Source organism: Mytilus edulis, chromosome 8, assembly GCF_963676685.1.
Source record: "Mytilus edulis chromosome 8, xbMytEdul2.2, whole genome shotgun sequence".
Taxonomy (NCBI): domain Eukaryota; kingdom Metazoa; phylum Mollusca; class Bivalvia; order Mytilida; family Mytilidae; genus Mytilus; species Mytilus edulis.
The window spans coordinates 59,242,245-59,383,012 of record NC_092351.1 but is presented as its reverse complement, the minus strand read 5'-3'; the positions used below and the strand labels follow the sequence as shown (position 1 = coordinate 59,383,012).

At 31.8% G+C, this 140,768-nt stretch overlaps 4 protein-coding genes and 1 long non-coding RNA gene across 5 annotated transcripts; all 5 read right to left on the bottom strand.

The window, feature by feature from the left end:
• Window positions 1–25,006: 25,006 nt before the first annotated feature.
• Window positions 25,007–30,871, bottom strand: LOC139486006 (uncharacterized). The gene is made up of 6 exons (XM_071270686.1): window positions 30,810–30,871; window positions 29,209–29,302; window positions 28,552–28,655; window positions 27,811–27,895; window positions 27,112–27,202; window positions 25,007–25,316 (listed from the first exon to the last, which is right to left on the bottom strand). Exons 1-6 carry the CDS (start codon window positions 30,846–30,848, stop codon window positions 25,277–25,279), a joined length of 453 nt encoding a protein of 150 aa, XP_071126787.1. The 5' UTR covers window positions 30,849–30,871; the 3' UTR covers window positions 25,007–25,276.
• Window positions 30,872–35,253: 4,382 nt separating this feature from the next.
• LOC139484233 (uncharacterized) lies at window positions 35,254–39,913 on the bottom strand. Its single transcript, XM_071267967.1, has 4 exons — window positions 39,465–39,913; window positions 37,671–37,732; window positions 37,049–37,111; window positions 35,254–35,385 (listed from the first exon to the last, which is right to left on the bottom strand). Exons 1-4 carry the CDS (start codon window positions 39,904–39,906, stop codon window positions 35,254–35,256), a joined length of 699 nt encoding a protein of 232 aa, XP_071124068.1. The 5' UTR covers window positions 39,907–39,913.
• Window positions 39,914–46,647: 6,734 nt separating this feature from the next.
• LOC139485958 (uncharacterized) lies at window positions 46,648–55,088 on the bottom strand. The gene is made up of 6 exons (XM_071270635.1): window positions 54,914–55,088; window positions 53,703–54,005; window positions 51,063–51,194; window positions 49,840–49,911; window positions 47,439–47,468; window positions 46,648–46,975 (listed from the first exon to the last, which is right to left on the bottom strand). The coding sequence occupies exons 1-5, from the start codon at window positions 55,047–55,049 to the stop codon at window positions 47,446–47,448; spliced, it is 666 nt and encodes a 221-aa protein (XP_071126736.1). The 5' UTR covers window positions 55,050–55,088; the 3' UTR covers window positions 46,648–46,975; window positions 47,439–47,445.
• A 27,932-nt stretch (window positions 55,089–83,020) lies between these two features.
• LOC139486004 (uncharacterized) lies at window positions 83,021–86,844 on the bottom strand. The gene is made up of 3 exons (XR_011655450.1): window positions 86,760–86,844; window positions 85,069–85,149; window positions 83,021–83,110 (listed from the first exon to the last, which is right to left on the bottom strand). It is a non-coding gene; the product is annotated as an uncharacterized lncRNA (long non-coding RNA).
• Window positions 86,845–105,301: 18,457 nt separating this feature from the next.
• On the bottom strand, window positions 105,302–115,417 carry LOC139484232 (uncharacterized). Its single transcript, XM_071267966.1, has 4 exons — window positions 114,969–115,417; window positions 108,387–108,448; window positions 107,782–107,844; window positions 105,302–105,433 (listed from the first exon to the last, which is right to left on the bottom strand). Exons 1-4 carry the CDS (start codon window positions 115,408–115,410, stop codon window positions 105,302–105,304), a joined length of 699 nt encoding a protein of 232 aa, XP_071124067.1. The 5' UTR covers window positions 115,411–115,417.
• Between the last annotated feature and the right edge of the window lie 25,351 nt (window positions 115,418–140,768).

Here is a 140,768-nt window from a genome sequence, read left to right as displayed (position 1 = left end):
TCGTTCACATACATTTAATAAAACTTACAATTGAAAGCCATCTAACAATGACAAGCAGACGTTAATTATTGTTCTTCTTGGTAAACCGAGTATAAATTTAAAAATATAGTGGTGAGTTTTCTTTCAAAAATCAGTATATCAGTGCAGGTAAGTTTAACCCCGAGTTTAAAACCGTAAAGTGCTTTCGGATGGCAGAGCTGGTGGATACATTTTGCGCATACAATTTGGTTTACAATTACTGGATGTATTACTAGGTACATGTATACCTAATGAAGTCGACGAGCGCAAGGTGCGACAAGCTTTAAGAGTTCTGTCCATTGTTTTTAAAGATGTATATGGTTGCATGACAATATGTCGAGCAGAAGTTACATACGGTTGATCGGTTCTTGATATATATATGTTGGTGTAGAAGTCCTGCGTTTACAGAACTGTAATTATTTGTTTTTGCTGGAGACCCCGCATATTACTATATTTCTCACAAATTCTTACCATCCGTTGTGAAGAAACCTAGTTTGTAGCCATAAGAGCAATATCGTCTGCCGGAACTGGAGAGTTTGCATTTAGATAATGAAAAAATGCAATTTCTTGTGAAGATTTAAGTTCGTTTATAAGATCATTTATAAAGAACAAGTACAGTTTAGCTGACAATTATTTAAAATTTATATTTTAAACATGAAACTTCAACAAGACTAGATACTCCGAAACATTTTGATTGAAATTTAGAAATACATGTAGTTCACCATCGACTACATTTTTTAAAAACTCTCACGAAATAGTTTCATGAATCATAATTGATTTGAATTAAATTGATCTTCCGGAAACATAAACATCATATGTGAATTGTTGTATTATTTCCTTATTTCATATATCCAGCATTGACATGGATATTGCATCATTAATCTATGTTTTCGTTGGAATTGGAAATACTTTCCTCATCACATGTTTTGCATTAAAGACTTGTTCTCGGACTGAAAGGTAAAGTCCTGAAGATATCCTAACAATTGTTAAAATTGAGTAGATATGGTATTGTAATAAATAGGGACAATTGATTTGTGTGCAGTTCAAAATGTATCATCGTTTTAGTGTAGTATATTATTTATTTGTTTTTTAAACACACCGACAAGTGTATTTTTTTCCATGGACATCGATACAAGTATATGTAATTATTTGCTCTGCATGGACACACCGATATAAGTAAATATTTTGTTTTGTATGACCTCACCGATACAAGTATATCATTTTTGTTTTGCTTAACCTCACTTATTGTTTTTTTTGCATAAACACCCAGACACAATTTGTTTACTTTAAAAGTAACAAGGTACATACAACATGTACAATATACAACCTTTGTATGAGGTCGGTACACGGGTATATTGACCTGAAAGAAGTATATTGACTGAGGACGATGTCTGAGGTCGATATACTTCTTTGGGTCGATATATCCTGTATTGACCTCAAAGACAGGCTAGTATAATTGTTATATTATTAATTTCCAACCGTATTTGTATCAAAATCGTCAATGATTTTGTTTGAATTTTATAGATATCATATCGTCTCATAGACAATAACAACGTATTAGTTGTTATTTTATTTACTTTTGTTGTTTTTTGTTTGTTTTGTTTTTTCACATCTTATGTATTTGGAGCTCCTTTTCTTCAAATAATCGATCAAAGATAATTTTTAATTTTTGTCAACAATATCATGAAATTCATTACATGGCGTCACAAAGTATATCGGTTTATAGATATTCTAAACATAACTGTGCAATATGCTTTTTGCTATCCGCCGTTTTCTACCAACCTTCGAAAATATAGTTTAACATATGACTATTACTGAACGAATCAAATTTGTTACAATATACGAATTAATTTTATTATGATATATATTATGCATATTTTAATGTATTAATTTTTGCATCTGATTTGACAGAGGTCTATTTGAGGGTAATGTACATTACTTTGTTAAATACTTTTGCTGTGACAATCATGAACCATCTGGACGTTACTGCAAGGGTATGTTTGTGTATGTATAAGTTAAGATGGGTTCCTATAGTAAAATATACAGTATACCTTCGGAAAATTCAAATATTAACAGTCGGTATGAGGTAATGGTGACCTTGAACGTGAACGTTTCTTTTCCCGTTGTGTCAAACGTCAAACTTCGGTACACTCAATTGATATATGCTTTGTTTTTAAAGTGTCCACTTTCTCTGTCCATGGCTTAAGTTATGCTAAATTCACATCTTTATATATATGTTGTGTACACGCTGTTATTTCGTACACATTATAATTGTTTAGGGTTTTTGTACAAGTTATCAGTACTTTGACACACACCTTCTTTCACCAGGTGATACACGTTTATATTCAATAATCATGGAGTTCAATGTTTTATACACAAATGTATATACTTCAACCTACAACAAATGTTACATTAGGTACTGTACTCTATGTCAAAGAACTACACATAAGGACATCTGATGAATTTAGATTATATTTTTATTTTTTTACTTATACCAAGTTCTATAGTCACACAATATATTTTAGTGTTTTTATATAAAAAGACACTGTGCTTAATTATCTAATTACATGAAAAAAATCACAAAACACGTAATTATAACCTGTACATAAATACTTTGTATACAACAAATATATTCATATGTATTTAAATCTATAGATTGTACTCATTTAGGACAACGACATTTTTGATCAACTTTGTGGTAGGGACTCTCTGAAAATATCAGACCAAAGAACTCAGAAGCAGCAAACACGCTCTAAGAGTCTTTCCAAATTTGAAGTTTATTCAAATTTGTGCCAACAAACAATTGGCAAAATTATAATTATTATTCTATTGAGAATATATTTTTTCCTTTTACTTGACACTTAAACTACTTCATTTAGTAAAATGACAGTCGTCTTTGGATGCTGATGATATAGTTTGAATGCATTGAATGCACACGAATGACCCGCTCGCACTATCATTTTCTATGTTCAGTGGACCGTGAAATTGGGGTAAACCCTCTAATTTGGCATTAAAATTTAAAAGATCATATCATAGGTAACATGTATACTAAGTTTGAAGTCGATTGGACTTCAACTTCATCAAAAACTACCTTGACCAAAAACTTTAACCTGAAGCGGGACAGACGGACGAACGGACGTACAGACCAGAAAACATAATGCCCCTCTACTATCGTAGGTGGGGCATAATAATAAAATGTATCTAAGAAATGTGTGAAAAGGAATGGCTGCTATAATGTAGATACGCAAAGGTCTACTACGCAACTTTTCGTTTCGTGGGCACAAAGAGTTTAACCGTATCAAATCATTTATTCCGATTCTTAGAAAAAAGTTCTATATATTTTGCTAGCAAAGTAGGGGATATCTTGGTACACCATAAGCACTTTTACAGAGTTGGTGTCAAACTTACCGTTCAGTTTAAGTTTGCTTGTCTAGTATTTAGTTTATACTGATATTAAAGAAATGACATGTACAAGTAAATCACTTATTGTCAAAAATGGACATTTAAAAAAAGGTCCATATACATGATATAGTTAATTGAATTTCGAAAGAGTTTCCCGTTCTAGGGCTACATGTACTACATATCTGGGTTGATATGCATAAAACCACCTAAGTTAAAATATCCGATGGATTAGTTCATACAGAAAAATCCGTCCGTTCGGAACAAATCATAACTAAAGTTGTTTTATTTATATCAACCCATTATGAAAATGGGGAATGTGTCAAAGAGACAACAACCTCAACAAAGAGCAGACAGCAGCCCAATGCCATTAACTGGTCTTCAACACAGCGAGAAATTCCCACAACTGGAAGCGTGCTTTCGTCGTTTTTCCTCAAACTTTGACAAAGTTAAAAACGTTGGAAAATGTTGTATATTGTTTCTTCATTGGAGTGAGCGGATTCGAACAATTCAATTGATTATTTTCAATGAAAACGTTACACAAGTAAAATGGAATAAACATACTTTAAACCGATATTTTTTCAAAATTTATTGATGTAACAGAACATGTAATTATTATTCTCACAATTCTGTACAGTTTTAACATTTGACACCTCTATGCGAATTTGCAACGTAGTTGTTACCTTTATTGATTTGACGTGTTCTGTCATATTTTCCATTTTTATCACAAATGTGTCTGACCCAATTTATTTCTATCAAAAACCTTTTAATAAATGAAGTAATTTTTATTTTTACAAGTAAATCACAGCAGCAGATCATGTTGTCATTTATAAATAGATATAATTTGACGAATCGTTGTAACTGAATAGTAGCGATTTCATAGCAGTGGACCGGTCAAGTGGGTGACTTGCTTATTTATTTTTTTTAGGTCAAGACATAAATGTTTCTCAAAAAACAATTGTCTTGTTTTTTTCTTTTTCTTCCTTAATTTAACATTTTTGTTAAAAAAAACCAAGTAATTGATGGATATACAAACCTTTCCATGACTTTCCTTTTGAAGTTCTTGCCACAATTGAAATATGAAACTATATATTAATTATGAGCCACTTATACTGTTTACCCAGAATCGCAACAAACTTATCAAGATACACTACATGTGTACATCCCCAGTTTTTTGGTGGAGTTATGTGGCTCAGTGTTTAGTTTTCTATGTTGTGTTTTATGTACTGTTATTTGTCGGTTGGTCTTTTCCTGTTTTTATCCATGGCGTGGTCAATATAGGAATAAGAATATTTGGTAGGATTGCCAAAGAGACAACATTCAACACGAGACCAAAATAACATAATAATTAACTACTACAGGTAACCGTACAGTTATCAACAACAAGCAAAACATTAACCACATAGTCAGCTATAAAGACACTGAAATGACAACTGTTAAACCATCAAAACAAGAAAACTTATAACCTGATTAATGCCGAAAATGAAGAAAAAAAAAAACACAATATACAGCACCAAGCGACATCCACTGAAGAACAGGCTCCTGACTTGGGACAAGCACATGCAGAATATGGCGGGGTTTAACCAGTTTGAAGGCGTCAACCATCCATCTAACTTGAGACAGTGATGTAAAAGTACAACACAATAACAAACTATAAAAATCAATTAAAAAAGGCTTAAATCATGAGATTAATACAAAACAGAAAAACATCTAACAAAAACACAGACCGGTCGTGGCAGGGTACCTATACAGCCAACAACAAGAAAGACACGACATGCAGATCTGTGAGTACTCGTGGTTACTGTCATGGAGAAGACGGGACTAAGTTGAAAAACTTGTGTCTAATCCATTTGTTTTGAACAATAAAATATGTTTAAACTACTGTCAGCTAATTCAAACACAATTTATTATGACAACTGATAAAAATATCGTGAATCGTAGACTAAAATGTCAATCCTTATATATCCAATATCCATAGAATTTAGTGTATTTATCTAGGAAATTTCCCTATATATTTAAAATACTTTTAAACCAGGTCCTTTGGGTAAATTTCGGCAGTATATTAAGAAAGTTCTTAAATATTGAACGAAAAAATAACATCAAGATAACAATAGGTATTGTTTTTATTATCAATTAAATGAAATTTAGACGGGTTTTAACTGACTTTGGCCATATTGTACACAAGAACAAATCTGTTATTAAATGGGCTCAATGTTTGCCCATAGAAATACCTACAATCTGTCGATAAACATTATTGCTGAAACGTACGTTAAATTATCTCTCTTTTACATAACATTACATGCAGTGTAATCGGAAAACTCTATCAATTCTATCTTGTCAATGTGGTATCCAGCATTTATGTGAGTAAAACAACAATTTTACAAACCGACGAATAGTCATCGCAGTCAATTTGGATCTAAGCAAGACATTTCCCTCATTTAAGTTGATATCTGAGACCGTATGACTTATTCAAGGCGATCTCAACTAAAGTCATCTTCCAAAAGACAGTGAAATCCTAGCCCCAGTGGAACGTCCGTTTAACTGTTCGGGATTTACAAGTACGTAGCCTAAGTCGATCGGAATCGGGATGTTAAATCCGATGACTCATGTAATTAGAATGTACGCTCTTTGCACATTAAAAACCCATACAACAACCATTGGTACGTTGGTGGCCTGTTGTAAGGCAAACTTTTTGTCCCTATCCAATATATTCTCACTTACAAGTGGCTGTTCGAATTTCATAGATTTTAGTCCTGGACGGCCTATATACCGGAATATACATATATATATATAATAATCATTGAAAAAAATGCAATCAATATGAAAATGCATGAAATATTTGTCACCGGTCGTTATAGACAACCTACAATCAATCAATCTTTTTTGAGAGACCAATATTGTCATTTCACACGTTGTTTTCAATGCCTTCAATTGCATTATTTTTTTTAACATTATGTAGAATGTGAGGTTGGTTTTACATCTATAAATGGTGAAAAATGCAAGACATGCAAGTATGGATACTTTGGCAGACGGTGTGCATATACATGTCATTGTACGAAAAACCAAATGTAGGTATCATATATTCGTAGGAATGAACTAAATATAATACATCGATTAACGAAATAAAGATATCATGAAAAATTAAATGAACAATCAATTGATTGAATATGATAGTCAACAACCTGATAATTAAAATATGTTTTCGTAGTTCAGTGTTTCATGATATTTTACTTCTTCATGTTACATTTCATTGGTTTCAGTCATTTATACGTATTTTTTATCTAATTTTTTTTTCGACAGCTGTGAACACGTACATGGGTGTGTGGAAACATCTACGAATGTAACTATTGACGGTAAGAGTCAAAAGGAATTTAAAACTTTAAAACTGGACATAAGAATTTTACAAGCAACATGGATAAAAAGAAAATAAAAGTTAAGAATTGAAAGTCTTTCCACCCGAAACCATATATAATGATATACGCAGGTAAATTAAGCTCGCGGGTCTAAATCAATTTTTTTTAATTTAATATAGAATTTAATTATATAAATATTTCGCATTAGGTTTACAAATACTACATGACTGTCTTCATGGTCTTGGTGTATAGATTTTTCGTATTGACATTGCTTACCATCTTAATCAAGTTAATAACGTGTTATATTGTTCTAAAATTTATCTTGGTTTTATTACTAATATTACTTTTACTGTTGACTGATTTACCCTTATGTTGACAATTTTACCTAATAGTATTATGTCTGTTTTGTTCACGCATCGTTGTAAATAAAATGGAATTCCATGCGACTGTCATACATGTTTAGCACTCTAAAACCAGGTTCAAGCCACCATTTTCTACATTTGAAAATGCCTGTACCAAGTCAGGAATATGACAGTTGTTGTCCATTCGTTTGATGTGTGTTTTCATTCGATGTTGCCATTAGATTAGGGACTTTCCGTTTTTAATTTTCCTCGGAGTTCAGTATGTTTGTGATTATACATTTTATACTTAATATGATTATATAATAATATTTATTTGTGTTAATTTGTTTTTTTACAAGAATCCAACCCGTTAGTCGAAATCCCCTGCTCACACTTATGCTATAAAAAAGGGGCAATTAAATAGTGCAACTTTATTTGGTTTTGTTAATGTAAGAAGTATTCAAGGAAAAAAATAATTTAATTTCAGCATGTTTATGAAAAGCATCCATTGGACTAACATATGACGTTGGCCTTACGGTGACCTATTTACATGTATTATAGTTGTTAATTTCTGTGTCATTTGATCTGTTGTGGAGTTGTCTTATTGGCAATCATATCACATCTTTTTGTTTTTATATTTGTACAATTTTTGTCTCAGATTTGTCAAAATTGATGTACCTTGATGAGTAACATTGCAATTGTTAACCCCTATGGTTAAGTCCATTTATGAGCTTGATCTTCTTTAAGTGACTTTTTACTTGATATTGCCTTACATCTGCACGTTTTTTTTCTTCGAGTAAGCCGTTTTCCTGGTTTTTGTTCTCACATATTTTAACACAGGTCTGTTAGGTATATTGACTCTTGTCTATTTAATATATATTTGTTATAATTTTGAAATAATTAACATTTGATTTATTTTTTCAGAACATTTTTGGACTACAGATGAGAATAGCACGGTTTCGTATTTAACGACAACAGATCTTCTACAAAAACCTGAAGGTAATAGTTATAAGGCTTTACCATATCTTGTAAAGTAGCAATTCTGGTATTAAATAACATTGGGTACCGACATATATCAGTGCATATCTTAAATATTTCTTTTACACACATGGAAACCATTATGGTCAAACCAGTATTTGAACCATTAAAAAAATGAGACACTGAAATCGAAAAAAAAATGGTTTTACACTAAGTAATATTTGGGTCCTTTATAGCTTGTTGTTTGGTGTGAGCCTAGGCTCCGTGTTGAAGACCATACCTTGACCTATAATGATTCACTTTTATAAATTGTTACTCGGATGGAGAGTTGTCTCATTGGCACTCATACCACATCTTCCTATATTTACATAAACTTTAAAGCACATCCAGATTATTACAAATTTCTCATTTGGTACATAATATTAAAAACTACAAACATGGTTAGAAAATGAGAATTGTAAGATTTCAGATTCTTTATACCTTATAACACAAAGATGACAGTACAAACTTTTAAGAAAGATATGTTTACATATAATTACATACAGAATCTGCGCATGACAAGTTTTTTTTTAAAAACGAGCATAAAAGATCAGAGATTCTCAACCTGGAGAACATACTTCTGTATTTGTAATTCTGACTAGTTTACACAAATGTTTCAATACCCGAATATTTTTTGAAACAAATAAACTTCAATACATTTACACGACTTAATGATATTCATCGCCTATCGCTGTCAATTTCTGATCAGAACTATTTACAATGTTAGACCAAAAGGTTGCCATACGAAGTTCCATATAATTATACTGACATAGGATAGATAAGTGCATAGTAGCTATCCATTGTTTTAATCTAACAAAAGTTTACAGAACTACAAATAGAATCTGTCTATTGCATCTATATCAATAAATCCAAAAATTTCACTGCCGTTTAGCAATATTGGCTGAACGATTTTATCAAAAAGATTGAACTGACGTTACGTTTTGTAAACTGCACTTTTCATAAACAGATGTTATGGGTTTACTTTTAGCATACGTGAAACTACCCGTTTTAGAAAAAAAGTTATGCATAAATATGATATGATCAAGTGTAAATTTAGATTGTTTGACAACCTATCATTACCAAAAAATATGTTTAGGTTTGGTTATCTTTCAGTTTCATATTTCAAAGTATTCATGAAATGTATTTAGCAGTGTTGAGGATCTTGTGCAGTTTCAAAAATTAAAACAGTAGCATTTGCATCAAATAGAACAATCGATAAAGTTTCAAGTAAATACTAATGTGTTCTTCTTTTTCATTTGCCACTGTGTTCAAACCTATTCATACATCATAAAACATTCTTCCAAGCGATTGAAATAAAAAGAAAATAGAAATGAGTGTTCTCCTTGTCTAATAACAATATTACATTGCAAGTATTCGATAGTTGCACCATTAAATGCAAAATCTCGAGTTGCGTAAGATCGGAGATGGTTGTGGAGATAGCTGTTCAAATATTGAAATGGTACAATGTACATGTATGCGCTATTTTAACTTAATCTATTTTTTTTTTATAATTTACTGTGTACTTTGGAAGTTCCTGTATCATATGCGCTTTTAATTTATCTATTTCAATATGGATGTAACAGTCCTAGCTTAAAACTATTTTGCAGAAATGGCTTGTTAAACAAAGTTTGTTATTACATGGAAAACATTGAAACAAATGTAGTATCTAGCATATTTACTGTTCAAAGCTTAGCTTGTTTAAATGCGTCTCAACCTTTGTTTTTCATCTATTGTATTGGTTTTCAAACCTTACTTTGATATCAAACGTTATTGACACAACTTAATTTAAATTGTAGTTTTACCATACTATGATGCTGCACATCATTCAGATGATATTTTATTGATTGAACTTCTAAATTTCAACTTGAGACAACTTGCAGTCTTGCGTTTAATAAAATAAAATTGTTATTGTATTGAATATATATCTGGAAACTTTTATACATTAAAATAACATTAACCTATAGCTATACAATGTAACCTATTGGAGTCTAACCCGAGTATAAATCTCAATAACTGAAAGTTATACCATAGCTATCCATGGTATAATTTTCACAATTATACCATGGTTTTGTTGTATAAGGTATTCAAAAGAAAAAAAATTGTCAAGACCTTGCCGCGGCCGCCTGAATTTTTTGATAGAAACAACAAAATCAGTGGGGGGCCACTAGGCTAAACTGCCCGCTTTGCACCAGCTGAAATAAATGATTGCTTAGGGTGGGAATCGAACCCACATACACCAACTCTGTTGTCCTATATTTTAAATGAACCAAGATTCGCTCCCAGAACAAACAAATAAAGTTTAAAAATATGTTGATTTTCGGTTATTAAATGGTAAACCTTCTATAGGCTCCACTGTACAGCTACATTTACATGAATCACATCTAACCGTTTGTTTGGCAAGGCGGGTTAGTTTTTAGGGGATGGAGGGGACAGGAAGCACGCCCTTCTTACAGAACTTTAAATATGGTAAACAAATAACCTATTTAATAGTATTTTTAAATGTTGGCTTGCTTTACCCCACCCCCACTTTCAAAGTGTTTGATCCACACCTGGCTTATTAAACACTGCTGACATCTAGACTTTTAATGAGGCTACTCTATGTTTGACCGTTAAAATAAGATAGCTATTGTTTACTCTAAACGGGAATATATATACTGTGTGTTAGATATACTGTCCCCAGCTCTAAATGACCTATTTCTTTTTTTTTTAAAATTATATCGTCGCATGTCAATGAATTTAATCGTGAACATTTTGAAATCCCGTTTAGTTAATGTACGCCATGGGCGAGAGGGGATAGGACCTTTATCGGGACTCCGGGATCGGGTGTTTTGAAGATCGGGATTTCGGGATTGACCTTTTCGGGATCCGGGAATTCCTTTTTCGAATTTCGGGACCATGGGATTTCGTGTTTTTAAGCCCGGCATTTCGGGATTTCGTGTTTTTAAGCACAGCATTGCGGGATCAGGATACTCCTACCCTCCCTCACGGGGGCTTCTGGTTTCAAGTTAAACGTGGAATAATCATACAAACTCTCTGACAGATTCTAGTGAAATTAATTTCCTCAAAATCATTAATTAATATAGAAAAATTAAAACATTTCGAACATTTTGAAAACAAATAATAAAATAAAAAAAACATACCCTTTGCAGTTCAATTGTACGTAAGTTTGGGATTGCAGCAATCTTCCAAAATATCAGAAATCTGTACTAGCAGTTTCTTGTGTCCTTATCTAGAACATCTAAAATAGTTTTTTCGTCACCAATATAAAGATGCATCCATCGATGTCGAAAAATCTTTTCAAACTGATTACCCGCCGTTTCTGAAGCCCGTTCTAGTTTTAAAAAGTAGGCGGAGCCTAAAGTGTTAGGTCCGAAAAGGTTTATTTTACAGACACTTATTAAAATAATTTCGAAGTAAACAAACAAAAATATATGAAATACACAAATTTTAACAGCGAAAGATGCAATAGATTAAAACAGATATTTCATATTTTTTGGAAAGTTTTGTGCTGTTTCGTAAATTATACCATAGTTTTTGTTGAAAACCCTCGGCAACCTCCCTCGACTTCGTCTCGTGAGGTTATTGCCGTGGGTTTCAATAAAAGCTATGGTATAATTTACGAAACACCACAAAACTGTCCAAAAGATATGAAATATCTATAACTTACATGGTGGTATACGAATACTCTTTAAGTTTCAACATTTACCGCTGGCTCTAAAAAAAACCAACTAGTAATTTGATTTTTCATGTCCCATTTTCTTTGGTAGCCTCCTAATGTCGACGTTCTGTTGTATCTCGTATTTATAAATACCCACACAATCGAAACCGAAGGATGAAACAATTTCAGTTGTACATGAAATATCTTGTAGTCTTTATACATGTTATATATGTGAAGCGTTTCGTGCTGCCACAAAGTTTGATTTTATACATGGATGTCATGTTTTTAAAAAGCAGTGACCATTAATCGTTGTTCTCTTTCGCATACTAGTAAATAAGAGATAATAGTGTTTAAAAAATATGGAGATGTGGTATGATTGCCAATAACACAACTATCCACTATAGTTCAAATTAAGTGGATGCAAACAATTCTAGGCAACCATACAGTAACTGCAACAATGAGAAAAAACAATACTGTATAGTCAGCTACAAAAGGGCACGACATGAGAAATATGAATCAATTGAACTGAGAAAACTACTTTACATTCGTCTATACGTGTGTGGTCACTACTGACGCATTTTAAAAGTAGGAACGACTCTTCAAATATTCTAATTCACTTCCATTGGCCAGATTAAAAAAAACCAAAACACTTGTTTTTATTTCACGACCAAGCCTACTGAAATGTATTTGTGAAATTGGATTTTACAATTAATCAGCTCTTACAGTTCTATTCCCTCATCTTTTATTTGAATTAACTAACGACTTTAAAGCACAAGTTAAATCAAATATTTTTTTTCTCCAAAATAAGTTATACAACTTGATTATGGATGCAATTGCTCCTATGCTAGTTAACATTATTCGTATATTTTTTTCAGGTTCACATGCATCATTCAACATTAATGTAATAATTTATTGTTTATGCGTCATATGTACAATGATTTTGATGACAACTTGCAACTTATGTGTGCGACGTTTGCGACAAAAAGCTTCATACAAGGTTCATAGAAATTTTGGTCGACAAAGCGTGACAGACACTACAATTCAAAACAATAGGATAGAATTGGTGGAGGACAATTGGGTGCAAACTGTACACCATGAATATGATGAAATTGATGAGACTGCTATGGCGAAAGACGAAATTTTAAAGAAAACAAGACCATCAACGAACGAAGATGTTTCGAGTTACGAGGAAGTTATAATATCAAGTGATGGCTATCTTAATCCTTATCAGCCCATTGAAGAATATACAGACGCACACCACAAGTATACAAAATTCACACATAATGCGAACAAAAAGAAAGACAGCAATTCCCTACCACCTTCATTAGAATGTATAAATAACATACAAGGACATTATAACTGTTGCGAGCGTATACAAGTCCGAAATGGAATTAGTCCGATATTGCATATTGATCAACTTCATGAATCAAAATGTATTCAACATAATAAGGTTACTCGATTATGTAATTTCAAGCAAAAAGGAAGGTGGTCCTTATGACACTAGCATTTTTGTAAATGCTTAGTGCAAACACCTTAAAAACTTTACTCGCTTCTTATATCAGCACTAATCGCTTTTAAAGTTGCCATGGTGTTACTTTGCAATATTTCTGTAATCCCAGTTGACCCTTTTATCCTTTTATGTGTTCTGTTAATCTTATATTATAATACATGTTATTCTTTTGTACTATCTTTTTATTAAAAAAAAAACACAATTGACTGAATAACATCAAAGAATTCTCTTGAAATTGTCACCCAAAACCGCGTAGAAACAATACACACAGCGACACATCACATGAGCAAGTCGATTATGTCATTTTGCATCTTCTAGCAGAAATGTAAATCTTGAACCTTTTCTGGCAAACACCTGTCAAATAATTCTGATGACACCATAAGGCTGATTACAATGATTAGAAATGAGCCAAGGCACATAAGTGCATACTCTTTGAGCCATGATAAAATAATTTAAAAATAACCACCAATGCGGCTATCATGTAGTCGATTATATCCGTAGATAAATATACAATCTGCTAGCCCCAAGATGTACTACCCTACTAAGATGAATGGACGAACCCCAAGTAATGTGCAAACAATGAAAGGTCTTTGTATTTATACAAAAATATTGACTTCAATAGTTTTTTTTAGCTGTTTATGAACTTTGTACAACAAACGACCTTTCAGTATTAAAATAAGTCTGTGTTTCATTGGACTTCATTGTATAGGTCAACGATCATCGTTGTGATGAATTTATTTTGAGGTTTGCAAAGAGGTCAGCTCGTACAATTTACAGTTGAAAAACAAAAAAACAAGATACTTTGATTGAAAGCATAGATAGATATAGGAAGAAGTGGTATGAGTGCCAATGAGACAACTCTCCATCCAAATAACAATTTATAAAAGTAAACCATTATTGGTCAATGTACGGCCTTCAACACGGAGCCTTGGCTCACACCGAACAAAAAACTATAAAGGGCCTGAATTCAACGAAAAATTGTTAAACCAATTAAAAATAGCAAGATACCAATTTCACAGTGTAGATACTATTCTGTACGCTATCCGGAAGTCGCGATTTTCGAAGCGAGAACTTTTTGGATCACATTTTAAATTTGATGAGTATACTGAATTAAACGGTAAGTTGATCATCTGTACATTGCTTAATGATTATTTCAGCCGACATCAATATTCTCAAATGGTTTAGAATTAAATTCCGCACATTCATTATTCGTATCTTTGCCTTAATCAAGTGCATCACTAAGAAAAATCAGTCGGCGAACCTAAAAACAATCTTTTTACCCTCTTAGTGTACAAATTAACGTAAAAACCAGACTTAATTAACTAAATGAAGTGTATTTCAAGTGGTGGTAAAAGTTTCAACCAGAACTTTGAAGACAGAAATAAGAAAATTACACTTGTTTGAATTTCTCACTGTACGATCAGTCTCGCTTGTATATTTTAAAACTGTATGATCAGTCTTTATGTCACTGTTTTCTAGTGGTGATTTCAAAGTTATTTACGATACATTAGAAGATGGCATTTTTCTAAATAACATAAATATATTACAATACATTCACATCCTGGGAACTTATGAAACATGTTTTAGCTTGATAGGGTGTACTCGACTTACTACATTAACTATAAGGATGTTTAAATGTTGCTAAAATAAGAGGAAGATTTGATGTATACTAGTATATAAGTTTCAGAAATGTCCTCCGTTATGCTTAAAATTGTACAAACACACAGATTTAGTTGTTATATAAAAATGCATGAATTTACACACATCCAAAGCCGTACTGTAGCTTATAATTGATGCCATTCCTTCACTTTGTTTAAGATGTAGAGCTGTCTCTTTGACACTCAATTGTATACCACTTTGTCAAGCGGGGGTTATAGTGATAAAGAAGTCTGTCTTTCCGTTCGTCCGTTGGGCCGGTACAATATGTTTCGCCGGTTTTTTAAATGGAGAGGGGGTCCAATCCAGGAGAAAAGGGGATTCCAAATATATGTTCCCATACAACTGCATTGATAGTTAAAAAAGAGTTTCAAACTGCCGGATCCCTTTTTTTTTTTAAATCCGTCACTGATATAACTATAAATTAATTTTATTCGGATTCCTTATCATAAATGATAATGACTGTAACACCGTCTATTTCGAATTTTAGTAAAAATCTTTTATGGGGTTACTTTATATAAGATACTGACTTGAACATTGCATTATATGGGAGCACCCATCAGGTATTTCCAACACCTCCTAAATTAAACCAATCATTAAAGTTTTCTGAAATTGCTCCACTTTTACTCGATTAATGCATTATGGACCTTCTATTTCTGTAAACTTACCAAAATTATATCACATGAATTATCCCCCTACGCAAAGCTGTCTTTATCCATTTTTTGTTATTTTAAAAGAGACAAGCTTGATTTATGTTTATCATCAATTCGTAAACGGCGAACGGTGTAAATAATCTTTAAAAATGTTATAGCTAAACAGATAACTGTAACGATAAACTATTATACAAAGTCCACAAGCGAATCATGTTTTACTTTTTAGGCATTTGATTTGAAATAAAACTGATAGAACAAAAATGCAACTATTTTGCTGTCTAAAAAATTCATCAGAAATATATTTGTATTGTCTGATGAAAATAATTACACGTTATAGTTCCCTGGATAGTTCATAATATCATAGATACACGTATATACCTTCAAATTGCTGTTGTTTTTTTCTGCAAAATCACGACTGGTCATACAGTCAAAAAGTCTGAAATCGCTTCTAGAATACAGTCAGTTGTAGACTGATCGTACAGTAATTTATTTTGGGATCCTCAAGGAAAACATTTTTTTTATGGGAAATACGAATATTCTACTTAAATACGAAAAGAATATTGAAACAGTATATATTTAACTGTAAACTGATGCAAATATTTGCAATAAAAGATTATTTTCTTTGTACTACGAGAGCAAAATTGTCCATCGATTTCACTTTTTTCTACCAAGTTGATGTGATGCACACGTATATTTTCTAATGCATGTTTTTGTTACAGTTACTCATATTTATGATGCTATATATACCTTGAAAATGTTCAAAGCACTTTGTAGATATAGGAGTAAACAAATGATGAGAAAAGTTACCGTAGGCAAAATCGTCCTGTTAGCCAGTTGGAAATCATCGCTTCGAAAATCGCGACTTCCGGATAGCGTACAGAATAGTATCTACACTGTGAATTTGTATAACGCAACGTCATAAACAGTCAGAGAAAAACATGACATTGTGCTAAGCCAAGATACAGGTATCGACATATTGTATATTCACGAATGTGTTTATGTATATTAAAATAATATTTAGTTTGCTTTCAATTTACTGATAATAAAATCGATATCAATATTAAAAAAAAACAATATATCCAATGATCTAATTACAGTGTTGAATTGGTAACCTTTTAGAATAAGTTTATTAAAGGATCGATAAGCTTACCAGGATTGTTTCTAAAATTCCAGGCACGGTAAACAACATTTCCGTAAAAATAAGGATGTGCTATCCCGTTTGAAATAAGTTTTCTTCGGTTACAACCAAACTTTAAAACTAAATCTTAATAGCTATGGGAGAATTTAGTAAAGGTTTTAAGTAATTGGTGGTATCGAAATCCCTGCCTTAATAATTTACCAGTTATATATAGATTACATTCGTTAAAATCATAAACGTCATAACACACACGGGCATAGCGAACGATCTGTGAAAGATAAACAAGTTAAGATGTTGCAAAAGGAACATCACCATCCAAAAATCGGACTAGTTGGCAATCCGTGGCTGGTGGGGAACTAGAAATTGGAATGTGTTCACTTTTATTAACAGTTCCGTTTAAGTCATCGCTAGGGGCCGTCTTGACCTTTTTGTAGGGTATGCATGATTTGTTCATTGTTGAAGACCCTACATCACGATCGATCCTGATTTCATATGCAGGAGTGTGTTCCTTACGCAGAAACTGCTCCAACAGACTTATGAGGAGGAAAGATAAAAAATGACACTCCCTAATGTTATACGACGTGTATCGATATATTGTACATCTAGCTTTTATGTATTTATTGTTTTATGTTTCCGTTATCACTACAAAAGTCAAGAAGTCTGAAAAGTCCAGTTTTTGTCTGAATTTGTCGACATTCTTTATTTGTCTGAATAATTTTAAAAAAATCTTGACATAGTATGAATTTGTCCAATAAGGTTCTTGACTTTTCTTGACAAATGTCTTGACAGTATGAACATTGTCTTAAAACTTCTCGACACTTCCTGTATCATCTGATACGAGTCTAGATTAGTCTTAACCAATTCTGTCTTAATTTGTCTCGATCTGTCTTGAACTATTCTTAACATTCTTAATAATGTCTCGATCTGTCATGACATATTCTTGACATTCTTAATAATGTCTAAATATGTCTTGACATATTCATGACATTTAAAATAATGTCTGAATATGTCTCGACACATTCTTGACAGTCTTAAATATGTCTTGACATTATCTCAACAGTATAATTTCGCTTGAAATGTGAACAGACTTATTCTGCACTGTTTATGACATTCTATTGCTGTTATATACTCCTTTTTATTATGGCTAATCTAAACTTTGTAGAATCAAGAATTAATTTGGTATAGTAAGATACCGGTTTGGTGCAACTAAGTGGGAATACCCTGAATAATCAACAATGTAGATTAATTTTGATTTATTTTTATTAAACATTTAATTAATTGTTTTCACTTGGAATATTAGTCGTAGTTACTGACAAACAGCATTTAGATTTTTGCCGTCGCGAAACTGCCAGTCAAATGCTTTACTAAAATACTGTCTTGTAGGCAGTTTTAAAATGTGACAATGTGTCTCTTTTGGACCCCACAATTCATCTTTTGGGTTTGTGTGGCTAAAAAAAGAGGGGATGAATTTTTTAGTTTTTATCAAAAATATATATTACTCCTTCCTGAAAAATAAAAAAAAATGTTTAAATCTATATCATGCATGTCTGTTTGAGATCCATTTCATGAGACCAATGATTTCTATAAAAATTATTGATGTGACCCATTATAAATACATTTTTTTAAATCATTCCTGGAGTAGATAATAACTTTCTTTTAATCTTTGGGAATTATTCAATTTGTTTTTATGTTATAATAATTAACTTCATAATTTTGATGAAGAATTTAAAATCCATTTTAATTCATTTTTTTTTATCAAAATGATGATTTTCATTTCAATTTATCAACAAACTTTTAAAATTGTAGTGGCATGGTCGGTCAACTGGTAAGTTGTATGGCTGATTACAGGTAATTTTAAAGCAGTAATTTCTATTTGACAGTTGCGTGTACTCTGGGGTGTGGAATACCTTAATTTTATGGGGAACATCTTGTCCATATGTATTCCAACAGATGACATTACACAAATTCTTCTTCTGTTAAATGAATGATTTGTATATCATCATGATTTGCTAATTATATAAACCAGATTTTGGTACAATAATTATTTACCATATTAACATTGAATATTATGAATGTTGAAAGAAATATGTTAACAGTATAATTGGTTTTAATCATTTAATTTATAAGATTTAGGAATACAAATTTGTAATTATTTAAAAACCCACATTTAAATTATTTTATACTTTAGATTTCATAGCCATATTTGCATTTGTAAAAATATTGTTATCCCCGGCTTTGTATATATCTAGGAATTTGATTGGTTAACGCACGTCGTTACAAAACCCATAGCCCCTGGATGTTGCTAACCCATATCCCCGGACGTTGCTAACCATTATCCCGGTGAACTTCACGTAAGTTTTCCTTAGTTCCATGATTGCTCCTTATGAAAAATTTAATTCTGTAGATTATCCATGATGTTTGTAATTAAATATCTAATTCATTAACGATTTTGTTCTATTATGCCGATCATTTACACTCATTTCATTAAATGCATCACTTGACTGCCACATTTTCAAGGAATGGGATTACAGACCTAGCTATGCAAATGACCCATGTTGACGTCACACCATCCATGACGTAACTCTCACAACATTGAGCGCCAAATTTGACTCAATCCTGTCACTCTGTCTCCGTATTAAAAACGTCGTATATTTGACTACCTGTAGGGTTCTACCAAAGGTAGTACCCTACACCCCGTAAAAAATATGTAAAATTTCCAAATTTCAATAAAACTTTTTTAAATTATGAAAAAAACGTTGTTTTCACGGTACACTTTGTACCCGAATTTCCATAAAACTCGGCCGATTCGGACTAAGACCGGGGATAAATTCGTTATCTACGTTCATATCCGTAGATATGGGTATTTTAACACCCTTCAGTACCCTGTACACCCTTCGGCTACGCCTCATGGTGTACTGGGGTACTTCAGGGTGTTAAAATACTCATATCTACGGATATGAACGTAGATAACTTATAATATACCCAAATTTTCAATTATTTGACATGCCCAAGTTTTATTTTTGTTGTAAGAAGTGTAACTTGAAAATACAGTATATCATATTAAGAGAAATACAGATAAAAGTTATATCATGAATATTGTTTATAATTTGTAGAGCTCAAAACTGTCAAGTAAATTTAAGACACAATTAAAAATGTTCAGAATATGTCAAGCCATACTGAAAAAAATAAGAACGTCGAGAATATGTCGAGAAATTTCAAGACAGCATTCAAATGTCAAGAATTTGTCAAGCTATGTTAAGACCACATTCAGAATGTCGAGAACATGTCTTGGAAACTTCATACAAATTTAATATAAATGAGAATTTGTCAAGAAAAATCAAGACACAAGTCATACTTTTGGAGAGTTTCGAGTAAAAGTTCATGCAAATTAAGACAAAAACTGGTCTTTTCAGACTTTAAGACTTTTGTAGTGTATGGTTTCGTTTGAATAATATATTATTTTTTTATTTTTAGTTGTCCATACTGCATTTCAATTACATAATTGTTTACTTCCCGAAAATGACTGTTATCGAGTGTGAATTTACATTTTTTATATGATGTGTCTTAGTATTTTGTATATTCAACATTCATGTATTTATTTTTTGACTTTCCATAACATCATTGTCATTAAAAGTGTGTCGAAGAGAATTGTGAGAATAATTTATAAAGTTCGTGACTGCATGTTTGTTGCGTAAGCGCGTTACTGTTTTTGATATGCAGTGGTGTTTGTTGGTTTGTTGTTGATTAAGTATGTTCTTTGCTGTTCTGCGGTTGGCATGTTGTGTCGACTATTATATTAATTGTTTGTGCGTTTCTCTATGATGTATGTTATTGTGTTAGTTAGTGATGTAATTCTGTCACGCAGTGTTGGCAATTTAGGTCTATTTTTTTAACAGTGGAAGGTCTGGCTAGCCATTAAACCTGGTTCAATCCACCATTGTTTCTTAAAATGTCCTTCCTCAAGTCATGAATATGGCAGTTGTCAAAAAGTTCGTGTCTATGTATGTTGGCGTTTGCTTTTGTTGAACTTCAGTGTTCCTGTTGTTAATTTGTTTACTCTTATAGTTGATATGTTTCCCTTGGGTTTAGTATGTAGTCCGGATTTGTTTTCTCTCAATCGATATATGAATTTTGAACACTGCTATACTACGGTTGCTTTTATTTACAAAGGTAGATAACAGTTTGAAACATAGATTGTTCATCTAATTTAGCCAAATTAGCTTTGATTTGCATTTCCATATTCTTTCAGAACAACCATTTCAAAAAGTAGAAGAAAACATGTACATACTTAATTCAGTATGTATACTAAAGAAATTTATCCTGTTGAGCTTTCGTTTCACATTTGTTTTTCGTTCATCACTGTTGATGTTAATACTTTTTGAAGTATTATATTTTCGCTAATATAAGCAAACTCCTCTGTTCAGCCATAACTTTTAATAACAACTCGTTAGAGCCCACGGCAAGGTCACTGTCGTCGCCGATGTCGTCAATGGTAATGTACAAACTAAGGAACGTCGTTATCCCGCGATAATCTCGACAATTACATTGTACTGAAATAAGGCCGTTTGTTTTTCTCGTTTGAATTGTTTTGCTTTTGATATTTCGGTGACTTTCACAGATGACTATACAGTATGGGTTCTACTAATCTTCGAAGGCCGTGTGGTGACCTATGTAAATGTCTGTGTTATTCTATTTCTTATAGAGAGTTGTCACATTGGCATTCATACAACATATTCAGCCTAGCTTGTCGTCTTTTGATTACAGCTATATTGTTTGATTACGCCTCATACGTGTCATAGGTGCTTACTATTTTGGTATGGTTAGTACCTCAAAATTTCTAATTCTCTATGTAACAAGGATTGAAATGTTAACTATTAGTCTGTCATCATGGAATATGGTTGTACACGTCAATGTTAGATGAAAGGTCCAAAATCTTGTCTTGGGTTAACAGGTAACATTTACTTGGGAGAAAGCTTAATATACATTTATTGTTGAAATACACATTTGGTGCAGAACAATTAGTACCGTCAATGAATGTATAACAACTGTCATATCCTGATATGTTCAGGCATTTTCTAATGTAGAAAAAAAAGTAGACTAAACCTAGTTATACATCTAGCTTAACCTCTCACTAGTATGATAGTCGCATCAAATTCCATGATTTTAACAACGATGTGTGATCAAAACAAACAAAATAATAGGTAAAAATGCGTATATTGACTTCTGCAGAATAATGTAATTTATAAAATTGGCATGGGTTTAATATATTTCATTACCTTAAAACACTTCTAAACTCTTAAATGATGCAAATGATGTTACTAATTCATTTATTATGACTGTAATGCGTTGTAATTCGTAATTGACATATTTGACCTAAATACGACAACCGTTCATGCAGCCTGTTAAAAACCCTCCCTCTGAAAAATCACATTGCCAGTCGTTTGCTTGTTTACAAACAAAAAAGGAGGTTCACAAAAGAGCATAAACTTATAAACATCGGACATCGAAATTACCTTTAATTGTCCTAATCAGAATCGAAATAATTGATGCACTATCGCTCGGGCAAAAATAATCACGAATATAATGTCTACCATGTTAAAACTACAATAAAGTATAGCTTGCATCAATTATTTCTTAAACATAGATATATTTTGTATAATGTCAATTTCATCATGGAACACTTTCTCCACAGTCAGGGGTCCATATAGGGATGAAAATAATTAAAAATAATTTTAAAATTTGTGTTGCGATTTGAAAAGCTGTCAATTTATTAATTTAAGTTAAAAAATCAGTATAAAATCAATATCAGGTCAATGTCATAAAAATATAAACTTTTTTGTACTCGACGCAAAACTTGGAGAGGGCTTGGTAGAACCTCGCCCTTCCCTAGTTTCTCAGCCTCATACAAAAAGTTTATATTTTCCAGACATTGACCTAATATTGTATATATCATGTATATGTTGTCGTTAAATGCACCAGGTAGGTCCCAGTGTTGTTAGCTGATTTGGTAAGTGCTTCTTTTATATTTAGCGCCTTCGATTTTCCATTACCTTCTATTGGATTGTTTTAATTTTTGTTAGACTTTTCCTTACTACTTCATACTGCAGGGTTCTTTAATTAGAAAACATTAGTTGTATGTTTGAATATCTCAAAACTCAAGCCTTTCCGACTAATGGGATTATGGAGTTTGTAAGAAATATGCATGGTCTAATTTATGCCTAAAGATATTCGTTTGAACTCTTTAAGTTACTTGATTAACTTCTTCAAAGTTGATCCTAAACACGTTCATTAGACATTCCTTTATAGTTGAAATTCGCTCATAGCTGTAGAAAATGTAGTGTCAGACACGTGTATACCCTGCAAACTTGATCTTTTAAAGAAAAAATGAGATACTATTGTTTACACTGTCCCATCTGCAACTTATTAAAGATGGATAATAAAAGAACCTGTTCATAGGTGAAGCAACACCATAGATCCATTTTTTTTCTGTTTTCCATTCTTTTGAGACGCTAGTCGTACATTTTGTTATAATATTTTTGCGATCCTTAAGTTTAGATCTATTTCAACATTTGTACCAGGTCAGGAGAAGTTTTCACATAGAAAAGACGTAGGGTCACAAATGCTTTTTCAAATGTGTCGAAGGTATGAGATGTCTTTCAAAAGTGATCAATTACAATAGTCACCTTGTAAGTAGTTTTAATTTCTTTACTGTTTGTTTGATCATATACTTCAATTTGCGCCTCAATTTGATCATGTTCATAGGAGATATATTAATTATAAATGGACATAGTTTTTCTTCCGGTTAACATAACATACAGTCTGAAGTTAAAGTGTTTTAAACATTTATTAGATTCATAAACCATCTTGAATTTTTAGCAAACTTTAACAGAATCTTCTTACAATTAAAAGAATTTATCTAGAGGAAAATTTTTAATAACTTTTCCAAATTTTTGTTGAGCATGCCACTAACAGCAAAATAAGGCGGAACCTGACACATTTTTAACCTATTTTTGCTTAAAGTTTAATGATCAATCCCCATTTAAGCTACAGGTATACTGAATAGTAAATTTCAACACTAAAAGTCTAAAAGATTAAAACTCAAACGTTACAAGTCCATTCTAGTCTGATATTTACACCTAAAGAGCGTACGTAAAGTGCTCATTACATACACCTTGTGCAATACTGTTAATAAAATTTGAATAGGAACTGTTCCTTATCTTTATTTTTCCAAGATTAAGATGCACATTCATCTACACTTCTTACTCTGATTAATGTTGTTGTTGTTTTCAATTTTACGATAGTATCCAGAAAAACATAAAACGCTGTTTCCCTGATTAGCCAAACTACAAAGAAGGGAAAGTCTAGAAAAGGCTCCCTGTTTGGTTTGTTTTATTGTGAGAAAATTTATTTTAAAAGAATTCACAGATACTTTATTTAGAAACTTTTGTTAGCATCAAGACCAAGTCAACGATTCTTGGTTCAGTTTATATTTTTTTTTTGAAAATGACAGAAAAATCTTGTTAGAAAAATCAAAATAATCAAAAGGAACAGAAGAAAAAGTTCAATATACCACGCTGCTTTTGTCTTTCATCGACGGTAATTAAATGTAAGGCACTTTAACAAACAAACAAAAAACCCAAGTGATTACATCATGTACATCTAACAAAGTATCTACGCATCTCATATCAATGGATTTTTTTTTGTGGCCAACGCGCTCCGTCATGGTCTAATAACTTTGAAACTTACGTAATGTACATCACACATTCTTGGGGCCTTGGTGGCCAAGTGATCTAAATAATTACTACTGTAATCACTAGCCAGTCAACACCGAGGTTGTGAGTTCGAACCCCGCTCGTGTTGGCGTACTTGATTCCAATCTTAATTGACTAGGATTGTCTAAGGTCGGTATAAGTTCCTGGTTAAAGTCACTGAATACGTAAAAGAATTGGAGTACGGGAATACACTAATAGCAGTACATTAATAAACTAGTTTTGAAAAAATCAGCTTATATTTGTGTTGTATAATGAAATCTTTAGCATTCGATTTTTTTTTTAAAGTGAACCTTGACTGTTCTTCTGGTATATTTCGTCCCTCTTTTAGTAAATAAAGAAAAAGAAAACATTTTAAACTTTTTTACTTGAATTTGAAACATCATATGACTTTAACGGTAATCAATTTATCACTGTGGTAAAGCATTTAGATATTGATTGTATCGATATTCCCATTGAATCTTATTTTTAAAAAAATAAATAAAAATATACTGATCAGATATAGATATTGCTATCAACTATACAGATATGAGAACTCATTCAGTTGATGCTGTACACTTTAATTTCTGAATTGTACAGTTCATGCGTTTGTATGGTTATTTAATAAGTCTTTATACTCAGTCTATAAGTGCACATACAGCAATGCCAATCAGTGTAAAACGCAGTATTCCACATCAATTCTAGGTGTCTTGTAAATTCCATTTTGAAGCTCAATATGAATTGATAGCTGCTGTAATCTTAAATGTGTGTTAGTCTTCAATAGCTTACAAAGTTTTCGGTCGATGTGAAAAACATCTTGGCTCACTGAAATGATTTCAAAAGGAAATAGAAAATTAATATACTAAAAAACAAATCCGCCATATATTTGAACCGTATAAATGTTACTGTATAATGTTGAAAATCCACTATTTTCTATGAACGAAATCCAAAAACTCAGAAACGTAAAATAAAATTTAAAAAATTCGAAAGGGATCTTACGTCAATAGATATACAAAATGAAGAAAAACACTATATAAATTCCATTCGTTGCTGCATCAGGAACTCTCAAGGTTGATTTTTTTAAAAACCAAGGATGTATAAGAATCGACACACTAAAAATTATAGCCAAATTATAAGGTCAACTAGTCCTAAGCGAGTTGAAATTTTAGTTTCTTTATAATTTATAAATTTATAAACTGCCAATATTTGAAAGGTATTTTGTTAATCATGTCAGTGTCTAGGAATTCACTTCTGAAATACCAAAGAAATATGTAATCCATCAGATGCGGTATCGCCCAAGTCATGTAAAAATTCAAACAAAATAAAATTGAGAATGGAAATGGGGAATGTGCCAAAGAGACAACAACCCGACCATAGAAAAAAACAACAGCAGAAGGTCACCAACAGGTCTTCAATGTAGCGAGAAATTCCCGTACCCGGAGGCGTCCTTCAACTGGCCCCTAAACAAATATATACTTGTTCAGTGATAATGAACGCCATACTAATTTCCAAATTGTACACAAGAAACTAAAATTAAAACAATACAAGACTACCAAAGGCCAGAGGCTCCTGACTTGGGACAGGCGCAAGAATGCGGCGAACTTAAATTGTATGCGGCCGAAGCGCTACGTCAGTGGTGAAATGTTATCAGTTCAGATAGCTTATAACAAAGCACTTACTTAATTTATTTATTGTCAGTTCCTTATAAGAAAGAATACATCCGTTTCATATAACTGTCTGTTTATCTTGACCGTTAGCCCGAAATATTATTTTAACATGTTGTTAGAGTCAGCTGTTAGAACGTACACAATGTAATATTTATAACACACATTAAAAAACAAATAATTTTAAATCGATCCAAATTTTTTGTATTGCAAATATAGGGACCAGTAAAAAAAAAGGATTGAGTCAATTTTACTCTCAAACAGCGTAAAATTAAATCGTTGGACATCGATGAAATAGCTAATAGAAAACAACCCGATGAACATAAAAAAAAATCATTTTTCCTTTAAATAGGTTTTTATCCACTCTCGTTAGGAGTGATGTATAAGTTAAGGTCAATTGAAACCTGGGCTTTTTTTTATTTAATCACCAATGTCAGTTTGAAAGTTAAAGAATCAGATGTATGGCTGTATGTTTAGTAGTAGTTCAACTTTACGGATTTAATAATACTTAGTCCCTAATATTTTGGTTAGAAATAAACTCATTTTCATCATATTTGCTTTATAATTATACAAGGACTCGAAAGTAATTACCAGTAGCGTTTTAGATATCCGTTCAGTTTAAAACAATTGGGCCGATATATATATATGTGATATAATCAATAAGAAAAAAAACCTCATTCATAGATACCAGGACTAAATTTTGTATATACGCCAGAAGCGCGTTTCGTCTACAAAAGACTCATCAGTGACGCTCGAATAAAAAAAAGTTAAAAAGGCCAAATAAAGAACGAAGTTGAAGAGCATTGAGGACCAAAATTCCTAAAAGTTTTGACAAATACAGCTAAGGTAATCTATGCCTGAGGTAGAAAAGCCTTAATATTTCAATTTTTTTTTACATTTCCGATTAGACAGTATTCCCAACAGTTTTCATTACTGTTGATCAATTCACACATTACCTAATCTGCTTTAGATCCTCTGGTATTCGTGGCCCAGTTTCGCTGAGGGATCGACGATCACTTTGAACCCCTTGCATAATCATGCCTTTGCCTAAGAAATACATGTAAATAATTATTAGGATTTTTTGATTGGTGATTTGGGTCTTACTTTTCATTTATATAATATTAAATGACTATAATTTTTAGATTTACTACGAATAAGCAAGCAATATTTAGACATTAATCACAAACAACTCATTCGCACATAAATAAACTCAAAGAATTCTTTATAATATCACAGACAGTATTCACGACCAATGCGTTGATAGTATACTAATGTATTGTCACAGTAATGCAAACATTTAAACAAGTGATTTTACGGAATGGTGAAAGTTATATGTGCTTGCCAAAAACGCACATGTAGGCTTTCATGTCGTAACGATTATTGGTGAATGTGGTCAATCGAGAGCTCAGATATTATGAAGGGATTCAAGAGGTAGTATGCATCAGCTTATATGTTGATTGAAAATGAAAATTTGAATCGCAATTATACCGAAATATTCCTTTGCTCTTTGAAATTGACAACAAGTTTTACTGTGGGTGCTTTCGGCGGATTTAAAGCACCTCAGTTCTTATACTTTTTCATATATGTTTGATTACGTCATGTTTGTTACATATATTATCATGATTGAATACAAACACACTAATTAATATTCAAACCTCTATCGTTATGCTTTACTCCGAGTTCTTGTAACTTGGACTTCGATGATTTGGATTTTGATATTGGCGTAAGCTGTCGTCTGTACTGAAACAATATACAACTCTTGTATTGCACATACATAAAAAAGTATAAACAAAAACAGGTTACTTGAATTTGTTTTTAGAAAGATAGATTATCTTACGGATTGTATACTCAAGAGCTATTTGCTAAAAGTCTTAAAGGTTATGACGGTTTTTGATAGACTTGTGTTTCATAATACGGCCATAATATAAAATATGTGCAGTAGCGCATATAAGAAATATCCATAGATATTGATACCCATTAGTGAATTCATAATTAGTTCTCATACAATAGAAGGCATTATGATAAAACCTGGGTTTATTGAGAAAGTTGTATGGTTTTCATTGAAGGAGATATAAAGATGTGACTCAAGACATACACTTATTTTTTCTAGACTTTTGAAAGGCACATTGATATGTGACGGGGGTTAACATCTATTGTTTGTTCTTCTTATTTGATATTTAACAAAACATTGCTTCTATTGTCTTTCTATAATCTATCAAACATAAACACACATTAACAAGTTCTTCCTCTAATCGTTATTCATCACACATGATCCTCATAATATCTATTATATATTGATGTTAAAACTTATGCCAAGTAAGAAGTTTTAAAATGACACCCATGCCCTACAACAGGTTGAAACAAATTGGATATATATCTAAGCAGTTATAATCTACATTTCCGATCATTTTCTGTGAGCTTGTGGTACCAGGTATATCATAAGGGAACATAGCAAAGTTGCTAGATTGCATTCTTTTCCCAATTATAAACCCACTTGAACCTGAAAATAAAAAGAACGTTAGCCAAAGTATGTCGCATATATATAAGTATTTTGAACATTATAAATGCAATATATGCAAAAGTGCTATACGTCTTTATTTTATTTAAGTGACTTTTTGTTGATTCTGTGGTACGAACTATGTGTATGGTTTTAAACTAATTTAAAAAGTATATAATCTTGAATATATACCTGACACAACAGTTTTTACTTATAACTTGCTCTCTCTATTTAAAAGTTGATAACAGGCTTATTTGAAGAGAAAAAACGCAATTTTCATATAAGTAATTGTACCGATAATGACCAATAGAATTATATCTAATGTGATGATTGCGTTACAAAGTACATGTAACTGATTTATAAAATGTGCCTACACTTGTTTTCAATGGACTGAGATACATGTATATTTTTCATGAGCGATTAGTTTATCATGTTTATTTTCATGATAGAATTTCGCATTTTTGTGCAAAACAATAATTATGCATTACGAATTGATTGACAGTTTACAATTGCATAAAACTCTACATGCTATGTTATAATATAGGTAATAACTTACTTTTTCTAGGACTGTTTGAGGGTATAGGATTTAATGGTTTTTCATGAGCAAAAACTGAATATCTAGAATTGGCGCTTCTTTTAACTGTTCTGGACTACAATATCAAATGTACACTTAGCAATAGGTTAATAAGCCTACCAAATATATATAAAGTGGTGGCATTTTTAGTTTTATTTTGATCTCTTTTGTGTTCCAAAGATGATTTAGTTGAACAATAATTCGAATGTTAATTTTTACATATTCATCGTCTAGCTTATAATGTTGAACGCAAAAATCAGCCAGAATTTGAAAGAAGAAGACAAGTAACAAATGTTTATTTAAACATTCAAACATTCATCAACATATATTCAAATAATAATGTATAAAGCAGTCAGTCCAATTTGTCTTTCGGTCGGTTTTCCCGTGAATAAATTAACACTTCAAGTTGGTGAATAAATCATTTTTACAAACAATGACTGTTTCACAAGTCCACACAATGAATTTGATGCATTTATCCTGTTTATAGTCGTATAGTGTTTGTAAGCAGTTCTCAATACCAGTTTTTGTAAATGCATATCCAGACCAAACATGTGAGTCCATTAAAAAGATAACCTTTCCTTCCACAAGATTGACACACTGAGCTGGATTTTAAATCTGCTTATTTGCAAGGTAAAAGTCTGCAGGAAGACATGTTCCCCTACCAGAACATTGTATAATGACTCCGAGCCTATCAATCTTTGCTCTTAACCCCTCTTGTAGCGTGCAAAGAGGAGAAGGCGTATTGTAAATCATAGTGTCACATACTATATTAGGTGTATGGAATGATTGTAAGGTGCCTTGACCTCATTTCATGGTCCAGTGGTGAAAGTTGTGTTTTTGAGTGCTGGTCTTTTTTTATATAATACTGTATGCAACAGGTCAATTATATGTGGTGTAAGGACATATCTTATGATGTATATGTCAGTCTTTCTAGTTTTATTGACCTTGGTCCCATTTCACGGTTCATTGCTCAGTTTTAATTTTTTGGTTTTGGTCTGTTTTTCTTAAACCGTAAGCAATAGATCAACTGTAGTTTGTGTATGGAATAATTGTAAGCTGTATATATCTGTCTGGTATTGATTATCTGACCTTGCCCCTATTTTCATGTTTCATCGATCAATGATTGGTTTTATTGGTTAATGTAAAAAAGAAGATGTGGTATGATTGCCAAGGAGACAACTGTCAACAAGAGACCAAAATGACACAGACATTAACAACTATAGGTCACCGCACGGCCTTCAACAATGAACAAAGCCCATGCCGCATAGTCAGCTACAAAAGGCCCCGATATGATAATGTAAAGCAATTAAGTATGTTTCTCAAAAACTTTAAGCAATCGGTCAAGTATATTTTGTGTTTATTGTGATTGTAAGATAAATTTGTATTTTTTGTTTGGTTTATATGACCTTGACCTAGTTTTTCTCAATCATGTTTAGTTTAAGTGATAGTTGTAGTAAAGCTTTATATTTAGGACTATCAACACACTATCAATGATAGCGCTCATGTTCTATCATTAAAAGAGGAAAACCCACAAAGCTTTAACTCCGGTAGTTAACAAAGTTTCTTTATTCTAATACACTTACCGATGGTTTATTATCCTTTAAATTACCAATGCCTTCCATTTTCAGTGGACTGATGTTTTTTACGGCTCTACTTTCCTTTCGTTGCTGATATAAAACAACAAAAAAACATATTTAAGTATAGGAGCAAACTGTTAGACCTGTACTGTGACAAAAAGTAAAATTTCATGTAAAAGACAGCATCAGAGTACAACGCCTTGACTTCTGTAGGTTTTCCAGTCATAAGATTAACACATAAAGAGGGTGAACAAACTATTATTACAAGCAATGACAGGTACAAAAGTCAAATGAATTAATCGGATGTATATGTACTAGATTTGTAAGCATTTCTCAATGCCAGGTTTTCCAAATGCATACCGGTATTCAAACCAAACATGCGAGTCCCTAATGAAAATTAACCTTGCCATTCACTAGATTGACACACTTAGCCAGATTTTAAGTCTGCTAGTTAACAAGGTAACAATCCAAAGAAAGACATGTACCCCAAACCGAACATTGTATAATGACTCCGAGCCTACCAGTCTCTGCTCTTACTCCTTATTGTCGCGTACAAAGAGGAGAAGTAACTATTGTAAATCATAAAGTTATTGAATAGACCTTGACGGGGAAGACATCACAACCTCACGCACTCCAGTCGAGCACGTTATTTAGACGTCATCAATGCAGGTAACCTAGACAGTATTCTGTGTTGTTAGATTCACTGCTCATTGCGTGAATATCTCTCTATAAATATAAAGTTCCCATGAAGAGGCTTAGGTATGTATTTGTTTTGATTAACGTTTTCCTTCTCTATGGTATCATGAAAACAAGGATCGTAGATGTTTTAAAGACTTTTTTCCTGAATTTGATATACTAATTTTTATGCCACATTTATGGGCGTTATTTTTTTTGTCTGTGTGTCAATTCGTTCGTCCGTATGTCCGTCCGTTCGACCGTCCGTTTGCCCCGCTTCAGGTTGGTCGAGGTACTTTTTGATAAAGTTGAAGTTCAATCAACTAAAAACTTAGTGTAATTTCAGGGGAAACTAGTTTCAAAGATCAGTGAGACATACATATGTTGCTTACAATAATTGTTTAGTGAATTCATCTGATCCATCAGAATTAGATTCGTTAATCTTCCAATGCCATCGATAACGTTGAACTTTTTAATTTGTGAATTGTTGCATCTTAGTAATTAGTAGATATATATTGCATATGAAGAAAACATCTAGTGAGGAAACACTATTCGAGCATCTTATCCTTAATTTCTTTTAAAGCTGTATATACTATGCAATTATGCATACTTTTTTAAGCTTGGCTACAGTGTCAACGGTGTTCACGATAACGCTGCATGTATATTTAATTTTGTAAGCTTGACACTTGTTTCGGCTTTTTTTTTTTTAGCTCAAATGTAGTCAAATTCGTGTAATATGAACGTAAATCACATTTCAAATTTGCTACGGTCATTCAGAGTCTCCGTTCAATCACAAAATTCGTAAGGGTTCCGTGGAACCCAGTTTTTCGCCTCCCTTATGAATGTAATAAATATTTTAAGAACTTTAACTGCAGCCTGTATGCATTTTAACTGGAAGAAAACTAAGTCCATATATATTTAAAATACGAAAATAAAGATTTTTTTAAATTAACTGCCGGATTCCATCATCTGATAATAAACAAGCTTTTTTTGAAAGTTTGGTAGAAATCCAGGATAGTTTAAAGAAAAATATCAAAATATTAAAAACTTCATCCACAGAGTGAATGTAATGTTAACTGGCAGTAAAACTAAGTCCATGTGTAAGTAAAATACGGATAAACAGGATTTGTTTTTACTTATTTTCTTTCTGGATACTTTCTTATAATCATAAACAAGCTTCGGTAAAAGTTTGGTAAAAATTCAAGATAGTTTGAGAAAGCTATTAAAATGATACATACTTTGAACACAGAGTGAATGTAATGTTAACTGAGAGAAACACTAAGATCAATTATAAGTAAAATACGGATAAACTGGAAATTGTTTTTATAAAATTTATTTCTGAATACTATCTTTTGATGATAAATTAGCTTCTGTCCAAGTTTGAGAGAAATCCAGGATGTTTTAAGAGAGACATTTAAATTTCAAAAACTTTAACCACAAGATGAATATTTATGGACACTGCCGAGAACCCCCACGACGACGACGGGATGTAGGATCGCTATGTCTCGCGTTTTCGACAAAAATCGAAGGATCGAAATAAAGATTATAAAATTAACTGCATAAATTCAGAAACATTTTTGAATAAATGAATAGACAAAAACTATTATCAATATTTCCTGTATTGCTAAATCTTAAGGTTATTTTGGTCTTTAAAGCTCTTCAACCTCCTTCTGTATTTGGCCTGTTTTACATTTTCAGATTCGAGCGTCACTGATGAGTCTTTTGTAGACGAAACGCGCAACTGGTGCAAATATATATATTCCTGGTACATGTATATTTCATTAATTTATTTACAAGCTCTGGGTCGATGCCACAGCTGGTTGGGTTTCTTTTAATTCCCCGAGGGTATCACCAGCCCAGTAGGCAGGACATCTGTGTTGACATGAGTAATCATTGATATCCTCGTTAATATAAATAAAGTGTTTACAAAAATTTAAAATTTGAAATATTAAGGATCTTCTTCCTCAGGAATGGATAACCGTAGCTGTATTGCGGTGTTTTTTACTCGGAATTATGGTGCTTTTAAATACTCGTCAACGTTACACTTTATTTGGCCTTTTTAACATTGTTTGATTCGAGCGTCACTTATTTTTCGTTTGAAAAGGAAGCGTGTGTCTGGCGCCAATATATTTCAATTCTGGTATCCATAATGAGATTATTTATTTATTAACAACGAAAACGAAAGGTGTTAAATAGCAATTTAAAAACAAAAGTCTTTTATAAGTTACCTGTAGCAGCTTTGAACCACAGGAAACAGATTTTAAAGGAGCGTCACTTATTTTTCGTTTGAAAAGGAAGCGTGTGTCTGGCGCCAATATATTTCAATTCTGGTATCCATAATGAGATTATTTATTTATTAACAACGAAAACGAAAGGTGTTAAATAGCAATTTAAAAACAAAAATCTTTTATAAGTTACCTGTAGCAGCTTTGAACCACAGGAAACAGATTTTAAAGGAAAATTTCTACAAACAAGAATAATTATAGATTATCGTTGATCATCTCAACGAGATTGATTTTCTCGCTTCATCCGGTACGGCGAATGCGAGAAATGTAATTGAAAATGATTCTCTAGAAGTTAAATAAGTGAAAAGTTTACGGACGTCGGATGCCAAATGTAACAGTTAATATGAAATAATTTTATCATACATATCATATGCATCAACAGACGCGAAAAACAACAGTATTATATTATAATTTACGTACATTAATATTCATATATATGGATATTTTAACAGCCTTAAGTATCAAAGTACACCCTAACACGAAGCAGAAGGGTGTACAGGGAACAACTAAATGGTGTAAAATAGCTATATACGGATATAAACGTAGATAGCGAAAGTTTCCTGGTCTTAGTCCAAGTCTTCCGATTGTAAGAGAAATTCGACCACAAGGTGTAAGGTGAAAGCAACATATTAATTATTTAAAAATATTTTATGGAAATTTGGGGACTTGACATATCTTTAACGTAATGAACAAATGAAGAATGAATATTAATGTACCTTCGATAGAACCTAAAGGTAGTCACATATAAGACGTTTTGAATCCAGAGACAGAGAAACCTGAATTGATCGTATTTGGCTCTCAATGTTGTGAGAGTTACATTATACACGGCGTTACGTCACGCTGTTCATTTTTATAGCTACGTCAGTGGTCCCATTTACTAATGGATATGTACCATTGAGATTTATTTTACGAAATTTACCGAGCAACGCCGGAAAGCCATGTGACAACGTTACGGAAAGGCTTGTTTTTTTTTAATTTTCTTTGGTTACATCTTCTGACATCAGACTCGGACTTCTCTTGAACTGAATTTTGATGTGTGTTTTGTTATGCGTTTATTTTCTTGCGTTGAGGTATAAGGGAGCGTTCAGATTTTACAAACATGTTTAATCGAGCCGCATTTTTGCGCCTGTCCCAAGTCAGGAGCCAAGTTCATTATCACTGAACTAGTATATAATTGTTTCGGGGCAAACTGAAGGACGCCTACGGATGCGGGAATTTCTCGTTGCATTGAAGACCTGTTGGTAACTTTCTGCTGTTGTCTGCATTATGGTCGGGTTGTTGTCTTTGGTACATTCCCCATTCCCATTCTCAATTTTATGTAATAATAGACGGGTTGTTAAAATTTAAAATATGAGTGATGATAATACTCTAATCATCCCATGTAAATAGGTATGTAATAATATTAATTGAATCTGAGGTCTGTAAACGTCGAAATCAGAAATCTTCCTATATTGTAATGTATTTTAAATTGAAAATCAACTTTTGGATTCTTACCTATAAAATTCGTCGACACAATATAAATTGCCTTCAAACAGGGTAAATGGTTTACCGTCAAGACATTTATTGCATGTACAACATCTGAAGCAGTTAGAATGATAAGACATGCTTATACCTAGCATTAACTGAAAAAAATTAAGAAATCATCTCTACATCTTCCTGAAGGTAATAGGTTTAAATCTTAAAATCATCAATTGCCAACAAAACATTTTAAAGTGTTGTATAGTTATGCCGGCGTCACACAATGGCGTAAAGACCGGCGTGCACCAAACGTACTGAGAAAATTGACAAAGTCGATATACGTTAGTTACATGCCAGAGGAACGCTAAGCAATCGTTAAACGCGCGTTACATAAGTTTGAAGTAGGTCGAAATACAAAGTTATACGCTTTGTCAACGCTACAACTCGAGGAAATGTGTATGCAGCATATACAAAATTTCATCCAACTCAGGCCTGTGTCTAGCGTATACCTGTACGCTACACGCACCTAATACAAACGCTAAAAGCGCGTTGAAAACAGATCAGTTCGAGACACATTTAGGGCACGTATTATACGTATTTATTTCAAGAAAAATCATGAACTGTAAGCAATTGTATCAGACTAATACAATTTTTTTTAATTAAAATTTCTAGTATCCATATAAATTAAATAATTTTGAAAACTTCAGCAAATGCCAAGTCAGAAGTATGTTATTCAGTTGTTGTCATTTGTTGAGGTATATCATATTTGTTTTTGTTCTTTTTTTGTACATAAAAGGAAGATTACTTTTTTGTTGGATTTGTTTTGTAGTAATTGTTGTCATTTCAACGCGTTTTATAACTGATTATGTTAGTATTGGTTTTACTCATAGCTGAAAGCAGTTATGTGACCAGTAGTTGTTAAAGTCATATGAAACGAGTGACTGGTGACACACCATGTTTATTCAATTTTTACACCAATGCATATATATTTATCATAAACTAAGACTTCTGTCCAAGATTGAATCATTTCTTACGCAAACATATCGTATAATCGTCATTTTGTTTTGTTTCAGCCTGTAATGATGTGAAAATAAGGCAACTAATTAAGTGTCGTGTTTTAAAGCCGTAGTTATAGTGAACAAACACCAAAGAAGCATGGATATTGAGCATTTGTATAATATGTACAGTCAGATGAAAGTTTATTTTGATGACAGATTAATGCGAATTGTGATCACCGGATTTTTACGAGAGGGTCACGCTAAGGTTACTTGCATACGGAAACTATTTCGGCGAATTGCTTTCTGGAAGCAAGCAATTAAAAAAAGCAAACTTCTTTAAAATGTGGACAAATGAATGAATTTTTCAGAAAAATGTATATGTACATAAGTTTTATAGTGAAAACATAGTTATAAAATCATATGCATCAATTTTTTTTTAATTTGCGGTTTCTTTTGACTCTAACCTCTATTTGCTATCAGGTGGAAAGTTGTCTCACTGGCAATTATGTTACACTAGAGTAAATAGGATTTGTTTATCAACTGCAAGAAACTACTGATTTGAAGCAGAATGTAAAGAAAAAAGACATATGGTTAAATTCAATCAATGATATACTATGTATGCTACGTAAAGATGAAATCTAGGGTATACGATGATTTGCATGTATCTAAAAAATCTATTTTATGAAAATCAAAGTTATTAGGGAATTCAAAACCGTTTGTGGTTTGTGTTAGTTCGAAATTGAGATTGTGTTACTCTAGAAAAGTAACACTTCCTCAGACGCAAGTATACAAGTATAATACTTTAAAAAATGTTATCTAATAAACTTACCCTGTTTTCCCGTATTATGTCATTACAAATGTAGCATTTATCAGGCTTTTGAATTTCAGTATTCTGAAATAAAGACCACCCCATTTTAGTTCTGTAGTGTAATCATAACTAATAGTTATTTAGAAATTAATTACAAACTTAATAAACCATATTTTTATTTTTATTTTGAGCACAATGTGAAAAAAAAGAAAAGTGAAACAACGGTTCACGAACTGCAAAATTATTTATTGGAACACATTCTTATTTAAATTGTTTAAAATACAAGTATGTATGCGTGAATGCTCTCATTAAATTTGTACTAGAATTGCTAATTCATCTCATGTCAACCTTTTTATTTTACAAATGTTCGGACGACATGACCTGTAGACAAAGTGAGGCGAAATGCTTCACAAATATTTTCATTGTGCTAATAACATGTATATAAACAGTGTTTTGGGTACAGTAAATAGAAGAAAAAGTGAAAACAAATATACAAGGTCTGCAGTTATATTTACTATCAAACTTACTTGACAAGACATGTATTTCACATCTTTAACGCTATTACTTTTCAATGTCAATGCCAAATATTTGGTCTTGCCTATTTGAATTACCTGAAAAGTGTACACTTTTCTTTACATCCTACCTTTTGATTTTCAACATGGTAAAATCTTCCAATCTCATCATGATGTTCTATGAAATTTTGAACTAAAATAGAGAAATTAAGGTAAAAACTAAAGAACAGTCATATTACTTTATCATTTGTAAATTAAGTACTGTAACATGAATTTGCTCACCAGTCCGAATTACTTAAAATCATTACCGGTTTTGTGGAGATACGTTTAGATAAGAAAATGTCTCACCCCTTAATTAACCATTTGTATTTATATTTGTGTTATTTATGTTATTTGTTCATTTGAGATGCTTAGGGTTAGTCAGATACTCATCCATTATTTTATCACAAACTTCTGTATTTCCTTATTTAGTGTTTCCTCCTACGATATGACGTTGTACGATTGATTAAAACCAAAATGCTTTAGAACGCTTAACATGAATTCCAATTCCGACGAGTCAAAAGCTTTTGTAAAATCAACAAATACGATAGCTCCATCTATTTCGTTTGATTCTGCATTTTGCATTATATCTTCGATTTGCAATAAATCAAATTCCAATAAAACGAACTTTGCTCTTTATTAATTAGTTTATGAAAAAGCTGTTTTAGTCTCTGTGCTAAAACATACGATAATATTTTCAAATCTACGTTTAATAATCATACTGGAAGATAATTTTCTAAAGAACATGGGTATTTGTTATAACGAATAACGAAAGAACACATATTCGTTTAGTTTATAAAAGAAGGTTTTCCTTGTGTCCTTTATGTACAAATGTAAAACTTTTACTAATATAGTTTTTAATTTTTCCCAACCTAATTTATTTTCTTTTGTCTTCGCCCAGTTCTATTATTTTTCTCTTGATCTTATTTGAGCCCACTTTGGTTGCCTTTCTTTAAGTGTGTCCAATTGTAACTGTAATTTTATTATATGATTTGTTATTGTTTCATCTTCATTTAATTGTTTACCTTATAGTGTCGTAAAGTGTTATAATTCTCTTTTCTCTTTTTGTTTGGTTTCTCCCTTGATAATTTCGATTTTATTTTACAGTAAAGAATAGGTTTGTTCCTAATTTCGATTTTTATTTACGATTTTCCTATCTTAAATTTTCAACGCTTCATTGCAATCGCCGGCAATCAGAGTAATGTCTACAGCATTTTCTTCTATAATTTTGTTTACTTTCTTGAACAAAGAATTTCTATCTGTTCTCTAATTTGGCGCGTAAAGACAAACTTGAGACACAATGACATTGTCCATTTTCACATTTAATAAGGTAAGCCTTCCGTCAATATCGCAGATCTAATTAATGACCTCAATATCTGCATATTTTTAAATACCGAATGCTATCCCCCTACTTGACGTAGTAACTGCAGTTGATAAATCAGTATCCTTTTACATACTAGCCTTTAATTCTTCATTGAGATATGTTTCTTGTCAAAGGACAATGGAACACTTATTGCATTTAACCCAATCTATATCTTTTTTCGTTTTTCTTTATTTTGCATACTTTTTACATTAATAGTACATAAATTAATACTATGGTCACCTGGATGAATACTTGCTGATAAATTTGGTGTTGTGTATCTTTTTATACTTAAATAGTATGTTTACTACTTCATGCATATGTGTTTATTACCGACACTTGTTTTCCAAGTATGGTTTCTGTGTTTGCTGTTAATTGGTTTTGTTGTCACGCTGTATTTAGCCAATCATGCAATAAAGTTGTAATGAAATATAGATTTTAAAGGTGCTATGGTTAAGATAAAATCGGGAATACAGTAGTAATTTAAACACAAAATTGACAATGCTAATTTAATTATAGTATTTACCTTGTGTCGTTGTTTGAAAGTCTATAGAAAGAATGTCACATGATAATTCGCTCGAACATTCTTCGTAGTTCCACAATTCATCGATTTTACGACTGTGTTTATTCATTGCTTCCTTCATTGTTTCAACTCCATCTATCAGTAATATAACAGCTTGTTTTAAAATTCCTTCAGACTCTTTCAGTTGACCTTTGGCTGCGGATATATCATTGTGAGTTTGCTTCTCAAGAAACATCACAGGCTTTACTATCAATTCTTCCATTGTGTCTTTATACATATGAAACGTTCTCTGTAGTTCTTTAACTACGTTCCTCAACGACCGATTCCTACCTAGTATTGTATGTGTATCCGTCGAAGAAGTGTCTACAGTTCTTTTATCACTACTTGCAGTCTCGTCATTAGCATTATGTTCTACGTATTCCTGTAAAGCTCCCCAAGCTGCCATTTTGTCAAATGGCTACTTCCTTATTCATCCGAGGATTTTAGGCTTATTTTTAACTTCGAGTAATATACTTTTACAAGAACCATATGGCTAGCTTATTAAAAATATCAATATTGTAAACGTAACTGTAATTTTAAAGATACGAATCTGCATTTTAAACAATAAACACTCAATATAGATAAACTATCGAATTCCTTGATAAGGTTAAAATATACAAATTAGAAATTTAAACACCCAACCTGAGTGTTTTTTTCAATAGATAATGACAGGAACGGATCCGCAATATATATTTTATGAATTTGTTTTCTTCGTACTGGATCAATATGGATAGGTGACATATGTAATGTACAGATAATGAAACAGGTATTGAGATTTATGCAAAAGTACTTATATAAGATGTAAATATACGAAGATTATGTAATACAAAGGGGAAGGCTAATGCTAATGCCGCTACAAGGCAGCGGTCGCACCCGCAAAGTGAAAAGGGATTAATATAAGTTGCAAAACTTGTTTCCCAATTCACTATAAATAAATATGTTTAAACTAAACTAGTGCAATCGTGGTGACAATTATTTCGGTTGAACAAAATGTCTTTGATTGTGTCCAAAATTTTTATCAAGTTAAAACAAAACCATTAGTCCATGTTTAAAACCTAGATCATTAATACATGTTAGTTTTTTAACTATTGAGTTAACGTCAAAGTAAACAAAATAAATATAGAACTGTCAATTGTATTGTTCAACGACGAATGAAGTACATAGTATGCATGTAGATCTGACGGAGAAATGCTACATTGTTTTTTACTTAAATTAATCTATTTGATTTTGTTCACATTTAAATGACCTTACATCTTTATTAAGGATGTACATGGTTGATCTTAAGTAAAATTAAATAAATAAAGAATTCAAAATTGATACTTTAAGCCGGAAGAGTATAATTAAAGGATCAAAATAAGCTAAAAATATTGATAGGTCATGGAGCTCCTTTTCAAGATATTTGATTTATAAAATATGGCGGGAAAAGGCTCATACTTTCACCTTATACCTGTATATGCATTGGTTTTATTTGGGTCTCAAATCAAAAGAAAGAAAATCAAGAATCTGCTTAAATTTTGTCAAATGACCTTTTATGAGATGTTAAGTCTTATGTTAAAAGATAAATAGGTGTTATGGGGCAAAATATTTTACATTGTATCGTATGGAAAAACACCAAGGAGTCCGAACATTTGACACTTATAATTATTCCAAAACCTCACCTAAGTAAATTCTTAAGAATTAAAAATTGATACTGTAAGTCGGAAGACCATTAGTTTGAAAACAAAATAAGCTAAAAATATTAATAGGTCATGGGGCTTCTTTTCGAAAAATTTGATTTTTGAAATATGGTGGATCTTTTACCTTATATTTGCATTGGTACAAATGTATTGCTTGGGGCTCAAATCGCAAGACACAAATCAAGAAACCGTCTAAAATTTGCACAAATGACATTGTATGAGCTATTAAGAGGTAGACCTGGTAAATGGGAGACAACTCTTACACATGTATTGAAAGTCATTAGTGCGTTTTAACATAACAAGTCAGGAATATGACAGTTTTCTTGTCCATTCGTTTTTGATGTGTTTTGCTATTTGATTTTACCACGTGATTATGGACTTTCCTATTGGAGTTTCCTTTGAGTTCAGTTTTTTGTGATTTTACTTTTAACCAGTCATCAAGCATTGATGTTGATTACTTTTGGCTGTGAGAATGATGCTAACAAATGTTTGACACCACCAAGCATTAAACTAAAGAACATATTTTTTAAATGATGTGGATGAAAAGGTATAAAATTACCATTCATACACGAAATGCTTAAAACACACCAATAAACTGATCGAGTCTGAGGAGTTCTGTAGCAACGACTATAGTGTCTTGTGACATCATTTAGAACAAAAATCATGGAAGTTTTGGAAATTCGATTTGAACAAATGAATTAAATAATGAAGTTATATGGTTTTAGTGGTAAGTCATTGATACAGAGTTCGTACTTACTGTTTGTGTTTGTTATTTTCAAATATAAAGGCACTATTCTGGTAGATATGGCCTGAACATCAATCCTAGTACAAGCATGGGCTAATAGATAATCTAAATTAACACAAAGATAGTACTTACATTTGAATTCTGATAGCGTCTGCTATTGATGACAGGGGCATTTTGTAGTCTGGGGAGAGAAACCAATATAAGTTGTGATAAAAAATGATGTCAATTCGCCCCAAGGGTACTGGTCTCATACTGAATATTACTATTTTTCTTTGTAAAATTTAAAAAAATATTATTGGGACGGTACACCTTTGACTAGTACACATAAAAAGAATGCAAAGACAGTCTGTACAATGTTTGGAAGGGAAAAATGAATGTTGTCCCAAAATTCTTCTTTTTTCGTGTGCCTTGGTAACTAAAAGATTTTGAAAATTCCAAATGGTCAAATTCGATTAAAGTTTGACATTTTTAAGATTAATTACCAATAAATGTTTAAACATGTTTTTGCAGGAATTGAACGATATTTTTTTTTCTGGCTAAGTTTGAAAAATAAATGATATCTGAGCTGGCCAGACTTTTCAACGTATCAATAATTAAAAAACGTTTTTTTTACCTTCAGGCTATTTGTATTACCATGATGTTTAAGATTTACTTTAAAATATGTTTTCTCTATGCATTTTGTTAGTCAGGGGTTCTAATGATAACACGTACAAAAACACACAATGATTTTACCTACTAGTGTTTTCGACCGTTTTTTAGGGTACCCCAAAACTGGTCATATTCAATATACCGTAAACATAAAAAGAAACAGTGAATTGCGTTAGGGCTTTGGCAGATGATGCACGGACCCATACCTTTACAATGATGTAAATATAAGAAAACATTTTTAACACCAAGGCCTACCCCTTAAGTCTTACATAAAAAGACAAATGGGTGTTATTGGGCAAAATATTTTACATTGTATCGTCTGGGAAAACACAAAAGATTTCGAACTTCTGACACATATTCCGAACCATCATATAAGTACATCCTTAAGCATATCTTATTTACTCAAATCTGACCCTTACTTGTCTGGTTTAAATGTCTTGTTTTCCTACTATGGCGATTGTTATACGTAAATCACGGTATTGGTTTTACTCAATATTATGGTCGGACTATCATTCATAACTGTTTTTGTCATTGTTGTTCTCATTCTTTGCGTGATAAATATAATGATCATATAAAAACAGAAATTTTAAAACAAACAGTGCATTTAAATGTCTAAAAGAAATAGTAGTAGCGCAATGTATACACTCGTTAAATTAAAGCCAAACGGCCCAATATCGCTTGGCGTTAATTGTTTTCAAAGCTATATTAATACAAAATATAATACTATAACTGATAAATGTTTGTCGACAGTTTTGATAATACGTTTAATCACAGTTAAGGTCTACAACTGGTTTAAACAAAGACGAACAGGATATAACATAACCAACATCGTGTATTTTTGAGACAAACATTTTGACTGTTGCTAGAACAAAAAATAATAAGCTACGTGATTTCATGATTGTGCTCTAGTATTTTTTCCGACATGTAAGCAACCAATCATTTATGGATACACAATTGAAATTGCATTACAGCTATTGCTTATTTTAGCTCTTTCTTGAGTGTTTTTAAATCGCTTAAAATTCAATTGTAAATGAATTTTACGTCATTAAAAACGTGAAATAACGAAAAAGAAAGTTAAGTCATCCTAATTTAGCGTAAATACACCCATATGTTACACATGTATTTACAGATGAGTTAGTAAACCTGTTGCCTGACAATGCTACCATAACAAGTGAAATAGACTAATATGAATGTAAGTATCACACAAATAAGAGTATAAAATAATAGACATAACGCGTGGGAACCTTAATTGCACCTATTGCATGTATTGCGACAGTTTTTTCATCTACGAATTATTATGATTCAGACCAACAAATCCACTATGTGTTTGTTTTGTAGATGTTTCCTTGTTCACTATACTGTAACTACTATTTAAATTTGAATACATAATGCATCATAGAAAATGGGTTTGAACCGACCTCCAAACGATCTATGATTCTGTAATAAGAATTAAGGAGTACCAACAATTGCATAATTACATGCTTAAATCACATCCTGCAAATTTGAATAATAGATGGTTTGTTTTATATCTTCAAATATTTAGAAAAATTTGACACTAGTCAATTGTAACCGTCTAAATTTAAGGAAACGGATGCCTATAACATATTGTATCTGCCCATTTTTAAAAGTTGATATTTTGTGGACATCGCATGTTGACGTTTCCGTAGATTTTGCTTTTTCCAGTGATTAATTCATCTATTGATATGCACTGTGAATATCTAAATATATTAATATATGTTAAACACGTGTTTAATTTTCAATCATAATAATACAAATTGTTCAGTCTTAAAAAAAATTGCTGGATAGTTGCAAATTGGTTTCTCAGTGCAAATTGGCTACTTGTACGTTTGTAACTTTCAATGATACACAGATTTGGTGTGCAAGTTTTGATGAACATGTAGAAAACGTATTCAAAACGGCAAACAGCACATACTAAATATCAAGTTTAAGTGGTAAACCGAGACCGGAAATTTAGAAATGAACCAATTAAACTTATTAATTATTTAAGCAAACTTATTCATAAAGGTAACCTATATTACACGTTCAACAATGTAATTAAATCTCGTTGTTGAAGAACGTACAGCTATTTTTAATTGTTTACATCCATTTCATTTAAACTTTTGTCGATAGTTGTCTCATTGGCAGTCATTCTACATTTCCTTACCTTTACATTCTGTGTTTGTATATCGAAAAGAAAATAAACATCTCTCATGGTGTATTTTCAAAAAAATTCACATTATGCTGAAAACAATTTTATACGGTAGCCAATTTGTATAACATCCTTCTACTTTTATTGATCATAAGAGATAGTTGATAAAAGAGAAATTTTATTACCATAACTGACCACAATTTTTTCACAAGTTTCTACCAAAGTTAATAAGTTAATAATTCACAACTTCATACAACGTCAGTCCTTAAGTGCTATATTTTCGACTAAGAAATCGTATTTTACATCCATACAGCCAATCAAAGTGATTGTAATATTGATTTCTGGTTCATTTCTATTTTTTAGACAAAGTGAATAATGTTTCCCTGTATACTGTATGCACTGGATCACTGGCACTTATTATGGTATTGGCTTCGTCTACATTGACATGTTATAGGAGAGAAGAAAGCAAAGGAAATAACTAAAAAAATAATAAACAAGGCGGAGACAAGCAAGGAAGATCAACAATTACAAGGGTTTAACAATCTCTTATCGCAACACAGGGGTTGCATAAACATTAGAACTTTGTTGATTAACACATCATGGTGATGCTTCTTTATCTCTGTATTCTGATAAATTCATGTTAGAAATGAATCCGCCTATACATGTTTTGTGATAAAAATAAGAATTCGCTCTTTATTGGTATGTTTCAAAGTAAAAACAGAATTCCAGTATCAGTTATAACAAAATAGGCAAAATTTTGCGTTCGTCAATAATGATGAATCAAGAAAAGCATATCGGTAACAAATTATTTATAATGTTATGGTTAAATTCTGTTTGTGCAACGAAGTCTGTGCAATGCACAATATAACTTCTGACAGGTAGTTGAACCATTCGTAATACAGCTGCTTAGCAGTACACATAACATTATGATTTAAGAAAACAATAACCGAACGAATGTAAGTGACAACTAATACTAAAAATAAAAAAACTAACTACAGACTTAAATTGGTAATTTATGGAATCTTCCGAGATTATACAAAGACTTAATCAGTTTTAATGAATCGTATTTAAGTTGACGAATATTTACAAAATACTGCCTTAGTTATAAAATCTTTCTGCAGCTACAAAACACTAGTGAATAATTGTACAAACCGTATACCTGTTTTTGTCCATAAAATTAGATAAGGAAGGTCTTTTTCTGAGGTAGGTTTTTATTTGTTTAAGATAGCTCCAACTTGTAGATCAACTTTCCGCTAGCTTCGAACCGAAGCTCTTAAAAGTCCTTATGGTTTGTTTTACTTTTTATGGACCATAGAGCTAAGAATTTTTATATTACAAAACGTTCAGAACTGCAAACCAGGTTCAGATTGACTTTTTTCCAAAGCAATTAATTGTTGATCGTCTTCCTATATTGTCAATGAATACAGTTCGCTTTTTTTTATACATTTTTCTAGGAGATGACGTGTTTTTTTTTAATTTTAAGTATCTATTTCCTTGATACTTTTATTTAATTATTTCCTTTTGTTCGGCCATATTGATTCTCTTCGTGCCTTTAAGATAAGTCATTAGCTCTATGTTCAGAAAACAGCCAACAAACGTTACGAGGACTAGGGCTACGGTTACGAAGCAACGTTATCGCCAAATCGAAATACATGTTGATAGAAGGACTTTTTACGTACAGTTTTGTTTCTGTTTGATCATTCTTGAAAGTGTAGCAAACAAGAACGTTTCAAACAATAATTCTGTATTTTGTGTGTAATAATTGATAGATTGCCGGTATAATGGACATTCAGATAAATGAAAAATAATAACACATGTAAACAGATCAAAGATTTTTATACATACAAAAACATTTGCAATGCCATTTATTTGAGCAAATTAAACAGAGTATTGTTTATTTGTTTATTTACTATTAAATTCCATAAAGAATGAGTGCAAATTTGATACATGCTATGCGAAAAAGAATTAGATCATAAAATCAATATTTTCAAAACTTCAACGTGAAGCCATCTGTCTATTTGTTCTTTGTGATCATTCGGCGGAAAACTCCGTACATAGTAGCAACACGATCGATTATACATATTTTTAAGCCGAAACATCTTTGTATCGTTCCATCTTCAATCATATTGGCGACATATTCAACTTCCATTTACAACCAAAAGGGCTAACTCCAATATCCAACTTACACACTTCTTTTACGATTGGTTATTTTCACAGCACACGATTATGAAACTGCACACACACAGACACGTTTCAGCTAAAAAGAAGGCAATATTATTTTTTTGTGTGTGTGTAACAAGATAGGAACAATTTACATGTTAAAATAACGAAAGAGAAGGAAGGTTATACATTTCATGAGGTGGAAGCGATTTTCTGTATTAACTTTTTTAAAGACCGCTCATAGAGGGACACACCAAAACAATTAAAAGGCTCCAAGAATATAATGAAAATGAATTTTAACATGTAAAGCAATAACAAATTGTTTTTATTTTTTTTTAATTTATAAACGAACAGTTGTAGAAATGTTTTTTATAAATCATATCAGTATTTACATGATTCACTATTGATCTGAAGGTGCCGTTTTTGAAGACAGCTTGGTATCATTCGCCTCATTGTCACACTGGCCATTCAAAATATAACAGTTATATAATTTTTGACAAATAAGTTAAAAAAAACAGTTAACGAGGAATTGAATAGAATGACATACAATATATACTGACCATTTCCTCATTTTTCTGTTAATTTTTCATCTGAAAAAGAATTTAAAATCAATTGTAATATAGCATACATGTAGTTGTTGCTTCATACTGACTATCTAATTTGTTTGTATTTACTAAAGACATTGAAGTTAAAGGGATTACTTATATAAATGCACATACATTTATACACGTTTATTAGCGAAAATATCTCAAAATATGTTCTAATAATATATAACAGCAATCATTGCGTTTTGAAAAATATTTAATAACTGTGATGGTTTGTCACCCCTGTTCATTGTTCTTAGTTAGTTTATAGTATTAAAAAAACACGATACATTATTATCATATATCCCATCATTATCAAGAACATTATATAAAAAACTACGTTTCTTTCTCAAATAGAATATGACCTTCAGAAATATGGTGATGAAGTATGTTCAACCACCGATTTCAATTAGTTGTTTTTACAAATTCTAAGGATTAATTGCAACATCTTATACAAATTTTGATGAAATTGCATTATGGTTTTCATACTAAATATTTCTCAGAAGGTTTGTCATTTGCGAATACATGATATAAATGCAAAAAGAAATATCAAATAAACAAAAAAAGGGAAACATTTGCAACACATTGCTCGCAAATTTTCACATCATATTCAATTATGACTAATTTGGAACGACATTATTCGAGACAACCAAAAACTATTTAACTTAAAATTGTATAGAGTAAACATGTTAAGGCTCCGTGTTGAAGGCCGTACTTTGATCTATAATGGTTTACTTTTTAAATTGTTATTTGTATGGAGAGTTGTCTCATTGGCACTCACACCACATCTTCCTATATCTACTAAGGTTAAGTCTTAAAAAATGAATAACCCTGATTGTCACAATAGACGAAACCCCAGCTAAGTAAACATTTTCTATTTGTATTCATTCCGGTATGTTTACCTCTGAAACAGTTAAATTAAAACATATGACCAATTAGAATGGTTAATGTAAACAATGTAGACTTGAAATACCTTAGAAATGAAAAAAAAGTATCTAGTCTATTGACGAATTTACGAAATAAACAAAAGCGGATTAACACATGAATCTAATATCTTGCTATATAAATGCAAGTGTTATGGTAAAACAAATATATTGTTATCATAAACAAACAGGTTAATTAGAGTATATGTCAATGAGAGAACACCAAGACTATACTAACAAACAATAAACATTTATTAAATATTCCGTAACACAGTCAATTACATGAATTAGTTTATATACAGTTTGTCAAATCTATATGATTTTTATTTTCTTATCGATAAGAACAAACAATACTGTATGCAACCTACCAAAAGACACAGCAGGACTGAAATCAGTACAAGGAGGCATTTAAGTACACTGTATGCGTTTATATCTAAATTTTTATGAAGCACTAAAAGTATCCTGATATCTCCCATCTAAATTGAGTAAACTACATGTAATTGTTATTTCGAGCTATCTTCGTTCGGTTTGAGGAAACCGATTTCTATGTCTAACAAAAACCAGTCGGAACGGTTAGTGATTTAAAAAAAAGCATAAAAATGCAAATTGTTGGATAGATAAGTATAAACACGCAATGTTTTTACTCACTAAAAGACAATAGAAAAACGCGGCAGTTTTGCTATTTATCAATATGTTTTTTATGTTACCATTTGGATCAATCTGACAATGATGTATGTACGATATCTAACTATATGCCACATGATCATTTGCTAATACACAGCCAACATATAACGTTATAGGTTGTCTTTTGGACATGAATTATCGTTGGTATGGTCCTATTTATAAATTATTTGTTTACAAAATTGTGAAGTATTGAAATACTAAGACTTTTCTGACTCAGGAATATATCACCTTAGCTGTATTTGGCACAACTTTTAGGAACTTTGGCCCTCGATGCTCTTCAACTTCGTACTTTATTTGGCCTTTTTAACTTTTTGGGAATTCGAGTGTCACTGATGAGTCTTTTGTAGACGAAACGCGCGTCTGGCGTAAATACAAAATTTAAACCTCGTATCTATATGATGAATTGATTGAGATATCTAAATGTTTTTGTGATTAGGTGAAATTGACCTGTAACTTCGTGATAGTTTCTATTTATTCACATTTTTTGACAATTTGGGGTTTCTTGGAATGATATATTGCATAAACCATTATGTTGATTGCTAAACTATTGATACATAAAAGTTAACCTGTATGAGAGTTTTTCCCGTTTGCTATATCTTCCCTATACACATGTACTGGTCGTATTAAATTGTCATAAATTAGAGAACGTTGAGAACGAAAACGAAGTATTTTATGTGTGATAGAGACAACAACACGACCAAAGAGCAGACAACAGATGAAGACTCTTTAACACGGCGGGAACATCACATACCCGGAGTTTGAATACATACCAAATTGGATTCCAACTACCATAATCAATACTACTATGAATGCATTCTGTTCTTTTTGTCGTGGGCAAATATCTATAAATATTCAAAGGCACAGTTACCATGATGGAATTATAGATTCCTACACTGCAACTAGTGTATTACAATATTTCTCCACTCGAGACAGTTAACTTCTATTATTTAAAGCGCGAGGCTTGCCGAGCTTTTTAAATAATTAAAATTTAACTGTCGAGAGTGGAGAAATATCGTAATACACGAGTTATAGTGTAGGAATCTGTTTCTCTAATGATGTTTATCCTTCTTTTTCATAGATTTTCACCTACTTGTGTTCTTTTCATGCGACGTCATCAGACATGGTCGCCTTTTGTCATGACGTCACAATAGGAAAATTCATAAGAAAACAAAACATTTTGACGTCATAATCAAATTTGGAATAATCATTAGCCAAGAACAGATTGTTCACTAGTGAGGAGAAATATTTTTCTCACACCGGTCAGGAAATATGAAAATAGCACAAACATTAGAGAAAAGTAAAAAAATTACTGGAACATTTACATGTTGCATATATTTTTTGAAAATAATAGCAGGTTTGTTCGAAACAAGGTACTGTTTATTTTTCACTTTTTTCATGTTTTATATGGCTTGTATGGTGGGATTGTAGGATATAATGATAATTTACAATATATAAGTTTTTACAATCTAAAAATAAATGTAGAATGATTGCAAGTGACACAATAAGCATGATATTTTTATGAATTCTTTTATAAAAGGTGACTTGAGAAGAAAATTTGTTTTCCAAAACTTGAAATACAAATATACATTTTGTGTTACCAACACTAGTGTCAAACAAGTGTTAACACTTAAAAAACGTTCACATAAAATCAACTTTAGCAAAACAAAGAAGAAAAATAACTTGATCAAATGCTTTTCATTAGAAATTGATCAAATGCATTCCACTGGAAATTGATTCAACTTGTTGTGGTCTTTTTTGGTTAATGCAGCCTTTGCTAATGCAGCGGATTTCAAAAGTAAACATGCACAACAAGAAAAGGTTTATCAATTTGTTCAGTGAGTAAATGGAAACCTTTATAACGTTTGTTGTCCGTTTCTATAGCCTTTTGTCAACCGTTTGTTTTACTTCAAAATTTGACTACATGTAACCAAAGCTGGACATGTAATCTTTGAAAACTTTCATATTTTCTCTATTAGAAATATTAAAATCGTACCTTTTGTACTTTCTCCAGATCCTTTCTTAAGTTTTGTATCCTCGATTTTACTTGACATCGATTCCTCTATCAGTGGACACGTAAACGTGTTAAAGTGCATTGTAATATTAGCCGGATTCATACACAGATAGTCTGAAACAACAACGACAATATCATCAATTACAATTTTCGTATTAAAAAATCGTTGCCTAGTGCAGGAATGTAGGCGTTAGACCACTATAATTTTCCTGTTCGTAGTCAAAGAATATACTAAGCAGTTGAAACTATGAGATTTGGGGTGTTAATTTCCGAGTATTCTGTCTACTATTTTCTTTGAAATGTTTACTATTTAAGCTGTCTTATCCGTTGCGTATACATTGAAATAAGTAAAACATATCGCAAACATTTATTGTTGAGAGTGAAATAAGTTTTTCGTCAAAATGAAAGAAGGGTAGAAATTAATCCTCGGCAATTATTAAAAAATTTAAATCATACAAGTGCCATGTTAATATGGCTCGCAAAAGAAAGAAAAAACACTGCTAAATTCTTATGGAACAAACATATTTTCTTAGACTAACAATGGTCTATAAGCAGTTAAATGTATTTTATGTTTGATGTGGTACAAAAGATGGGCGAAAGATACTACACAGCTACTTATGCATAGGTACTATTTCTGTAACAGAAATCTCTTGTACTTTTTTGTTACTTTAAAATTATTATAATATTTGGGTACCTGTATTTTACAGTACTTGATTTGTACTTTAAATTTAAGTACTGCAGAATTTTGGTTTCCCCGTTACATTTTCAGCACATTCATTTGACATTGAAAGTTTATTTCTTTTTCAAATCTCTTAAATTTATGATTTTCAAACATGGAATAGTGTGATAACTGTTGCTATTATTTCTGTACCAAAAATTTATAGTACAAATAAAGTACTGGAAGAGACAGGTACCTAAATATTACAATAATTTTAAGGTAAAGAAAAAGTACTAAATTTCAAAAGTAAATTTCAAGTACTACAGATTTTTAGTACAGAAATAGTACATAGTAGCAGTGTAGAGGGACAGTCAATCTCATGGATCGAAAATAAACCGACAACGTCAAGGCTTACAACATGTACAAAGATATAGACAAACAAAACATGTAATAGTTCAGGAGACACAACATAGAACACTAAAGACTAAGCAACACGAACCCCACCAAAATTTGGGAGTGATCCAGGAGCTCCAGAAGATTAAATAGATCTTGATCCCCCTGTGGCACCCGTCGTGTTACTCATGTTATTACAAACTCGGTAAATAGTCGCATTCGATAGCTCACATTCGCGAAAAGGTAAGGGGATTGTAGTTACGACATACGGAACATATCCGATATCATCTGTGAAACGGTAAACCAAGTCGTGATAGCGTCCGTTAAATTTACAAAGGGATAATTCCAACTTCACCAGTAAAAATGGTTTAATTCTATGTGAATTTAACAAAGCAACGCATTGTAACCAATATGAAGAGTAATTGTGGTCTTAAATGTAATATCAGTATTTAGTTCAAATATAATCTTAAATCAATCCTTATTCTATCTTATCATTCAAATGTGACGTCATTTTTCATTTGTTAATGATCTGTTTTTTTGTCATTCTTTACAATTTCAAATATGAAGTCACTTGGCGTTGAGGTTTAAACTTATTCAGATGTGCTGCATTTCGTCGGGTTATGTAGTGTATTTCGGTTTTTTCCTGTAATTAGTTAATACTTCAGTTTTATCATATATCTTTTGTATAGTCATTTTATAAAATTTACTGTTTGCAAAAGTATAAATTATACTTAATAATAGGGATGTTCTGGTACCTAACAGAAAACCCTGGCCGTTTTTGGCACAACTTTTTTGAACTTTTGGTCCTCGATGTTGTTCAACTTAGTTCTTGTTTCGGCTTGCAAACTTTTGTATCTGGGAGTCACTAGTGAGTCTTGTGTGGACAAAATGCACTTCTGGCGTATTAACATTTTAAACTTGTTGCCTTTTGTTAGCTGTTATTTGTGTGTTTCTTTGTCAGTCATGTTCTCCTATTTATTTATATTGTAGTCCTGTAATGCTGTGTTGTCATTTTAATGTTATGTTTCACATGGCCATAAAAGAGGGAGGTTGGGCTTGCCACATAACCAGGTTCAACCCACCATTGTGTCCTTTAAAAATGTCCTGTACCAAGTCAGGAATATGGCCATTGTTATATTATAGCTCATTTCTCTGTGTGTTACATTTTAACGTTGTGTTTTCGTTGTGTCGTTTATTTTCTCTTATTTTTGAGTGTGAATTCACATTACTATAAGACGTGTCATGGTACTTATCTATCCCAAATTCATGTATTTGGTTTTGATGTTATATTTGTTATTTCCATAGGATTTTGTCTAATGCTTAGTCCGTTTCTGTGTGTGTTACATTTCAATGTTGTGTCGTTATTTTCCTCATATTTAATGCGTTTCCCTCAGTTTTAGTTTGTTACCCCGATTTTGTTTTTTGTCCATGGCTTTATGAGTTTTGAACACTGGTATACTACTGTTGCCTTTATTGAGACCTATAACAAAAGGTACTCTATACATGTACATCTATAATATACATAGAAATGTATGGTATTTAAATGATTAAAAAAACTGATTTATTTATACCTGGTGTAAGCACTTGATCTTTCCCACAATCTTTATAATAACAAGAACAATCTTCTTTAGAAGGCACACATTCACATGGTTTATTTGGCTGCAATACGAAACTATAGCCAAATCTGTAATCACAACGACAAGTTCTATCCGATGTCGTCCGTTTGTCAGTGCTTTCAATCTGACCTTCTTCGTTGCAAAAAGATTTAAGAAAAACACAAGTTGCTCCATTTGAAGAACTGTATTCGAACGGCTGGTAACGATTCTCATCACATGGTATACCATCAAAACTTCCTCTAACAACAGTCTTTAAACCTTATAAATTATTATTTTGTAGGTATATATCATGTATATGAAGATTATAACAAATAAAACGTATTTCAATGGGAGTGTTAACAGTTTTTATACAATCATGGATTTTCATTCTATCAAATATATTTTCATGACAATGAACATCTGCAGTTCTAGACTTATTTTCCATGCTTGCAGTCTAATTACTTGCATTTTACAATCAAAATTTATTTTAAGCCATGTCAACCATATTGAATGGCACGAAGGATCATCGGACACTTTTTAAAACTAAAAACTTAATTTATGATTTTGGTTAAGTTTGGCCAAAATTGGTCTGTTGTATAAGAGGAGAAGTTTTTCGATAACTGATCCGGACGATGACAGACGTCTGCAGACGATGGCCACTAATTAATGGCAATAGCTCACACTGACCTTTGGCGCAAAGTGGATAAGAATAAGTCTGAAATAGCTCGACTCACAAGGTGACCTCAGAGTTCTTACAGGAATTGAACGTTTTTATCAAAGCCAATAACAACAAATACGCAACACAAATCATGATCTCGGACATTAAAGCTTATATTTTCCTCTCCGTCTACCAACATTTTATAATTAAGTTTAGTAAAAAAAGGGTAACAGTCAAACTATGCAAAGAAATAACTAACAATCAAACTATGTTTTTTGCTTTCTATCGAGTTTAGAAACACATTCTAGGTTAACGACAAAAATAAAAGCTGAACTCCAAGGTCTATTAAAGACGGAAAACTTCATACAACCTGACACCAACAAACGTTCCTCTATAACAACCAACATATAAAAACAAATATATTTTTTTCTATTACATGTTTTATATGTTTCAAATGTATATATGTGAACTTTAATTGTTTTTGTTGAAGTTGAACATTGTCAAAGTATTACTTAGTAGTTGCATGTACCTTCTTGTTGAATTTCATCTGTTTGGTTGCAAAATTCGAGATATGTGTGTCTATTGATATCATAGAAACACATATATTTAGATGAGTTTTTACAGATCGCCGCTCTTAATTTCCACTGGGAAGCGCTAGGACACATATTTTCAAAACTAGAACTATGTGAGAATAGTAAACTTATCATCATCTGAAATTAATCATATATTGCAGATTAGTTTCGATCGTCAATATTGTTGCATGTGCTTTAACGTATGTACATTTCTTCTGAAACGATTTACCTTTAATATAAAATACAAATATCTTGTTTATTTGCCAATGAGACTGTTTTCCAGCAAAGTACGTGTATGGAAGCATATATAGGTCACTGTTTAGACAAAAGCATGAAGCAAAGCCAATACCGAAAAGTACGCGATGACAAATTAAAATAAAATCCAATTGAGAAGGGACTTATTAATTCTAAAACAAATATTATGAACATTGTAAGTGAGAACATTGATTACATGTCCTCGACCTCGAACAAACACTTTCTCAGTTTGAAGGTGTTACACATGATAATAAATGTTAAGACATTTCCTTGACATGGAACAATGGCATAACAACACAGTTATAAACATAATGTACAACTAACAGACAGACGAAAGATACAAAGTACCTAGCAATATACACAATAGATCACTGTGACAATAAAAGGATTCAAGAAGCCAAAAATATACAAATATACAGGACACATGCATACAACGCAACTGACTAACAAATTCAAACAAACTTTGATCAAGACACCATCAGCAACAACATGTTTTTTGTTGATAGTTCATACTGTATACCGTATACACTTCTCCCGTTCAAATTTGTTATAAAGACAAAGGTAACCAGGAAAAAAATACACTGTGATAACCTCATTTATCAGAACTGAACATTGGGACCAACCTTAAACATCAACGACGGCTACAGGTTTAAATCAAGAAACAATACAGCCAAAAGGAGCACCACCACCTAGATATATAAAAAAATATAAAACTGTAAAGTTAACAAAACAGATACACAATTTGAGCAACAAGAAAATAGAAGACGAGATCAGCTATACATGTGCTATATAGCTTGGAAATGGTAGTACTTAAAATTTACCTATTAGGCCTAGGTTATTTTCATTAAAATGTGTGAAAAAGATCGAGACACAATTTGACAAAAGATGGCTTATTAATATTTGGCCCAGACAGCAATGACGTATTGGAAATATAAAGGTAGCTACAAGCTTTTCAATATTGGGTCGATAAATATGTACCTGATACGCAGATGCAGTTGGAATATAGCTGCTTCGATGAGCAAAATCTATACTTTCAAAATTGAATCGTCTCAACTGTCAAATACTGTATTTTGATGACATCTGTATTTAATTTGGAGGTATATGTCTATAAACGAGTCAGACGAAGCTGTTAACCGAGATTCGTTAATCTTTCTTAAGGATGACATAAGCCGGAGGATTGGCTAGCTATACATTTTTCTTTAAATGGACTGTAAAAAGTCAGGAATATGTCAGTTGTTATCCCATAGACCGTTTCTGTGCATGGTGGGTTTTTTTGTTAGCAATTTAGTATTTCTGTTGTTCTGTTTTGTTTCCTCTAATAGTTGATGTGATTCCCTCAGTTTTTGTTGATGACGCAGATTTGTTTCAGTTTAGACGATGTTTGACCGTTGAACAGCGGTATGCTACTATTGCCTTTATTTTTTGGGAGGCAATTAGAAATAAAATGATATAATTTTTATTCCATTTTATTGTTTTTACAAGTGTTTAAATGAAGTCCGAAACTTAAAAAAACGGGATGCAAATGGTAAACCTGAGATTTTGTCTATTTCATCTCTTCAAAATTTCGAAAGATTGATTTTCCATACAGTGGAGATATCTGTATCCATGTTGCTCTAGTAAACTGTTTTTGTGTTTCAGTTGTCACCTTGGTGTAGACTTTTTGACATTTACCTCCCTTTATCCATACGCTTAGTTTTGCTTATTTCAATTCGAATTTAATAATGTAATTGAGAAACTACATAACGCATTGCTATTGTTGATTAATTATAGTAAAGTTGAAAATAAGTTAAAAAAAAAGGGGGGGGACGAAAGATACCAAATGGATATTCTAACGCATAGATAATAAAAAAAACACCTGATAATGCCATTACTAAAAGGTAAAAGACAGAAAGACAAACAGGTAAATGTTGAACACAAGACAAAACATAGAAAACTAAAGTCTAAGCAACACGAAACCTTACACAAAATTGGAGGTGATCTCAGGTGCTCCGGAAAGGTAAACAGATTCTGCTCTACACTCGTCAACCGTCATCTGTGAAACGGTTATTCCGGAACGGTCAACCAACTCGTGATGGCGTTTGTAAAATTTACGAGATGATGAAAAAAGCATACATTTATCTTGAAAAAATTCATCTAGTCTGTGCATGAGGACATTGAAAAACAAAACAAGTACATACAAATTAAAAAGGAATTCTTGAAAAAGTTTATTGACAAGATCAATAACATGACATTGTATCATCAAGATACTTAACAAAAAACAGCAAACGCATAAACCTATCACTACACCAACAAATAAAAAATTAGAGCATACAATCTATAGTTATAATTTATTAACTGTACATAGAGCAACTCAAACATGGAAAGGATTATCAGAATTTTTACGCAAACTTAATTAGAAATATATAGCTGTCCTTCACATGAGCGTTGACCGTGCGCACCCAAATGAAATTACAAAAAGAAGCATTCAATTCTTAATTAAGCAACCTTATTGTTGGTTCCTATTTCGAACTTTATTTATGTATGTTAAATTTAACCATAAAGGATTGAAAGATATTAGGTTTTGGGACCTAATGGTATAGATTACACATAACTACATTTATACATCGTTATATATATGTAAATATTATGATTAATTATAGGAGGTTATCATTTTTCAAATAGCCTTGTTTTTGATGATTTAACGTCCAAATATTGAGCTTAAACATGCATGATATATGTAATCGAAAAGAAGTAGCAGTCATTTTGATATTAGACAGTTGTAATGACTTAATTGAATATGCGGAATTATTTAATTAACGGATATATCCTTCATAAGTTACCAAAATCAAATTTAAAAGATTAATTTCTGTTTTAGTTTGATACTTTAAAAATATTTTACTTACTCCTAAAAAGCATGTTTTCATCTTTTCCAAATTAATTCATTACCGTTATATCATTATATCAACAATTAAGTTGTGACAAACATTGTAACTATGATAGAACGGACAACAGAGTCACTATTTTATAAAAAAAAAATCATGGGAAAAACATTTTCCAAAAATAAATACATACCTATTGAATTTGTAACTTTATATAACACATGACTAAAATGAGACAGAGTATCGTGTATTCAATAGTTATCAAAGGTTCTAGGATTATAATTTAGACCATCATCCTTCAAATTGTACAGATTTTTTTCACATTTGATTTTTAGTGTTTGATGCAAATCTCACACAACATGCTGAAAAGGATTAACAAATTGTTTGTAAATTGGAGAAATACCTAATTTAACGCCATTGTGTAACTGAAATACAATTCATTTAAATCATCTATTTTAGAAACTTATCATAGATACCAGGATTGAAATTTTGTATTTGCGGCAACATTCTTAGTTATTTCATTTATACAAACAGGTGTAGTCATCTCAGATAAGGGCGGAATGGAATACATCTAATATAAAGTCATTTTTTTTCAATTTACACCAATGTTTATTTTAAATATATTATTTTTATCTTGAACGTAATTTGTATGTGTATCGGCTTATCGATGGATGTCGTGAGGTAGGTTTAAAACTTCGTACGTAATCACAACACTTTGGTACACTTCATTGTCAAACAATAACATTTCAAAATCAATGGTTATATTTATAACAATCATTTAAACTGTTAAGTCATACTCGTGACTAATATAGCTAAAACTAAACGAAACTTCGTAGACCAGATGATAAACTAGATTGACTTCAAAAGGTATATTTTCTTAACAGTTTTGCATCTAACATAAATTACTTCATCATTACGGAAACATCACCATTTTGACAAAAAAATTGACAATAATTCTTAGAACACTTTATTGACAAAAAATTGACCTTATACATGTCAGATTATTAAGATGAGTAACAAAACAAAAAACGCATAAATCAACCACTAAATTAATGAATAGGAAATTAGAAAGGCGATTACAATTGGTATCTATGTTTATAAAGGAGGGCGAACACTCACAGATCGAATAAACTGACACGTCATGGCTAACAAAGAAAAGATAAACAGACAAATAATAGCACACAATACACAACATTGAAAACTAAAAACTGAGCAATACAAAACCCATGCAACACTGGGCATGATATAATTTGCTCTGAAAGGGTAGGTAGATCCTGCTCAACATGAGTCACCCATGTTGCTCATGTTATTACAAACCAAGGCAAATTGTCTAAATAATTTAGCCAGGTCAAATGAAATAAGGTCTAGCAGATCAACGTCAAAATCTAAAAACAAAACAAAATAAACGTGTTAAGGTGGCTCACCCCAATAAGGACCCCGGTAGATTTTTTTTATTTTCACATATTTTGTAGATCTTTTTATGCTGAATCCAAAAATGCAAAGAAAAAAGGGGGTCACCAGGCTCGTTTTCCCCTCAAATTGAAGCGAAATGTGCGATTTTGACCCTATTTCCAAACATGCCCTACCCTTTCAACAATAACGGTTACATCAAATTCAAAGACTTTTAAAACCAAGTCAGTATGATTTTTATGTGAACAAACATTAGAATTTGAAATGTAAACCTTTGCCTTGGTTGTTTTTGACTTAAAAATCCTTTTATTTTCAGATTAATGTCTAAATTTTGCATTTTCTAAGTTCAGTTTAAGGCAAAAAATATTGGTTTAAGCGATTTTTCGTAAAATTTCCCCGGTAGATTTTTTTTAAAAACAGATATGTCAAAGCTATGACTTTTTCGAACATTTTAAGGTAAAATAAAATGGGGGTCACCAGGCTTTTAAAAAAGTTACGAGCTTTTGTTTAACCCCTCTACCCCATAAGGTCTGATTTCAATGGACTCCATTAATTACTTAATTGTGAATTCTTTATTGATGGCTTTAATAAAATAATGTTTGTAATTATATCAATGAACGATCACTGAATATAAATGTGGTTATCGTATTACTGTTTGTTATCAAAAAGCGAAATTTTGATTATTTTGGTGAAATACGGTAATTTTGTCGGGCGCGAGTTGCTTTCCTCTAATTTGGCGCCATTATCGGACCAGAGGAATTTCAAGGTCGCCATTGCCGAGCAGCATACTACATTGATGAATACGACCATGTACATGCATAACAGACATTGTGGCGAATATACAACGATGAAGGTAGAGTTATTACATAGGAAAACATAGATTTCGATATATTAGGCAGCCAAATGTTATCAGTATAACGAAAAATACAAACTTGGGGGTTGTCTCAAAATACTCGCTACTGTTGAAAATCACTGCGGCTGAAACCTTGCACCGGCTCAATTTCTGTTCCATGTTTAATGTTATGGATCGTTATAGCTGGTATCTTATTTATGTGTTTATTTTACCCTTTACAGACAAGTTGTAAACATGTCTGGCCAGTTTTGAAAAATATCCGTGTGCAAACGGCCGAAGAGGAAGGGATGACATCTACTATGAAGCACTACAACTGTCATTATTACGCTACCGTTAGTGTCAATGAATTAGTCTTTTTTAATCATCATTTGTAATATCTAATTTCGTAGCCAAGTCAGGGTCATATGTATGTGGGGTACCTCATAACTTCCCTCGGAACAGTTTCTACTCCTTATAGGCATAGCCCTAACTATATTTCCCTCGCCTTTCTACCCTAAAATCCCCCCCTTTTTTTTTACTTCAATACTTCCATCTCCTTGGTCCAAGACAAAATAAAAATGACAAAATATATTTCCAAGATACCCCTTTTCTCTGATCCCTCATTCCCCTGTCTCCTTACCCTTGTCCACCCCTCAATTAAGGTCCTCAAGGGGTTTGATTGATTTGTTTATTTTCTTGAGAATATGAAATAATTGGCCTAATTTGTAAATGATAAACCCTACACCTTATTGAAGGATTCGTCTTGATCAATCACAATTTGTTTACCATTAACCCCCCCCCCCCCCTAATTCTGTTAGGTATACAAAAATGTCAAACAGTCTTAAGGTCTAGTAATAGAAGTATCAAGGTTAAACATGTACAGAGTGTGGCCATAAGTATTTGTCACTTGAGATTTTTAGCTGTTCATGTATATTGTATATAAAACTAGATTTTTTTTTTTAAATATTTTGGATTGATTTTTAGCATCCTGGTACCAATAGAAGCAGTATTATCACAGGTTTATTTTTTGGCTATATTTTTTTATGTCTCATTTTCATTATTTTCTGTTCAGAAATTCGATATATATATTCAACCAAATTAAATTATAAAAAAATATTTTATGTGTTCTCAAGGGAAAACAAAAACACATGAAAACGAACCTATTATCAAATAAACACATAATTATTTATACCATTCTACTTCTTTTAAGGTTACCCTTGCATTGTCAGTCTTATCAAACTTGCATGTACCTCCCAAATTTGGATTCTGTTCTCCAACTTCAGTTTGCCTCTACCAATGTTATGAAACTAATACACAATTAATGCATATATATATGATACTACAAACAAACAAACATGAAGTTTGAATTTTTGGTGGGGTCGCTTTTACTGTTCTAGAGTTATGTTCCTTTACAAAATTAAAAAAATGCTGAATTTTTGTTCCTTTCTTTAACACAAGTTTGCTTCATCCAAATGTTCTGAAACTTATATGCAATGCTTACTACAACAACACTCAGATCAAGTACAAATTTGGGTGGTGTCACTCTTTTCATTCTTTATATGCAAGCGGTTGCTCATCTGTGTCCCATGGACACATTACCTATTATGAACTAGTCTACATCTATATGCTTTTGAATGTCAATAATTGTTGATTTTCTGACAGAATTACTCTGATATTTAATTTCAGGCTGCAAGTACATTTGTACATGTACATTGCAAATGGAAGGAGTGATCTTGGAATGTTCACCTTTACTTGGAAACTATTGGCAAAGTTCTGACAGAATTTCCTGAGAAGCCAGTATCATATTCTAGTCTTGCAACCGGAAACTATGCGTAAAGTGCTGAAACTTAAGAACACCATTCTACATGTATATATGCAATATGTGTTGCCACAATCCACTTAAGGAGCTAAGATCAACTAAAAATTGGAACTACATGTATATGCTTTAGTGCTGTCAAAATCCTTTAAAAAAATCCAATCAAAAGGACCTACTTCACCTATATATATTGCTACCTGTCTCAATGATGAATACAGATCATATATATGAGTCTTATAAAAAAAAACAGTGAAGGAGAATAAAAATAATGAAAATATAGAGCTGATCAGCAAAGGATTGTACATGTACATGATGTATAAATGGCAACAATTCTTACATGTATACTAGTACATTGAAATTAATTATATTAATAATTTTTTTGTAAATTTGATCTCATAGATATTAGAGGAATAAAATCAATCACGTTTCAAAAATTTGATTTAGTTGAGGCTTTTTTTTACGCCCGTTTTCGGGACATATTAAGGTATAGTACCATTGACTGTCCGTCGTCGACATGTCTGACATACACTCAAAAATAATAAATACTAAAAGGTACATGTAGTAGATAAACTATTGCGTGCAATAATTTACAATTCTGTCTAGCAATCCTCTTTTAATATGCTATATTGTGAAATAAATAGGTCATCTTCATGTATATTTGGGGTATGAAATGATTATTAAATGTATTATAACAAATTAAAATATCAAATAAGAGGATGTGATATGATTGTAAATGAGACACAAGCTAAGAGACCAAATAACACAGAAATAACTATACATGTAGGTCACCATATGGACTTCAACAATGAGAAAAACCTGTTCTGCATAGTTGGTTTTAAAGGCTTCGAAATGACAAATGAACAATTTAAAACATTTCAAATGAGAAAACTAATGGGTGATTTATGTAAAAAATAATGAATGAAAAACAAATATGTCTGTCTTGCAGGGTTTATCTGAACTTAACCACATTTTCATGGACTTGTCTGTTTATTGAATTCTAAATATGTTTCAAAATATTTGGTTGATGGGATGATTGTTACAGAGTCCGACATAGGGTGCAGGCTCATTGGTTGATTATATTGTGAATAACTGAAGCCGGACCCGCTTTGGCAGTCAGTCTCCACATTGCCACTGGAGAAATAAAATAACTAAGAAAAAAAATGGTATAAGAAAAAAAAATTGAATCACGATAATTTTCTGTTGATATGCACATCTACATAGTATGTCCTTATTATCTAAAAAGGTTTCATGAAATTCTGTTGTGTGGTTTCAGAGTAGTTGCAATGACAAACTGTTGCAGTAGTATATTGAAGCAAATAAGTTCAAAGGGGCCTTACTCCTAGAAAAAAAAATGTGTACATCAAAATAGTATGTCCTTATCTAAAAAGGTTTCATAAAATTCTATTGTGCGGTTTGAGAAGAGTTGCAAGGACAAACATGCAGTAGTATATTGAAGCAAATAAGTTCAAAGGGGCATAACTCGTAGAACAAATTTGACTCGTAATTTCCTGTTGATATGCACATCTGCATAGTATGTCCTTATTATCTAAAAAGGTTTCATGAAATTTTGTTGGTCGGTTTGAGAGGAGTTGTGATGACAAGAAACAGGACAGATAGACTGGCTGATGGACGGACGGACGGGTCAAAAACGTTATACCCTGCGCAACTTTGTTGCATAGGGTATAAAAATAGGAAGATGGGGTATCATTGTTTATGAGGCAACTCTTCACCAGAGACCAATTTACAGAGAAGATAACAGTTATGTTCCCGGACGGACTTCAACAATTACTATAAACTGATATACCACATAGTCAAACAAATAAAAGTCCCAGAAATTACGTTTTTTTATATGATTGCACATAATGAAAATTTAATTTGCATACTGAATGATCACTGGCAAATGTTTCAAGCATAATACGGATGAGAACATGCAGATAAGTATCAATTATGAAAGTTATGCAAAGTAAGAGGAGCTAGATATATGGACTGCCATAAGAAAATGAATTGACAATTATGATTGGTGCATGTATAGGCAAAATTCCCGCTTTTTACCCTACGAGGCTTCGTATATATATCCAGCTGTTTGAACACCCTGTATAATCAAGGGATCATCTGTCAGATTAGTCATATTTCTATGTTAACCACACGATATGAAAATAAGCAGATGTGGTATGATTGCCAATGAAACAACTATCCACAAAATTCAATATTATAAATAAAAAAAAAAACATCTCCTTTTATCATCACGCATAGATCGATGATTAGTTATGCATATCTTTGCCACGGTAAGATCAAATCAGTGTTCACAAACAAAATTGTCGTTCACATTTTTTGCCGCAATGACATCACTCAACTATATTTTTTTAATCAAGATCTTTCCTTATTAGCTTACCTTTTAAAAAAGCATGTCAAAAATTAAGATAGAAGTTTGCCAACATCCCCGGCTAATATAGCGTTCCTGTGTACTGGGCGTAGTTTTTAAATTACAATCCAAACTTTCCCTGAACCTATAGTAGTATTGTTTGAGACTGCCCGGCACGCTACGGGTGTATGTCCTAGCAAAATCCCGACATGGTGAAACATGGTTCTCCGCAAAGCATGCAGTATTGAGGAATTATATCATAGACCGATATATATAAGGTCGGAATACTAGGCCAGTCCCGGTTACTTTTGACAGTGGTGGATCCAAGGGGAGGGTTCCGGGGATTGGAACTCCCCCTTTTTGGACGATAGAATGGGGAAATATAGTTGGAACACCCTCTTTTTGTCCTGGGCTGGAAATCCCCTTTTAAAATAGCTGGATCCACCCCGATTGATCAATTTTCATCTTCATGAAAAGGCGGAAAACAGCAAATTATTGAAGTGTCGTTTTATTTCTGCAGGAAAACAGATAATCATTTTAGTGAAATAAGTTGCTGGATCCATTAGTCTATTTTAATAACATTCAGTGCTCTGATTCAATTATTTTAGTTTTAATGCTGATATTTCTTTTTTTTTAATATGAACTCGATTGACATAATGATAGATACAACAGAAAATTGCAAATCAACAAAATAACAATTCAGCAAAATAAGTAATAGAAGAAAAGTATCATAAAAATAGAAAACATAGGCCCCGAGATCTTAGATTATAGGACTTAGTCTAGTGATCCGGAAATCATGGAATTGTGATACGAGAAAAAAAATCAAATGATTTTCGTGCAGGTAAACAAATCTTTAAATTAAAATGTTAGGTGTGCCTGTCAAGTATTAAGTCTGTTAGAAAATTGGCATGTTCAAATTTGTTTTATGGAAAATAAAAAATATTCTATAATTATCAAAATTTTGCTGTCGCATACTCGGGAATAAACTCCAAAAAATACTTTGAAATAAAGATATTTTAAGTTTTAAATAGATTTATGACAGAAACAAACTGTTATAAAACGCCAAACGGATTATAGCTTGAAAATAAACCCGTCCGATGCTTTCAAAGCATACTATACGGGCAGAGACATATATACACATATATGTCTCTGATACGGGTCACAAGTCAGTGGCGGATCCAGACCTTTTCCTAAAAGGGGGGGGGGGCGCTCTAGTCATGCTTCAATGGTTCCCTATATTATCAAATTTTTCCCACGAAAGGGGGGCCTCAAGAGGCGACCGTGTAAGATGAGAATGCGTTTTGGTCTTTGCGAAGCGGCACCAAATACCGTCGACGTCATACATGTCAGTATTTGTATATTCTTTTTTTTTTTTTTTTAATGTTATATTCATGTATATTTCTGTCCTTTTTAACTTTTATGCGAAAAATGAAGAAAGCACTCTGAATTTCTGATCGAACATATTTCCTGTTTTGAAGAACGTTTTGTATCTTTTCGACATTTGTTTACATCGTCAAGGGTGCTTTCATACACGCCCGCGTTCCAAGGTCGTCAAAGCTATTTTTGAGAAGACCCCTAAAAGCGACCGTTCCCAAGGCAGTCGTCGTGAGAAACATGCGTTGAAATATGCGCACTGTTAAAGGGCCGAGCCACCTTAAGTTGATATATTTGGGTTTGGGGACTTGAATATTTGAGAAATCATGTGTGAACATTTATTTGCCTTAATGTTTTCGACTATAATGAAATTGAGAAGATACTACCACATGTGATTGAATTCATCAAAACGTTGTCGATGTATTTACAAATAACCCATCGTTATCAATATATATATATATAAATATGTGTGTGTGTTTTAAGAACTTAAATATTTTTTTTTTATTTTTTGTTGTTACTAGACAAACGTCAAAATATAAATATCAAATGTGTGTAATTAACATACATTTAAAAAAAAGTTGTCATGATCTTATGTGTTTGGACTTATCGTTTCGTTTACTGACGTTTTTAAATAGTTGCGAAAATATCTTTAAATTATTATTTTCAATATTTGATTAAAGAAAAAGATTTATTTTACTTTCTCCGAGAGGCATTTTTTTAAATATATTTTCAAGATACAGTGATTGAGTTTAATCATCACATCACCATGATCACACAAATACACATATCAAATGGTAAAACACATTGTCAACTCATATGCAAATGTATTCGTAAGTCATATTAATTGGTACTATGCATGCTTGTTCAATGGAATTAGTTATTTCTTATACAATGTTATAATATTCTAAATATATACATGTTCTAAATACGTCATTTAGAAATACTCCTCGTTTATAATACATCATAAAAAACCCTTTCAAATACCGTAAAGGAATTCAAGAGCATAATGTACAGTTTTAACTTTCTGAAAATTGATCTAATAGCTCATTTAACCTACTTAAAATGATGTAATACACAAATTTATTTCCGTGTGCTACTTTTAGAAATAAATGGGTAAGAAACTACAGACTTTAACTGGACATGTGACTCTATACTTAATTTTCATGTTTAAAACGATAAACGCAAGATGAGTTTTGTAAACAAAACTTTGAAATATCATTTCTGCATTAGTGTGTCTTCAGTTTGTCTAACAGTTCTTTGAAAATAATATGTTTCCCCTGATTTTCGCTCAAAAATGACGCCGTTGAATTTATATTTCTCACACAAGGATAATAGTTACGACGAAAATTACCTACAGGTAACTTCTATTAATAGTAGTATGTACTAGGTTCTAAAAATAAACCGATTGATTCTAATTATTAAACTGTAGTTTTTTTATTTTCGATTTTTTTATCTTTAAACGAAATATTTAAAAAGTGTTTTATTTCTTTATATATAAAAAAGAAATGTTGTTTGATTGCCAATAAGACAACTCGCTACAAGAGACAAAACTAACACAGAGGTTAACTACTTTAGGTTAACTTACGGCCTTCAACAATGACCAAAGCCCATACCGCATAAACAGCTATAAAAGGCCCGAAATGACAATATAAAACAATTCAAACGAGAAAACTAACAGCCTTATTTATGTACAAAAAATGAACGAAAAACAAATATGTAACACATAACCAAACGACAACCCCTGAATAATAGGCTCCTGGCTTGGGACAAGCACATACATAAAGAATGTGGCGGGATTAAACATGTAAGCGGGATCCCAACCCTCCCCTAACCTTGGACAGTGATATAAAGGTACAACATAAAGAGTTAGTTCTTTTTACATGTTTTATAGATTTTTGTTTTATATACCAGGGTACCTTGTTTGTGAAAGCTGTAGCAATAGGTAATTTTAACAATGTTTAACAGCTTTATACAAATAAATCAATTATCATAGACAATAAAATGAATCAACACAGAAGTGATTTCGTTTTGAAGTACAATAGATTGAAAAAATAATCTATAATAATAATTCAAAAACTGCAATTCAGTAAAATAAAACATATGTACAAATAACATTTTGGAATGATTTGTTTTTATAGTTTTACATAAAAAATCACACATACAATAGTAATTTAGGTTTGTGTATTATCACTTGTATTGTGTAAGTTGAGAATAATTATTATACTGGTTAATTACTTATCAAATGTATAAAGGACTTTGGTTTATTTTTTTTTTGTCGAAAGAACAAAAAGGAATATGTACTGTGACCTATTTTTTTTACCTTTACCTTTAAACTAAAAAGTTGGTTTATAAAAATGTCACATATAAACTTTGAAATCAGAATGGTTCTTAAGAAAAATAGTAGAAAAGATCTTTTTCATAGTACATAGGGTTCTATACTAAAACAGTTTCTACCATCGACCTTTGACCTTTGACCTTTACAGTAGTACAAATATTTTGATAAAATTTCTGGTGGTCAATATGCATCTAAAGCAAAAACTTTGAAATAAATTATGACGGTAATCGAGATATATGGCAGACATAGTTTTGTAATGGACCTGCGGACACACTAATCACTATAAGGCGAACCTATTAAGTTAAAATCATGACACAATTTAATTATGAGATCAAAACGCATTTGATATATATAACATGGAAGCTACAAACAAATTTAATTATAAAAATATGCACCAAGAGCGTCAATGAGACAATTCTTTTTAACTACAAAAAAAGTTGGTAAAAAAATAAGTTATAAGCAATTTACCGCGTTGAAATAAATCCCCTGTGGTTTTGGTCCAAGTGTATCCCAACATCAGAATTTCAGGAAATGAAGCTGGCATGTGTAGACCCTGGCCACTTGGCAACAGTGTTGGTGAATTTTCCTGAAATTAATATAAATAATCTTGTAATTCAGTATTGAGAAGTATACTTTTAATGTGAGTACTTTCCTTCACAACCAAGTCTTATATTTTGCCTATCGCAAATAACTGTTGCAAGAAACTCATATCCCACACGCACAATCTTATTATAAATGAGGTCGGCAGCTACCAAATGCAAAACAGTCATATCTCATAATGTTCAATTGTTGTTCCCAGTGAACTCATGACGTGGTTTGATAGTTTGCTTAGATATAAAAGAGGGACGAAAAATACCAGAAGGACAGTCAAACTCATAAATGGAAAAAAAATATATGACAAAAAACATTTGCAATTAATGTAACTCAGTGGTGTATGTAAGACCCATTGGTGGCCTTCAGCTGTTGTCTGCTCTATGGTCGGGTTGTTGTCGCTTTGACAAATTCCCTATTTCCTTTCTCAATTTTATGCTTTTGTAAGATGGAATATAGTTGACCCTCCTTTCGAATATAATACCGATATGCATTTGTTGGAACCCTAATTTTAAATATGAATGTAGCCGTCTATGCAACTTAAAGTAAACACGAAAATGAAATTGTAAATATATCATTAAATCAGCTGAAAATGTAAAAATATAAAGATTTGGTATGAGTCCCAATGAGACAACTATCCTTCTAAACCACAGCAGTTATAGGTTAATGTACGACATAATCTGCTATATTATTAATATAAAATATTATTTGACATATACATTTACCTATATAATTTCATTAACTGAAGTAAATTTATGTCCTCCGTGGATGCATGAATGAATAAATCGATTCAGAATATTTTAATTTACTTATAATATTGTTAGAAATCACTTTCGATTGCTTATATTTAAAAAGGTCCCAATCAGATTTTGTATTCCAGCAATTAGTATTCAACTAAACTGTAATATTTTATTAGAGTTACGTTTTTCAACGTTTTCAACGTAACTGTATCTTGTGTCTAGAAAGTTTATACTATAAGAGAGACAACTCGAACGTTATAAATCATCAACAAAGTATAATTGCGCTGGCCAAGCATCTTTTAGTTATAATTGCTTTTTTGACGTCCGATAAAAAACTGCTTTTTTAAGATTGGTTTAAACTGAATGAGACAATTCATTTAAAAAGAAAAATAAACCAAACAGTAACAGATTAAATACGGTCGAATATATTTTATTTTGTATTTCATATACATCGACTAACAATTTTGTTCGTGTCTGTAGGTCTCCTTTTAAAAAAAAGATGTCATTGAATCCATTTATAAAGGCTGGTTTGGAAGTCTCACCATACTAACGATGAAAATCTGCCCCATTGGAGCAAATCACACCATCACTGCCTGAATAATTATTGAAACGGTTGTGTTATTGTGCACGAACGTATCACCAATGACTAGCATACAGCTGCCATAACCTTAGTATCTTTATTCAATTTTTTTCTGTGTTTCTACCGGAATTGCATGGCTTCTGTGGGTAGGTATTTTAAGTTCATCATAAACCAAGTTTGTAAAAATTTGAATGCCTTCTTGTGAAAATCTATACCTTGCCTGACATTCAGACTCAGTGCACCAAAAAGGTCCCTATAAATACGTTGTGTTAACCTATGTTGTACATCATAAAGCACGCGGGCAGCCATTTTTGACCTCTGTATAAGAACTTATCCAACACTCTAGACACTGGACAGATTTTGACCATGTATAAGCTGTCTTATTCCTTTGCAAACATTTGAACAACTGAATGTAACAAGTGGACAGAAGTTATCCAGTGGATACAGAGTTTATCCAGTGGATAACTTCATCTAGCCTTCTGAACAATCGTGCCCAGTAGGTTAACAAAAACAACATCAGCGCAACCTTGGACATTATTTATTGAATATAAGTATACTAGTAATAGTTTTAGATGTAAGTAATTGTAAGGTGACTACAGATAACCACGGCCAAGATATGTGTGAGGTGAGCAGAGATAACTATAGTCAATGCATGTATCATCAAGGATAGTCTTAGTCAATGTCTGTGTTAGTTAACCAGAGTTAAAAATAATCAATATATATTATGCGAGGTGACGAGGGGTATCCATTTTCAACACATGACTCACAAAATTACACATCTGTAATAAAGAAAACGGCGAGAACAAAATAAAACATCCGTGAAAGGTAACAAGAGAAAATCGAAGTCAATAAATGAGTTATTTGACCATGATGCAATAACGTCAATATACGTGTATAACTACCAGTACAAATAAGCAGGCCAGAGCAAACCAAAGTCAACATCTGTGTAAGCTGACAAGAGGTTACCATGATAGTGAATATGTGTTTTGAATTACTAGAGGTAACAAACGTTAATATATATCTGTTAGGTTACCACGGGTAACCCAATTGGATAATCTTATAATATGACTAGAGCATCATTGTAAGGTAACTTGAGATAACAATATATCTGTGAAAGGTAACCGATACATGTGTAAGGTGAGCATGGTTATGCAACGTCAACATATTTGTTATAATGGTTAATAAAGGCCACTAACGTCATTATTTGTGAAAAGATATAAAGGTAACAAAACTGTGTTTGGTGAACGGAGGTAACCAAAATTAATGTTCATTGTATGTGTCCCCTTATATCCTTGTGCCCTTGTGGTGCATTCGTATTGGATCCGTATCGGACAACAGAAATTGCACTTTGGTGATCATTCGTGAGATTTAATCCGTAGTGAAACCGGCGAGATGATCCGTGAATACATGACGTAGTAGTACGGCGGCATTGTGAAAAATTGTGCACATCCTGCTACAAGCATGAAATTTGGCATAGACCTTTCTCAACTATTTCTCTTTCATTTCAGATAGGGAGGCATTTGAAAAAAATTCAAAATTGCGGATATCATACTTAAATTAGCCCAATATCGAAGGCTAGTATGTGAAAAGGTGTTACTATCATGCTACTATCATAATATTTAGTACAAACCTTTGTTTTGTACTACTTTTGGATATATGATATAGATAAGATGTCTTCAAAAACCCTACTTTCCGGTAAAATCCAACTTGACGGATATAGTACTAGAATAAGCTTATTTTTAGGGAGGGTAATTGAAATGTGGTTAAGGGTATTGCTACTATCATTATATTGAGAAGGAACCTTTCTTTGGTGCTTCTCATTGATACAATGTATAAGGCATATGTCTTTAACAACCTTACTTCCGGTGTTATCCAATATGGTGTACATAAAAATATTGACAATTTTTCATTTTGATATTCAACTTTTTTCAAAATATAAATAAAATGTTTTTTTTTAGCTGGTCATTAAACTTTTGGCTTCAACTCATCCTCAAAACCACTAAATTCTATCCTGATTTTAATATGTTTAAATACAAAATAACCATTCCGGTAAAAAAACAAATCAATATGGCGTAAATTACAAAGATGATTCCATATCTTCGATGAGTTTTGGATAGATTGATTTAAACAAAATAAAATCACTAAAGTTCTTAAACATCTTAAGAATGACTTATTTATGGCCGCAAATACATGTTTATTCACAATCGGAAATTTTATTTTCCAAATTTACAGAGTTCGTGGTATTGTTTCTTTTATCTATAATGTACAAGCTCCTGATAAGATGAAGAGGCCTCACAAAGAGTTGTCCAAAAGGGTTCCCATGGATCATATTTTCCCCATCGCCATTCATAAGAGATGGACTAGTTAGCATCGGAACTAATACCAAGCTTGTTACTCATTCGCACCCGCCATAGTATATTGCACGTTTTACTTGTTGAAAAAGACTAGACTGAGTCGTGGGAATAGCCTCAATAAGTATTTCCTCTTCCAAAAACACATTTTTCTTGCTTTGTTAACCCCATCTGATAAGTTTGTTCGATCTTACAACAAAACCACCTATCGTTCTATCAATGACATTATCAAATCCATGTCTGGTGATGTTGGCTGAACAATCATCATTCTAAATGATAGAGTCACATCTTTAAACACCATCCATATCACAAACGCAGTTCCTTTTCCAGCAAACGTGTAATCTCTCAATGCCTAGTGTATTTGAAAGGTCATGGATAGATATATATCTGAAGCTTTTCCCACTACCAAATGCAAGCCAAAGTTTGTCTGCCTCTATGTGAAACAGTAATGAAAGCAACATAAGTATCGACTGTTCGAGTCATGACTCAGTTAAGTCTGTATTTCACTGCATCAGACACATGCATTTTGATTCAAGTGTCAGCCTCTTCATGTGAACATGATGCTAAGCTTAAAACATCACAATGTGGTAGATAACTCAGAATATCCTGAGCAATTGTTGCCACATCTACCTTTTCCTCAAAATCTATTGAGCAAGTTGTTGCGAATGAAAACTTAAAAGTTCTTTCTTATTGTCGTAATCTTGTTTTGACTCTGGATTCGTCTGTGTATTCCATTTCCCCTACATGTAGCTTTTGCTTCTTATAACAAATGTGCATGATATTCTATCTTACTTACCTCGAGATGTATTTCAAGTTTATCACAATATTCACATTATGAGACGACAATAGAATCATGGTGCATATGCAGGTGATGCAATGAACACGAACTTTCACGAGTCATGATTCGAATAGTCGTTACTATTTCGCTATTCAGTGACAGGGGTAGACAAAAAGCTTTGGATAAATATATATCAATGACCTATCAAATGCACCTGGCAATGAGTGATTACACAGACTTATTGTGATCCATGTCTTAACCAGTTGATATATGGTTCTCTGATTGGTTGAAAAGGACAAAAAGACTGCGTGGAAGACATTGATGGCAGTTTAAGATGTGTCTTTTCTACATTAGAGAATGCCTGTACCAAGTCAGGAATATGGCAGTTGTTATCCATTCGTTTGATGTGTTTGGACTTTTGATTTTTGATTTTCCTTTTTGAATTTTCCTCGGAGTTCAGTATTTTTGTGTTTTTACTTTTTGGTATAATGAATGATGATTGATCAGCCTAAATCACCGAGGTTTAACTGTTATCTCACACAAACCTTTCAGATTAACGAATCAAGAATATAACTATTTGCGCAAAAGGGAAGACTAATTGAGGGTATTCTCTAAACTTGGTTTAGTTTTTTTTTCCTGCAGGTAAAACGTGCAATATAATAAAGGCAGGTGTTTAGGGGGACGAGCTTGGAACTGACTCTTATGCTTCCCAGTTCAGGCGCTAATGGACGGCGAAGGGACAAAGAGGATAACTTTTGAATAACTCTTTCTAAGGCCTCATTATTTTGTCAGAAGCTTGTACATTATGGATGTACTGGGGAATGCGGTTCAATGCTAAGAAATGCTACATCCTAAGCATCAGAATCAAAAGCCATAAAGTCTACAGTTTAAATGGACACATATTACAACAAGTCAAGCATAAGCCGTTCCTAGGCCTACGAATTTCGGAAGACCTCAAATGGACCGTCCACATATTACATGTAAACGTGGCAAAGAAAGCAAATTCAACACTAGGCTTTCAAAGAAAAACATGAAATACTGCCCACAAGATCTCGCTCGTTGATCAACGATGGAATGTGGAGCCATAGTATGGGACCCCTACAGAGTAACAAACATAAATAAGCTAGAAATGATTCAACGTCAAGCGGCAAGATTTATCCCCATGAATTACAAGCTAAGAGAGGAAGGATGTGTCTTCAATATGCTTGCTCAACTGGAACTACAAGTCCTCCAGACAATTGCAAGACGAACAAGCTAGAAGTTGATATGTATGTACAAAGTGGTTTAGGGGCTGATTCCCGCTATTGAACCAGAACAATTTCTCAAAAAAGCACGTCCTAAGAGAAACATAACTGCCAAGTAGTTCGAAGAATACCACGCAACAAATATTGTTGAAAAGCAAGAAAAGAATCACTCTAAGTGTTTTTACATTCCACTAAGCAAAACACCACAATACTCAAACTCATTCTTTGTAAAGACAGCGATCGCGTCGAATCAGCCAAACGACACTGTAGTGCGCGCATCAAGCGTAGATAGCGTCAAATCTACTCTTACGCCTCGTAAATAAATCGGCGGCGCTCTCTCAAACCGTTATATTAAAGCCATATTAATTGGTATATAAAACGTATTCATAGAGATTCAGATTTAGATACAGATACATAGGATGTCGCGGTCGTTGTTAATGTGGAAAATCGGGTCTCCCGTTCACTGCTTTGCTTGTATGTGGTTGTGACTGTGAATAAACATGTATTTTAAGCCAAAGAGTAGTTATTTGAAAAATGTTTTAATACTTCAGTAATTTTATTTTGTTTTAAGCAATCTATCTAAAACTTTAGATCCAAGATATTGATTGAGGACTCATTTTTAAAATTTACACCATATTGGGTTGGTTTTTTTTACCGGAAGTGTGATTTAAAAATGTACAACAGAATAAAATTCGTGGTTTTGAGGATACCTAGAAGCTAATATTTTAATGACAAGCAAAAAAAAAAGAACAAACAAAAAACATTTTCTTTATATTTTGAAATAAAAGTTAAATATTAAAATAGAAAATTGATATTTCTATGTCCGCCATTCCGGATATTACAGGAAGTAAGGTTTTTAAAGAGATATGTCTTATACATTTTATCTATGAGAAGCACAACAGAAAGGTTCCTGTCCAATGTAATGATAGTACCAATACATTAAAACACATTTCAATTACCCTCCCTAAAAATAAGCTTATTCTAGTACTATATCCGCCATGTTGGATTTTACCGGCAGTAGGGATTTGAAGACATCTTATTTATATCATATATCCAAAAGTAGTATATAACAAAGGTTGGTACCAAATATTATGTTAGTAGCATGATAATAAGACCTTTTCACATACAAGCCTTCGATATAGGACTGATTTAAGTATGATGTCCGCCAGTTTGGATTTTACCGGAAGTGAGACATTTTTTTCAAATGTCTCCCTATCTGAAATAAAAGAGTAATAGTTGAGGAAGTTCTATGCCAAATGTCATACTTGTAGCAGGATGTGCACAATTCGTCTGAAATATACTTGTAGCCGCCGGACTATAGGCATTACCTCTAATAAAATAGAAATTTGCATAACAAAAAAAAATCTGGAAGTAATTACTCCTAAACATGCGACACATTTCCAAAGTTTTTGGAACAGATAACACTCACTCTGTTGTACTGATTACTTGTTTTTCTTCTCTTTAAAAATATTGGTCAAAATAAAGTTTGTCCCCTATAGTGAGCACGGATGTTGAGATCAAGGAGGGAAATCTATGATCATAACGGATTATTAACCCAAGATCGGAGAAGAGAAATCCGAGGTAAAAGATTATTAATTCAAGACTACCAATTATTAATTCTAGATGAGGGAATTGGAATCCAAGAATTATAAGTCTAAGATCATGGGTAAGGAATCCGATATCACTGGTTAAGAGCCTGATATCACGGGTTGTTAATCTGGTATCAATGATTCTGAAATTGAGATAACGGATAATTAATTCGAGATAGCGATTGGTCATTTCGAAATAACGGTTTTGTATTCCGATATAACGGACTATTTTTCTGAGATTATGGATTATTATTCCGAGATTATAGATTGGGATAATGCGATCACGAATTAATTTGATTATTTGTGTGTCCGTTTCTTGCTTCTATAACAACGAATATACACAATTATAAAACAAGCAATCAACAAAAATAATGAAATACATGAGCTGTGCTTTTAAAAATGACACAGTCCTCAAAATATATTTCCTACATCGCTTACCATTGTATAATATCTACGAATACACACTCGTGGATACTTAAAATGTTACAGAGGGTCAAAGGCGTTAATTTTTTTTCCCAAAATAATTACGTATATTTATACTTTAGTTATCATCACACCCTTGACTGAAACAATTAAAACAATTTAACAATGAAACGATTAAAACATATAAAAACACTTCACGCAGATAGAGACTAAAAGTCTACTATTAACGATTCGGCATCGTGCCTTATTCTTGTTTAGAAATACCTTTTTTAAAAGATAAACATGTTTTAAACACACGGATTTGTGATTCTTCTCATTGAACACATTCATTACTCAATCTTAGAGAAGTCCTTTTCTAAAAATCACAGTTCTTCTATTAAAAAGGTTAAAAGAATAAATTATATCATGCAGGCGTACATTGCATATTGAATGCCTTGATTTACCAACATCCTTCCGGAATTTTTTTTTTAATGGATTATAAACACATGTATATTTCCTTGTATTTAATCATTTGAGCTGTCAAAAATCAATTTACTTTCAAACTGACATAATAACAGAATGATAAAACTGCAGATTATTTTGCTTGCCGTCATTTGTTCCACATGCTTTTCGGTTCGACGACAGGCGTTGTGCTCCACATCAAAAAGGTAGGATCAAATTTAAATCTCAATAGCATTGTATACCTTGCACATGTAATGACCTGCTATCATATACATATTCTGAAAATAGCTTCGTTAACGCAGGGTTGACCTGGGTATAGAAATGAGGTCACAGTGGTCTGCTTTCAGCTTGACATACAATCAATGTCATATGGGACATCCGTTTAACAGTCAGTGGTGTATCCTCAGGCAGTTACATCCGAAAGGGCACAACAATCCGATGCCTCGTTTGACAAGATTGTCAAACTGTTTGTTTTGTTGTTTAAGGGGTGTTTGTTAATATATTGCACATTTGTGTTGCAAGGGACAGTCACTGCATTTATCTAACATACCAGTGTTTTAGTGGCAATCAATATACCCCCTTCTTTATCCTTGTCGTTTCACCTTGCAGAACAATCATATTGTATTTACTGTGATTACAGTTTTTCATGTTTTGAATAAACATTAAATATTTGCCATATAACGTTTAACAACCAACAATCAAAATAATGCAACTGATTTGGCAAAGATTTTTCATTGACACAACTTTAAAAACTTAACCAACCGGAATAAAAACAACGTCGACCGTCTCACATCATTAGCTATATGTTAATGAAGGTTAATACATCAACATGATATTGGCCAATACACAAATAATTCTGATCTTGACAACGGTCCAGATACTACTGTATAGAAATTATACACGAGTTTTTTCCTGAAAAAAAAGAGAGAAAAATACACGTCACAGAGACTGTTTTATATTTCATTGCTTTTGATTATTATATTCATCTCGAAAACATTTATGCGAGTTACACTAAATTAAAGTTCGTAAGACTCGTTTTAGGGATCCTTTTTTTTTGACATATTTAAATAGTAGTCGTGGAACTTCGGACAATTATCGTGCATGCAACGAGACTTTTTAAATTGGATTTTTCTTTAGATATATTTAGGATTTCGGGACGTCCGATAGGTTAGAATATGATTATTGATAACACCAGGTCGGAGGAGATAACACTACAAAATATTCTAAATATAGAGTAGTCAGACAAAAAAAATGCCCCTAGAAGACTAAAAACCGACCCCTTCCCCACTCCTAAGAAAATGTCAAAGCAAATACATCGTCTTCCTCCCTAACAGAAACACAAATACTTCCTTGATTCAAAATTTGCAACGCTCAAAATAATAAAATGAAAATGAAGAAAAAAAGATAGTATTTATGCTATGCCATATGCTGGTGCTCGTTTCATAACTTTTGAATCATCGCCTCTCCCCTGGTAATATGCATTGCCCCCCCCCCCCCCTCAATGTGTATATATGATACACCTGAGCAATAGAACGGTTATTTCAGCGTATAACTACGTTTTGCCTTTAGTCCTGAACATTCATGAAACATAAGCCACTGGACGATAAGTGACAACATTGCGTCTATCTTCCAAACATGTGTACTGTTCAATCGTCATTATAAAATCGCCAATACATATGTTGCAAAATTGTAGATTTATTTTCTTGATATACAAAGCCTTTTTTCTAGATTTATTCAACATTACTTTTTAAAAACATTGTAGCATCATTTTTTAAGCAAATCTCGATATTCCACTTTGACAATTTGCTGAAAGTGTACTGTAACAAATAAAAAATAAATGTGAATCTTGTCGAGCCTATTTAAACGTACTTCAATAACGTCATTGATTAAATGTTTATCGTGAAACTCGTGCTCAAAAAATTCCCGCGGAAATGTGTGTACTCGTGGTTTACGTAAGTAACGTATCGGACGTAAGTGTATTTTACACTGGTTTTCTCTGTTTGATTATATTAAAATCGTGTATTATTTACGATATTATTTTTTTTTAAATAAACTTGATTTAGAAAAGAATGCTGTTTTACTGGATAAAACAAAGACTCTTTTATTTTTTTATTGTAGAGATGAAATACGTGCTCCCTTTATGTTCGTTCGTACCTTTCGTCAATTTGTAACAAAGCTCTTATAAAACGCTTAAGTATATCCTTTATTTAGACAAGGTGATTTTGTATAATGTTCAAGATGTATGATATACCTAATAAAGTTGATAAAATCTTGCGATTTAGACGCTTGTCAATTTTGTCAATTGTCAATGTCTAAGAAATAACACGACGGGTGCCGTATACGGTGCAGGAAATGCTTACCCTTCCGGAGCACCTAATTATACTCCCGGTGTTTAGTGGAGTTCGTGTTGTTTCTTAATTATTATTTTTAACTGTTGATATAAATGTCCTATGGTTTTGTGAGTCTTTGTTTACTCCTTGGTTTTGATTGGTATTAGTACGTTGACCAAGTGAGAAAAAGTCGCTTATTTAAGGAGTTGAATTGTCACTTTTATAGATAGATACGTTGCCTTTAGACATAAATCTGGACATTGTAAAGGTACATGGACCGACATGGCAACAGTAAAGACATTATAAAAGTCTCAAGGGGATCAGGTGGCACTGTAGGCATAATAAATCAAAAGTCTGTGCTTGTTAGATGGACCCTTACTAGACATTTCCTAGAATCCCTTAGTTGTGTAACGCTGATAGGGACTAGAATTGATACAAATTCACAAGAGGAAACGAAATTAACGACAATGAAAAGAAATGAAGACCATGTTATTGACATTGTGGACCATCTGAAAGAACCATGGCTGATCTCATCCCTTTGTTGTGGAATCCCATCCTCCATGTCATATCAATATCTCTTCTAGAAGGCATGCTACAAGAGTTACTCGAGATTCTTTGCTCACCGCTGTCGAGGAAGGCTTGAACATGTCTAAACATTCCATCACATGTGCTCTTTCTTTAGATCAGTACGGAGTTTTATAGTTCAATATCAAAGGCAAAACTAAAAACGTTTGCTAACATGACAACAAAAACAAACCTTAAATTTTAATTTGGGGTATACTTTTAGATCTCATAAATCCATAACTTGTATTTAGACGTGCACTGATTTTGACAAAAGGTAGAGATGACGTTAGTGTAGAACATGTGCTATCGCACCCTGTAGGTTCCATTCCAATTTTTCTTTTTCAAGATGATGGCACCATGAGAAAGTCATGTAAGTCTGATTTTTTGAAGCAATTAAAATCTGAAGTCACTTGTGGACTTTCCCTGCCTTCCTTTGCACCGTCTCTCACAACTTACATAAGAGAACATGTATTGATGTTAAGAAAGGTAAAACATTCGGTGACCTTGCAGCTATTAAAAAAATATGTCCCAATGAATTTCTACAACGAACACAAAAGCAGATGTTGCAGATGTTTAAGACCGCTAAGACATGAACAACTCTATGAAGTCTGTCGAAAGAAAACGCCGCAAAAAGTCTACAGCTTCCATCAGCTTTTTTAGGAGAGAAATATTCCTAACTGGAACACTTTGACAAATCCCCTATGATTCCATCTCATGTGAGCTTTACATTGCCAAAACGTTGTGTAAATCCCGAAATTGTTAAAGTTATACCAAAAACTGTTACAGCAATGGCTTTCCGAACTTGTTTAGCACTCATGATCAAGAGGAGGCCGAAACTTAATGCCTAAAACTTAGACCCGAAGTTTAGAGAAATGGGAAAAAGCGGAAGAACAATCATACGGACCTCAATGACAAATTTGATAGATCTATGTGTTCACTACTAAATATATGAGACATACAAGCGAGCTGTGGGTGTAGATGGGGAACATAAGCAGTGTAAAGGATAAGCGACAATTTTAAACCATTCACTAACTATGTGTCTGTCTTTCCCCAACAATTTGTAAACTATTGCCTGCTGTATATGCACTTACCGGATGCGACACAACTTCCTCTCTTTGGAGTAGGTAAGCAAACTGTCTACAAGACTTTAAAGGACACGCACGACTATTTCAGTGCTTTTTAGAGTTTCTGTAATATTGACAAAGATGAAGCCCTTGTTTGGGCATGAAAGTTAATTCCAAAGCTTTATGATTTGAAAAATGTCTTTGAAACCATCCAATCATAATAATTATCAAATGCGCATCAAGCTTGCCACCAGAAAAGATGTAAGTTTAGTTAGATTACCTCCCCGTGAGGCGACACTGAAGCAGCATGTTTTACTTACTTCGATTCAAACTAAAAATTTGGACCTCATTACACATTGCTAAATCCCCTATTCCGTCAATTTTAGAATACGGTTGTTGAGAGTTAAATAATTCCTTACACCACGTGTATTTCAAAGGGCATATGCTCAGCAGAATTCTTGCAGGATCTTGTGTTTTCATTGTAGGAAAAATCTCTATGTAAAAAGTAATTTGTTTTTTTCACAACCAAATTTTACATGTCCGGAGCTTTGCTCCTGTAAACGGTCATAATTATGTAGATATTTCAAATCATGTTCTATGACAGATGAATCAGGAGATACTCCTGGCATAATTCTGTTGTGTGGATTTGTTTGATTTGAGTTTTGAATTGTAACTGTTTTCGAGGTATTGAGTGCTTTTTTGTTTTAAATAATTACATGAATGAGCTTATGCAAAATACACCTTCAATCATGATAGTAGGATTCGAATAAAATAATAATGTTTATCCTTTATTGCTGAGGTTGAATGGCAGCCGGCAAGGTAACTACTGTAACTTTAACAGAATATGTGTATAATAGATCAAGCGTTTGAAAAACGCTAATTTCCAAAATAAATCGATTTCCTAATAAATTTGTTTACACTTTCAAGATAATTCATTTGAAGAAATTTCTGTTTCTAAAATTTAACCTAAATTGTTGAATATATCTTCAAATTATGAAAGTATGGAGGAAAACAAATAAAAACAGAATTTCATATTTGACCTTATTTTATGCAAAACTGTTACCACATTTCTTTTTGACAACATCGATATTTCAAAAGTACTCATTTTTCCGAATCCAATGATATATAGTATAGCCATATAGTATCTTTGACGATTAAATCTTTAAAAAAATGGGTCTGGTCACCGTACTGTATTGTCTTAGAATAATTTAAATGTTATTCTTCGAGAACTTAAAAGTCTCATCTCCTTTTGTTCACAAATGATATTTATAAAAATGTAAATACGTTCCTACTGATTTGAGTTGTGAGAAATAATATATTATCTTACATTTTGTTAAAAATATATAGAATGTTTACTGTTAAAAGAAGTACAACATTCATTAAATTGTTGGACTGCATGATGTCATATCAGGAAGTTGAGCACTGTATTTTTGCTTTCAATAACTCTTTATTACTTTACCGCTGAATAACTTGTGATTATTTTGTCTTTTGAATGTTAATTATTTAACTTGTTTGTTAACATTAATCAATGTGAAAGTTGATATTATGTGCAAATTCGTTTTCTTGAAGCAAATAAAATAACATATTTGTGTTTATCAAAAAAAAAAATATTAAAGCTGAAATTATAAATGCAATATATGCAAAAGTACTTGATTTGATTTTTTAGACTTTTTGTTGATTCTATAGTACGAACTATGTGCATGGTTTTTAAATAGTTTTTAAACTAATTTAAAAGGCATATAATCTTGAATATAAACCTGACACAACAGATTTTAGTTTATAATTTGCTCTCTCTATTTAAAAGGTGATGTTAGGTTTATTCCACGAGAAAAGACTCAATGTTCATATAAGTAATTGTACCGATAATGACCGAGAGAAATAACACTGATTTGATGATTACGTTACAGAGTAATTAGTTAATAAAATGTGCCAACATTTTTTTCAATGGACTGAGATGAATGTTAGTTAGTATTATAGCATTTTGCATTTTTTTCTGGAAAAAATTACTATGCATTACAAATTGATTTTTCAGTGCTCTTGTTATGTTTTAGTGTATTTCATCGTTCATTGATGCAATTACATAAAACTCTACCTGCTGTGTTAAAAAATAGACAATAACTTACTTTTTCTAGGACTGGTTGAGGGTATAGGATTTAATGGTTTTCCATGAGCAGAAACTGAATATCTAGAATTGGCGCTTCTTTTAACTGTTCTCGGCTACAACATAAACTGAATCGATAACAAAAGGTTCATAAGCCTGCCAAATGAATATAAAGGGGTGGTATTTTCAGTTTGATTTGATCTCTTTGGTGTTACAAAGATGTTTTAGTAGATCAATTAATTCGAATATTAAGTTACACACATTAAGCTTCTGGGTTATAATGTTGATAAAGGCAAAAATCAGTCAGAATTTGAAAGAAAATGAAAAGTTACAAATGTTCATTTGAGCATTCAACAACAAATATTCAAATACTTATCTATAAATCAGTCAGTCCAATTTGTCTTTCTGTCAAGGAATTACCACTTCAAGTTGATGAACAAATCATTATTACAAGCAATGACTGAATGAATTTGATGCATTTATAGTCTACATGTAAGCACCGTTTTTTAGAATTTCTCAATACCAGTTTTTTTCAAATGTATATCCAGACTAAACTTGTGAGTCCAATATTAAACTTAACCGTTCCTTGCACTAGTTTGACACACTGAGCTGGATTTTAAATCTGCATGTTGACAAGGTAACAGTTGTTGCTGGTATTGCCGGTGAAGTAATTATTGTAAATCATAACGACACATAATATATTAAATGTATGGAATGATTGTAAGATGTACAAGTCTAGCTGGCAGGTGTCATCTTGATCTCATTTTCATGGTTCCGTAGTGAAAGTTAACTTTACTAGTTTTGGTCTTTTTTCGAATACAATATGCATCAGGTCAACTATATGTGGTGTATGGACATATTTTAGGATGTACATGTCAGTATTGCAGGTTTAAATTGACCTTGGCCCCCTTTTTCACGGTTCACTGTTCAGTGTTAAGTTTTTGTGTTTGGTCTGTTTTTCTCGAACTATAGACAATAGGTCAACTGTATGTGCTGCATGGAATTATTATGAGCTGTACATGTATGCCTGGTATTGTTCGTCTGACCTTGCCCTCATTTCCGGTTCATTGATCAATGTTTAGTTTTCTCCGTTTAGGATGTACTTTTCTATAGCTATGAAGCCAAAAATTTCTAGAATTAAACTTTTTTTCTTAACCTAATTTTCTGGGTTGATATAACTGTAAATGAATAATTAACGAAGAAAAAATCATATGGTGGTGCACTTCTTTGTTTGCTACGGCCCTTTGAAAATACACAATTTTGATGATTTTTGGGCTATTATCGTGAAAAAAACATATTTCCACAATTAAACTCTTTTTTCATACTTTCAATAAAGTTGAAGTGGACCAATCTGAATGAACTTAACTTTAAAAAACTATAGGTAGGTGTTAATATAAGAAAGTTTAATCATATTTTGATGCTTTTTTTGTGTCAAATTTACCATGTTGTCAATTTTATAAATTTGTAAGTTTTCTCAGTTTTAGGAACAATTTGCATAATATTTCGATTATTTTTGTGATAAATGATTAACAAAATACATATCTAATAATCTGAAAAGACAAGAATGATGTGGGATGTACATGATTCTTGTAAGATCATTTATTGTATCCTACACCGATGTTGGCGAAAAAGACTGACTTAATTGGTAGTAAAATTTGAAAACTGGATGTTTCAAAAGTTATTCATGGAAATTAAACAATTTTTTCACAAGATTTATGTTTGATTACGAGTTTTTTTTAAATTCATCGATATTTTCCACTTGTATCACATGTTTTGGAAATAATTCCAAAACGAGATTGCAACGAGACTGAAACGTCAGAAGAATACATAAATTTCTTGTTTGGTTTTTATGACCTTAACAACAATTTCCTGAACAATGTTAAGTTTAAGTGATAGTTGTAGTAAAACTTTGCAGTAAAACTTTATATTAAGGATTATCAACATACTATCAATGATCAGTAAAAAAGTCGAGACAAGGCAGCTTGTGCATTCTTGTTCTATTATTATAAGAGGAAAACCCACAAAGTTTTTATTCTGGTAGTTAACAAAGTATCTATATTGTAATTACACTTACCGTTGGTCTGATATCATTTAAATTACCAATGCCTCCCGTTTTCAGTGTATTGATGTTTTTTACTGGTCGACTGTTCTTTCGCTGTAAAACACAACAATATTTAAGGTAGATTAATGGTATACCGTCACCTTGGATTGCACAATAACAGTACAAACTCGGTCTAGTTATTTGCCCAAATCTGCAAATTTGGAGACAGACTTGCAATTTAATGGTTAGACTGTTATTTAATATCATTAAAACTTGATGATTTATTGTGTTATTCAAAATATTTGAAAGTAATATCATTTATTTCTGTTTTTAGAATCACTTTTTCATTTGAGCCATTTGAGGCGAGATAACTCTTTTAGTAAAAAAAATTAAGCTGGACTAATATGGAATTTTGTTATTTTTACTTGTAGCAAGAAAACAAGTTCGGTGACACCATTTTTTCTTTTTATTTAGTACTTAAAACACATAATTTTTATTTAGTACTTAAAACACATAATTAAACCTATCTTCAAAATTTTATCTCATATAATTTCTTTTATGGACACAAATGTGTTTTTCATGAACAATCTAACCACATTTATGCAATTTTCAACGACACATAGCATAAAAAATAGAACGGTGACCTTTACTATTGATTATATTTTTTGAAAGCATAATTAAATTTTGAATTTTGGCAAATTATAAGAAAATTCGGTCTCAAAAAGTCTATACTTATGATCTACCTTAGGTATACAAAACAAACTGTCAGACCTGTACACAAAAATTTACTTTGACAAAAATAAATCATATAAAAGACAACATCAGTATACAACGCTTTGCCTTTGGTTTTCCAGTCAAGAAATTATTACTTAAAGTTGTGAACAAATCATTATTACCAGCAATAACAGTTATACAAGTCCTCTGAATTAATTTTATTTATTTATAATATGTGAACATTCACCTTACCTTGCACTAGATTGACACGCTTAGCCGGAATTTAAATCTGATAGTTAACAAGGTTACAATTTACAGAAAGACATGTTCCTCTACCCGAAAATTTTATAATGAATCCTAGCCTACAAGTCTTTGCTCTTAATTCTTATTACTGAGAAGTAGCTATTGTAAATCATAAAGTTATTGATTTTACCTTGCCGGGGCAGATATCACAACCTTACGAACTTGAGTCGAGCACGCTACCTAGACAGTATTCTGTGTTGTTATATTTACTGTTCATTGCATGAATACTCTGTTTAAATATAAAGTTTCCATGAAGAGGTTGCTGTTTGTATTTGTTTTGATAAACCTTTTTGGTAAAGTCAAAACAAAGGATCACAGATGTTTTAAAGACTTCTTTCCTGATTTTGATATACTAATTTTTCTGCCCCATTTATGAGGATTATGTTTTCTGGTCTATGTGTCCGCCCGTTCGTCCGTACGTCGTATCGTTCGTCCGTTCGCCCGATTGTCCTGCTTCAGTTTAATAATTTTGGTCGAAGTACTTTTTGATGACGTTGAAGTCCAATCAACTAAATATTTAGTACATATGTTCCCTATGATATGATATTTCTAATTGTAATTCCAAATTAGAGTTTTATCTAATTTTAACGGTTCACTAAACATAGAAAATGATAGTACAGATGGGATACATTCTTGTTTTATTATAAAAAGGGGAAATCCCATCATTCCGAAATTTAACAAAGTATCGTGATTCTAACTACACTTACCATTGGTTTAATATCATTAAAATTACCAATGCCTTCCCTTTTTAGTGGATTGATGCTTTTTATAGCTCGACAGTTCCTTTTCTGTTGGTATAAAACACGCATTATTTAGATATACACGTGCAAACTGTTACGCTGTTACAAACATTCAATTATTCATACGACAGACACCATCACCGTACAACACAGTAGAGATACAATACAAAAAACGTTAACGGCTTCATGCGCTGTTTTTGCAATATTTATGTCATTTCTACTGCAGCTTGTTGAATAACTCAACATGCTCAAGTATATACGAACGTGTAAGTCTTTAACGTGTATTTTTCTGGGGAAACAGGTTTATAAGACCAGTGAGATATGCACATGTTGCTTACAATATTTATTGAATTCATCTTATCTTTCAAAATCAAATTCATTAATCACCCATGCCATCAATACAGTTGCACATTTAATAGTTTCATTGTGGCAATTTAGTAATAAGCAGATATATATATATATTGCATATGAAGAAAACACCAAGAGAGGAAACACTTTTCGAGCAACTTCTTTTCAATTCGTTTTTAAGCTTTATAAACTATGAAATTATGCATAATGTTTAACACTCGGCTACTGTGTTCACGGTATCCATAGGAACTCATAGACCACAATAAGGCTGCAGATATATTTACTTTTGTAAGCTTGACATTTGTCTCGGCTTTTTTTAAGTTCAAGGGTAGTCAAATTCATGTAATGTGAACGTTAATCTGAATTCCAATTTGCTGTGGTAATTTAAAGTGTACATTAAATCGGAAAAAGATAATAAAGGAAATGCATGAATTCAGAAACATTTTTTAAATAAATAAATAGACAAAAAAAATTATTAAAAGGGTACAAATACAGAAACAGGGATATTTCCTTCTTAAAATAGCTATATTTTGTCAAATATTTATGATATTTTAGATTTTAATGCTCCTCAACTTCCTTCTTTATTGTGCCATTTTTTAAAGTCTTTTGTGGACGAAACGCGCGTCTGGCGCAAATATTTATATTCCTGGTATATAAATTATGATGAGTTTATTTACAAGCACTGGGTCGACGAAACTTCTGGTGGAGTTTTAATTCCAAATCGGTATCACCAGTCCAGATGTCAACACGTCTGTGTTGACTTGAGTTAGCATAGATATGTTCGTAATCATAAATTAACCGTTTACAAAACTTTGAATTTTGAAATACTCAGGCTTTTTACCTCAGGAATAGATTACCTTAGCTGTTTTTGGCAAAATTTTAGGAATATTGGTGCGTAATGCTATTTAACTTTGTACTTTATTTGGCCTTTTTTATTTTGTTTGATCGAGCGTCATTGATGAGTCTTTTGTAGACAAAACGTGCGTCTGGCGCAAATATAGATTAGACCGTTGGTTTTCCCGTTTGAATGGTTTTACACTAGCCTTTTTGTGGCCCTTTATATCTTGTTGTTCAGTGTGAGCCAAATCGTCGTGATGAAGGCAGTACATTAACCTATAATGGTTTACTTTTATAAATTGTTATTAGGATGGAGAGTTGTCTCATTGGCACTCACACCACATCTTCCTATATCTATATAAAATGTCTAACCTTGTATCAATGATGAGTTAATTTATTTAGAAGCAACGGAAACGAAAGGTGTTTAATAGCAATTTAAAATTAAAAGTCTTTTATAAGTTACCTGTAGAGGCTTTAAACGTTGTTCACAAGAAACAGATTTTAAAGGAAAGTTTCTGCAAAAAAGAATAAAGTGCGTGAACAATAGATAACCTCGTGATAGATCGTTTCAAACACATTTATAACAGTTACGATATTGAACTATTCTAAAAGCACAAAAAAGGAAAATCAAAAGAGAATGCATTATAACTAGTTTATTGGTATATACAAAGCTTGGATTTATGAAAACTGTTTCATTATTTGTTTATAACATTCAATGATCATTTGAACATTCAACTGTAATATTGTTTGAACTAATAAAAAGTAAAAACACAAAAATACTGAACTCCGAGGAAAATTCAAAAAGGAAAGTCCAAAATCAAAAGGCAAAATCAAAAGTCCAAACACATCAAACGAATGGATAACAACTGTCATATTCCTGACTTGGTACAGGCATTTTCTAATGTAGAAAATGGTGGATTGAACCTGGTTTTATAGCTAGCTAAACCTCTCACTTGTATGACAGTCGCAACAAATTCCATTACATTGTCAACGATGCGTGAACAAAACAAACATACTCAAAGATTAAAAATGTCAAAAAAAGGGGTACAGCAGTGTTATCATCTTAATCACTATAAAAACAACAAATGTAACGAAGAAGCACAAAAAGGCATACATCAAATTTAACGTCCTCATTTTGCTTATCTAATAAATAAGAGTTGTCATACGGAAATGTCCGGTGTGCTTTATCGATTTCGATTAATCAAATTCAGACAATACATTAACTAACCAATGCAATATATAGACCATAAATGAATAATAAACATTCTTACAACTAATATGACAAAATTTGAAGTTGATCAATGATATTATCAGATTATTAAATGACATTTTCATATCAAATATATTATCCGTCAAAGAGCTACAGACTAAACAGTGGAGAATATTAACAGTTTAATATCCTTTAAAGTGGTTCTCAAGAAGTTAAAAAAGTGAAAAGTTTGCAGAGGTCGGATACCAAATGTAATACTTTCAATATGAACTCATTCTATCATACATGTCATATTCATCAACATAGGTTAAACATAACAACATACTTTTATAAGTTATCTACGTTCATATCCATATTTTTACACCCGAAAGTATCCAAGTACATCCTGAGACGAAAGATGTATAGGGTACTAAATGGTGTTTAAATAGACTTATATACCTATACTGAGTAATTTTCTTTCAGAATGCATGCTTAAGTCCATTATGAGTAAAATACAGAATTAAAAAATAACTCAACCTTTTTTATATTTCTTTATTTTAGAGGTAAGCTTCTGGCCAAGTTTCACTTATTCTGTCGCAAATCATTTACCTAGATAACCAATCACTTGTATTCTAAAAGAAGTTGATTTGTTCTTTGTACGAATACATGAAATATTTCTCACTGGACGTTATGTTTGCAATCGATGATCAAATACAAATCTACAGTATTTATATGAAAGAGACTAAATAATATATTTTTTTTTATTATTATTCTATACATATTTGAAAGATCGAAATAATCAGTTTTACAAATGGATGTTATTTAAAGACTTGACATTTTACAGTTATCACATGCATCCATGAAATTTGTTATCGACGCACCAAACTTTTCCCTTTCATCGTGCATAGCTCATTTTCCGATTCACTTAAGGTCTCTAACGATCTTCTTGTTCATTAAATTCTAAAATTAAAATCCTACACAAATTGCAAAAACTTTTATTCTCCGGCTAGACTGCGTAAAATATAAATACTGTGTTGTTTATGTACACACAATGTTTTGAAGGCCGATATCCAGTTTCGCTAGAAAAGAATTAATTTGCGCCACAAGTTAATTACGCAAATTCTTATTTTGCATCACTTTATTGTAAAAACTGCAACATTCATTTGCGCATATAAAACAATCATTTAATTGCGCAAATATTATAGACTTGTTTTCAAATGTTTCTTCTTAGTGCACTGAGGAGGTCCTTTCCGGTATTTACAGGTGCAGAAACCGCAAACTCAAAGGGCCTCCTTATGGCACTTAGAACAAAATAGTGCACTAGGGACCTGATGGAAAGATAGAATTAACACAAAAAACATGGCATACGGAAGGAGAAGTACATAAGTTCAAATTTTAGTAATTTTAGTAATTATAAAATTATTTAACAGTTGAAGTCAGTGTTCTAATGTTACATGTACGTGTAAATAGGTTAATCGTTTCGAAGTTAATATGACACAATTAATAAAATTGAGAATGGAAATGGGGAATATGTCAAGTTCCATTTATTGGCGCATTTCATATTAAAAAAAAAAGAAGAGATGAGCGCGATTCAAACCTTTACAATATGACAAATTACACCTAACCGTTTTGACAAACCAGTAAATTCTTCGCCCGGGGATATACACTTGACAGGAATCTTCATTCAGTAACTTTACAATACCCAGCCGTGTCATTTCCGTATATTGTACATGTAGATAGCACGTGTGATACATGTATATACACCAGAAATACCCATTCAATGCAAGTTATATTTAATTTTAGAAGAACTCCATATCGGGAACATAAACATAAATTACAATAATATGAAAAAAATGTATTAATAAGTTCAAATGTTGTTTTATTAAATGCACCTAGGTATTTGTAAACTTATGTTAATTCGTTATTTCATGTATCTTTTATTTTTTGCTTCAATTACTTTTTTTTTATCCTATTGACTTATTCGTAAATCGAAAAACGCACAAATCTGAATAGAATCATATGGCATTGAATGATTTCTCTAACTCAAAACTAGTTATACATGTACATGTAGATGCCTCTTAAATTATATTTTTCTCGTTGGGTTGCTTGTCCATTAATTGACGTTTACGCTAATTAAGAATCGTGCATAATCACATGGGGACCTTACTTTAACCAAACTTCACAGAAACAATAAATTCAGGATCTTTTGGAATCACAGATAAAGTCAATAATGATTGGCGCGACTATTTAATTACCTTACATGAAATTCATAGGCAGAACTACAAAGAGAGAATCCCCCCTCCTACCCAAATTCCTTTAGAATATTAGAATTAAAAAAAAAAAAAATTTTTTTTTTTTATTAGAATGAGTTTTTTTTTCATAAAACGATGTTAGACAATATAATTATTTTAAAACAACTCGTGCTTTATTTAAAACCTTCAAAACACGATGCTATATCGTCTACATTATGATTTTTGGCCGTACAAATAGCGAAAAACCGTAAAAATGCTATTTGTCCGGCTTGCCGGATGAATAGACATTTTTGACGAATAGCCACTGCCTTAAAAGAAGGGGGACAATATACCTCTAAGTAGTAAAACTTTAAGATTGCATGGTATTCTTTAAATTGTATAACTTTCTTATTCTGGCTTTCTCCTCAATTTTTAAATTATATTAAGAATCACGTTTTACGCCAGATCTTTTATCATTTGTTAAATCAAAGACATGTAGTACATGTATTCTATTTTCCGGAATAAATTATTCACAATGATAAAGAAATAAGGGATAGTTTAGAAATTGGCATTTTGTGTATATGTTCCAGACCGTATGAGTATTTTGACCGTACGCGTACGGCCTGGACCGTATGCGTACTTTTTTCAAAATACTCATACGGTCGGACCGTACGCGTCCGGTCTGACTTATATTAAGAAGTTGGCAAAGTTAATAAGATACATATAACAGATCAATATAACTTAATTCTCAAATTGATATAAAAAAGTTTAACTGTAATTGAAAAAAAAACACTTTACGCTAATTGAATCTGTTAATCTCTTGTATTTAGCATGTCGATCACTCAGTAAAATAATTGAATTATGAACACTAAAATTGAAAATATTGGAAGTAAATATAATGTGGGAGGACAATTGTTTTAGAATATTTAGCAACTTTACGAAAAATGCAAATGCTCAGGAACATAGTACACGAACTGCAAACATGTAAATGTAAAAACTATTAGTAGGTTACTTGTGGTAGCAAGTGTAACATGGGTTGAGAGTACCAAAATAAGGATCAAGATATATACAATTAAACAAAATTAATATTTAATTTCAATTGTTCATTTGTTCATTTTATCCGTGTAATTGTAATAATATTAATTAGTAAACCTAAAAAAAAAGATTGTGATTAATGTTAATTTGTTTAAATTTAACCCCTCGTAATACTAATAACATGTATAGTTAGCTGGTTAGCTCGTACTGGACCATACGAGTATACTCATACGGTCCGACCGTACGCGTATGGTCGGACCGTACGAGTATACATATACGGTCCGGACCGTACGCGTACGGTCCAAACACTCATATGGTCTGGAACATATACGCCTATCTATTGGTGAACACTATATATGTTACCCACTAGCTGTCCTTATGTGTTTTTGTTGTTTGTTTGCTGGCTCGTTGTCGTTAACCCCACTATGATCTCCTACAGTTTCAATATATATTTCCCTTAAGACTTTGCTCAGAGGAAAGTGATAGAATAGGTTTGTATATACATTTTAGCGTTTCCCTTTTCAATTTTTAACTTCCCAAAATTTTATTTTAAACTATTAATTTTGAAGACGTGTGTTATCTAAACGAAGTCTAAATGGTCACCAATTACCAGTTTATTGTTTCCCTATTTGGCACACACCTAAATATAAACATCATTATAAATCCGGTCGCAGTAAGTTCAATTGATCACAAAACAAATCCACGTTTTTTTTTTAAATATGAAAAAAAAATAATATTTTTTTTTTAACTTTGAAACAAGGAAATAATACTTTAAATTACATTGTGCAAAATATGTCGTAAAAACTTCCTTCGAATTAGAAACTCTTTTTCTTCATAAAATGTTTGACATAGTTTACCCTGGACATAAAACAACTTCTATCAATCAACTAAAATATATTTACGGGATTATTATTATGCATGTACATGTATATAAATGCCGTATACCATATACATATATTGTGGGTTAATTATTTTAACCATAAAGTTAATAAATCGATCTCTGAAACAAATTATATATATATAGAATAAAGTAAAAGTAAAGATTAAACTTATGCATGGCGGAAAAGAAATATATGAAAACGATAGAAACAATGGGCATGCAGCCTTGCAAATGATATTTAAAAAAAAATATATGTACTTTATTAAACTTAGGACTTTAATTTAAGTATTGTTGATGGGATGTTGAAGTTTCCAGAACATAGAAAATACACAAGAAAATTTATCAGTACACTATTCTATCAAAATGTGTTTGGTGTCCATTTTACAATATATTTGTTTAAGAATTTAGTGTTTTTCTATTCATTCTGACATCTGTGTCCATGGATCTGAACAAGAAATTGCGAAGACGTTATGCTTATCTTTTTACCTCTAATTTAAAAAAAAAATGATTAAAAAAATTTTCAACAGAAAATTTTATATATATAAATTATTTAATTTTTGTTTGTCTTTGCGAAAACAAAATGGCCCTAAAGCTTAAAGGCATCGTCAGCATGTATAATGGAAAGCGATAAACACTTTAGAATATACAACACCTGCTGGATCTTTTTACTTGGGCCCAGATCTTGTTACGTAACATGTATGAATGTAAAATTCTCGATATGGTATATTCAGTCGAATATACACGATATCTCTGGCCTGGGGTATTGCAGGTATTTTGATCTCATAATGTAACATGTAAATTTATTTGTACTTTATGTAAAACAAAATGCATTTGACCATTTTATTTTCAAAACTTATTTAAAATGAGTTGACTTTGAGCATTTATTTATTTTCAAAACCGGGTACAAAACACTGATTTCCAATTTTAGACCAATCTCATTATTATAAGTAGTGGGCAAAGTATTTGAAAAAAAATGAATTTAAAAACGTCTTTAATCACTTAATTAGTTATACACTGTATTTCAAATATACAAAATGCGTTTCTGTTTCAAGTTTATATTTGCCTTTTGAGAATACTAATGCAGGAGTTCCACAAGGCTCTGTATTAGGTTCCCTACTATTCCTTATTCATGTATATGACAAAGCTGGTAATTTGATAAGTCTAACTCGATTGTGTGCTGATGAAAAATCCTTTTCTTATTTAAGTACTAGTCCTAACAAATTAGCGAATGTCTAAAATAGCGATTTAGAACAAATTTTAGTATGGTATAAGGATTCATTTGGTTTATTGATTTTAATCGGAACAAGACTATTACTATGCTATTCTCCTGTAATCCTTCTCCGGATGATATTAAAATAGAACAAGATTCCAACAATCTGGAACATGTCGTTCAATTGGAAGCAGGAAGATTAGTAACTGGGTTGCCTGTGTTCGCTAGTCCGGAAGTTATATATATTTTCAGTGGTACAGGCAGACATTTGCTAGTGGACAGAAGAAAATCTAAAAAGCTGAATACGTTCTATTCTTCACCTGAAGTGGGACTGCCTCTACGATTTAATGCCAATTTTTCAGTAATATAGATAGAATATCAGAAATTCCTTTTTTTTCATCTACTACTATCGAATTAAATAGCCTAAACTCTGACATATGTACGTCCAGAAATATGAATAATTATATTTATCTAACTTGAAACAGACACAATTGCACGTCACTCTTTATTATTAAGGACAGTTGATTGGATAAAAGTGATGGATTGCCACGCCTATATTAAAACTGAGATCCTATGAACAGACTTCAGATAGCTCCCAGTATTCAAATTTGATAAAAAAAAAATATATATTTATATCTTGTATTGTTTCAATATTAAAGGTGTTGGGTAACGTAGTTGAATTTTAGATTAAATTTGGGAAGTCGTGTATACATGTATCCCCATTTGTTAGGTTACTCAACATGAAGAAATACAAAAAATTATCAGCTGGTTTTAAGAGTTGCAAATATTAACAAATTAAATTTATGATAAAGAATTATTTTTTTATTTGTGTTCCTCAACAGTGTTTGCTAAATATTTATTTTCCTCGAATCCGAAAAAGTGAAGAGTTTTTAATACGTGTAAATCCCGAATTCACACAAACGACGTTCATAAATGGTCTGTTCAAGAGTTTAATTTCACTTTTCAAAATATTTCAGACACGTTGATAATATATGTTATTAGTAAGAGAAAAAAAAATCATGAAAATTTTCGATAACATTTATTTATTTTTGTTCGTCGTACCATTGTAATTTATGTTTAAAGTGACTTATAGACCAAAAAGGTCGGGTGTTCTAATTCTTGTTTTTATATCTCACTGTATTATATTTTGTGAAAAACACATGTAACTATAATAAATAATTTACTTACTTACTTACTTACTTACTTACTTACTTACTTACTTACTTACTTACTTACAGAGTACTTACTTACTTACTTATTAGTGCTAGCTTCACAAAGAAAATATCCACTGACATGCATAATATTTAATGCCATGGGTCACGCATGGACTGTCTTATTTTATAGGGATGCCAATATGGCACATCAAAGATAAGATTGATTGAACCATTGTAATTGCAACCGATCTTAAATTCACTTGAATACATTAACCTGTTATGTTGTCGACTTTACAGCTAATTTCCTAATGCTTGTAGAGTAAAGCTTTGATAGGCCTCCTTGCTCTGTTTGTATAAACATGGATTCCAGCTTTGTAAATAACATTGACATTTTCAAACAATATAGAGTGATATTTTAATCTGTATATATTATATTTAGATTTGATTGGACATTATCCCAATTACAATTGTAAAATATACTGTGGACAAGTTCATTTATATACATATTATCTATTTGATATTATTCCCAACTTTGTACTTAGTTTACATCTATTTTACCCGATATTATAATGATCTTACTATATTGAACATATTTTGTATTATATGGTTCAATGAATCCAAAATACTCTATTGGGGCTCTTTGATATTAACTCACCACTGGCTATTGGACAAACTACCTTTCTTAATAGTTGTTTTATCTGGTTCTATCTAGTTTAACAGTTCACCTATTGACTATATATATTGTACTTTTTAACTATATTGTCAATGCAGAATAAGTAACACCAGAAACAACATCAAGAGCCGTAGCCAGCATTATAAGGTATTTACATTTAAGGGTTTTTCAAATTAGTTTATGGTTAAATGTTTTTGACTTAAATATTTTATTTAGTTTCATTTACTTTGCTAATTGTATTTCAAACTTTATATTTTCTTATTTTAATACCTGTAATTAACTTTCAATGTTATATAGTATTTTATATAGTAGTATGGTCAACTTACTTTAGTGAACAGTTTTCATTAGCATTGATTAACAAATTGTTTACATTCAGAGTTGTCATTTAACTGTGTTTTGCATTATTATTTATTTGCAATTGTGTAATTAAACATAATATTCATTATTTGCTACAAAATGATATATTCATATGCATTTATATGTAAAGTTGTATTTATTTGTCATTATCTGTATATTTCAGATCTGTCGTTGCCTTCTATATTATATTTATTAAAATATCTGAACTTTCTGCAATTCGATTTATCTGAGCCTTATTCCACCTGGTCACAAATGGCGTCGTCGACAGGATTATTGTAAATCATGTGAACGTTGCATTGTTTCAAAGATGCCACAACCTGCCATAAGACCAGCAATGGGCCATTTGATAGCTAGCAGGCCGTTACAAATACTTGCAATTGATTTTACTGTTCTTGAACCAGCACACGGAAAAGAAAATGTATTAGTTATGACGGATATTTTTACAAAGTTTACTCGTGCAGTACCTACGAAAGATCAGAAAGCAGACACTGTTGCTAATGTATTATTGACTGAATGGTTTTGTGTATATGGAGTACCAGAGCGTCTACACTCCGATCAAGGTCGGAACTTTGAATCTGATGTTATCTGTCAGCTTTGTAAACTGTACCAAATTAGTAGATCTCGAACTACACCTTATCATCCTGAAGGAAACGCACAATGTGAACGCTTTAATAGAACACTACACAATCTTCTGAAATCACTTTCGCCAGATAAGAAGAAACATTGGCCAAAGTATTTACCGGAACTTGTCTTTTCATACAATGTGTCACAGAACTCAACAACAGGTTATAGTCCTTATTATTTATTGTTTGGTCGTAGTCCTAAATTGCCAATTGACTTTTTACTTGGAACAAATCAGACTGATGAAACTGATCAATCGTTAGATGAATGGATTATTGCGCATCAGAATCGTTTACGATATGCTTACGAAAAAGCTGGGGAGCAGACAAAAGATCGTGCTGAATACCGCAAGAATAAACATGATGAACAACGTTTCAATCCTGAAATTTGTGTCAGTGACAAGGTGTATATTAGAAACCGTGGTGTACATGGAAGAAATAAGATACAAGACACTTGGAGCTCTACTGTTTATCGTGTAGTGCGTTTGTCAGAAAACACCGTCTCTGTAGAACCTAATGATGGCGCTGGTGTTTCAAGAACTTTGAATCGTCGTGATGTCATTAAATGCAATATACAACAATCTGTGGATGATAACAGCAGTGAATCAGACAGTTCAGATGATATGTTTATACCAAGACGAACAACAAGAACAACTGCAGGGAAACATACAAATCCAAATAGACTTCCAAATTCTATTTTTTCTAAGTAAATTTATTCAGGACATTTGTTGTACATAGTTATGTTTTTTTTGTGTGTCTTATTTTTGTCTCTAATTTTTGTGTCCTATTTTTGTGACTTATTTTTTGGGTTACTTATTATGATAGTTAAGGGAGTATGTGGATATAAATATTTGCATTATCGAGACGATTAATACTTAGCTGGGGAGTATGTGGACAAGTTCATTTATATACATATTATCTATTTGATATTATTCCCAACTTTGTACTTAGTTTACATCTATTTTACCCGATATTATAATGATCTTACTATATTGAACATATTTTGTATTATATGGTTCAATGAATCCAAAATACTCTATTGGGGCTCTTTGATATTAACTCACCACTGGCTATTGGACAAACTACCTTTCTTAATAGTTGTTTTATCTGGTTCTATCTAGTTTAACAGTTCACCTATTGACTATATATATTGTACTTTTTAACTATATTGTCAATGCAGAATAAGTAACACCAGAAACAACATCAAGAGCCGTAGCCAGCATTATAAGGTATTTACATTTAAGGGTTTTTCAAATTAGTTTATGGTTAAATGTTTTTGACTTAAATATTTTATTTAGTTTCATTTACTTTGCTAATTGTATTTCAAACTTTATATTTTCTTATTTTAATACCTGTAATTAACTTTCAATGTTATATAGTATTTTATATAGTAGTATGGTCAACTTACTTTAGTGAACAGTTTTCATTAGCATTGATTAACAAATTGTTTACATTCAGAGTTGTCATTTAACTGTGTTTTGCATTATTATTTATTTGCAATTGTGTAATTAAACATAATATTCATTATTTGCTACAAAATGATATATTCATATGCATTTATATGTAAAGTTGTATTTATTTGTCATTATCTGTATATTTCAGATCTGTCGTTGCCTTCTATATTATATTTATTAAAATATCTGAACTTTCTGCAATTCGATTTATCTGAGCCTTATTCCACCTGGTCACAATACAAACTAAGCAAGCAAGCTAATCAAAGTCTCGCTTTACATGCATACGGAAATTAGCTGTAAAGCCAACATACAAATAGCCGCTATATCATGAGAAGGGACCACGCTAAAATTTGAAAGTCAAACAAATCTTAGTTTTCACGAGAACGAATATTTTGTTAAAACGTTGTAGTGATCTGATCATCAATGACATAATTTAAAAAATAAGACGACAAGGTTGAAAATAGTTCTAGACGTCTTATGGCAAGAAAGTCTCCTCACTCAGCTTGTGGTTATGTGTTGGTGGTGGATAGAGGCAAATCGACTTACAACTGACTATTTCTCTACGGTTACCATTAAAGCTCGAGGTCGAAATCAACACTAGGGAGATACCATTAAATTTTTACAAGGTAGGGGTGGGGGAGTTGTGGCCAGGATGAAATATGCTGTCAGACAAACTTTTTCGTGCATGTGACTTCATATTTGAAAAGGGATAAGAAATGTCTTACTTGATAAGTTCTGCATTGCATTTAAAACATCCATTGAAAGAATATCGTATAATTAGAAATCATTGTCTGCTGTTGGAAGTTTAGTTTTGCCATTTTTCGTGCTTGTCATAAGACGATATTTTAGCGGTTTCGATTGTTAAACTCGTTAAATCAAATAACGAACATATTCCATCTCAACATGAGAATCATTTACATTAATTTTATCAATGATTATCGTTTATAAGATGTTGTACTTTCAATGCTATTTATAAACGCCGAGTAAAATTTAAAATGTTTGGTATAAACAATTTAAATTGTTCATCTTAAAAATATTATATATATGTTGCTTTTATTAGCTGGTGACGGTGACATATATCAGAAATACACTAAGATTTAGAACATTCAATTAAAATTCGGAATTCCTACTTCTCAACTCTTTACTCTAGTTCAGTTTTATATATTACTCTTATACGTTTTGTTTTTGAAACAATACTATATCTTGTCAAAAGACAAGCACAATAACCCCAAAGCGAATTGCGAGAAGTGGTTTCGTATTTCGTTTTCGTTAAAGAAAAAAAATATACTAATAGTTTATGTAAAATAACGACTCTTGTACGGTGTCGCGTTATATCTTTTAGATGCATTGGTGCAATTGGATGCAAACAACAATTACCATAAAATGTCAGATTTGCGAGATCAGAAAGTAACCTAACAACTAAACAATTGAAAACCTAGAGATCAATGTTTAACATTCGCCAGCAATGAGCAATTTTCATAAATAAAACATGATTTAGGTGAATACTTTGCGAGTAAAGAAAAAGAGACTACTGTCCATAGATTTGTTATTAACCCCAGATGCTTGATGGGTACACAATAGTATTCAGGAATTACCACTTTGCATTACACCACATTACAACAGAAATTATAAAATACATGTAGGGACTCGAAGTATTTCTAAGACATTGCTATTTTCCTGTTCTATGTAGCTTTTTTTTCTGGCAAACACGGTTTTATAAATGCTGACAGGCACCGACCATTGAAATACAATCGATTTGTTTAAAATGAGAAATGAAAATGATTGTTTTTTTATGGCAAATAAGAAAAATGACCGTTTGATTTTAAATTGTTTAAAATTATTCAGAATAGATTGAAATAGATAAAAATAACGTATTTTAATGTGAAAAGGCTAGACTTTAATTTGAGTCGTAGGGATGTGATTGAGTGGTTTTGTTTACAATTATTTCCCATTATTGAAAATCTGCAATAATTATTGTATCATCATGTTGTTTGATTTTCACATTATAACAAAACTAAAAATATGACGGATAAATTTATAGTTAGTTGTTTAATGTCCAGTGGCAACTATTAGATGTATCATTAGGACATTTACAATGTTATAATAACATTAGATGTATGTTTCATTACATGTTGTGCCACATACATATAAATATGTAGTTTTATGGCAAGAAAGATTTGAATTGAATTATAGTACGTTATTATGATTGGCTACACTGCAATCTTGCGTTATTCCTTAATGATTATCAATTTCTTTACACAATAAAATGTATCATTCAAGATGACACGAGGTCCCACAATAGAGGGGACAGGAAAATTAAATAAAAACTTGATACAAATCGTGTTTTCATAATCCTAGCTAAAAAATGTATTTATAAGTATTGAATGCTTCTTTTTGTAACTTCATAGGGTTGTAAAAGTGTTGACCGTGCGCACATTTTTAGAATGAAGCGCTTCTTACAAAATGTACTTCGGTCAACGCCTTTACAACCCAATGAAGTTACAAAAAAAGCATTCAATACTTAAAATAAATATGAATAAGGACATCCTGTGTTATGCAAACATGTGTATTTCGGCACAAGCGATGACCTATAGACCGTGTGTATCATATGTATATATAGGGTGGGTTGCTCCGAATTAAGGAGGTATAAATACAGGAAAACAAAGCAAAAAAAAAAAAAAAAATACAAAATTAGAATAGTCTAAGAGTATAACGGGCAAAATAAAGAACCGAGGAAAATCGTAAAAGAAAATTAAGGAAAATGGTATAAGAAAAATCAGGAATAGAGGGAAATGGTCTAGTTTTTTGCCGGACAATTGTTGATGATTGTTTTTTAAAGTAAAGTGCATTTATGGGACTGGTAAAATAATACACAATCGTTTGTACATTGGTAGGGATTTATGTTTGGAGTTGATGAAGCACATAATAAGTAATTGTTTTTGTTTGAAATTTCTCGAATATTTTGTTTTTTTTCCATCTGATTTTGAAATGAATAAAAACATCTATAATACAAAACTAAATGGTTTAATTACGACATATAGATAAAACTGCTATTCAGTCGATTTTAAAATACATGCTATAAAAGAGAATACATAAAAAATATTTAATAATCTTTTTAAACAAAAAGTCAACCTTAAGACCCGTAATATATTTCGGTAAGAACATTACATTAATTCCGACTTCCATCTAAAATAACTTGAATTGTTCATTTGAAAAAATTTGAAAAAAATAATCCCTTTTTTGCAATAGAAATTTCCTTCCAAATTTAAAAAAAAACCTTTCCCTAAACTAAGTTGGTACAATAAATTACTTACAAAGTGTCCTGTGTGTCTTTTCATGCACCGTTTTCGGATTGTTACAATTCATTTGTGTCTTTATGCAGTTAGAGTAATATTTTTTATTGTGTAGGATAATAATTTCTAACGTTTATATCTAGATTTATTTGTGAGTTTTATTTCACTTTTTAAATGAGCCGCAGGGCGTCTTAAAACTGGAACGCATTAGAAAGGAATATCCAACTTAAGTGTGGTCGGTAAAATAGGATGATAAATTTTGAAAATCTTTATAAAAAATAATATTTTGTTGACGGTATATAAATCAGATAATGCATACTTTAAGGTTTTGTTTGTCGTAGAACACACCTTGGGGTGTGAGGATTGTCCAAAGAAAGACCGCCCTGACGGACGGTCTTTCATTTGATCAATCCTGACAACCCTCGGTTTGTTCTACGACAAGCAAAACCTTAAAATATGCATTAATTATAACATATACTGATATGAACGTAGAACCTACAGGTAATTACATATAAGAAGTTTAATACAAGGACAGAGAAACGTGAATGGATCGTTCTTGCGCTCAATGTTGTTTTGTTGTTTTGTATCGTATTTTGTTATTGTTTCACTTCTGAAAACGTACCATTAAGATGTATTTTACGGAATTTACCGAGTAACACCGGAAAGTCATATGATAACGTTACGGAAAGGCATGTGATAATAGCTGGAGCCATGTGGTGAATTTTTCATACCTGCCAATTAAACACTATTTCAGAAAAGATGTACATCACGTTAATTTAGTGCTATAATCATACTGTAAAATTGTAAGGTATTTACTCTAGGTATATGATAAATTATATTTAGGTTATAGTTAAATGCACCCCATCATATCTGCAGGTATATCTTACTATAATTCTATACAACACGTACAGTTGTCCTTCAATGATATTTTAAACTGACATGCCAAAAATCCACTGTTTATCTATTAACACCAAAAGGTCCATATGGATCATATGCAGGTCAGTCAGATATGTTTCTGTTTTTTGTTTTCTGCTTTGAAACAGTTGACATGAAGGGGTTTTCTGGGTATTGTGAACGATTTATGGTCTTCCATCATATTTACTTTCTGTATGTGTATTTGAATGTTTAAATATACTATCAATAAACGCATCATAGATACCAGGATTAGAATTTTATATTTAAGCCAGACGCCCGTTTCGTCTACAAAAGAGTCATCAGTGACGCTCGAATAAAAAAAATGTTAAAGGGCCAAAAAAAGCACGAAGTTGAAGAGCATGATCATATTGATAATTAACAAAGGATGTCGATGTTGACGTCAAGATAACCGAACGATAGATAAAATTGTTTGAAAAATCTCTTAGAAACTGTGACAGTTCCTTGATTCGTTATTATTGATTATTGTTTTTGGAGCTTATCTTGTGTTTTAATAATCTGACATTTATACCTGTCCATTAGTTTTATATCTTTCATATGTTCTCTTATATTTTTTGTGTACACCTCATAGTGTCAGACAATCAATTCACCATCTTATGTAAAAAAAAATCCACCTTCCCGGAAAGAAAAATTCAATTCAATTATTTATTATAATCTTTTTGCTAAATTTTTAATATATTTTCGCTTTTTATGTTTTAATTTTTTTTTTTTTTTTTTTTTTTGTACTTATTATTGATTTTAATTCTATTATTTTTCTATCAATATAATTATTTATGTTCATATATCTTTCATATATACGTTTTTAGTTCTTTTAAACATAACATTTTTTATTTCATTTTGTTTTGTGGTTAACTTAATATATTTTTATCATGTATATATATATGTAAAGCGCCTAAGAGTGATTTTATTGTTATATAGGGCGCTATAGAAATTTTTTACTATTATAATTATTATTATCAACAAATGTGCAGAAAGGAAACTTTTTATACATCCTAATACAATTGAGAAAATGACATCATCATCCAAAATCAATGTTCACAAATTAACCAAAAAATATGATCAATGTTAGTTGATATCTGTAAATATGGCATTGAAAGCAAATAATTATTCAATTATAATACATTGTAATCAAACGTGTCGTAAAAGAAGAAAATGACGTTAAATAATGAAAGGTTTGTTAATTGATGAACCGTATCAATTTGAATTGTCCACCTTATAACCTTTCTATACACAATATATATTTGAATAATTACAATGTGTAGCGTGAGAAAATGAGGCGAAATTAACAAAAAGAATATTCGAACTCATAAGATGAAAAGAAACTGATGCGACTGACCACCGAATTGGTACATGCATGATAAACACGACGGATGTTCCGTGTGGAACAGAAATTTGTTTTATATTATCTGTGCTTTGTTTAATGTAGTTTGACGTTGGTCTTTTTATTTTTTGTAAAGGTGTTGCTAGTATTTTTTCTAAGTACTTACAATGTCCTTTCGGTATCGTTGTCCTCTCTTTTCATTTTCGGATAGTCATTGAATAACGAAATGTTGCCATGAACAAATAGCCCTTATCTGTTGGATATGTCTGTCAATGTTATGACCACATCCAATTAGAACATACAATGGCATTATTAAAATACTTGTGATTTAATGTATTCCTTTTACTTACATTTGACTAACGAATTTACTAAATAAAACTGTGATTTAAACACGTTTTAGCTGTTACCTGAGTCAATTCATTTATTTTTTTTTATATACGAGCTACCTGGTTTGTAAGTCGATAACATTGTTTAATACACAATATTTCAATATACATTTTCTTTTCGAATTTGTATTCATTTGACTCAAACAAACTGTTGTCATTAAACACAGATTTTAATATAGAGTTTTGTGAATGATGGTCTTATGCAATTAAAACAGTCTTTCTATCCTTCGGGAAAGCACTAGCTACAAACTCAAAGCTTAATTGGATCTCCATCAACTAATTTTGCACTAATCGTTTTATTGATAATAGGAATATAAAAGGAAACTATTTGAAAACCATCTAGAACTGTATCGTTTATTAGATAAATGAAATTAAACCTATACAGTAGCAGTACTTTCGCGATACTCACAGGGTTGTTGAAATTTAAGATATCAGTGTTGATAATACTATACTCATTTCATTTAAATGGGTATGTAATAATGTTAATTGAATCTCAAGGCTGCCAACGTCGAAGGTTCTTAATTGTGATTGTTCGGAAATCTTCCTAAATTGTAATGTTTTTAAAATTGAAAAATAACTTATGGATTCTTACCTATAAAAGTCGTCGATACAATATAAATCGCCTTCAAACGACGTAAATGGTTGACCGTCAATACATTTATTGCATGTATAACATCTGAAGCAGTTAGAATGATAAGACATGCTTTTACCTAGCATTAACTGAAAAAAATATATATCAGAATGTATCTTTACACCTTCATGAAGGTTATATGTTTAAATCATTTATTACCGATAGATCATTTGAAGGTGCTATATAGTTATGTAGAATGACAGATAGAGTGTTAAAAATTGTGAATGCATATCTATTTGTTGTTGAGAAGTATAAACTATTTAGATTGATAAAATAATAAAAATACGGTTTGAAAGGCAACACATTGTAAATAAATTGATTTTGAAGGAATAATGACAGGAATGAAACGATAAATATAATATTATTTGCATGTAAATATCGTAAAATATCTGGTTTCTGTCGAATAGTGTGCCCGACTGACTCGGTAGCCGATAAAATTGGTCATTGTTACTGGCGGCGGATCATTTTTTAGCCATTTCAATGTGCAACATACCGAAACAATATATACTCGTGCCTCATTGTACTGCCCTTTTCGCAAAAGAATTTCATTAAATTTAATAATTCTAGATGACAAACAAAATATTGAAACCGAACTAGATATGCATTCGGTGACCATACACTTGTACCTATAACTGAGAATAAAAGTTAATTTATTGTGATATAATTTGAAGGATACGTTTCGGGAAATAGTGTCAAACTGGTAAATAATCAATAAAAGAATTTCGTTATAATAAATTACTTAAAACCTTTATCATTTTTTCAATAGATATACAAATTTTGGTTTTAGATAGCGCATCCTTATTTCTACTGATAGCTCCGTTGTTAAGAAATAATCTGGGTAAAATTATCGATCTTTTAAATACACTTATTCTAAAAGGTAACCAATTCAACAGGTTTCGAATATTAATTATATTGGGATTATTGTTGATTTTATTATTAGTTAATTAAAATCAAACTTAATATTATTTTTATACACATATACACATGACTCTCTAAATTTGTCGATACCTGTATAAAGGCAATACACAAGGTCGTGTTTTTATCTGACTGTTTATGACATCTTTTAAATAAATCTATTGGATGTTGCATGTGTACTGATTGATATCCAAGATTTAGATGCAAGATATTTATTCTTACTTGTTTTTTACTTTGAACTAGCTGTCAGTTTCCGCGATGTAATCTATTAGAATGAGTTTCTTTCAGAGATCCATAAGTTTACCCGGCTCATTTCTTAATTTCCGGCCTCGGTAAACAACATCTTCGTAAAAAGACGATGCGCTATTCCGTTGGAAATAGGGTTTATACATAAACAACCAAACTTCAAAATCAAATCTTTGTATCTATGGGTGAATTTAGTAAAGGTTTCAAGTAATTTGTGGTAACGGAATTCATAACTTAATAATTTACTGGTAATACATAGATTACTTTCGGTAAAAATTTAAAACAGACAGAGCCATAGCAAACACGTTGTGATAAATACATGATATAAACGCTGTAAGAAGGTGCCAAAGGAACATCACTGTCATAAAAGGAAAATTAACAATAGAGAACGAAAAATCGTCCTTTTTTTGTAAATAAAAGCCCTTAAACAGTTGTTACAACAAAACTTGGTTTCACCAAGAAAGGAACAACAAGGAACTTACAAATAATAATTTCTTGAGAAGTAACAGCCTCAATACAAAGTTTGGTGGGCTTAAGACCTGTATAACCTAAATTTGGTTATATATCTGTTTTGAGATTATTTTTAACTCAAATCTGCAGTATCCAAATGAATTAAATCATTTTGAATAAATCAGTATTTCAGACGCATCATACATACAGAAAATTTTATATAATTCATCGAATGAATGACATCAACGATATTGCATAAAATGTAAATCATTACATGTTTAACCCACGTCAAATTCTCTATGTTCCTTTCTCAAGTCATGAGTTTTTTTTATGTATATCCTATTTGTTTTTGTTCTTTTTTTGTACATGAACCAAGCATTTAGTTTTATAGCTGACTATGTTAGTATGAGTTTTACTCATATCTGAAAGCCATAATGTGACTAATAGTTGTTAACCTCTATTTGTTATCAGGTTGAAAGTTGTTTCAATGGCAATCGTTTTACATTAGAGTGAATATGTTTTGTTTATCATCTGCAAAAAACTACTGATTTGAAGCATAATTAAAAGAAAAAAGACATATGGTAAAAATCAATCAATATTTATACTATGTATGCTACGTAAAGGTGAAATCTAAGTAAATACAATGATTTGCATGTAGCTGAATAATCTATTTTACGGAAATCAAAGTAGTTAGTGAATTAAAAAAAAATATCTTGTGGTTTGTGTTAGTTGTAAATAGAGATAGTGTTACTCTAGAAAAGTAACGTTTTTCTTAGACGCCTTGGCATTACAAGTGTAATATTAAAATTTTATCTTAAAAACTTACCCTGTGTTCCCGTATTATATCATTACAAATGTAGCATTTATCAGCTTTAGGAGTTTCAGAAAACTGAAATAAAGACCACCTCATTTTAGTTATGTAGTGCATGTAATCCTAACTAATAGTAATTCACAAATCAAATACAAACTTGATAAACCATAAAAACAGTATTTTGGGGATAATGTGAAAAAAAATTAAAAGTGAAACAACGGTCCACGAACTGCAAATTCATTGATTGGAAAACATTTCTTATTTAAAGTGTTTGCTCTCATCAAATTTGTACTAGAATTGTTAATTAATCTGATGTAACATGTTTTCACGAATATTTGAACGACATGACCTGTAGACAAAGTGATGACGAAATGCTTCACAAATATTTTCATTTTGCTAATAACATGTATGAAAACAGTAACTATATGTTTTTGGTACACTAAATATAGGAAAAAGTGAAAACAAATATACAAGGTCTGCATTTATATTTACTATCAAACTTACTTAAACATACATGTATGTCACATCTAAAACGTTATAACTTTATAAAATTCTATGCCAAAAATGTGTTCTCGCCTATTTGAATTACTTAAAAAGTGTACTTTTTTTTTAAATCCTACCTTTTGATGTTCTACATGGTAAAATCTTCCAATCTCATCATGATGTTCTGTGAAATTTTGAACTGAAATAGAGAAAAGTCAAAACTAAGGAAAAGTCACAATACTTTACCATTAGTAAATCAAATACTTAAATATGTAACATTAATTTGCTCATCCGTCCACAATACTTAAAAATCACAACCTGTTTTGTGGTAAAACATGTATTACTCCTTAATAAACCATTTGTATTTATATTCGCATTATTATACCCCCGCTTTGAAAAAAGGGGGTATACTGTTTTACCTCTGTCTGTCCTTCCGTCAGTCCGTCAGTCAATCAGTCCATCAGTCCGTCTGTCCGTCAGTCTGTCAGTCAGTCCGTCTGTTCTATGAATATTTTTCGTCACATTTTTCTCAGGAACTACGCTACAAGGATTTCCGAAATTTGGTTTCAGGCTTGATATAAGTCAGCTATACCGTGTGATGCGTTTTCAGATTCATCACTCAACAACTTCCTGTTTACCGAATACTTGTTTGAATTTACACATGATAGCCAAGTTGAAAATTTTTCGTCACATTTTTCTCAGGAACTACAATACAAGGATTTCTGAAATTTGGTTTAAGGGTTAATATAAGTCAGCTATACCGTGTGATGCGTTTTCAGATTCATCACTCGACAACTTCCTGTTTACCGAACACTTGCATATTTTTACACAATTAATATTATCCACTTTGGCGGGGGTATCATCAGTGAGCAGTAGCTCGCAGTTTCACTTGTTTATGTTATTTGTTCATTTGAGGTGCTTAGGGTTCGTCAGATACCCATTCATTATTTTATCACATACGTCTGTATTCCCATATATAGTGTTTCCACCTAATGTATGATATGACTTTGTATGAATCATTAAAACCAAAATGCTTTAGAACACTAAACATGAATTACAATTCTAAAGAGTTAAACGCGTTTGTAAAATCCACAAATATGATAGCCCCATCTATGCCGTTTGATTCTACATATTTTGGATTGGCATTAAGTGAAATTCAATATTTGGATGGAAAGTTGTCTCATTGGCACTCACACCACATCATCCTATACCAATAAAACGAATGTTGAAATAGTCAGTTTGATCTTCATTAGTTAGTTTAGGAAGAAGATTTTTTAGTCTCTGTACCAAACCACGAAATAGTATTTACAAAATCTACGTTTGATAATGATATTGACAGATAATTACTAAAGATAAAGTTTGTCCTTGTGTCCTTTATTCATAAACGTAAAACTTTTACTAACATAGTTTTTAATTATACCTAGAACGTTTGATAAAATTTTAATGGAAAACTATCGAAACCAGGCGATCATGTAACTAGCATTTATTTAGTAAATTCATCCATAGTATAGTTACTTTTCCGTTACAATTTTTTAAGTAGTTTCCATTTATCTTCTGTTCCATAACAGAGCTGTCTACATATTTATTTAGTAGATGTTTATCTGGATTCGTTGTTGTATGCAATACTACATAATAGTATGTTTAAATTATTTCGTGAATTTTTCTTGGTTTGTTGTTTCGCATTACAGTCACAAGATATTTTGTGAATCGTGGCGCTGTCGTGTGTCATGGGACAAAAATCGGGCATGCACCTTTTTTGCTCTACGATTTGTCGTCTCATAGTATTATGACTATCGTGAGAGTGATTCACTACTGTCGTGCTATAAACACATTGTCGAGGATACCAACATAAACACGAATACCAAATTTCGTACGATGCTCGCACAACATTGATTGTCTGCCGTACGACAGTGGTACGTTTGTTGTGCAACATATTTATGTTTTATTTACAAGAATACAATTCGGCGGGAATGGACAAACATGCCGTCTACTGTTTAAAGAGGCAAACCATGGTCCTGTTATCGTTGATTCGAGCGCCCATGAACAGTATAGGAACCAGCGAAACTATTCAATTCGCTGAACAATTATAATATTAAATAATACTAAAAACGTCCGAACTTGACACGCAATAAATCAGCTTTTTTTTACACGTAGTTAGGAGTCAAACGCGCGAGTAACCCTCGACTGTTATGCGACAGTCTTACGACAGTCGTACGGCAGTGGCATGACAATAATACGCGCATCCCATGACATGAAAACCAGAAAAATATCCCCAAACAACTTACAATGTCGTACGACTGTTGTACGACTGTCGCACTACTGTCGCACTACTGTCGCACTACTGTCGCACTGCCGTCTTGCGACAAACCTATGACAGTACAATTACATTTTTTTTTCTGCCGTGTACCAATCGTGGAACCATCGTGGACATCTCGTAGCTGATATGACCACTCGAAATATTTGTTGATATTCTGCACGAAAGTGCCACGACAACTACTTTATAGATCTTCCACGACATAAAAATCTCACGATCTGTTGTCACCGGGGCTTTAGTGTCATAGAGTGTTCTAATTCTCATTTTAATTTTCGTGTTGTTTACCAAAATAATTTGGTATTTCGTTTCCAGTAAAGTATAGTATTGTCCCTATTTTTGATTTTTAGATTGTCCCATATTAGACAGATATCGCTACTGTCACTATTGTTGAAACGATTTTCGAACTTATCAATTACTCTCACTGTTGATTGATTTTTTTAAGAATATAATTATTCAATTTATAGTACCAATTCCGTCTTTCAGCAGCTCCTGTTCTAACATTGAACACTATCCCTTGATGGTCAGTCACTTTAATCATTCCTGGTTTATGTAATCTACCTTGTTTTGTTTAAAGGTAGTTTCATTATTTTTCATATTATAACATTTTATCTAAAAATAGCCATGGGAAAAATCAGAGTCGCAAATAAGCACAACATTGCGTAATATATATAACGTCATCGACAAAGTACATGTAATAATCTATAAACAATAGAATTTGATTAAATACTCATCCACTATCTAATAGCAACTGTGTAAAGTCTCAACTTAACATGTTGATCTATGTGTTATAAAACCATAATTGTTGTGCGTTGTTTTCAATTTAGATATGATCATTTAAGAAATAATTCATGGAAGCCATAGATTGTTGGAAATTTACACATGGCCTGGACCGTGATATTCGAATTTTATCGCGTTAGCGAGGGATAAAATTAACAAATATCACGGCCAAGGCCACGTGTAAATTTCCAACCATCTATGGCTTCCATGAACTATTTCGATTCTAATAGGACAAATACGGTCATTAAAAAACTGAAGCGATGGGAGGCATGCTGTGTGTGTGGCTGTTCTTTTTTTTACTCCCGGTTCAGAAAAGCTCAAACATTCATAAAATCTGTAGCTTGCATGGATTGTTTTGTGAATAACCGCTTGAAAAAAATCTGTTTAATTCTTTAAATTTTCAAACCCAACATTTGCCATTTTTAATTCGAATGTTTTTCTCGTAAGCTACCGTCAAATCCAAAGTTGACATTTCGTAACTAAGGAGCCGCCATGTTGACTTGCTGAAATCAGTAAATATGCGAAAAATGAAATAGAATAGAAAACAAAACCTACCTTACAAATCAATTTTAATACAATATTATACGAATTACAATGTTTTAACAAAGTCATTTCAGTAACCCAACCTATATATCCATGTTCATAATAATATTGGTGCAGTACTAAAAGCTTAATATATTTGATTAAACTTTATAAAGCAGTGTACAATATAAACTATTATATCGGTCAATGAATAGCTATTATTATCCAATATATATTCATCGTGTTATTCAGTTTCTAAATATAGTATATTGAAAACCAATATTTAGTACAATTTTTCTTTTAAATGTACAATTTGTCGATAAATTATATGAATACAATGTTTTTAAGTATGATACAACAGTAATTTTGACAAGATAGTGATATAATATATATGCTTTTGATTTCTTAGGTCAAATGTTTTAAGTAGATGTAGGTCGTAGATGGAATATGATTTTTTGTTGTTTTTCTTCTTGGATTTTTTTGGTGTTCTTACTTGCAAATTTATCAATTGATTGTTGTTATCTGTCATTACCTGTGTAACTCAAATTTGGTATTTGCATATTCTTTGCTGAACCTGTTCTTGTATCACTTCATTTGCTTGATATGTTGCTAGGTTGTGAAGGTTTCAATGTTGATGCATTATAAAGTTTTGATTTGTCAGATGTTCCAGACATGTGTTCTTTAGTCTGAGCGTTGAATGAAGAAAGATTAACATCTGTACCTCCGTTTTCATTGATATTAACCTCTGAGTTGTTCATACGAATAAAACGGATTTGCTACACTTATGATACTGAAAAAAAGATGCTACAAGAATTTGCGGTTCCATAAAAGATTCGGACTACAGAAGAAAAGACATTGACAAAGGTTGTTCTCGTACTAACAGCTGGCAAGATGAACTGTTACAATATAAAGACAAAAGGACAAGAAAAGTAGCTATCTGTTCTGACCTGAATTTGACAAGTTATTATACCCTTTCCTTGTAAATTGGAAAGCAATCGAAAAACATCATTAACTATCCTAATAGGCACAATGCAAATCTGTTGTTCGAGCTCGAGCAGTACTTTCATTTCGTATATAATTATTATAAGAACGCAGTCTCTGTTATAATACATTAACCGATGTCATCTCTGAAATTCTAGAATTATTCCAGTTTAAATAAAGTACGCAACCACATTTAAATACGCTACATTTAATTTGCATTTAAAAAATCTAAATCTGGTATTATTTGAGATGTGTAAAACAAATTGCATATTTTGTACATGTTGTTATCCCTTTAACGTCGTCAAATTTGAAAATTGAGTACTAGACAACTTAAATTGGTCAGTGGTACTCATTAAGAAAGTATTTCTATGCAGTCTTTGTTTTAATATTTTAGCTGTCGTCATCTATGAAATTTTAGAAGTATACCATTGTATAATGTATGTGAAGTTATCAGACGGTTCGTTATTTGATATAAGATATTCAATATCCAACCGGCTGCTAGCAGTCGGTTGGATATTCAAAATTAAATTTGAAATCATTAAAAAACAAATACTTATTAACATTACAAGCATGATTTTCATAGTTAACATCTGATAAGATACGTAGCAAAATTGTTTGTTGACCTCTTCAAGCTGTCATAAATTATTGTTGTTCTCGAATATAAACCCTTTTCTAACATGTCTAACTTGCATATTTGTTTTTATGTAATATAGATTGTTGTCAATTAAAAACTTCAAAGATGTACTTTTATATGTTTATACATGATATTTGTAAAACAAAAATTAAAACCGCTAACCCTGGAAAACATTTAGAAATATAAATAGAAGTATTTATGGAAAGCCCAAAAAAAAGAAATATATAGTGAAAATCTACCTGAGACCACTTAGATGAGAGTGAGACTCAATCTGTCAAATTATATGACATTATACCTTGAAATCCTTCTAATACAACCATTATATATACAGAGTCGATGATTTAATAAAATTGTATGGACATTGAAAGACCAGGGGGTCTCATTCTCATTTAAGCGGTCTCGGGTAGGTTTTCACTAAATATTTTGAATGTCCAACTGGCACTTTGTGCGCTCCGTAAACATGAGATACAGGAAATGTACCCAAATTCCTTTAAGTCTCGCTGGTATCTACCTTTTGACTAAATGTCTGCTTAATATTAGGCAGATTGAGAGATCAGGGGGGCTCTCACTATTGCCCTATGCCCTTTGTCCCAAAATGTTGACAATGTTAAGCTGAAAAGTGACAGTATAAGCCCTCTATAGATATCGATTATGACATTATTCTGGGAAATCCTTCTTATACAACCTTTATATATACAGTCCATGATTTAGTTAAATGTATGATCATTGAAAATCAAGGGGGTTTCACACTTCATTTAAGTGGTCTCAAGTAGGTTTTCACTATATATTTCTTGTTTGGGCTTTCCATCAATATTTCTATTTATATTTCTAAATGTTTTCTAGAATAAGCAGTTTTTCTTTTTGTTTTACGAAATATCATGTATTAAACTACATCTATGAAGATTGTTTTATTGACCACAATCTACTTCTATGATATGTATATATATATATATATATATATATATATATATACATCATGTGCATACAAAAAATATAAAAATATGATTAACCAAGTCTACCTTAATTTTATACATGAAAAGTGAAAATGTCAATACACCAAAACCATTATTTCAACATGCTGTGTTATTTAATTTTCCTATACAAAGGTCATTTTCAAAATAATGGTATATCTTCAAATTTTGGAAATAGATAAATCATCACATCGAATCAAAAATGACAGTGAATAATAATGTCACCTGTGTAAACACTTGCTTTTAAATTTGGTGTCGTGTAATCTAATATCATCTTACTATACTAATAGTTTAACCGTTACTTGCATATGTTTGTATTATCGAGACTTGTCTCTAAGAATATTTCTGTGTTTGCTGTAATTTGTTTTTTGTTGTCACGCTGTATTTAGCCCATCAAGCAATAGAGTTGTTATGCATACAGTATTTAGAGATGCTATGTTAACATGGTAACGGTAATATCAGAAACACGATACCCTTAGGAACACATAATTGACAATGAATTATTTAATATAGTATTTACCCTCTGTCGGTGTTTGGAAGTCTGTAGACAGAATGTCACATGAAACTTCGCTTGAACATTCTTCATAGTTCCACAATTCATCGATTTTACGACTGTGTTTATTCATTGCTTCCTTCATTGTTTCAACACCATCTTTCAGTAATATAACAGCTTGTTTTAAAATTCCTTCAGACTCTTTCAATTGACCTTTTGCTGCAGATATATCATTGTGAGTTTGCTTCTCAAGAAACATCAATGGCTTTACGATCAATTCTTCCATTGTGTCTTTATACATATGAAACGTTCTCTGTAGTTCTTTAACTACGTTCCTTAACGACCGATTCCTACCTAGTAGGGTATGTGTATCCGTCGAAGAAGTGTCTACAGTGCTTCTTTCACTATTTGCAGTCTCGTCATGAATATTCTGTTCTATGTCTTCCTCTGAAGCTACCCAAGCAGCCATTGTGTCAAATGGCTACTTCCGTATTCACCCGTGGATATAAGGCTTATTTTTAACTTCGAGTAATCTACTTTCACAAGTTCACTATGTAGAACTTATTGGAAATATCAATATTTAAAACGTAACTGTAATTTTAAAGATACGAATCTGCACTTTAAACTATAAATACTCGATATTGTTAAACTATTGAATTCCTTGATAGTGTTTATGTACTGATTAGAAATTTTAAACACTTTACCTGTAAGTGAGTGTTTTTTCAAAAGAAATAGACAGGAAAGGATCGAAATGATATATTTCATTGATGTGTTTTATTCGTACCGCCGGATAGTCTATGATATAGGTGGTACATGTACATTCCAAATAATGAAATAATTATAAAAGTTTTAGAATGTGTCCAACAGTACTTATCTCAGATGTAACTAATTATATAAAGATGATGTTATTGAATCGTGTTGACAACTTTTTCTGTTAAACAAATAGTCTTTGATAGCTATAGTTATTTTTTTAATCAAATTCAAACAAAATAAATTATTCATGTTTAAAAGTATATCATTATTTATTATTCACAAAACGTCAAAGTTCACAAACTGAATATATAAAGAACTGCCAATCATATTATTAAATGTCAAAATGTAATACACAAAATATGCAGGGTTACATGACGGCATTTTCACTAATAATATTCTATTTGAAATCCTCCACCTTTAAATAAACAAACGGTTTGTTTTTAAGCCTATTTAATTTACCTGGTTATGACTGTAATTTGTTAGTTTAGATTCCTTGTTTAAACTTTTCCTACTGTGTACTTCATACGGTATTTGATTTTGCTCGTCATTAATATCGGTCTATCATTCATAGTTGTTTTCATCACAGCTTGGCATAGCTGGATTACTCTTATTACATGTTCACATTTTCAATCAGAACAAATCGTTTTTCTATCACTTATAAATTAATTGATTTACAGGTTTATAATTACACTATCAAGTTTCACTAGATCATACAAAATACATTTCGCTTCAGCCATCAGAATGGCTTAATAGGAATTATAAGATTTAACTGTTTAAACATGGTCGATTAGGAAGAGATTTAAACACCAACACAAAAGTGGAATTCTTTGCGTGATATTAAAGTATAATGCACACATAAAAAAATGCATTTTTAGCAAACAGTGCATTTAAAAGTACAGTAGTAGCACAATTACGAATGAACTACGTAAGCAAAGTTCAGCTGGCCGGATATCGCTTAGCGTTACGTGTTTGAAAAGTTATATTGTTTTAAAAAGATAAAATACTTTCACTGAGAAATGTTTGTTGATATAAGTTGATAAAGATCTTCTGTACACATCAAATTCCATCTATTTGATTCTAGAAATATCCACTAAATTAGTATTCATGTTGCAGTATATCAGTACCATAATTATCAGTTGATATATTATTTCATATCTCTAACAATAGATCAATCTTGTATACGGGTTTAACGCAGTATCTTCATTTATTATATATAGTGCGTTTGGTGAATTTTAATAGCAAATAGATAAAAATGAAAACAAGTAAAGGAAATACCTTCAAACAAACTTCTCTGATACAAATCGAAATCTGATTATGATAAGACGCTTTTCGGTAGTTTTGGAGTGTTTCAGTTCCAATACAATACGGGGTTGATGGCTTATTTGTTTGGTGTATAACTATTTTGATATGAGCGTCACTGATGAGTCTTATGTTGACGAAACGCACGTCTGGCGTACTAAATTATAATCCTGGTACCTTTGATAACTAATTATACATTTACGAATTTGTTTAACGACCCAGGACATGTAAATCGTCATTTATCTTGATATTATTCGATGGGGAATATATTTAAATCATTAAAATGTAAGTCTACGTGTATTGGTTCACGTTAAATATTATTTAGTTTTTTTTTTGCGCCAGTGTGCCCTCAAATAAACATTACTCGGTGTAACGTTATTGACATTTATAACGTTCACGTTTTGTCAATACTGTCATATAAGCGAGAGGTTTCTCTTGTAAAGAAAACAGGTTCAACGGACCATTTTTCTTGAAATGACTTTACAAAGTTTGGAATAAAAACATACAGCAGTTGTTATCTCATTTTCTGTTTCTATCTATGTTAATGTTAGTTTTGTAGTAGGTTAGTGTTTCTGTTTTTTTTTCTACAGTAGTTGATTTCATTCCCTTGATTGTGGTTTGCGACCTGGATTTGTTTCGCTTAATAGGTTTATGACTATTGAACAGCAGTATTCTACTGTTACCTTTATTTAGGACACTTGATATTGCAACAAGTGTCAGTAAAAACGCATAGGTAAATAAATAAATAGCAAAAATGAACAAACGCAAGTATTATTGTAAGGATACGAATAAAATTGTCATTTTTAAATATTAAAATTTTGAAATTTGCAGAAAAAAATATTTCGACCAGCCCTTCGTTTTCTGAACGCTATCACGAATTGGTTGATTGTTACGGAATAGCCGTTTACAAATGACAACAGATATGTTCTGATCGTCGTCCTACTCTTTCCGATTGTGACCTACCGAATTAAACAGATTTATTAGAAGGGATATAGTAACGATACTGTTTTCAGTTCATTTAAGATTGCATATTTTGGCTTTGACATTGATTCTCTTCGGGGTCTTTGCATCTGAAACGAACAATTCATTCTAAAACTTGTTGTTGGCATGATATGGGTTATGTTCTCCTCATATATTTTATGAGGGTAGGATACTAAACCCCTAATGGGAGGGATTGAAATTGGTATTCATATGAAATACATATATTATTTTAATCAGTTTAATTGAGTTCTGGAGCTGGCATTTCAATAACTACTAGTAGTCCTTTGTTAATTTATAAAGCATTGTCATTTTGCTTAGTTTTGTTTTGGTTACCTTTTCTGACATCGGAATCGGACTTCTTTTGAACTTAGTGAGGGTTTTTTTGTGCGTATTTCAGTGTGTTTATTTTCTACATTGGCTAGCTGCATAGTTGATTTCACAAAACATGTTAAACGCCGCCACATTTGTTTGCCTGTCTCAAGTATGGAGCCCTTGGCCTTTTTTAGTCTTTTATGATTTTTAATTTGAGTTATTTTATATATTTCAGAGTTTAGTATGACGTCCATTATTCCGGAACTAGTACGCATTTTTAAGGGTCCAGCTGAAGCATGCCTCCTAGTGCGAAATGTTCTCGTTATGTTGAAGAGCCATTGTTGGCTGTGAGCTATTTTTTGCGCTATGGTCGGGTTAAAATCACTTTGACACATACATTCCTCATTTCCATTCATTTTGTTTATATTAAATTTTAGTATACTCATATTATTATACTATAACATATATACGCGTGCTATGTTTATTTACCGGATGTACATCGTTCGATTGTATTCGTTTGTGAAACTTGCACTCACATCAGGAAACTAATGAGATATTCCCAGAAATACTATTGTGCAATGACACATTTTTCTTCAAAATACTTGACTATGGCTGTCTATTCACACCTCATGTTGCGAATATTGATCGTTGTATTCTGTTCAAGAGTATTTCATAGGGTTAATGGAAAAGTTTGTCATACAATAATTAGGAAAAGGTAAATAAAATATGTGTAATGCAAGCATACGAATAATTGCGGTAGGTATTTACCATCGGAAAATGATAAGTTTTAACTACGTTTACAAATGATGCATAAAGTAAGCTATGGTCCGAAATTTTAAACAATCAGTAGATATCATTTGGTTAAGTGTTAATGCTTCTTTCTTTTCTAATATGCATTACAATTGTATTATCCACGGATGCATTTAGAAATTATAATATCCTTCTAGGTATATATGAGATAATAGCAATAGTGATACATAAACATATTTTGCAATCATAGTCATTTTGATCAATTCGCTTCAGAATTATTTTTTCAAATACAAAAAAAAACATACATTTTCTTTTCAGCAACACAGGAATATTCCATTCCATAAACTACACATTCTATTTTTGCTGCGACAATTCTAAACGTGTAAATGGTGTTTGCAAAGGTAAAGAAATTTATCACTGTAACAGCAAAAATAAAAACTGTACGCCATACATGATAAAGATAACAATAATTCACTAACCTAATGGCAATCCTAAAAGTATTAGTTCATTATTTGTTTGGCCTGTTTAATTTCGTCAAATCAAGCATTACTACTGAGTTTTTTGGACAATACACGCTTTTTGGCGTAAGTTGTTTTAATCTTTAAACTAATGTCTGGAGAATACCTAAACATGAACGGCCGACACCAAAATGCAAAAAAAAAAACCAACCAAACAAACCAACACACAAACAATCTAGATGAATTGAAATTCTTCAAATAGCTGAATGCGTAAGATCAACCGAATCTTCATGTGTACATGTTCATGCATGTAAAATCTGTGGGGGAACTTAGTAACAAAATTTAAGACGCTGTTGACGGTTCAGTTAAATGAACATGATGCCATACTGAATCTGATATATGTATTTAAAGGCATACAAATGCATCTGGTAAACATAGTACTTTCAAACATATAGTGAGTTTACTTCTTTTTTCAATGAGCTGATCTCGGAAAGTATATATGGTTAATGTATGCTGTTATTAAAAATCAAAGTTAATTCAAATATTCTTGTCTTGTGTGATTTAATATGGACCGAAGGATATCTATGTCTCTTATGAGCTGTTGGTTATATCAAAATGAGTACACAATTTTAATTCCATAATTAGAATCAGATACAGATTACTTATTATGATACTAAAACTTTGTTTAAGGAAGTTTGCTTGTCATGTTTCGGATTTTTTGTCAATTTAACGGAATTCTTAATACACGAAAAATCATCATCATCTTTTCCTTATTATAGACTGCATACCAGGTTTTTTGTCAGCAAATGGACAACCATGTAAGCCCTGCAATTATAATCGGTATGGTAGGAAGTGTTCTGAATCTTGTATTTGTGAAAAGAAAGAAAGGTTTGCAATCGATATATATACAATTTTGAATGCATTTTTGTAACATATTGATATGCTGTTGATTGAATACTAAAGTAGTATTTCCTCAGAGAGAATGACTTCTTAATTTAAACCCGTCGTGTTGCTTATGCTATAACAAATCCGGTAAATAGTCTAGTTCGGTAGGTCACAGTCATGAAAAGGGAAGGGTATTGTAGGTACGACATAAAGAACATATCCGATAGTATCTGTGAAACGGTAATTCCGTAACGGTAAACCAACTCATAATGGCGTTCGTAAAATTTACGAAGGGATGATTTCAACTTCACCATTTGGGACTCTTTGTTTAATACCTTCCTTGTGAGCAGCAATTCTTTATCAAGGAAATTATGATAGAAAATGCAAGCCCGGAAATATCCTTTCAATTGGGATATATATACTCCGTATGCAGGCGCTGCTGGAATGTTGCTACATAGAAATGGGAAATTAACAATTTGGAAGCTGAAATCATCTCTTTTGTCATCTAGTTTTGTTTCCAACTGATCCTCATTGTTGATTTCTAGATGTATGTTCTTCTAAATCCACAAAAAAATTGGTACCAACGAAAAGTAATAAATTCACAGTTACACCACTAGAAGGCTTGTTGCTTTAATATGTTTATCGTGGCAGTAGATTTTTATTGGCGAACGACATAAAATACACAGAGTTAACCAATTAACTACGGAAAGAAAACTAACAATACTAGTGAATTAAAATTAAAGTCAAACGAACTTGCCCGGTATGGTTTTAAACTTACAACATCAGTGTTGGCAGCCTAGCGATACACAAGGTGAAATACATTAACTAATCGAACACATGATACATATTGCTATTAATGTTTCTTCTATCTCCTCTGTTCACCCTCAGATGTAGGGAATGCATGCATTGTGATGAAAGTAACAATTTTCTACTACATATTAATTTGTAAATTCAATGTTTTACTAAAGTCTTTGTCGGTAATGATTTATATACCGAATTAAAAGAGTCCTTTAGCTGAAGCATAGTCAAACAAGGCAAAAGCGTTTTTATATTTTTTGTGGTCGGTTTTTGTCTCATGAAACTAACGTCTATCCAAATGTCCTGTTGATAATCAAAAATTTCGCATTGGTTTTGATTGAATGAAACAATAATCTTGCATATGATGGGTTTTTATGCCATCTTATTCTTTAAATTAACGTTTCTTGAACAATGCTTAAAATATGAGATATATTTTACAAAGTGTTAAATTTTCCAATGTGTAAAATATTTCAGTTGTCATAACGTACTGGGGTGCATTTCCGTGAGCATAATGAAGGACCAACCAGACAAACCTTTGACAACAATTCAAAATGGTACACACACAGATGGAATTGAAGGTTTATCAATTATAATCTACATGATTCATATGCGTGCATACAACACACGGTTGCGTGATCCACAACCTAAGAATAAGGAATACTCTAATCATCAAAATGTGTTCTCTGAAACTGTATTGCAACTTGTCAGAAATACCAACGAACATTTATCTAGTTTTTTGACAAAAAATAATCATTAAATTTGCGTATTCGAAAAAAAAAAGAGTATTCTCTTAATTAAACTTTAGATTCACAATACATGCTTTCGTTACTTTCAAAGACTCGGATATTAAACATCATGTTATACCTACATTTAAATATCATGAGCATATGGAGTTTTATTTATCCACTTGACTGTACTGTTGACATCTTGAATACTCGAGCATGTGGTAGAAAGGCTGTTATGCTATTGACCTTTGAGTTTATTTTACAGTATTTACCTTTTTCACAATTTGAGTGCCTGAGCTTATCTTTAAAACACCTTCTCACTGTTGACCTCTTGATATTTTTTTTGAATTGCCGTTTTCATTAGTATATAAGTATACTAATTGTAATTTATTTGGGGATGGAGTAACGAATGTCTTCTAGAAAACGATGCTTAGATATGCATTCTTGTTTATCGCATTCTCTGGGTGTGGTTTTTAATCATTACTTTTCATGTAAAAATTAACTACAATGAACACAATTTTATAAGGTAGCCAAGTCCTCAAACTTTTACGATATGATGTGGTGATATTATACTATAACTGATCACAATTTCCAAAACGTTCCTTGCAAAGGAAGTGTTTAATCCTGCGCGATTTCATACAATGTCAGTACTTACGTGCTATTTTTCTACTTGTTAAATTTGTAAAATATCGATTATTTTGAAATGAGTTGACGCCAAAACAGGTAAGTAAAGTGATTGTTATATTTATTTCTGGTTTATTTCTGTTTCAGACAAAGTGAACAAAACTTTTCTGTATACTGTGTGCACTGGTTTACTTGCACTCATTATGGTATTGGCTTCGTCTACATTGACATATCATAAGAGAGAAAAAAAAACACAGGAAATACCTCAAAAAGTAATATAAAAGGCGGAGACAACCAAGCAAGAACAACCAATCTAATTGTTTAAAATCTATTATCGCAACACAAAGGTTGCATAAAAAGTTGAATTTTGTAGATTCACACAGCATGGTGATACTTCTTTAACTCTGTATTTTTTCTAATAAATTCACTAAATTTATGAAATCACCGATACATTTATTTATACAAAATTAGGATATGCTCTGTATTGATCTGTTTAAAAGTACAACCGGAATACCAGTTAATTCTAACAAAATATGCTAAAATATATGCGTTCCTGATTATGATGAATCTAAAAAAGCATATCGGAAGCACATCATTTATTATGTTATGGTTTAATTCTCTTTGTGTAACTAATCTATGCAATGCACACTATAACTTCTGATAGGTAATTTCACCATTCGTATTCACAGCTGCTTCGCAATACACGTAAAAATATGATTTGAGATATGAGTAACCGAACAAATCATGCAAATGTAAGTGACAACTAATACTAAAAAATCAACAACAGTCTTAAATTGGTCATTGATTGTATCCCCCGAGATTATACAAAGATATAATTAGTTTAATTGAATGGTATTTGAGTTGACGGCTTTTTACAAAACACTGCCTTAGTTATAAAATGTTTCCTCAGCTACAATACACTGGTTAGTAATTGTACAAATCGTAAATCTTTATTTGTCAATAAAATTAAATAAATACGTTTTCTTTACTGAAGTAGGTTTTCGTTCTTTATAAAAGAGCTATCACAGAGGAGCACCTGGTGCTAATAAGAATACCTCCAACATGAGACCAACCTTCCTCTAACGGAACGTAGCTCTTCAGTCCTCATGATTTTTTTTTACTATTTATGGACCATAGAGCGAAGGATTTTTATAATACAAAACTATCAGAACAGCGAACCAGCCCTTATTTTTCATAACAATTTATTGCTTATCGTCTCCGTATAGCTTGTCAGTGTATATAGTTTGTTTTGGTATACTATATTCTAGGATAAAAGGTATCTTTTTATTTTTTTATAGTTATTTCCTTGATACTTGTTTTATTATTTTCGTTTGTATACATTCTCCGCCTTTTTAAGAAAAATCCTTAGATCTAAATGTATGTTCTGCAAATTGCCCCAAAATATCACAAGGACTTAAGGGCTACAGTTCCGAAGCTACTGTATCGCCAAATGGAACATACATGTTGTTAAAGAGACGTTTTACGTACAGTTGTGTTTCTGTTTGATCAGTATTGAATAGTAATCAAAGGTATCAGGATTATAATTTAGTACGCCAGAATTGCGTTTGGTCTACGTAAGACTCATCAGTGACGCTCATATGAAAATAGTTATAAAGCCAAACAAGTACAAAGTTGAAGTTTAAGGATCCAAAATTCCAAAAGGTTGTGCTAAATGTAATCTATTCCTGGATGTGTAGCAAAGAATACGTTTTCAACAATAATTCTGTGATTGATTTGTAGTAATAAATAGCATGCAGGAATGATGGAAATTCAGATAGTATAACAAAAACATGTACATAAATCAGGGATGTTTATACATACAACTTTATTTTGCAATGCCATTTTTGGAGCACATGAAACAGAGTATTGTTTATTCACGATAAAGATTAAGATTTAATAACTTACATGATTTATAATATATCAAAAAAAGTAAAAGCGCACAGTGATTCAATTTAAAGAAACGCAATTACATGTACACTTATGCACAATGTCTATAGCAATTTGTTTGGATATTAATACTTTTGAAGGAGAAATGAAAAAAAGACAACTACAAGGACATTGCAAAACATATAGTGTCATTAAAAACATTTAAGTGTACCAATTGATTATCAAGGAAAAACAAATCTATATTAATTCAAAGGAAATGTTTACTTGTATACCTTGTTAAAGTTTCATTTAACATGTTTAAGGTGTACATAATATAAAATAACATAACATAACGGGTCATTATTTCTGAGATCTGAGCAAATGTGATACACGCTGTGCGAATAAAGTCAATATATTTTTGTATATGACACGTCAACGTGAGCCCATCTGTCTATATGTACTTTCTGAGCATTCGGAGGAAAACTCTGTACATATAGTCGATATATAAACGATACACGACTTTTTTTTCAAATAAAAGATTTTCTGTTTATAGGACCTATATTGAAAGTAATAATACTAAATGTCCATGGAAATATAAATCCATTTAAAAAAATTATTTTGCTTTCATGACGTCATTTGGCGAAATTCAAGTTAACAGAAGTTCACAATAGTGATGTCAACCTCTCATTCAAAGGTAAAGACAATGTTTGCCATCAATTCTTTTTTAAAAATCATACAGTTTATTCGTTTATTTATAAAACAAAGTTCGGCACTTCAAGAAATCGCTAAAATGTATACATTATCAAATGATATACCATAGACCTTATGTCAAAAGAGAAATTAAAAAAAAAAAAAAAACGGTAACAATCTTAAAACTAATGTTTCAAATTTACAGTGTGTTGTTTTCCTTTCTAAAGCATTGATTTGAGACGATTTTTTTTATAATTATTTAGCATTTTTTGAGATTTCAAAAAATCACTTTTTATAAAATAAATTTAAAAAAAACATATGTCAACCCATTAGTTACAACATTTACATAACTTGATTAGCATATTGAATATTTGTAGACACATTTGAAAATTCATTTAGTACTTAGAAAATTGTGTGTCGATTTTTTATCCAACTTTCCGCAAAAGTAATATATGATCCTATGATCGTTTACACGGAATTTAGTTACTTTCAGACAGATTTTGATATTCATTATCATTTGTACATACATTGCAAATGAAAGCTTTTTAAAATAGTGTATCTCATTTTGTTTTATATTTAATACTTTTTGATAAATTTTATTTCAAAGTCGTGTATCTTTTCTTTTGTTGACTAGTATATATTTAAGCCGAAACATCTTTTTATTCTTCCGTCCTTAATCAGTTTGACTTGGCGACACATTCAACTATATTTAAAACGAAAAGGACTGGCTTCAGTATCCTTCTAACAATTTTCACAATACCTTTACAGTCGGTTCTTTGAACAGCAAGCTATAAGAAACTGCACACACAAGTTAGGACACGTTTCAACTGAAAAAAGACAATATAATTATTTTTTTGTGCTCATATTAAATAGAATGGAGTATTCAGAATAGAATATGCAAGAAGATAGGAACATTTGTGGTAAAAAAAAATGAAAGGTTATAGATTTCATAAGTTCGAAGTGATTTTCTGTATTTACCTCCTTTAAGAAAATACCAAAACAATTAAAAATTAAAGCTTCATGTGTATGATGAAAAAGTACTTCAACATTTTAAACAATAACAGGTTTCTTTTGAATACATTAAAGTATACCCGAACAGTTGTAGAATCATTTGTTATCAATCGGATCATTTTTACAATAGATCTGTTGATGCCGTCGTTGAATTTTAGTTTGTTATCATTCGCCTCTTTGTAACACTCGTCATTAAAAATTTAACCCTTATATAGTTCTGAAAAATATAAACCAATTGAAAAAGAATTCAATAGAATGAACAATAATTTATACTGACCATGTCTTCATTTTTCTGACTCCCATTATTTTTTCATCTGAAGAAGAATTTTGAATAATGATCTATAACAATATGCATATCTGTTGTTACACACTGACTGGCTAATTTGTGTGTATGAATGACAGAGATACAAATTAATGGGTTCAATTATATTGTTACGCCCCGGTTATTTGAAAGCTGATATTTTTACTGTGGTCTCCGTTCCACACTTGATCGATACACGCAGATGTCCGTTGTTGTGTTCGGATTCGTATTTTACAGAAGAAATAGCTGACTTTGATCTTATATTATATACTGACTTCTTTAAATCTATATATTGACTTTATTTGTGTGTATAAATTGTTCATTTTGTATTTGTTTATACTTAGTTTCAGTATAACGTGCCAAATGTAACGTTACGTGTTCTTGTTTATGACGAACTTGTGTATTACGTCACACGTAGTATAAAATACGGAACGCATGTTCCTACGTTGAGCTTCTCTCTCCAAAACCTCCATGCAGCTAGCAGTCTCTCTAGAAGTAGATTTGCTGCACCGAGTAATATAACTTGGTGATAATGCAGTGCACCAAGTAGATTTGCAGCACCAAGTAAAGTTGCTTGGTGAGAGTTTTAAGATGCAGTGCACCAAGTAGATTTACATGCACCGAGTACGCTGAATATCCAAGTTGAATGCAGTGCACCAAGTAGATTTGCTGCACCGAGTACGCTGAGTATTTGAATGCCGTGCACCAAGTAGATCTTCTTGCACCGAATAATTGTTTTATCAAACTTGGTGCAAGTAATGCACCTTGCCGTATTGCTGTATTATTAACGTATTTTGTTTCATCAACCACTGTATTTGATGTATTGTTTAAATAGAAATAATACAATTAACGAACTTCCATTATGATTTTTATTATTACTTCCTTCACCGGAGGCCCAAACAAGTAACTACGGGTGTATATCCTGACAAGAAAACCCAGGAACGTTACAATATATTGACTTAAGTCTTGCATGATTTTCTTTTATTAGTTGTTAGTGGCTTTGAACTATCTGTCAGTAACTGCAAATACTCTCAGATTTGTTGTAAGTGTCATTTTGTTTTTGGGACATACAAGTACCCGGCCACGTTCAATCTGTGGTTCTGTAAGATGTATTTCATTTTGTATCCTTTTGATGAGTTCAGACTTTTCAACTGATTGATATAGTATGTTCCTATGTGGTACGGTTTCGGGTTAACGTGTTTAACCCCGCCACATTCTGTATGTATGTGCATGTTCAAAGTCTGTATCGGATTTGGTCATTGTTGCAGTCCGTACCGTGACCTATAGTTGTTAATAACTGTATAATGGTTTCTGTTGGAGATTTGTCTAATTGGCAATCATATCACATCTTCTTTTTTATATCAACAACGCCTTTATGCAAAAATATCTCGAAATATGCTCTATCTCTTTATGTTTTACAGATATTCATTCGTGTTGGTGTAAATTTGTCTCATGGTTGATAACATCTATGATGGTCTGACTCCCCTGTTCATTGTTCCTAGTTAGGTTATGATATTAACATAACACAGACTATAAAAATTTCCCTTCGTTATGAAGAACAGTTTATACGAATGTTACCATCACTTCTTTCTATAGCAGAAGACAACCTATAGGCATTGTGATAAGATTAGGTTCAGGCGGTGATGAGGATTCTTACAAATATTCTAAAATCAATGTGTATGCGGTATGGGCGTTGCTTATTGTTGAAGGCCATATGTAGACCTATGGTTGTTAAAATGTGTGTCATTTGGTCTATTGCGGACAGTTGTTTCATTGGCAACCATAACACAAATTATTTTTATATCAATCACAACATCTCATACACAATTTATGTCTTTTTGAATTCTGACATGTTCCTACCATATATGTATCAAGTTTGTAGTAAAAATATAAAATTGTACAAGAATAAGAAAGGACAAGACTGCGTGGCGTAACATGTTTTTGAGATCTCAAACCTCACCCTACACCTCTAGAAAATTGCAAAGTAAAATGAACAGACACACAGCACTACACACAGTTGAATCTATTTAAAAGAAGTCCGAATCCGATTTCAGAATAGGTCACAAAAGATATTAGGCAAGATGACAACGATACATGAACTAACAAAAGAGTACAACCACTTATTGACGTAGTACCTCGAGACCTTACATAAAGGGATTCAAATATAATGTCTTCAACATATGAAAATCAAACACACACCCCCAGGTAGGAGTTTAGTATCATTCCATCAAAAATATATGAGAACGACATAGCCCGTTTCATGCAAACAGCTTGTTTGCAAATGTTTCAGAGGCAAATACCCTATGAGAAAGCAATATCAATACTAAAATATGATATCTTTGATGAAATAACAGTATCGTATATAGTTAACTTCTAAATAAGTCTGTTTAAAGATTTGATTAGCTTCTGGGATGAACACCGATAATGTTGTGCTTTGTAATAAAATTTACCATAAACAATAGGATAAGAAATACCTTAACGCAAAACATGTCTGTATGTTGATTCACATTAACGAATGAAGTCCTTTTACTGATGATAAAGTCCAGTAAACACCAAGAGCTGGTGAAAAGGGAACGTCACCATTTAAAAATGGTAAATCAACAATAGAAAATGAAAAGTCATTTCTATTGTTGTTGCTATTAAAAAATGACCTACACAAGTTTGAACTGAATTCTAGTCGCTTTCTGACATTCTAAATGCCAATTTGATTAGATGATCCCAATAAGCTTATAAGACTTAGTAATATTTAGGGTGGAACAATTTAAACTTTAAACAGATTCGAAATTACTAAATTATGCTTTTAGCCAATATTGAATAACTAAACGCACAACAATAGGCAATGTTCAACTTAATTCAAAAGGAGTCTTAGTCCGATGTCAGAATAGGCAACAAACGAAACTAATCAAAATGACAGATGTGTGCAGCTACAGAGGACAGTATACCCATTCCCGAATACAAATACGGTTAACAAATGAAGCTAAAGTTTTGCTGCATAAGTGAGTCAAATGCAATTGTTAAAGCAAACACAATTATCTTGTTATCATAGATACATTTATGAATGTGAGTATATGTCAATAAAAGAACACCCAAGCTTCACAAACAATTGATGACTATTTGATATAAAACCGTTTATTAGTTAAGATATATATTTTGTCAAATCTATATGTCTTATATTTTCTTACCGGCCGATTAGAATTAAAATATCTAATGAGACCTACCGAAGACAGAACAGGCCTAAAACAGCAATAAAAGGAGGCATTAAAATATACGTAATATATAATACCTGTATGTTTTTATGATGTACACATAAAGTATCTTCCATCTATGTTAACGAATGTAATTTGATATTAGGTCATCTCCCCTCACTGTTTTTAAGGCAACCGATGTGTATATCTTAATAAAGCAACAGCTTAGGTTGGTATTTTAAACACAAATGATTAAAGACTTAACGACTAAACTGCTGGATAAGAAATGTATACATTCTAGGACACAAACAATAACAATTTCGCTACGAAACAGCCACGAAATATCGTGAAGGGTTGTCTTTTGGGATATCTTCATGTTTTGTAATGAGGTAAAAACGACGTTAATCTTAATCACGGGTGTCATTCGGTTTAACGAGAGAAATAATCGTGAAAGAATATCAAACGGCGGTCAAGTATTGAGATACGATCGTGAAAGCTCAGGTAACGGATCGTGAAAGATATTTAATATAAACTCTAGTTCAGAATATTTGAAAAAAATCGCCTAATTTTCAAAACGCGGAAAAAATCCTAACAAAAAAATATGTCTGTCAAAATGGTTTAACTTCCTCACCACAACTGTGAAATAAGAAAAGAAAATATGCAGTACTTTATGAAAAAACACAAAATGCACAATGCATTTCCATGAAATTAATTACAAATAACACGCTTTTTGGACCTATAATGGTCCGATTTCAGTTTATTATGATATATTTGAAATTTAATCTTTGATGTATCTGATAGTACAATAAAATTAAAGAATGTTCTTCCCTTAAAAGCATTAATTTGTATATAAAAACCTTGAATTTGTTGAATTTCCATCAAACTTGATCGTGAAAGATCAGGCAACGCATTATTTTGATCGTGAAAGATAATGCGTGACAAGACTTAATACTAGTAATCAGAAATCAGTATTTCTTTTACCATTTGATAAACCTGCAACTGGTTGAAGTCTGTAACTATATATTTTGATAAGGATGAACACCAAAGCTATTATTTTTTTCTATTCAACACATTACTTCAAAAGTAAAAAAAATCAACAACTAAACAAAGATTCAGCTCTGAATATCGGTCAAGTGCAATTCTGGCAGACCGACACTATTTAGCCAATAATATGGCTATGCAACGTTTAAACCAAAATGATATCCATCAAACAAAACATTACATCAAAACAGCAATCTTTCATGAGTAATTTGAGATTGAACGAAAACAAACATTTTGTGCAACAGTACGTTCTGTTGTTCTTTATATACAATGCATATGTGGATTGATTGAACAATATACTACAGACTATAGAATACCAGAGCTCAAATGCTGTAATATCTCGTCTGCATTACTTATGACAGTTTATTTGTACGTCTATAATATCAAGGGTTTTACTAGAAGTGTCAAATGCGCGTAAGATTGTCAATGGTTCATTAAAAGAGTTCAAGGTCAGATTAACCATGCAAAAGAGATCTCTACAAATATCCTGTACACCAAATAAATGTGTTCCGATCCTTACATTGCCTTAGAAACTGACAAATGTAAAAGTTATGCTTGGCCAATTAATTCGGAACATAAGGTCAAAAGTATATGAACCCTCACCGACAGCCAGACATAGACATCTTACTATCATACAATATATCCAATACAATTGACGTCATCATGGTCATATATGAAACATGCAGACAGACATGTACACCATACACGAAATACATTGGCGCTATAGCATACAGGTATATATCCAAAAGGCTAAACAACATAAAACGAACATTGGCGAATAATGCATGATAATGAGTTCGATGTTATTTGTAACCTTGCAGAGGTCTAAACTGTACACCTTACAATCATAACAACATACAGTTATCCTAAAGCTTAACGAGTCCGCGATACGGACTTGACCACAAAAATGAATCTTTATCCATGAAATGAGGCAAATTCGGGGTCAGGTGAATCCTGTCTGACGAACATGTAGTTTATAGGATTCAATAAACAAAATGTGGGTATCCTATAACTCGTGGCAAGTGAGTACTTCACATGACAATAAAAAGCTTCTGCCTACAATCATCCACCTATTTTACATTTCATTTTCTGAAAATATTAATACTTTGAAATACTTAAACCTATTGAGGATGTTGACCTATCTAGCTTTTCTCAATACCAATAACAAATATCAATTATGATATAATTGAATAATAATTTGAACGTCTTCGGATCATCAGATCTTTCACGTTCTTCAAAAATGCGGTACGTGATCTTTCACGATCCGAAAAATCAATAGGTCTTTATTTACCAAGTTTCAGATACTGTTTATACAAAATAACTTTGAGAACCATTTGATTAATTCAAAAAGAATGCCCTTATTCGGATAAAAATAGTTTTTCTAGTCTAATTTGTGAAAAAATCATGTTTGTTTACATTTTTTATGTCATTGAAATGTCGAGAAGCAATCTGCCCTTTATTGTTTTGTAATAACTATGTACTTTTAAAACTGGATATTCTCACATACTGATCATAATGTTGAACCATTTTGACAGACAGTTTTTTTTTGTCGTTAATTTGTCTGTGTAATTAATTACATTAGAATATTTATTGACCTTTCATATGTCTTCTTGATTAAATGTCTTTCACGATCCGTTACCAGAACGTTCACGATCGTCTCTCAATACTTGACCGCCGTTAGATATTCTTTCACGATCATTTCTCTCTTTAAACCGAATGACACCCGTGTTAATGACAGATTCGTGATAGTCTCAACTAAATTCATTTCTATCTTTTAACGACTCTGTATAGTGTATTTGCTATTTTGCATAACCCCTTGTATACAATTGACTGCAAATGAATTGATGACCATCAGCTGACTTGTACCAAGGTTTATTTTTTCCGTTGTCCTTACTTTAAGACGATTTTTGGTTAACCTGTAATAGTCATATTAAATTGCCTTATTTGAAAACATACCAAATTGGATTCCAACTACAAGCATCAATACGACAATCAATGCATTCTGGTCATTCTGCCTTGAACATGGATCTACAGAAATACAGTTATAGGTATAGGTACCATAATAAAAGAGTACAAAATCACCAGAACATATACAGAGGAATAACAATACTAGTACTTTACATAAAAAATAGCGGATTTTTTCGAAAGTTTTAAAGGGTCGAAAGATACATGTATGACTTCAAATTATATGAGTTTTCAAAAGATTGAAATATTCACTATTTCTTTATTAAACGTTATTGAAATATATTTCAAAATATATAATTTGTAACAAATGTATACATTATGTGTAACTAGTATCTGTGTCAAACAAGTTTTAAGGTTTATGACCCTTTCTGTAGCTAAGTGAATTACGAATTTTTCAAACTGCAAAAGTATCAAAACAGCAAAGATAATGAATATAAGAGATAGCCCATTTTGTACATAAACCAAGAGGAAACGTCCTGCAAAGCTTTATTCTTTCGTTGCATTTAATAGCAAAATGGGATTTTGTGGTAAATACATCCAAGATTTTTGTAGACAATCCACAGGCTTTCCCCTTTACTCTCATAATTTATAATTTGGTGCTTGATAAATAGAGGATTTTTTTCATGCAGTGCTAGCAATGATTTCCTTAAATAAAGTTTATAAATTTAGATATTGGTTGAAACAAATCTAAATATTTACCAATTCAAATTGTGCTTTGCTATTATTCATTATCTTTGCTGTTTTTATAATATTGCAGTATGAAAAGTTCTCAATTCACAGGTCTCAGAAGTGGTCAAAAACCTTAACATGTTACTAAGGGACAAACAAAAATGAAAACAGCAAAGGAAAAATTTATCAAATGCATTACATTGGAAAATAATTGAACCTTATCAAATTTTTTTTCTTTTGGTTTAAACATCCTTTGCTATGGAAGAGGACTATGAATGATTATGCACATCACAAATAAGTGAATCTATTAATACGGTAAGTCTAGGATAAGCTCTATCCACTGTCCGTTTCTATAGCCTTTTGCATAATTTTTATTTACTTATTTGCATGCCTTTTCGAACCTTGACATGGACTACATAATAAGACGTTGGTTCAAACCTTTTGTATTTTAATATCATATATATTTACATCTTACCTTCGTCAGAATTTTTGATAACTTTTTTCTCTTCGAATTTAGTAGATTTTGATTCATCTATCAACGGACACCTAAACATGTTAAAGTATGCTGTAATATTACCTGTATGCATGCAAACGTAGTCTGAAATAACAACAACTACAATGTAAACATAGTTTAAAACTAAATCTTTAACAACAATTGTCAAAATAAAAGTCGATCGTTCAATAGTACATTAATAAACTAAAATTTAAGCTCGACTTGCATGTGCATAATCAATAGTTTGTCAGTTGTTTGTACAATGCGTCAATTTCCAACTGAACTAAAATTGGTTCCCATGATTAACTGTCATGAAGTCAGATGTATTGAAAAACAACCTAAATCTAACAATGTTATTATGTACCGTAAAGCATTGTTTCAATATAACACGCACTATATATTTGCCATAACTTTTCGTTTAGTAACATATAATCGATGAATACAAATTGCATCAATCATTAAAAGTAATCATACATTCATTTAGCTCATTCCATACTTTTTTTTAACATGAATAGCAACATAAAATTGACAAAATGCCCTATGGCATTTAGAACAAGGTGTGAAGCAAAACATAGTATTCGGTGTTTGAATGTACATCATGATAATCTTTTTGTTTATATTTGTAGCTGTCACTCGCTTTATTTCATTCATGAAAAAAAAGAACTTATGCAACTTAACGGTTTGACCATAAATATGATAATTTCTGACATTTAAATCTGCCGAAATGCTGTTTCATTTCTATTTCGATCTGACTAACTAGAATCGAAAGTCATAGGTCATACATGAGTTCGTATAACAAAAATTAAAACTGACAAGTTTAATGATTTTTATTTTATTATTTTAAATACGGAAATTATGTATATTTTACAAGGATTATCTAATTTGTATTATTTATATTTAGAAAACAGATCACAATGTAAGTGGCATTTAAAATAATGTTATAATGTGCGTCGTCTAAAACATAAACTGTTGTTATTAATTTTTTTAGTTTTGAATTAAATCATGTTTACTATTTAGGGGTGCTAGGACGATCGTAGGCTTACACACTTCTACCTAAATGTAAAGTGTATGTACTCGCTAGCAATCGCATCAAATCAAGAAATACTTGATCATTAAACAAACAGGTTATATACCCACACCAGTGTTGCAAAATCAGAATTGTTCGAAGAGAAAAACACACTGATTCATGTTTTACTTGGTGTCAGTACTTCATCTACATCACAATCTTTATAATAACAAGAACAATCTTCTTCAGAAGGCAAACAAACACTTATTATTTGGCTTGGTTATAAAACTAAAGCCAAATCTGTAATCACAACGGCAAGATCTATCCGATGTCGTCTGTTGATCACTGTTTTTTTAATTTGACCTTCTTCGTTGCAAGCAGATTTAAGAAAAACACACTTGTCTCCATTTGAAGAACTGCATTTGAACGGCTGGTAATTGTTCTTATCACACGGTACATGGTCAAAACCTCCTCTTACAACAGTCTTTAAACCTGACAAAAATTACTCAAAATTAATACGGAATGTTTCATATATCTGCAGAGTTATTCAAGTTACCAGGTTTATCATTTGATATTTACATAAACATATGTGTTTTGCATTTACCACAGCTAATATACGGCCATAAATAGGTTAAATATACTATTTGTTTGTTTTCCGAGCAACCAATCGGGTCATAATTCGAGTTACAAGGATAAAATGAACCGGAAAAACTGATATACACGTGTTAAATCATTTCAAGATTTTATAATAGAAACAATATAAAACATTGTTCTTTACCAGATATGTAGTCTGTAAAATACCTATGAACTGACAGACTTTTTCCATGTAACCAGACATATCAAATGTTACAACATCCAGATCATTGCCACCAATTTGTAAAATAACAATATCTGGAGAAAATCTTAGCATTGCCTTTCGAACCCTGTTCTCCTCGTCTTTAAGCAGTGTGTCTATTGTCCCACCAGGTAAACCTACCAATTTAACAATTACACCAGCCTGTCTTAAATTTAAATGCTGTACCAAATTTGGATACCAGCGATTAAGAATATCCCTGTGTAAACGTTTTATAAAACTATGACCCAAAACTAACACTCTAGTAGGCATATTAAAACTTACAACTTGCTGAATTGAAATCTGCAAAAAAACCAAAAAAATTAAAAGTCAATCTGCACTTTAAAACTTGATATAATAGTTAGTGAACATCAGTTGCAATCCAAATTATCCAATGTAAACTAATTTTGTTAAAATTTGAAAGCCATTTGATATTTTTTTTTTTTGGGGGGGGGGGGGGGGGTATGTATATTTTTGGGAAAACAGTTTGTTATATACCGCATACTTTGTAGTGTCTTAAATTATAACAAAATAGGGCAGTTCTTGTAAAATGATGGATCTACTGTATTAAATGTACTTTTTTTAATCATAAAGCTTCATTTTCAAACAAAACAAACACTACATACAAATCATCATCATACACTAATTTGTAAAACTTTAATGACAACAATGTGTGTTCATATATTCCTATCTTAAAATTGGAGACTATTGAATTTAAGATTTTAAAAATATTTAAAAAAAAAATGTTGTGAACAACACCTTTCAAATTAAGTAAGAGTTGTCTTCCATACAACACTAAATGTGCTTAATTCACCAGTGTCATTTAAGGTAAACGGAGTTATCTCCAATGTCAGTATTTATTTTTAAATTAGTTGAAAAGAAGGATGGACTTTTGAAATGAAACTTTTATTTCAGTTGATTAAAATTGGATTTTAATTATACTCCTTTTTGACTTTCCACAGAATATTTGAACAATATAACCTTCTTTGTCTTCAATAATCAAAATCATTAATTTTAGGAGAAAAATGTGAATTGTACATCCAGAAATTCATAATAACATTAAACAGAGAATTACATAAACAAAATGTTGGTTGTAAAATAAGATACATATTAATTATCATATTAAAGCATCATTAAAAAGAGCATAAATGCATTACATGTATTTACACAAAGAATAACTATAATATTGATACATTAAGTCTGTGTCAGTCACTATTAGGTCATGAATGATAATGGAAAAAAACATGATGAACATGCAGGTCATAAAATATTGTTTTTATTTCTTTTAATCTAAAATTGTTCTTCATAGATCTAGATAAATTGATCTTAAAAGGATCTGAATATACCATATAACTTTGTTTAGCACATTCCAGTACCTTAATTAATGATCCCTTAAAAAAAAGATATAAAAAGAAGTCAGTGTGGTATGAAATCTATAATTTCCAACAAAAATAAGGAAAATGTTAAAATTTAATGAATTGGGAAATGCTGGTTGAAAATTATTACTACACCTCAATGGTCCTTTGTCACATGTCACTTTTGTTTATTACACTGTTAAACCATTTTTGTTCATAACACAATTTGTTTAAAACATATATATAAATGAAAAATGAATTCTCTTCTTTTCTGTATAAATACAAGTTTAAATGATTTAAATTAAATACGGGTTGTCATGAATTTTAAATGATATTATTAGTTAAACTACATGTATAAACTGGGAGTTATTACTATTGTCCATGGGTGTAAAAATCATAAATCATTTGTTGCTGCCTTTACTTATACAGGAACTAATGTTATTTTTAGGGGGAGGGTCTAACCTGTTACAATGTACCACATGTCCCCCCAAAAAGGGGCCTCCAACCAATTTAAGGATAAAACAAATTAAATGAATATAAGGGAAGTTCCCTGGGGTCATCCCCCCCATTCAATTTGAGAATATGCTATTATCTTGTAAACAGTCCAGATCCCCACCCCTAAACCATATATATTCGTGTAGGGGACAATAAAACAAATGAAATGAAATAAAAGAGAGGTCCCCAGGGGGTCACCCCACCCCCATCTGTTTGAAAACTTTTAAACGGTCAACATCCCCACCCCTAAACCATATATATTCTTGTAGGGGACAATAAAACAAATGAAATGAAATAAAAGAGAGGTCCCCAAGGGGTCACCCCACCCCCATCTGTTTGAAAATTTTTAAACGGTCAACATCCCCACCCCTAACCCATATATATATTCTTGTAGGGGACAATAAAACAAATTAAATGAAATAAAGGAGAGGTCCCCAAGGGGTCACCCACCCCCATCTGTTTGAAAACCTTTAAACGGTCAACATTCCCACCCCTTAACCAGAATACAGTATAAATGTTAATGAAGTACATGATACATTCTAATTACAGTATGAGTATGCAGTTATTTCATGTATATATGGGATATTACATTAATCTGTAGGTACTGCAAAAATATAATTCTCAAAAGTGTCCCATTAGTTTTTGTAAGCAGTTGATGAATTTCAAGATGTATCTGCTGCAAACTCATTGATATCTGTTTCTGAATCAGATTCATATGAAATGTCTTCTTCTTGTTCACTGTCTTCTAAATCAGAATCTGGAACATCAACAGCTTGGTTCAGGTTTGTTGGCAAGTTAATGCAGTTTACACACTTGCAACCTGGTGAACAGTACTTGTTTGCAGATTTTTTACAACTACATCTTAATGTTGTACAACCACTTTTGCAGGAACATCCCTTGGTATACCACTGTATGGTATCATTCACTTTTTTTAAATTTATTTCAGTGTCCCACACAACTGTAATTTCTCCATCTGATATATTCCATCCGTAACTATTCAAGTCTGGCAGCGACATAGAGTTGGTGTTTCCTTGTTTCCAGTATTGCATTACCCAGCAACATCTTAGCCAATGTAATTTCAACGCCTCTGCATTGGGAATCATTTCGACCTCTGACATTACACGCTCCCACATCCTCTCACGGAAATCTTTAATAAGAGCAACATGCTTATCTAAAGCACTTTCACATATGATTTTGTCATACATTTCCTTTACTGAAATTGCTGGTTGAAATGCTGTCCTGTGCTTTGAGAAATATACACATAGAATAAGGCGGGAAAATGCACACAATCCTTGGATGTTATCCTTATCACAAATGGAAAGATCACTTGAAATGAAGTCAGCATTTTGACGAAATATATCAAAAAATGTTTTCTTTCCATATCCATGAAAAAATGACACAAAATCACATCCACTAGATATATACACCATCTGCAAACAGTCGACTGATGTTGCTAAGCCTTTCAAACACATATCATTGGACATTTGCAATGCAAACATTCTCATATCTACAAATTGATGGTCAAAGCAAGAATCTTTCAGCTGTAAATATATGGTCTTGTCAGCAAGAGAATCAATGAATGGTAGTCCAATAAAGAATGTGTCGGTATCAGGACTGTAAATGATGATTCGATGTGATTTGGACTGTATTGCATGCAACCAAACTCGTGTATCACCTTCTTCGTGGTTACTATTCAGATGACAACATTCAACAATACTTCCATCAACACCACCAAGTGAACTCAAAGCCTTGTCCATATTTTCATCATCAAAACCTCCAGCTGTAACAACAACACATTCATGGTTTTGAAATCTCTGCAGTGATAGTGTTATAAGTTGATAACTCAGGTGGTTCACTAATTTTCTTTTATGGTCTCGGACATTAAGGAAATTTCTCCAGTTGGTAGGCAGAAGCACATGAGACGAAACATTTTTGTATGTTTTTTCTGATACAAAATCATGTATTCTTCTTGATCTTTCAATATCCTTAGGACTTGTACCATTTCTATTCGGATGATCGAATACAACATGAATCTCCTGAGCTTTAAACTGAATATGTGACTTTACAATCCATCTGTTAAACAAAAAGTCTGCATAATCACTGAATGTCCTATGTGAGGAAAGCGGGATTGTGTTGATCAGAAACATTCCTTCAAGAATTACATTACTGTGAACAGATTCATCAATGACTGGAAGTGACGACAGAAAAGCAGCTTCATAGGTTGATTTTATTACTTTCAATGCATTGGATTTAGTACCTTTTAGAGGTTGGCCTGAGGCATCACTTATTGCTCTTGGAAGTGAAATAAACTGATCCAAGTCTGTCACTGGTTTCTGAGTGTGCTTCGAAAATGCAATCTGTTTCCGAAGGCAATAAATCACTGTTTGGTTGTCTGATTTCCTTTTTCTGTTTATGCATACTAATTTTCATTGGCGCAAAGGTTTTCAAATTCATTCGCTTTTCCATGCATCTGTTTAGCAGATAATTCAGTAGATTTAATAAGGAAGCATGTTATATACTTTTGCATGTCTGTGTTCCCATACTCCCTATAATTTAACATGCTGTTAGACTGATCTGTTGTTGCCACTGTTTTTTTGAAAATGTGTACAAGTGGACACTCCGAATTCTCCTGAAATAATGATGTGGTGTTAAGTTCACTCAAATACTGCCTGATAGTAAGTTATTCTGTTTCAATGAAGGGCGTGTTGGTCTCCCTGTATTGTGAATCACTTTTTTCTATACACAACTGGGTTTTAATATTGTGCAATGTTTCAGCTCTATATGGCAAGTAATGTGTTAGAGTAGCCAGAGATGTTGGGCTAAATGAATTTATTGCCTGCTTGGTTTTTAGATTAATTTCCATTTCATGAGCCTCATCCAACGCAACACAGTAATAATTTTTTCCAGTGATGGAAACGGAAAAACATCCTGCCTCAAAATGGTCTAGAACTGATTGTGGAAAAGTCTGAAGATCAGCTAAATGGTAAGGAATCATACGGAGGTAGTTGTGTCTGTCAAATGCATAAAATAAGCATGCCAGTTTTTTCAGTGATACGTTCCTTAAATTCCAGTTTCTGCTTCTAATTCCAATGTATAATCCTAGGTAAGCCATGAAATCTGTGTGGACAAATGTGTCCCAGAACTGAAATGTAGCACTGGCTGTACAATTATGGAACCTCCACTGATCAAAATTAGTGCGCACACCCTCAAGCAAGCTTTCAAGTTTTGATTTCTCTTGTAATAAACTTTTCCACATTTCACAATCTAAAATATCTCCGGCGCACTTTTCACTTGTGTCAGGTGTATGATCACAAGAGCTCAACACAGTATTTA

Excerpts from the sequence above, each read along its gene's own strand:
- LOC139485958 (XM_071270635.1), bottom strand. The coding sequence starts at position 55,049 with ATGTGTCCTAGCGCTTCCCAGTGGAAATTAAGAGCGGCGATCTGTAAA. Across the intron at positions 54,006-54,913 it reads AGATGAAATTCAACAAGAAG|GTTTAAAGACTGTTGTTAGA; the intron begins GTACATGCAACT and ends ATAATTTATAAG. Across the intron at positions 49,912-51,062 it reads ATCTGGAGAAAGTACAAAAG|ATATTTGCCCACGACAAAAA; the intron begins GTACGATTTTAA and ends GAATATTTATAG.
- LOC139484233 (XM_071267967.1), bottom strand. The coding sequence starts at position 39,906 with ATGGCAGCTTGGGGAGCTTTACAGGAATACGTAGAACATAATGCTAAT. Across the intron at positions 37,112-37,670 it reads ACCATGTTGAAAATCAAAAG|AATACTGAAATTCAAAAGCC; the intron begins GTAGGATGTAAA and ends TCTTTATTTCAG. Across the intron at positions 35,386-37,048 it reads ACATAATACGGGAAAACAGG|TTAATGCTAGGTATAAGCAT; the intron begins GTAAGTTTATTA and ends AATTTTTTTCAG.
- LOC139484232 (XM_071267966.1), bottom strand. The coding sequence starts at position 115,410 with ATGGCTGCTTGGGTAGCTTCAGAGGAAGACATAGAACAGAATATTCAT. Across the intron at positions 108,449-114,968 it reads CTTCCAAACACCGACAGAGG|TTCAAAATTTCACAGAACAT; the intron begins GTAAATACTATA and ends TCTCTATTTCAG. Across the intron at positions 105,434-107,781 it reads ATATAATACGGGAACACAGG|TTAATGCTAGGTAAAAGCAT; the intron begins GTAAGTTTTTAA and ends TATTTTTTTCAG.
- LOC139486006 (XM_071270686.1), bottom strand. The coding sequence starts at position 30,848 with ATGGAAGGCATTGGTAATTTAAAGGATAATAAACCATCG. Across the intron at positions 27,896-28,551 it reads CACAGAAAATGATCGGAAAT|TACAGACGACAGCTTACGCC; the intron begins GTAGATTATAAC and ends ATATTGTTTCAG. Across the intron at positions 25,317-27,111 it reads GAGGATCTAAAGCAGATTAG|TGAGCCAAGATGTTTTTCAC; the intron begins GTAATGTGTGAA and ends AAATCATTTCAG.